The sequence below is a fragment of the Drosophila mojavensis genome, unplaced genomic scaffold (assembly GCF_018153725.1).
Source record: "Drosophila mojavensis isolate 15081-1352.22 unplaced genomic scaffold, ASM1815372v1 contig_108, whole genome shotgun sequence".
In the NCBI taxonomy this organism is placed as follows: Eukaryota; Metazoa; Arthropoda; class Insecta; order Diptera; family Drosophilidae; genus Drosophila; species Drosophila mojavensis.
This window is the reverse complement of record NW_025318636.1, coordinates 1,913,050-2,057,228: the sequence shown is the minus strand read 5'-3', so window position 1 is coordinate 2,057,228 and position 144,179 is coordinate 1,913,050. Positions and strand designations below refer to the sequence as shown.

The window sequence follows — 144,179 nt, the reverse complement described above, 5'->3', positions numbered from 1 at the left end:
TGATCAGCAGACTCGGACTCAGGGGGCGTGAATGGAGCTTAAACTTTCTGGAAAGAGTGTTTCCACAATCGATTTAAGCTCCAGACGATCCGTAGGCTGCACCTGTCTACCTGCGTATAGTCTTTTAACTACTATCTTATATGCCCTGCCCCAAGGGTCATATTCGGCTGAGTCGCACAACTGTAAAAAACATTCTCTTTTGCTTGCCCGAATGGCCTTCTTCAACTGTCTTCTAGCTGCCTGGTAAGCTAACTGTTTCTCAAGAAACGTTGGCCTACCGCGAGCCCGTTGGTAGCTTCTTCTCGCCTGGATGCATTTGCGACGAATGTCACCTATTTGCGTATTCCACCAATACGTAGGCTCATGTTGTCGCGTGAACTGCTTGCGGCGTAACATGCTGCTATTGCAGGCACTCTGTATTTGGGCTACCATTTGGCATGCTCTGGCCTCAGCATTACCAATTGTACCCAGAGACTGAATGGCCTCTGAAAAGACCGCGGGATCAAAAGTATCTAGCTGATACGACTCCCTCCACAATGTTGACGCCCTGGCAGGTGGCTCACCTATTGTGAACAGAAGTGCCGTATGATCGCTGCCTGTATAGCTATTGCAATGGCTCCATGTTGCTCCCCGAAAGAGGGATGAAGCGACAAAAGTAATGTCGATAACAGACCCGTATCCCGCCCGACTGAAGGTGTACTCATGGCCAGTGTTGAGCAGTGCAACATCTAGTGTCGCGAAGATCTCCAGTAGGATACGACCTCTGGCATTTGTTGTTGGGCTACCCCATTCTAGCGCCCAGGAGTTAAAATCTACAGCTATAATGGCCTTCCGACCCCTAGCATCCTCGGCAAGCTCGTCGAGCACCGTCGTGAATTCACTGAGCTGCATGCTGGGGGCCAGATAGCAACTGTAAAGCCACAAGCTACCATATCGGCCACGTACGAACCCATTGAATGACTTAACATTCGAAAGTACGTTCGTTGAGTTGCCGCATACCCACAACGCAGCTTTGCCATTAACATCTGTTGACCATGTCCTAGGGCAGCTGGTTCTACAGTGGTGAGGCTCACTGAGAAAAGCTACATCTATACATTTTTCCCTAATGGTCTGCTCTAGAAGATCTTGGGCAGCAACACAATGATTTAAGTTAAGCTGCAAAAACCTTAACATTTCATTTTACGAGCAGCTTCACGGTAAGATGGGCACTTGAAGCTGCCTGCTGAATGGTCCGTCTGCTTTTCACCTTTCCGGATGCAGAGGCTACATTTTGGTGGCTTGGTGCATGCTTTGGCACTGTGACCCATTTCTCCACACCTGAAACAGGCGCCCTTTAAGTCACAGTCGCTGCCGCAGTTTGCTGCCATATGACCGTAATCGAGGCACTTGAAACAGCGTTTAGGCTGCTCCACGGCTCGGATACGGCAAACTACCCATCCTATTCTAATTTTGGACAGCTCGAGCAGAGTTTTAGCATTCCCAATTGGAAGAGCAACCGTAGCTCTTTGCTGTCCACCAAAAGCTGGCCGAAGCGATTTGATAGCCTCAATGGGGAGTGAGCTATCCTTCAACTCCACCCTAATTGCCTCCAAGATCTCCTCTTTGGTCGCTAACTCATCTAAATCGCGAATCTCAACTTGCGCCGATTCGGTAAGTGTTTTAACTACCGCTCGGTCTCCCAAGGCCTTGCCTACAGCTTCGTGCAGAGCCTCAGCGCTATGCTCCGGCTTCCTACTCAGTTGCAGTAAAAGGTCCCCCTTAGCTGTCTTCCTAATGCCTTGAACGTCGCTGCTCAGATGCTTCAAATTTGGGTCGTTTTTAACTACACGAAGCATGTCCGCGTAGCTGCAACCCCCTACGCCTGAAATCGCAATCGCGTCAGTCCTGGGACGTTTTTGCATAGGCTTTCGCCCTTTGACGACTGTCCAGCTGCTTTGGTTTGTCTGTCGGGCGGCCTGGTTTGAAGTTTCAGATTCAGCTGTAGCCCGTAGAGCCATTGGTTCTTTTGGGTTCGCTGCACTTCTATTGGGCCTCGGCTTTTTTGAGGGAGTTTTCCTCTGTTCGGAGGCAACTTCCCTCGACCGCTTGGGAGTATTGCTACCTACTGTAGCACTAATGCTCGCTGCCTTAACGTTTTCGCCTACTTTTTTGAGTGGCGTGGTCTGCACCTCACAGTTTTTAACCGAACGGTTGCAGAACGCTTCGGCCGTCTTGTGAAGGCTGACCAGCCTAGCCAGCTCCTCTCTCATTAAGGCATTTATATGCCGCTGACCCCCAAATAAGGCAGACAGACCCTCTAGTGTAGCTCCTATTTGAGCTAACGCTTCTTTTAGTGACTTGGGTGCCTGGCACTCAGCCACTGGAGCCTGGTTAGAAGTCGACGGCTGCGCCAACACCCTCTGTTGTTGCTGCGGCGATCGCTGCAACGAGGAACGACGCGCAAAAGCTTGCAGCTCGTCCTCCATCATGGCATCCATTTCTGCTCCGACTACAACGGCGTGAAGCCTGTAGTGGGCAATGGCTACTAATATAATCTGAGTTTACAACCCGCAGTAGCTTAAACCCAACTTGACTACAGCGAGAGCCCGAAAGTATGCACTACTTTTAATAACTGCTACTTCACTCCAGCAGCTAGGTTGCTGTCTTTGCTAAGGCTTAGCAACTCACCAACGTTAGTGAGCAGCTGATTGCCCGATGCAATTTCCAGCACTACTAACAGCTGTTAGAGTGAATGCACCTGATTTTTCTTATTGCGCAAGTGTGACGCCTAAAGTAACAAAATTTACGCGCCCACAAAAGACAAGGAAAGGAAAGAAGCCCTGACGCCAAAACACTGACGCTATCGCCCCCCCTCTCTTGCACCACCGAATTATACCGCTTGGGAATTCCACGAACCGCCGCGCAGTAAGTCTCTGGTAGTTTTTTGAGGTTGCTGGGTACGCCGCGCCCACAGCAAACACGTTGACTTCAGTTCTTTCCACTTTCACAGGGGAAAACACAGTTCAAGCTATTGTCTACGATGGACCACGATGACATCGACCGCACTCCGTGAAAACGCAACTCGAACTCCTGTATGTATGTGTTTGTGTATGTGTGTGTGTATGTGAGTGTGTGTATGCGTGTGTGTGTATGTATGCCTGTGTGTACGTGCGTGCGTGCGTGTGTGTGTGTGTGTGTGTGCGTGTTTCTTGTGTAAGCTGAAAGACGCGAAAAATTATTGAAATATCCATTGCTCCAAGGGTTCAGGGGATCTCGTAGTCGAGCAGTCTCGACTAGAGCTTTCTTACTTGTTATACTCATTCACGAAAGTGAATCAGTATATTGGTTTTGTGCAATGTCCGTCTTGCTGTCCGTCCGTCTGTCCGTCTGTCCGTCCGTCCGTCCGTCTGTCCGTATGAACGCAATCTATTTCGGCGCTATTGAAGCTAGAGACTTGAAATTTGGAACACATACTCGTGTATATCTCCGATTTATAAAGTGTTAAAATTTTCCCGATCCGCCCACTAGGGGCGTGGCAAATCGGAAAATGCATTTTCTGATATACCAGAAACCATGTTAGTTGAAGAGCTAGAAAGCTGAAATTTGGTACGTAGGTCCGCGTTGACCACCCAAGATCACAAACTATGGCGGATATATCTCCGCCCATTTGGGGCATGGCAAATCGGCTAAAACTGTATCTCCTAAAATTGTAAACCTAGAATGCTGAAATTTTGCACGTCAGCTAATGTTATGATTCTATGGCAAATCGGACCTGAAGATATAGTGATTTTTTAAATTCTGCTCTATTTTGGACACTATTGATGGCAGAGACCTCAAATTTTGTATATATACTCGGACTGATCACCCAAGACCAAAAAGATTTGTCGGATATATGTCCGCCCACAGGGGGCGTGGCAAACCGCAAAAGTTGATATCTCCTAAAGTATAATAGCTAAAAGCTTCAAATTTAGAGAGTTACCAGTAACCTCTTCTATCGATGACCCAAAAATAATTTTTACGCCTCTTTAGGGGCGTGCCATATCGAAAAATACCCTGTAATTTTCACATTCACAGCGAAACTTAACTACTATATTGTTGATGGGATGTGAATGAGTATTCCGCAGTCGGTAACGCCCGACTGCAACGTTCTTACTTGTTATACCCTGAACCCATTCTCAATGGGAAATCAGGGTATAATGGTTTTGTTAAAAGTATGTAACAGGCAGAAGGAGGCGTGGCAGACCCCACAAAGTATATATATTCTTGATCAGCGCGACGAGCTAAGTCGATTTGGCCCTGTCCGTCTGTCTGTCCGTCCGTCCGTATGTATGAACGCGTCGATTTCAGAAGATATAAGAGCTAGAGACTTGAAATTTTTTTTCCTAGGTCCGTGTATATCACGCGCATATCAAGTTTTTCTTTATATATCGATAACTACTCCCGATATTTTATTATCGATCAAAAACCTTATCGAAAGCTAGTTATTTAATTATATCTCCCACATCTTTAGAGCTAGAGCTTGCAAATTTTTAATGTAGACTTATATGTATTTTATATAATTTCGATTTTTGTTGTAATTTACCCCCACCCTTATATCCACCCCCTCACCCTCACCTTTGTAAAAGGCGTATTTCAAGTACTAGAAACATGTGCTTTGGAATGTACATACATTTTCACCATATAATTACGCCCTGAAACTTTCATTATGATTGTACGTATAGAAATTAAATTATTCAACAAATAAATTCTTATAATGTTACCTACACTACAGCGCAGCCCAAGCGCAGTTAGCAGAGCGCATTCTAATACGTGTGTGTGTATGTATGTGTATCGAAAAGCAGTGCAGACTGATTAGAATATCAGATTAGAGGGCTCAGGGTATCTCCTAGTCGAGCAGTCTCGACTAGAGTCTTCTTACTTGTTTTATATGGCATATTCAGTATTACTATTAATAAAAATGCCGCGTCCTAGAAGATCTAATCTTTCCCGGCGGACCCATAATGCAATTAGGCAACGGAATATCGCGAGTCAATTATCTGACGAAGAGCTAGAGAAGAGCGCCGCGTTAGTACCCAGCAAAGAAGGGCCTTAATTCGTGCTTCTCAAAGAGAGGCAGCCCGTGAAACGACAATAATAAATGGTTCAAAGATTGATTTGAATCGAGCAGCGTTTCGATATGATTGCACCATTGACTACAGCTTGAATCGTTTAGTTTGTATTGGTCCAATGGACGTTGTTTGCCAGTATTGTGGCGCATTGAAGTTTGCTGGTGAAACGTCCGGTGTGCGGCCTTAGTGGTAAAGTGACATTGCCATTAAAGGTCCCGCCACCAGAGCCATTGCGTTCCCTACTTTTCTAGCGAGCACTCAAAAATACAATGCCTGTTTCCAAATGACTTCATTTGGGGCGAAAATTATTGAAGAACACGGATATAATCCAACAATCGATGAAGTGGCAATCCTAATTGTTGCTGAAAACTCGGAAGCACGTGATATTGTGCTTACACGACGCAATACTGGGAAACTACAAAGAATATATGAAACGCACCGTTCATATGACGCGTTACAATACCCGCTGATGTTTTGGCAAGGAGACGATGGATATCACTTTTATATCAAAATGATTAATCCATTGAATGGTAAGATCAATATCATTGCTTTCATTTTAACTTGATATACATTTTATTCTGTTTGATTTGGTACAAAAAAAAAAGTTATCACTCTGAATTTAGTAGAGAGTAGCTGTAAGAGTCGTAAACCTATTAGGGGTTCTAAAATACAATTTTTACTGTATTTGTTTCAGGTGGGGAAACTACCAAGAAGGCTAGTTCGATGAATTATTACGCATATTGTTTGATGATTTGTGAAAATTCTAACAATGATCTATATTAATATTTTTTTGTATTATTGTATTACGTTCATAGAAAGGTAGTTCAGCTAAAAGGTAACACGACATTACTTACTGATTTTAATACAAAAATTTGACAGCTCCGAAATTAAAGAACTTTTAGGGAAATTAACGTATTTTTCAAGTATTCCCAAATTTTTCAGAATTTTTAAAATACTGCTATTCGGGGCAGAGACAAATCCAACAAATCAAAAACCACGAAAATTGGTGCAGCAGATTTCGAATTATAAGTTTTTTAAAAAAACTCGACTATGTTTTATATATATATAGAGACTGTTAGGCGGTACGAAGATCGCCGGGACAATTAGTAAATAAATAAAAAAAAAAAAAAAAAAAAAAACATATTCTATCTGGACATGGATGCTTTCGGAGCTACTTGAAGAGCTTTGGCCACGATGAAACCGACGAATGCTCTTGGTGCGGACAAGGTCTGGTGGAGGACGCCAACCACGTCTGATTCGAATGTGGACGCTTCCTAGAGGAAAGGCGTTGTCTGGAAGAAGCATTGGGCCGCTCCATTAGAGCGGACAACATGGTCAACGTGATGTTGGAATCGGAGGCAGCTTGGAATTTTATAAGCACCTTCGCGACCACAATCATGATGGAGCTTCGCAGAATCGAGCGAGGATGAGCTTTCCTAAGCTAAGGGAGTGCAAAGTGCTTGCGAAACAATGCTTTACGGCCGTCGTGCGCTAACCGTAGTCACCTAAACACACCTAAACTCATACTGTAAAAGTTGTTAATAAACAAATAAAAACAAAAAAAACACACACACACACACACATACACGCACACAAGCACCCACGCCTAATCACGCATGGCCTGCAGTGTGCGCTTGCTATCAGAACTTAATTGCTTAATAACCTTTTTTGTGGATGTACGATCTTAATAAAACTTTTAGATTATGATTATAACATGAATATTCATGTATTTGCCAAAGCGCAATTCTCTAGTATTTGAAATTCGCCTTTTACAAAGGTGAGGGTGGATATAGAGCGGGGGGTAAAGTTTAATAAAAACCGAAACTGTATAAAATGCATAAAGATATGCATATAAAATTTAGAGACTCTAGCTTTAAAGATGTAGGAGATATAACTTTATAAATGATTTTCGATAAGGTTTTTTATCGATAAAAAATTTCGGGATGAGCTATCGATTTTTGGTGATAAACACGATATCCGTGCTATATATACGGACATTAAAAAATTGTTAAGTCTCTAGCTCTTATATCTTCTGAAATCGACGCGTTCAAACATACGGACAAACGGACGGACAGACAGACAGACAGACAGACAGACGGACGGACGGACGGACGGACGGACAGACAGACAGACGAACAGGGCCAAATCGAATCAGCTCGTCGTCCTGATCAAGAATATATATACTTTGTGGGGTCTGACATTTCAAAAAACCCCATTCTCAATGGGTTCAGGGTATAACAAGTAACAAAGCTCTAGTCGACTACGAGATCCCCTGAACCCTTATAGCAATAGCTATTTCAATAATTTTTCGCGTCTTTCAGCTTACACAAGAAACACACACACACACACACACACGCAGGCATAGGCATACATACACACACACGCATACATACACACACACATACACAAACATTTACACACACATGCGCTTACTATGTGAACTTAATCGTTTAATAACTTTCATATTATGAATATTATGAATAAACTTTGCCAAAGCACAAGTCTCTAGCATTTGAAATACGTCTTTTACAAAAGTGATGGTGATGGGGTAGATATAGAGGTGGGGGGTTAATTTTAACAAAACCGAAATTGCATAAATTGCATATAAGCATACATGAAAAATTTGGAGACTCTAGCAATAAAGATGTAGGAGATATAATTTTATAACTGGTTTTCGATAAGGGGTTTATTCGATAAAAAAGATCGGGATGAGTTATCGATTTTCAGTGATAAACTCGATATCCACGCTGTAAATACGGACATTTAAAAACAAGTGGCAACCGTGCTGCTACATGTTTTCATGAAATTGGTGGCAGTATTAAAAAAAAAAAAGCGAAAAAGCCTAATTCATTTAAAAACTAGTCGAGACTGCTCGACTAGGAGATACCCTGAACCCTCTAATCTGATATTCTAATCATTCTGCTCTTCTGTTCGGCACACATACATACACACACAAGTATTAGAATGCACTCTGCTAACTGCGCAGTAAGCAGCAACTGCGCTTGGGCTGGGCAACATTATAAGAATTTATTTGTTGAATAATTTAATTTCTAGACGTGCAATCTTTATGAAACTTTCAGAGCGTAATCATATGGTGAAAATGTATGTACATTCCAAGTCCTAGTACTTGAAATACGCCTTTTAGAAAGGTAAATTACAACAAAAATCGAAACAAGTAAGAACGTTGCAGTCGGGCGATACCGATTGCAGAAGACTCATTCACAGCCCAAACGCTATCAACCAGAGTATATAGTGCAATTTTCAAGTCTAGTGCGCAGCAAAAAACACGGCATGATGCCATTAAAATTGGAAAATCATCGATAGCTATTGCATTCAAATTACATACATATATAATTTATACAATTTTGATTTTTATTATATACTTATATCCATACATTGGATACCGGCTTCAAGCTAACAGCAGATCAGCGCGATTTTCCTATGCTTGTGCACACACTCATCGTCTATTCTATGCGTACAGACAGAAGCGCGCCTTTTCTCACATTCTTAGAATTTCGATTGATTTCTGGACTTTCCGTTACTGTAGTTTTGTCTGATGACGCTCTCTTATTAAGCTATTCTATTTTAGCAACTGATTGCTCGAGCAAAGCAGTGGCGCGGGTGCTAAGGGCGACGCAAGTAATGTTAGAGTAGGGGAGGTTCGAACCTCTACTATGTTATTATTTATTTTATTTTTTTTTTCGTACATATTTCGTTTTTTATAAAATAGATATTTAATTGGGAAGGTGCTTGACTGAATGGCACTTTATACTTTTCTTTTTCTTAGTCGAATAATTTTATAAGTTTAAATTTGTTTCTTCTTAAATAGCCCTCAAATACATATACGCAAATACATACATATGTATATATAATTATATATGTAAGCCTGCACGCATAGTATCAAGCATTCCAGCCTTATACACGCGCTCATTTGTATGTGTGTATGTATGTACACATAAATGCGTGCTCTAGCATATTCTAAGAATCCCGTTGCGATTGATTTGTCTTTGCATTGTTTTTGAATTTCCAGCTGCTACACTGGCTTTTCTTTGCTTTGTGGCGTCATAACAATAATATGATTTCGTTTTAACTACTACTGATCGAAACGACGCGGTGGTGCTGTAGGCTGAAGCGCCGACGATCTTTATTTTAGCTATTTTGACAAACATGCTGTTTGGGTTGGGTGCGAGCTCAAATCCCGCTGAAAACACTTTTTTGTAAATTGCAAATTTTTGTTATTTTAGCTTTTTATATTTTTATTAATTTTATAAAAATGTTTCCTTCCGTGCTATCAATGCCTATTAAGCCTACTTATGTGTACATATACATAAATAGATGGCTGACGCATATAAATGTCGCTATTCGGGCACTGTAAATGCCGATTGCCACGCCCCTAGTGGCCGTAGACTCCTCAATTTTAGCCAGTTCTTAGAACGAGCAACCGGTTACCTAAATGCAAAATTTGAATTCTTACGCTCAAAAAATGTGAAAATTACAGGGTATTTTTCGATATGCCACGCCCCTAAAGAGGCTTAAAAATTATTTTTGGGGCATCAATAGAGGAGGCCACCAGTAACTTAACTATCCAAATTTGAATTCTAGCTCTTAAACTGTAGGAGATATAAACTTTTGCGGTTTGCCACGCCCCCTATAGGCGGACAAATATCTACCATAGCTCGTTGGACGTGGGTGGTCAACCCGCGTATATATACAAAATTTCAGGTCTCTAGCATCAATAGTGCCTGAAATATAGCAGAATTCGAAAAATCACTATATCTTCAGGTCCGATTTGCCACGCCCCTAGTGAGCGTAGATATATAATTTTTTCACCTATCTTCATAGAATTAAAACATCAGCTTACATGCAAAATTTCAGTATTCTAGGTTTATAACTTTAGGAGATACAGTTTTATCCGATTTGCCACGCCCCTAATGGACGTAGATATATCCGCCATAGCTTGTGATCTTGGGTGGTCGGCGCGGACCTACATACCAAATTTCAGCTTTCTAGCTCTTCAACAAACATGATTTCTGGTATATCGGAAAATGCATTTTCCGATTTACCACGCCCCTAGTGGGCGGATCGGGAAAATTTTAACACTTTATAAATCGGAGATATACACGAGTATGTGTTCCAAATTTCAAGTCTCTAGCTTCAATAGCGCCGAAATAGATTGCGTTCATACGGACAGACGGACAGACGGACGGACAGCAAGACGGACATTGCACAAAACCAATATACTCATTTCACTTTCGTGAATGAGTCTAATTATATAAAATACATGAAGTTAGTAGGGCCACTACGGCTGGTAGACCGCGGGTCGAGGAACGCCCAGCGTTGCCGCCGGGGCTCACTCTGAGGCGACACAGTTTTATGGCCGGAGATTTGCTTGTCCATATATGCTTACTTTATTTTTTAACAAATCCAACTCCTCAACCGTTAACGCTAAGTGCTCTCTCGACAATTTTACAAAGTCTAAAATGCAATGGTCGCTCGCGCCGAGCGTCTGCTCGCTTCGAGTGCCCAAAACTAATTAATTCGCGATTGCAGCTTTCTCTGCTAGTCTGCTTAGTCGGCGTCGGCAATGCAACTTCACCACAGCGAACTTTAAAGCTGCATGGTTGCATTGCCGATCGCGCACCCGCCTACTATTAAAATCATACTTAATCTACAAAAGCTACTTGCTATGACACTTTTGACTACTTAATAACTAATTACCAATATCTTACGAGCTACGAACTTATAATGCTTACGACTATAAATCAAATTTAAACTTTCATCAGCTAACAACTAAAAACTAACAATACCATATTTCATCATATACCTTACAAACAAAGGCGCTGTATATTGGAGTACAGCCCCCAAAGATTTCATGAAGGACTTGAAACTCCTGCTCGTGAGCTGTACGCCATTGTCGCACACGAATGTCCTGGGCTCTCCAAACCTGCTCAGTATACGTTCCCGGATCACCACCTGTAGCAGCGCGGCAGTGGCTCTTCTCAGCGGCACCAGTTCCAGTTTGGTGAAAGCATCTTGGAACACCAACAGCATAGTGTTCTCACGCTTGGAACGAGGCAAGGGACCCACGAAGTCTGCACACAAGACCGCCATTGGCTCCGCCACCTGTTTGGTCAGCATCTGCGCGGCCGGGTTTTGTTGCACGCTTTTGAACTTCTGGCACGTCTCACAACACTTTACGTACCTGGCAGCATCTCGGAACAGCTTCTACGGAATGATCGTCCGTCCGCTGACCCAGGGTTCGATATAACTGCCCATTTTCCTCAATATAATCCTAGAACTTCTCGAGCTCCCTCGCGATCCTCTCGCGCATTTCCTCGATCCACCTGCAAGGGGGATTGTCCTCCACGGCCTGCTGACAGGGGATGCCGGGACAGTGCTTCAGCTACTACGTGCAAGTTCCCACGCCGATACCGCCCATGATATTGCTGCGCCCATCGAGCGATCCTGCCCGAGGGACTTCCTATGGGTTTGAGCCATTTCAGCACCTGTAGCCCTCCAGGTAGCATCTTTCAGATCGCCCGCACGACCGCGAGGCATTCCTTTTCCGTGACCAAGTAGTACAGCTACTAGTAAGCGTAGGCGTAGGTTATCCCCCGCTCCAGACCCTCGACTTCTTGTGTCAGCGCCGCACCCAGGCCGTAGTCGCTCCTTGAGCTTCTGCAACGCCTATTCCTGCTCCTCACCCCAGATCCATTTCTGGCCTATCTTGAGAAGCCTCGTCATCGGTTGTACTAGCGACGCGAAGTTTGGTACGAAGCGCCTGTACCAAGATGCGAGATTCGTGCAAGTCCCCTCCCCGCTTATCACGTCCGAGGTACGCCAATTTCTGCCGAAAAAAAATGCATTTCTTCCTGTTGACCTTCAGATTTGTCGCTCTCAATCGCTGGAAAACTTCTTTCAGATTGGCCACGTATTGCTCCTTCGTTGCTCCGATCACCACTATATCGTCTAAATACGCAAACGCATGAGGCTCCATATCAGGACCGATGACCGTGTCCAGTGCCCTCTGAAACATCGCCCCCGCCTAATGTAACCCGAATGGCATCACGCGCCTTTGGAACAGTCCTCTCCCCGGTAAAGTGAACGCCGTGCATTCTCGACTATCCGCCGCCATCGGCTTCTGCCAGTACCCGCTCTTTATATCCAGCGTGGATATAACCCGTGCGTGTCGTAGCCTCTCTAGGAGGATCCTAGAACAGGATACGCATCCGGGATCGAGTGGGCGTTGAGCTGTCGATAATCTACGCACATGCGCTACTCCCCAGTCTTTTTCTTGACTAAGACTATGGGTGCGCTGTGTGGGCTCTTCGACGGCGCAATGGCCCCAGGTTGAAGCAACTCGTCCACCTGTTCATGGTTCACTTTCTGCATAGCCGGATTCTTAGGTTAGTACCTCTGCTTCAGAGGCTTGTCGCCCTTCATGCGGACGCTATGCTCGGCTATGTGCGTCACTCCCCTGAGGTCTTCAAAGAGTGCCAACTCCGCTTCTAAAAAGTCCTTCAACTCGTCTTCCGACTCGGCCGGCCATTCCTTGTTATCGGGCGTGGATTCTGTGCCTCCTCTCTGCACTGTCTCTACCATTTCTCTCCTCGGCGTGCCACCTCCGGTCTCACCCTCCTTCTCCGACTCGATCATTTTATTCCCTGGTGGCCGCTCCTCGGGTCCACCTCTCCCCATTTCCTGACTTGCTCGGCGACGCTCCAAGGCGGGTGCCTCTTCGGCGGTAGCGAGGGTGGGGGAGTCCGACGATCGGCCTTCGATGCTTCGCCGCCGCCGCGAAACGCCGCAGAACTCCCGCGGTCTTTCATCCCTGTGGCTCCCAGCAGCGCTGCTCACCGTTGGCGCGCCAAGCTTCAGTGACGCTGGATGGTAGCATGCTCCTGGGCTTTCCGTAAGCCCGGTTCCGACTTTTGGTAAGCGCGGCTACCCATATTCGCGCTGCAACTCCCAAAGAGAACCCGGACTCCTTCGAGAAGCGTGCCTCCCACTCGGCCAGTCGCCCCTTGGTGTCCGTATGTTTGAACGCGTCGATTTCAGAAGATACTAAAGCTAGATACCTCAATTTTTATAAAATGTCCGTGTATACTACTCGGATATCGAGTTTTGCTTTAAAAATCGATTAATACTCCCGATATTTTTTATCGATAAAAACCTTATCGATGTGTATATGTCTGTGTATGTCTGTATGTATATATAAGTTAAGCGCTCCCACAATAGAGTACTAGTGATGTTGTTGACGCTGTGTTGGGTTCTTGTGAATATATAACAACTTTGTGTTCAATGATATAATATATTTTACATAATTTGGAACAATAGGTCTAAACTCTCTCTAGTCCGAATATAAACTGAACTAAATCTGTTCTACTGGTTAGGTTCTCCCCTTGAATGTCTGACTGGACTCTCCAGCCTCCTTAGATTGTCGAAAGTCTTAACTCTTCCCCATGTAAATATCTGCGTCCCGCAGCTCAGGGTGCATATGTCCATTATAATGATATTCTTCCAATATAAATTATCCAATATAATGATATTTATCCTGTAAAGTAGTAATTTTATAGCTGGGATAGACTCAGTCTGCCCAGGGTATACTCACAAGAAATTTTTATTAGAATTGTGAGACACCAGGGCGGGGATGTTTAGTAATATGACTGGGAATAGGGAAAGAGGGGGGAGAAATTCAACATGGGGACCGCCACTCACGTGCACCTCTTGCTTTGCAATCCAACCTTACACTCGCCGTCGCCTCGCCGCCGTCCGATCCTTTGTTAGCTTCACGCATCCGCCTCAGTCGCTTCTCTCAATGAAATTATTCCCTTTTGTTTTCTGCTGCCAAGTTGTTTTATTTTTTTACTTTTTCGATTTACTTAATCTAACCGCACTTAAAGAAAATCACTCGCACAATTTAGCTTTTACTCTTCATCGCCATCTGATGGCTTCCGCTGCTTGAGCCCGACTAACTCTCGCTTTTCTTTCTCCCTCGCCCAAAGCGCTCGATGTCGGCGACGCAACTCTCCGCTCTAAACTCTCCACGCAGGGTTGCGCCGCCGATCGCCGATAAATCATCAGCGCTTTGGGCGGCCTTTTCAAATACAAATTTAAATGCAAACTAATACTACTTAATTTACTAACTTAACCTCTAATTACTACGTCTAGATCTTAACAAACTAAACTTAAAAGAAAATCTATGACTCTAATTCAACATAAGAAACTTATTCTATACCAAAAATTCCAATTTAATACTTCATTTTTTCCTCGCTCATTAATTCGACTAAACCAAAAACCACAACTTCAATTTAATACTTAATTTCCTTTTTTTTCCTGTTGTTCATTAATCCAACTTAAAATTATAACTTCAATTTAATGTTTCATTTTTCCTCGCTCATTAATTCAACTAAACCAAAAACTGTTTCATATAACTTCTTGACAATCATCGTGAGGCGGTGATCGGCGAGCCGCCTCACACCCCCCCTTACTTAATAAGGAGACGACCACGGCTCCTGTGGCCGCCACCGTGACATTATAAACGCCGTTCTCCGACGACACTTTGAAGCGCGTGCGGCGATGTCGTCGACTGCAGGGGTCAGCTTCTTTCTTTATTAGTTCCACAACCTTCTCCGCCAAATCCGTGCCATCCGGACGCACTGTCCAATTCCGCGGGACGGATAGGGGCACCTCCCGTTCCGCGCCATCCTCCATGCTCGACCAGGACGACTCGTCCGACAGCCACCCTTCGAGAACGTCGCCGAGCTCCCTCTGGTGGTTTGATCCAGCCATGCGGGAATCGGCCAACTTTCGCCACTATGGTTGCGACTCAGCGAAACTCGCCTGTCTCCTCCTTTGCGTGGTCCCGCCATTGCTTGACGTTCCGGCGACATCCGGGCGTGCATAGGATCTAGCAGATCGGTCCCGGTGGTCTGCCCAAAGCCGTCCACTCGCCCGCTGGGAGCGATAGACTGGCTCTGCCAGTCGACGCCTGTTATCTACGGCCCCAGGGATGTAACGAAATGCGACTCGCACGGGATCGCGGCGGCGATTCCCAACTGCATCACTTTCCAACCGACGTCGTGGAGTCGACTTCGGCCCCACGTCCTCGCATCGGTTACCCCTCCTCGTCTACAGCTCCTCTGGCTCCCCGGCCTCCGCTCGCGACGCGACTCTCGAGGCAGGATTAGGGACGGAGGGACAGTGCTCCCTGCCGCTTTCTACCTCGCGTGGCGGGAGCTGGTCGGGGACCTCCTTCGCAGCCTCTTCGTCTTCCCCCTCGCTTGCGGTCCACGGTGTCGGGCTGGCCCATCTTTCCGACTCCTCATCCGTCAAGACATTGTTGCTTTTCGGCGGCGATGGGGTCGGTGAGCCGGGAAAGGAAGTTGGCTCCTCCACATGCGGTGGAGTCCGCTGCACTCCGGGCGCTTGCACGTACATTGTCGTGAAGTTCCCCCTTAACACCATAATCATATCCTCCAAGTCCACCGAGACGTCTATCGTGGAGTGGTGGATGGAGTGGATACGATCGGTGTGCGGCAGATCCTCCCACAGCGACCCTAGGGGGAGTGTCTCTTCCCCGCGGCTGCCGTCCTCCAGGCGCACCGGCGTAGCCCGAGACTCCTCCCACTCCTCGTCGCTGCTAATCATCATCAGCTCGTCTTCCATTTCGTTTATCTGTGTGAATCAAAACATTAATACTCGCTCTCTCTCGAATCTCTTCTTGACCAAAACGGTTAGTGCGTTAGTATGAGATTAGTGAGGTTTCTCAAAAGGTGGTAAGAAATGGATAGCGGGGCTCAAGCAATCGAGTTTCTTCTATCCTTCGAGCGGCGCGTCCATGTTTGATTTGAGCCGATCGAATCCTTCCTCCTCCTCTGTTTCCCTCCTCAACGCCGTTCCGCTGGTCTCTTCCTCCTCAGTGTAGAAAGGCTTAAGCTGGGAAAGGTTGGCCACCCTCCTTCTCCGTTCGCCCACTCGAGCGAGCCGCACCACGTTGGGAGAAATGAAGTGGACGACCCTGTAGGCGCCGTCGAACTTGGGCGCCAGTTTCGCCGCGAAGCCCTCCGCTGCGCTGGACAGCTGGTGCTGTCGCAGCAGAGCCATCGACCCTAGCGCGGGCCTCCACTCTCGCCGACGCAGATTGTAATACCTGCCTTGGTTCTTCGACGCCTTTTGTAGATTGTTGCGGACCACTTCGAAGATTTCTTTCATCGTTTCTTTCCTTGTTGTTAAGTCGACTTCCCGACCCGGGGGTGACCTCGTCGTAGAAAGCAGACGGGAGGCGAGGCTCTCTACCCATCATCAAGAATGCAGGGGTGAATCCGGTAGGATCTGCAACACTAGAGTTGATCGCTAGCGATATCTCCGGCAACAGCACATCCCACGAACTCTGGTGTCCCTCGATGAACTGAGCTATCATCGTTTTTTCGGTGCGATTAGTCCTCTCGGTAGGATTTTCCTGCGGGGAGTACCCCTAAGGATTCCATGAACGACCGAAAGCCCTTGCTCGCAAATTGTGCGCCATTGTCACAGATGAACATCTTAGGCACTCCGAATCGACCCAAAATGCGCTCTCTAAACGCCGCCTGCAGCAGCGCTGTGGTGGCCCTCCTCAGTGGCACCAGTTCCACCCACTTAGCGAACGCATCGTGGAACACAAGCAACATTGTGTTCCCACGATTCGACCGAGACAAGGGACCCACGAAATCCGCGCACAGAATCGCCATGGGCTCTGCTACTTGCCTCGTCAGCATCTGACCCGCTGGCTTGTGTTGCTCACTCTTAAACTTCTGGCATTCCTCGCATCGCCTCACATACCTGGCCACTTCCCGGAACATCCCTGGCCAGTAATATCGCTGTGCCAGTCTCATGACCGTTTTCCTCACGCCTTGGTGCCCCGCCGTGGGAGCATCATGGTACTCCTGCAGTACTCTTTTCCGCTGGTGAGTTGGGACGCACAATTTCCAGGGAATATAGTCCTCATCGTCCGTCCGGTGGCCAAGGTTACGGTACAGCTGGCCGTTCTCCTCAACGTAGTCCTTGAATTTCTCTGGATCTTCTTTGATCCTCTCGCGCATTCTTGTTATCTATTTGCAAGGGGAATTGGCCTCCATCATTCGCTGGCAGCTTTCCACAGGTTGTCGATAGAGCGCGTCCGCCACAACATTCAATTTCCCTCGTCGATAGCGGATGTCGAATTGAAATTGCTGTAGCTCCAGTGCCCACCTCGCGATCCTCCCCGTGGGGCTCTCTATCGAGTTAAACCACTTCAACGCCAAGTGATCTGTAACCACCTCAAATCGAGGCATTCCTTTTCTGTGGCTGAATAATTGAGCTCCGCTTTCAACATCTTCCGACTAGCGTATGCAATCACCTTTTCCTCGCCTTCGACCTCTTGCGTGAGCACCGCGCCCAAGCCGTAATCGCTGGCATCCGTCTGTAGTACGAACCTCGCCGAAAAGTCGGGACACGCCAACACTGGCGCGGTCGTGAGACTTTCCTTGAGTTTCTTCAATGCTTCCTCCTGCTCGTCGCTCCATTCCCATTTCTGGCCCTTCATAAGAAGTCTCGTCATTGGTTCCACCATCGACGCAAAGTTCGGCACAAATCGCCTGTACCACGGAGCCATTCCCAAACACTGTCGTAACTCATTGAGGGTCGAGGGTACCGGAAAACGGAGGATCGCCTCGACCTTTGCGGGATCCGTGCATATCCCTTCTTCACTGATGACATGTCCGAGATAGACCAACCTTTTCCTGAAGAAACTGCATTTCTTCCAGTTTATTCGAAGGTTGGCTTTCCTCAACCGGCGGAAGACCTTCCTCAAGTTCTCCACATGCTGCGCCTTCGTGGCGCCGATCGCCACGATGTCATCTAAATATGCAAAAGCGTGCGGCTCCATGTCCGGTCCTTTTACTGTGTCCAGCGCTCTCTGGAACGTAGCGCCTGCTGAATGTAAGCCGAATGGCATCACTCGCCATTGAAATAATCCTCTCCCTGGCACCGTGAACGCCGTGCATTCCCTGCTGTCCGCCGCCATGGGAATCTGCCAGTATCCGCTCTTCAAGTCTAGGGTAGATATCGTGCGTGTCTCAGCCTCTCGAGGATGTGATTGATCCGCGGAACGGGGTAGGCGTTTGGGATTGAGTGGGCATTCAGCTGTCGGTAGTCCACACACATGCGCCAATCTCCAGTCTTCTTCTTTACTAAGACGATGGGCGCACTATGCGGACTTCGCGAAGGCTCGATAGCTCCAGCTCGAATCAACTCGTCTAACTGTTCGTCGATCACTTTGCTCATAGCCGGATTCTTGGGATAATATATTTGCTTCAGAGGCTTATTATCCCGCATCCTTATGCTATGCTCGGCGATATTTGACACTCCGTCCAGTCCCTCGAAAAGCGCCAACTCCGCTTCCAGGAACTCCTTCAGCTCGTCTTCCAGGTCCTCCGGCCACCCTGTATCGTCGGGGGAAGACTCTGTATCCTCCTCATCCTCTTCTTGGCCTATTGAACTCCGCGGTGACTGGCTGCTCAGAATTTCGCCGACGTCCTCCGCCTCCAATCCCACCAACTTAACTTCCGGGGGCCGCTCCTCCGGCCCTTCCTCCAGATCCTTCGTCCTCGCTAGCTGAGGACACTTCCTGAGTTCTTCCTTCGGCGTCTTGCGACCTCTCTTGATCGACTGGGCAGGTGGCCCGCCACTCTTTGACGTGCCCTGCCCATCGACCGGCAATCCTCCGCCCGCCGACGCCGCGCCCCCCTTCTGCGTCGGGGAACCACACGGTGCCTCGGGGCCTCTCTTCTGTTCCTGTCCGCGAACCCTTGATCGAGCAAGCGGTTGTGGCCTCCCAGACTGGTCGCTCTCTTTCGATGCATTTGGCCCGCTTCCCAGGGGCGTCTCCTCGTTCGACTCCTCCTTCATCCTCATGGTGAGCGCTGCGTTGCCACAATATACCGTGGTGTCTATAGCGCACAAGAAGTCCATTCCCAGGATAAAGTGGTCCAGCATCGCCGGCATGACGAGCAATGTTATTTTTACAACCTTTCCCGCGAGACTCACTTCCACATTCATCCTCCTTGTTATCTCCAGCGTAGATCCATCAGCCAATCTAATCCGTGACTGCATCTCCTGGATCTCGCCTCGGATCGCCTGCCGGCGCACACAGTCTTCGCTTATGCAACTGCGTGTGGCCCCGGTGTCGATTGTGGCCGTCATCGCTCGACCCCCAATCACCACCGCCGCGACGATCCTCCCCTCCTCCACTGAAAGGGGATTCTTCGCCTCATCTTTGCTGTCTAGGCGGCGCCGCCCGCATGACGGCGACTGTCCGCTTTGGCATTCGCGCGCGAAATGGCCTACTTGCCCGCACCGATAACACGCTCGTCGTGTTCCTCCCCCCTCACCCTCACGCTCCTGAGCCATCATACGGTGGACCGTCTCTTGAAATGTTGCCGCGGGCGCCATCGCTACTCCTGCCGTTTGACCTCTAACTTGGGATCCCGGCGTCTGTGTGCGGAAAGGGTTGTTAGGTCGATTTTCGGCCGGCTTCGACCATGCAGCCTTCGTTCTGCCTGATGCAGCCTCTCTGTCCTGTTCCCTCCTCTGCCCTTGGACATTTTCGTATTCGGCTGCCATCTGCGTGAGCTGCGTCAGTGTGACAAAGTCATAACGCCTCACGTACTGCCGGGGCAGCGTTCTCATAGGCTCGATACAGCTCCTGCGCCACGCTATAACGGGCCTACCGCATCAACAACCTGAGTTCGATCAGGTAGTCTTTGAAACTTTCTCCTTCTCTTTGATGACGCGACCTTATTTGATCCTCCAGCCGCTCGAAATACTGCGGGGGGAGGAAGATATCCAAGAATTCCCTCCTGAAATCGGCCCACGATGAATCCCTCAACCCGCTGGTCAAGAACCATTTCGCCGCCTTATCCGCGAATACCTCGCTCATCGCCCGTGGCATCCGATCCAGCTCGATGCCGTAAGTGATCGATCTTTCTTCCACGATCTCCACGAAGCCCAACGGATCCGTTCGACCATCATACCGCATGCCCCATTTACGAACTTGCTCGGCGACCCCCCAGGGCGGGGACCTCTCCGACGGGATCATGGACGCGGGGACTTGTCGACCAGTCTTCGAAGTCGTCGACAGCGCCTCATCCTCTCCAGCGTTGCCGAACTCCTTCCGCTCTTCACGACGCCTCACCGCCGCGCCGTTCACCACGGGCACCCTCGGTTTCAGGGACTCTGTCTGAACAGGGCCTTGGTCTTGAACCTTTCGTAAATCCGGTTCCGCTTTCTGGTAAGCTCGGCTGCCCATGCTTGGCGCAGCGCCTCCCAGAGTGAACTCGGATCCCTTCGCGAAACGCTTCTCGATCTCGGCCAATCTCGCTTTGGCCTCCGCCGAATAGTTGTTGCTTTGTATGAATGTAGAGAGTCTTTTTCTCAGATCCTCTACTCGGCCCTCACCATCCAGGCCGAACTCTCGAGCTATTGTGATTAGCTCCCCCTTGCACCCCTGGTAAATCCACCCGACGCTCAATCCCGGTTTATGATATTCGGCGTCTTCCATTTCAAATGTTTATTTATTCCCCTCAGTTTATTCCGTAACCGCTATTCTATTTATTTGTTTCTTTTCTATTCTCCCCCCTTCCCCCCTCCCCCTTATTTGTTTTTATTTTTATCCTCCTTTTTTTTATTTATATTTATATGTATATTTCTTTTTTATTTTTATTTTTATCTTCCTTTTTTTCTCCCTTTTTTTCCTTTTTATTCTTATTTATATATATACTTCTCCTTTTTTCCGGTTATTAGACTCTTTTCACTTTTTTTTTTTTTTTTTTATACAATTTCGCTAACATGTGCCAACTTATTCTATTTAATTTCATTTCCTCTTAATCTACCCTTTGTTCACTTTATTATAGCTTTATTTTATTTTCTTTATTTCCTCTTAATCTATTTCGTTGTTATATTTTATTTTTATTTTTATTTATTTACATTCGTTTTGCTTATATTTTTATTTTTATATATATCTTTTTTTTCTCCCTTAACCTATTTCGTTTCTCTTTATTCGCTTTCAATTAAATTTTTTTTTTTTTTTTCGCTCAAACCCGTTCCATTCCCTTTTCGCTCCTCTTTATACGCTTTTAATTTATCTTCCGTTAGTTTAACTTGTTTTATTTCTTCTTCATCACCTTACTTTTACTTTCCTTGATTACTTTCTTTCGCTACCTTTACTTAATTTTCTTCGTTACTTCACTCCATCTTCATCCTCGAATCTTGCACTTCCTCACTTTCTACTTGCTTCACGTCTCTTCACTTTACTCTTGCTAGATTTTGCCTCGCTCCCTTTACTTCACCTTCTCACTTCTTGAATACATCCCACTTCACCCTGCTTTATTCCGATTCGCTCCGCCTTGTTTATTTGTTATATATCATTTTATATTTTATATTTTATTTTATTTTATTTTATTTGGTCGGATATGCCCTGGGTAGGGTATCACGAAATAATGCCACGGGCAAGCAAACTATAGTAGACGAGCTGCATAGCGGGCCCCAGGCCACCAAAAACGGACGAATTTCAGTGAAACGCGTTTTCATACCCACATGTCGGATATGCCCTACGTAGGGTGCAGCGAGCCCACGCAAAGGACAACCGGCCAAAAGTTGACCCTCACCTCTTTCTCTCATTCGCCTATACGCTCATGCACGCTCACATATATATATATGTACACCTACACCCATTTATATATGTGCACGCCTTTATTCTCGCGCCTAACGTCGCACCGTTACCATATATATATATATAATAATAAGACCGACGTTATTGTTGAAATAAAAAAAAATTTATTCTTAATAACTTATAACAGAGTACAAGCGGTCTTAGAGCTGAATTAAAACTGAGCTGCTGATGGATAATTTGTTTGTCTTATATAGCTAGAAATATGTATCGATGGTGGCGTGATTTTGGTGAAGTGAGTGGCCTGATCGGTGACTCCCAAATATGCTGCGTATGCAGTTCCAACGGGAAGGGCTTAATGCGTTGGAGTGCGATTCGTTTGTATAAGTGGACGATGGGATGATTGTTGCTGAGGCGATTTGTTTATAAGTAGTCGCTAGGGCGATTTGATTATGTTGAGTTATGAAGGGGATCGTGGCTTTGGTGTCGTGTTTAAGTGTGGGTGAGTGCTGATGGATATATTACTTCCCCATCCTAAAGAGATTAGCCTGTCCTCAGGCGGAAAATATAGGGTACAATTGTGGTATGGTTTCCAATGGTGCATGAGTTTCGGGGAGTGGTTGCTCTTCTGGTGTTGAATTACTTGATGTTATGGCTGTTTCGTGTCTTATAATAATTTTCTTAGATATTGTTTTAAATTAAATGATTACAAATAGTATTAGACTTATAATAGTAATTATAAAAGTTGTAGTGGTTATAATATTGAATGTCTTATTATATTTAGTATTTTCTAAAATTATTTGCTTTGTTTGTAGTAATGATATTGGTTCTGTTTTTGTGATATTATTTGTTACATAGATAGTTTGTGTGTAGTCGGAAAGTGTGTTTACAATTGAGATGTTATTTATTTGAAGGCTACAATCATATATTTTAATTATATTATTACCCTGAATATTATGTTATTTTTATTACAGTTTTGAATGATTTCTGATTTTGGGTAGTTCCAAGTTACAATAATGTTCGGTTCTATATAATTGATTTGGTATGTTTTACATGTTTTGGTATATTTACATTCTGCTGATTTTTGAGTGATTATGCTACTTATACAATCGTTTGTTTTTTGTTTCTTTGTGGCTCTTATATATGCTTTATTATTTAAGATGTAGTAAGTCTCAAAAGTATTTTCTATTAAGGTATTATTTTGATTATCTGGGTATGGTAAAATCTTATAAAGTGGTGTTTTGCTTATTTTTTTCGGTACATGCGAAATTATGAATATTTCGTTTGTGTCTGATTTAAACCAAGTAGAAGTCTTTATGTTTAGAATTTTTTCAGAATTTATATTTAGCATATGCTGATGCTGTAAAAGTTTGGGGTTGAAAATGCCTAGTCTTGTTAGTTGCATGCCTAACTCAATATCTTCTATATGAGATGCCATTGATAAAACTGATAGTAGTAATATGGTGATTTCTGAAATTAATTGTCGTATTTACTTTCGTTAGTCTTTTTTCGTTTCAATTTTGATTTGTAATGTGTAGTTTGTCGTCCTCTATTGGTTTCTATGTAATGTTTTTCGTCAGTTTGTGTTATTTGTCCTGTCTTCTTGAATGGTGTCGTTGTTATACCCTGAACCCATTGAAAATGGGAAATCAGGGTATAATGGTTTTGTGAAAAAGTATGTAACAGGCAGAAGGAGGCGTGGCAGACCCCACAAAGTATATATATTCTTGATCAGCGCGATGAGCTGAGTCGATATAGCCCTGTCCGTCTGTCCGTCCGTCCGTCCGTCCGTCCGTCCGTCCGTATGAGTGCGTCGATCTCAGAAGTTATAAGAGCTAGAGAGCTGAAATTTGGCATGCATACTCGTGTGTACCATACGCAGTACGAGTTTGCTTTATTTTTTCGATAAATCGTCCGATAACTTTTTTATCGAGAATAATCGAAAAATTGATTTTGTTTTTTTAGCCTAATTTGAACACTTTTAGACCTGGAGTCTTCAAATTTGCGTTGTATATAAAGACAATCGATATAAAGATTTTGTCATTTACAGATTTTGGATACCACGCCCCCTTTCCCCCCAATTTACATTTCAAGTACTACAGACTTGTGCTTTGGAATGTACACACATATTCACCATATGATTACGTTCTAAAAGTTTCATTAAGATCGTATGTCTACAAAAGAAATTATTCAACAAAGAAATTCTCATAATATTGCGCAGCCCAAGCGCAGTCGCTGCTTACTGCGCAGTTAGCAGAGCACGGGCTTATGCGTGCGTGTGGATGCATGTGCATAAAAGAAGTGCAGAATGATTATAATATCAGCTTAGAGGGTTCAGGGTATCTCCTAGTCGAGCAGTCTCGACTGGAGCCTTCTTACTTGTTTTAGTTTTAACTAATGGGCCGTGCTTATAGTATGTGTCTATTTCGAAGTCGATTCGGTTTTTGTTGAGATTTTTGATTTGATTTATCTTGTTTGCTTGTGTATTATATTCAGGTGTACCTGCGTATATAAATATGTCAGCTGGGGTTCTGTTTGTTGTCAAGTGTTTTGTCTTATGGTTATAAATATATAGAATGGTTTCGAATTTCGTCTGTTTGTTTTCTATGTCGGATTCTGTATTAATAATTCTAAGTTTTTCGTTAATTGTTCGGTGAAATCTTTCTATGTCTGAAATACCGTTTTTGCTAGTGGTGATATTAATTTTTACTTTTTCGGATTGTAACCAAGCTTGGAGAGCTGCGCATATAAATGCTGAATCTTTGTCTGCTTTTATTTCGATGGGCTTTCCCATGTCATTGAAAATTTTTATGATTGCTCTTTTAGTTTCGAGCCAATCACGACTGTTTACTTCTACTAAGTTTCCGTATTTCGAATATATGTCAATGCAAGATAAAAATTGTCTGTTGTCAATTAAATAAAAGTCCATGACGTATTTGTCTCTGGGATTGTATACTTCTGGAGTGATTTCAAAAGTCAGTTTTGTGTTTCTGTTTTCAGTTTTAGATAGATTGCAAATTTCGCATTCGTTAATGATATTTTGTATTAGATTTTGGTGGTCTGGAAAGTAATATTTTTCTCTGAACCAGTTGGTCGTTTTTGTAATACCGGGGTGGAGTAATTTCTTATGGTTTGAAAGAATTATTTCTTTAAATTCTGCAAAGGTGAGGATATCTTGTAATTTTGTTGAAGTTCTTAACGTTTTCGTTTTACTATCGGGATTTATAATTTCAGCGTAAGCTTTTTGGAATATTGGGAAATCTGAGAGGTGATGAAAGTATAAGGCATTATTTTTTAAACAGAGATATTCTTTAATTATGTTTTTGGCAAGTGTATCTGTCATTTCTATGTATGTTATTTTTATTTTTGTTTTATGGAAATAATGTATTATGTTGATTTTGTCTTCATTACCTTTTATGAATTCGATGTGTCTGTTATATAAGTTTAAAGGTCTTTCTGAAATAGGTATTAAGTTTTGATTGTCTTCTTGAGCACTATGAATGGTTGCTCGGGAACTGTTAATTTCTTCTCCTAAAAGATTTTCTTCTAGTTTGATTCTAGAGAGGGCATCTGCTACGTGGTTTTCCTTTCCTGGTAGATATTTAATAGTATAGTCGTATTCGTTTAATTTAATCTTCCATCTTTGTAATTTCATGTTTGGTTCTTTAATATTGTGTAGCCATACTAGTGGCTTATGATCGCTAAGGATTTGGAATTTTCGACCGAAGAGATATGGTCTGAAATATTTGGTAGCCCATACGATGGCTAATAGTTCTTTTTCTATTGCTGAATAATTGCTTTGTGGTCCTGTGGGAGGACTGCTCCTATAGCTACATTACTTGCGTCTGTGGTTAGAGAGAAAGTTTTGTTGAAATCTGGATAGATTAGTATTGGGTCATTTGTTATAAGTACTTTCATTTTCTCGAAAGCTGAGATGAAATCTTGGTTAGTTATATCAATTTTGGATTCCTTTTTCAATCCTAGAGTGAGTGGTTTTGCTATTTTGGCAAAATTTGGAATAAGCTTGCGGTAAAATCCGCAAAGACCTAGAAAAGATTTAATTTCTTTTGGTGTCTTGGGAATTGGAAAATTTACTATAGCTACTTTATCGGGATTAGGTTTGATTCCTTCTGTTGTTATATGTCCTAAGAATTGTTTCCTTTTTTAGAAATTCGCATTTGTCTAATTGGAGTTTTAAATTGGCTTTGCGTAATCTGTCAAATACCTTTTTTATGGAAGCTAAGTGTTCATCTAGTGAAGTTGAGAATATGATTATGTCGTCGAGGTAAACTAGACAGTCTTTGAAGATTAAGTCTTCTAAAAGGTTATTCATACATCTTTGAAAGGTTGCAGGGGCGTTTTTTAGCCCGAAAGGCATACGAGTGAATTCGTAATGCCCTTGTTTTGTTGAAAATGCAGTTTTTGCGATTGATTGAGGGTCCATTTGAATTTGATGGAAGCCCTTTGCTAGATCGATAGTGGTAAAATATTGGCATTTGCCAAGTTTATCAAGGATTTCATCCATGATGGGTATTGGGTATTTATCATCTATTGTGATTTCATTAAGTCCACGATAGTCAATGACTAATCGATATTTTTTTTCTTCGGAAGCGTCCTCTTTTTTAGGTACGATCCATATGGGTGAACAATAGGGTGAATTAGATTTCCTAATGATTCCCTGTTCTAACATTTCATTAATTTGCTTGTTGACTTCTTGGTCAAGAATTTGAGGGTGTCTATAAGGGTGTTTATAGATGGGGTCCTCATGTTTAGCTATTATTTTATGTTTGATTGTACTAGTAAAGGTCAAATTTTCACCTTTTCTGTACTGAATGTCACTATAGTCGTGAAGTATTTTTATACCCTGAACCCATTTTCAGTGGGAAATCAGGGTATAATGGTTTTGTTGAAATGTATGTAACAGGCAGAAGGAGGCGTGGCAGACCCCACAAAGTATATATATTCTTGATCAGGGCGACGAGCTGAGTTGATTTGGCCCTGTCCGTCTGTCTGTCCGTCTGTCCGTCTGTCCGTCCGTCCGTCTGTCCGTCTGTCCGTATGTATGAACGCGTCGATTTCAGAAGATATAAGAGCTAGAGACTTCAAATTTTTTTTTAAATGTTCGTAATTACAGCGCGCATATCAAGTTTATCATTAAAAATCGATAACTCATCCCGATCTTTTTTATCGATAAAAAACCTTATCGAAAACCAGTTATAAAATTATATCTTCTACACCTTTATTGCTAGAGTCTCCAAATTTTTAATGTATGCCTATATGCAATTTATACAATTTCGGTTTTTGTTAAAATTTACCCCCCACCCTTAAATTCACCCCCTCACCCACACTTTTGTAAAAAGCGTATTTCAAATACTAGAGACTTGTGCTTTGGCAATTACATGCATATCCATGTCATAATCATAATCTGAAAGTTTCATGAAGATCGTACGTCCACAAAAAAGTTATTAAGCAATTAAGATCTCATAGTAAGCGCTCACTGCCGCCCATGCGTGTTTATGCTTGTGTGTGTATATGCATGTAATTGTTTGTGTATGTGTGTGCGTGCGTGTGTGTGTGTGTGTGCGTGTTTCTTGTGTAAGCTGAAAGACGCGAAAAATTATTGAAATAGCTATTACTCCAAGGGTTCAGGGATCTCGTAGTCGAGTAGTCTCGACTAGAGCTTTCTTACTTGTTATATTTGAATTTGAAAGTGTAGTTCCCTATGGTTATGTTATCTTCTGCATAATTAATGATGGCTTTGGATGCCGAGAGGTAATTTCTACCTAATAGTATATCGTAACTGTCTGAGAAATTGTGACAATAGAATTTTTGTATAGTGGGGCAGAGTTTGCTGCTTGCGAATGAGACGCTTTTATTGAGTTATATTATACCTTTAATGGTTTGGACTTTTAGATGTTCTTTAGTTTCTGGGAAATTGAAAAAGTTTTTGTTAATAAGGTTTATGGAAGAACCTGTGTCTATTATGCATTTAAGGGGGGTATCATTTAAGATGAGTCTGATGGAGGGGTTTGTTCGATTGGTGTTATCGGTCTGGTTTGATCCGAGGCAGATTGATGAAAATTTTCTGACCAATCCATTTTAGTCTGTCCGCTGTTGCTTTCTCTAATTCGTTTAGTTGGTTGGTTAGGGAAAGGACTTTGAGTTTGAGTGGTCTGTTGATAGTTTAGAGGATTTTGTTGCGTTTCGTGATTTAATTTGCTACGGAACTCAGTATAAAGTTGTTGGTTAGTAGGATTATTCTGTCCTGTTGAAGTGGATTGATAATTATTTTGTTTGTAATTCGTTTGATTTTGTGAAGGTTTATAATTACTTTGAGTTTGGTTTTGTTTAGAATAAGTTTGAGAATCGGTTGACTTCGAAGAGTACTTGGGTTTATCTGCGAAACTATTTTCATATAAGCCTTCTCTTTGGGCTACTTGTTTTAAATTAGACACTGTTGAAATATCAAACTTCGCTAAGGTCATATAGAGCCTATCTGGTAACTTTCTAGTAATAACTTCTTTTACTGTATTATTCATTGCATTTATATAAAGTGTAGCATTGGCGGGATCGCCTTCTAATGTTAACTTGTTTACAATTATGAATGTCTTATGTTCTAATTCTTCGATAAACTTACGAAGGCTTCCGTTGAAATTGGTGTTGTACAAACGTCGTAGAAGTTCCTCGCAAGGTGTATGAGTTTTGAACTCACTAATCAAGGCGGATCGAAGACTAGTCCAACCTGTGGCTTGTGTGAGTTGGGACACTCGTTGTACTGCTCCAGTTAGTAGCATCTCGATGGTTCCATACATTAAGCTATGCTGGCGGACGTCCTTTGTTGGATATAGTTGCATCATATAGTCGATACGCCTGATGAAAGCACTTAATCCGTTGGTGTCACCGTCGAATATAGGCACCTGCCTTAGAAGAGTTAGGGCCTGATTGAGGTGGGTCTCCGACAATTCCAGAGTCATGGTGGAGCCGTTTAATTGGTTCTTAAGCACTTGTTTGTTTGAGAGTTTTTTAAATAGTTAATTCACTTTTAGCTTGCACACAGTTGGCATTTAATTGTGATTGAATTGTTCGTTCACTCGATTATTTCACTTAGTTGGATTAATCGTTTATAATTGAACGGGTTGTTATATTTTTTTTTTTTTTGATATAACACTTATGACTTTTTGGGATCGGGAGATATGTAAGTCCCGGACACAAATGTTATGTAGTGGTTGATTTCCACTACGCAGAACTTCTAAATAGTCCAGCGGGTCTATATTTAAACAAGAAGTCTGCATGCACACGCGAGAGGTCACGTAGTACTTTAGCGGATTAGAATGATGATCTTAATTATTCACCAAACAAATCCTACCGGCTGCGCCAATAATAAGACCGACGTTATTGTTGAAATAAAAAAAAATTATTCTTAATAACTTATAACAGAGTACAAGCGGTCTTAGAGCTGAATTAAAACTGAGCTGCTGATTGATAATTTGTTTGTCTTATATAGCTAGAAATATGTATCGATGGTGGCGTGATTTTGGTGAAGTGAGTGGCCTGATCGGTGGCTCCCAAATATGCTGCGTATGCAGTTCCCACGGGAAGGGTTTAATGCGTTGGAGTGCGATTCGTTTGTATAAGTGGACGATGGGATGATTGTTGCTGAGGCGATTTGTTTATAAGTAGTCGCTAGGGCGATTTGTTTATGTTGAGTTATGAAGGGGATCGTGGCTTTGGTGTCGTGTTTAAGTGTGGGTGAGTGCTGATGGATATATTACTATATATATATATATATATATATATATATATATATATATATATATATATATATATACACTGATCCTCGCGCATTGAATCGCACAATTAGCCCATATATATATCCGTATATATATGCACTCACACATCATAAGCTGCGCCTATATGACTATTGTTGGAGTGGTGGCGTCGCCGATAAGCAAAAAGACCGGGTTGTAATTTCCTCGTCTTTATTTCTAAGATTAAAGCTGTGTTGCTCGTATAGCATTAGTAATAAGATGTACATATGTACCAGGAGAGGCAAGTGGGGCAAGTGAGGCGCGAGACGAAGTACTCAGCGGGCGCTAAGTACCGCGAACCAGTAGGAGAACTGGGTGATGTTATTAACAGAATGCTGTTAACAACATAACATTGTGTGGTGCGGGAGGAGCAATTCTTGTTAATGGGATCTGGCATTAACATACTTCCCCCCCTTGCAAGGATTGCAAATTAAGACGTCGTGTCCAAGCTGGAGACCTCTTGCTGTGCGGATCAAGGTCGTCAGCGGAGCTGTGACCGCCTGTTTAGGAGTCGAGGCGGAGAGACGTGCTGATCCCTGGAGATGCAGGAGCGTGTGGTGATTCTGGCCACACGTTTTGCAACGTCCCTTGCTTCGGCAGGATTGCCCGGAGTGCTCGTGAGCCAAGCAGTTCGTACAGTACTTATGTGTAAGTACCGCACGCATCCGCTTCTCCCCTGAAAGGCCCAGAAAACGCTGGCAATCCCGGAGACCGTGGGCTCCTGGGCACACGCGGCACTGGAAGGAATTGGTACCGCGTGGCTTGCTGCTTTCTGATGACGGCGTCTTTATCTGGAAGATCGAATGAGTTGGAGGTAGAATTACTTGCTCGTTAGGACACAACATGGAGGTTAGTTTGACAGCACAAGGAGGACGAGGATCGGGTTGAAATGATGGGCCTGAATGAAGAATATCATTCAGTGCTGGACGAAGAGCCTTGAAACCGACCCTCACTTTCGGAGTGGTGCTGTTTGGAGCTCGGAATGGAAGAGCTTCGTCAGATGATACGGTTGGCGGAGACTCAAGTTTCGCCTCTTCCGAAACGGAAACCTGAGTTGTGAAGGAGGAGACCGTTCCTGGTATCATCTGTGACAGTGGGCCTGTCAGTACCCAACCGAAAACAGTCTCCAGACCTATAAGAGGCCCACAAATATTAGGGTGATAACCTCCCTGAATGATAGTCGGAAGGATATCCGCGCCTATCAGGACATCAATTTCCGCACTCTTGTAGAACTCGGGGTCAGCTAGCTGAATTTTCGGAAGTTTGTTTAACAAGAGTTGCGGAACTGGGGACGAAGGGATGTTACCAGCCAGATTTGGAACGACGAGAGCAGAAGCCTTGATTCGCATTCTCGGCTTCAACGGAGAGCCAATATCAAAGTTGCATACCTTGTGTGCCTCAGCTGTCACTGCTTGATTCAGGCCGGAGACCTGAGTATGCACGGACTTGAATGGCAACTTGATTTTTCGGAACAGTCGCTCAGAAATGAAAGTCGCTTCGGACCCTGAGTCGACTAAAGCACGGGCGGGATAAGTTGCGCCGAAATGGCATATATTAATCACCGCCGTGCCGAGGAGGACACCTCGTGTGTTGGCAGCCAGATACGTTTGGACGTTGGACATAACTGGAGTACGAGTCGGAGCTATAGCTGTTGCGGAGGCAGCAGCGGTCCGAAGAGTATTGTCCCTATGGAGTAGGGTGTTATGTCGACCATTGCACGTGAAACAGTTGTGAGTACTGGTACACTCTCGTAACTGGTGAGCTTTAGCGAAACAGTTTAGACAAAGCTTCTTCGATTTTATGTAAGTTTCTCGTTCATGAATGGATAGTTGGAGAAACTGATGGCAGAATCGGATTGGATGATTCTCTCTTGAACACAGATCGCACCTTGTGCCGATTGTGTCCACTTGCGTTCTGAACGAGTTCAGTCGTTCGGGAAGGGCAGGGTTCGCAGATCTCGGAATTAAGTTCGGAACTTTTGGAACAGAACGGTCACCTTCCATAGCTTCAAGAGCACGAGCGCGCTCGCTAAGGAAGTGACTGACGTCCTGCCAGGCTGGGATTTCTGTTTTTCGTTTCAATGAATGCTCCCAGAGAGATCGAGTTTGTTCCGGCAAATTTGAAGTGCACAGGAACACAAGAATGCAATCCCAACTTTCAGTGGATATCTGAGCATGCTCGATTGCCGTGACACATCTGTGCATAGTGCTATGCAACTCTCTGAGAGCCGAGCCTGACTCCTTGGTGATCTTGGAAAGGTTGAAAAGAGTTTTAAGCTGGCTGTTGACTAACAGCCGCTTATTCTCAAACCGATCACACAAAGAGACCCAAGCCGATGCAAAGCCGTCGTTTGTGAGAGGATACTCTGCGACTAGTGCGTTTGCATCGCCTGCTGTTTTTGAATTAAGGTGGAATAGCTTTTCCACCGGAGTTAAACACGGATTGTTTATGTAGATCGCAGTAAAAAGATCGCGGAATGTTGGCCAGCGCAAGTAGTCGCCGTGGAACACTTCCATGTCAACGGGTGGAAGGCGACAGCCTTCAGACGTGGCGAAAGGAGCGGACATAGGAGCGGGCGGTGTACTCGATGCGGAAAGTGCGTCGATCTGTACACCCAGATGGGTCGTACACCGCTCGTAGACTGTGTAGCAGTTGTCGAATTTGGCCTCCGTGGCTTCAACTTCGCCACTGCTTGCCCCTTGGCTCAATGCTCTGGCACAGACCTTATATTGCTGCTCAGCATCATCCCACAATGCCTTGACCCGATCTCAACGGATCTCGAAGGCCCGGAGCTGAGCCGCCTGGGTGGCATTAGAGTCTCCGGGACCGTCAATGCGCGACTCAAACTTGATGAGCCTATCCGCAGCCGAGATGAAGTCAGACAACGACATTTTAGACGGACTGGCGGGCTTTATACTGGATCGGGTGACGACCGGACTACGCTTGAAAGTGCTGCTTGTCTGCGGTTTCCCGGACGGAATGGGTGATGCAGAGGCACTGCGCTTGATCAGACGCGAAGCTGGTACACTAAGTTGCGCTCGACCCGAACGATCAGACATGGATGCTAACTAGAAGTTAGCTGCTGGAAATTTCTGATATGGAGACAGAAATTCACTCAAAGAGCAAAGTAATTCAGTTGACAAGAGCAAGAAAGTTGTCAACTGAACGTAGAGCAAATTGGAAAAGAATTATTGCCTTGTTAAGCAAGTAAAGCGAAAACAAAGAAGAAGAATATTTATTTAATTAGGATAAATTTAATAATTAAAAGGGTGGCTTTATATTTTGCTTTACAATGGCTCTTTGAAATACGATAAATACTGATCGTGACCACTGACCAGAGAACACATAGACTAGACATGTAGAACAAACTTTTTCAACACCGAAAAAATGCGCTGAGCGGACCAGACAACTGCGTATTTGGTCGGCTCGGTCTTCTGAGGCTCAAGCAGTGAAAATAAGGCAAGACAAAATCAGTGTGCTGCGACTGCTGCCACGAAATGCACGCATTACTAAATGAAGCACGGCTATGCGCTCTTTTTCCCTTACTCACTCTCTCCCTCTCTTTATGCTCTCTCTCTCTCTCTCTCTCTCTCTATATGGTCTCTCAAATAGCAGCAGCGCACAGAAATTGAATATTGTTCGCGACGATCCCAGCTCTTTCCTCTTGAGTGAAGGGTATACTGAAATTTGTAAAGCATTTGTCACGCTCATGCAAACAAAATGTAAGCGTTTCGATGGTTATTCGTGGGAAGGGTATGAAAGCGTTGATACGCATAAACAATATTATTTCGCGACGGGCAAGTACACACACACTTGTAGTCCCTTGCTACATGTGTGAGCATTTGTGACCTGCGTGCGTTACTCTTGCTGCTTGTAGCAATTTTAAAGCACAGCATTTGCATTTGGTCGGTCTTACGGACTGTCATAACCACTTTAAACAGATGTACTATGTATGAACATACATACATATGTACATAAGTACATTTATATATTATTATTGCTAATCATGTTTAAAAATGTGTTTATATCCGTAAATAATTATATATAATTAAAATTATTTTATACACATTTTTAACCGAAAAAAATTATTGTAAAACACTACTAACTTTATTAAATGCTTTGCAATATATGAAATACACATGTCATATTATACTCAAGCTTTACTCATTATTGTCAAAAATTTCTAATTAAGTCATAATGGCCCTTTTGATAGTCACCCTACGATTCAAATCATACAAAATTTACAAACTACTAAATCCGTAGACAATTAGCTTGCCATCCCATACAAGCATACACATACACAAATGTATGTATGCATGTGCTCACTTCACAAGGCAGACCAACGGCAAATTTTGGGCTTTACAATTTGCACAGCCTGTTCTGCACAGAAAGAATACATTTTCGCGACGAGCATGCACACACACATTTACATCCTTGCTACGTGTATGTGCTTTTGTGTGCGTGCGTCGCGAAACTCAATTCTTTCTCAGTATTTTCGTCTATTATCAGCCCAAAATTTGCCGTTGGTCTGCCTTGTGAAGTGAGCACATGCATACATACATTTGTGTATGTGTATGCTTGTATGGGATGACAAGCTAATTGTCTACGGATTTAGTAGTTTGTAAATTTTGTATGATTTGAATCGTAGGGTGACTATCAAATGGGCCATTATGACTTAATTAGAAATTTTTGACAATAATGAGTAAAGCTTGAGTATAATATGACATGTGTATTTCATATATTGCAAAGCATTTAATAAAGTTAGTAGTGTTTTACAATAATTTTTTCGGTTAAAAATGTGTATAAAATAATTTTAATTATATATAATTATTTACGGATATAAACACATTTTTAAACATGATTAGCAATAATAATATATAAATGTACTTATGTACATATGTGTTAATGCCAGATCCCATTAACAAGAATTGCTCCTCCCGCACCACACAATGTTATGTTGTTAACAGCATTCTGTTAATAACATCACCCAGTTCTCCTACTGGTTCGCGGTACTTAGCACCCGCTGAGTACTTCGTCTCTTGCCTCACTTGCCTCTCCTGGTACTGACGAGACATATGTACATCTTATTACTAATTCTATACGAGCAACACAGCTTTAATCTTAGAAATAAAGACGAGGAAATTACAACCCGGTCTTTTTGCTTATCGGCGACGCCACCACTCCAACATTTGGTCCTTCGAGCCGGAGCTTCGTCCACCTTCACACCAGCATTCCATAGGCCGTCGAGATAAGTACCCCATTCTTGTCTAGAGTAGTACATACATATATATATGCATAAATACACTGGCACCTCTCATCCGCCTTCCCTTGCATATACATATATATGTACTAATCTAGCAATATTTCGACTACATGCCTATATGTATATATTCTTATATATATAGATATGTATTAAGCTGTGTTTAAATCCGATTAATATTTATTAACACGAGAAGAACAATATCCTTTGTTGATCGTTTAATAAATTTATTTACATATGTATTCTGCCTTTTCACACATCCGCACATACTCATATTTATAACTAGTCGCCGGCTGCAGAGTGACATATATACATACATATATATGTACATGCTCCTCGCTTAACTATTAAATAAATCACAATATCCTTTGTTATTTTTAATAGTTTTATTTTGCAATTTAATAATTAATCCTCCAAGCATAATTATTTCTACTTGTTTTATTTAACTATTTGCTAATTGTGTGTCCGCTTTCTTCTGTTTGTACGAACATACGCTCATACATACATACTCATCCATGTATGCACATATGACAACATATGGCGTACAAATAGCCAAGCAACACAATTAACATATATGTAAATTCACAATTGCAACTTCCACATACATATACACGACACATTTACAAAATAATAAACTTAAATTGTTAAATTGGTTGTTTTGTTTTGTGTCCAAGCAGCTGAGATCGTCACTAGTATCGATAACATTTTCAATAACTATCACCGGCCGCCACAATTTCTGACGATAGTTGTGTCACGATCAGTATTTATCGTATTTCAAAGAGCCATTGTAAAGCAAAATATAAAGCCACCCTTTTAATTATTAAATTTATCCTAATTAAATAAATATTCTTCTTCTTTGTTTTCGCTTTACTTGCTTAACAAGGCAATAATTCTTTTCCAATTTGCTCTACGTTCAGTTGACAACTTTCTTGCTCTTGTCAACTGAATTACTTTGCTCTTTGAGTGAATTTCTGTCTCCATATCAGAAATTTCCAGCAGCTAACTTCTAGTTAGCATCCATGTCTGATCGTTCGGGTCGAGCGCAACTTAGTGTACCAGCTTCGCGTCTGATCAAGCGCAGTGCCTCTGCATCACCCATTCCGTCCGGGAAACCGCAGACAAGCAGCACTTTCAAGCGTAGTCCGGTCGTCACCCGATCTAGTATAAAGCCCGCCAGTCCGTCTAAAATGTCGTTGTCTGACTTCATCTCGGCTGCGGATAGGCTCATCAAATTTGAGTCGCGCATTGACGGTCCCGGAGACTCTAATGCCACCCAGGCGGCTCAGCTCCGGGCCTTCGAGATCCGTCGAGATCGGGTCAAGGCATTGTGGGATGATGCTGAGCAGCAATATAAGGTCTGTGCCAGAGCATTGAGCCAAGGGGCAAGCAGTGGCGAAGTTGAAGCCACGGAGGCCAAATTCGACAACTGCTACACAGTCTACGAGCGGTGTACGACCCATCTGGGTGTACAGATCGACGCACTTTCCGCATCGAGTACACCGCCCGCTCCTATGTCCGCTCCTTTCGCCACGTCTGAAGGCTGTCGCCTTCCACCCGTTGACATGGAAGTGTTCCACGGCGACTACTTGCGCTGGCCAACATTCCGCGATCTTTTTACTGCGATCTACATAAACAATCCGTGTTTAACTCCGGTGGAAAAGCTATTCCACCTTAATTCATTTGCATCGGCTTGGGTCTCTTTGTGTGATCGGTTTGAGAATAAGCGGCTGTTAGTCAACAGCCAGCTTAAAACTCTTCTCAACCTTTCCAAGATCACCAAGGAGTCAGGCTCGGCTCTCAGAGAGTTGCATAGCACTATGCACAGATGTGTCACGGCAATCGAGCATGCTCAGATATCCACTGAAAGTTGGGATTGCATTCTTGTGTTCCTGTGCACTTCAAATTTGCCGGAACAAACTCGATCTCTCTGGGAGCATTCATTGAAACGAAAAACAGAAATCCCAGCCTGGCAGGACGTCAGTCACTTTCTTAGCGAGCGCGCTCGTGCTCTTGAAGCTATGGAAGGTGACCGTTCTGTTCCAAAAGTTCCGAACTCAATTCCGAGATCTGCGAACCCTGCCCTTCCCGAACGACTGAACTCGTTCAGAACGCAAGTGGACACAATCGGCACAAGGTGCGATCTGTGTTCAAGAGAGAATCATCCAATCCGATTCTGCCATCAGTTTCTCCAACTATCCATTCATGAACGAGAAACTTACATAAAATCGAAGAAGCTTTGTCTAAACTGTTTCGCTAAAGCTCACCAGTTACGAGAGTGTACCAGTACTCACAACTGTTTCACGTGCAATGGTCGACATAACACCCTACTCCATAGGGACAATACTCTTCGGACCGCTGCTGCCTCCGCAACGGCTATAGCTCCGACTCGTACTCCAGTTATGTCCAACGTCCAAACGTATCTGGCTGCCAACACACGAGGTGTCCTCCTCGGCACGGCGGTGATTAATATATGCCATTTCGGCGCAACTTATCCCGCCCGTTCTTTAGTCGACTCAGGGTCCGAAGCGACTTTCATTTCTGAGCGACTGTTCCGAAAAATCAAGTTGCCATTCAAGTCCGTGCATACTCAGGTCTCCGGCCTGAATCAAGCAGTGACAGCTGAGGCACACAAGGTATGCAACTTTGATATTGGCTCTCCGTTGAAGCCGAGAATGCGAATCAAGGCTTCTGCTCTCGTCGTTCCAAATCTGGCTGGTAACATCCCTTCGTCCCCAGTTCCGCAACTCTTGTTAAACAAACTTCCGAAAATTCAGCTAGCTGACCCCGAGTTCTACAAGAGTGCGGAAATTGATGTCCTGATAGGCGCGGATATCCTTCCGACTATCATTCAGGGAGGTTATCACCCTAATATTTGTGGGCCTCTTATAGGTCTGGAGACTGTTTTCGGTTGGGTACTGACAGGCCCACTGTCACAGATGATACCAGGAACGGTCTCCTCCTTCACAACTCAGGTTTCCGTTTCGGAAGAGGCGAAACTTGAGTCTCCGCCAACCGTATCATCTGACGAAGCTCTTCCATTCCGAGCTCCAAACAGCACCACTCCGAAAGTGAGGGTCGGTTTCAAGGCTCTTCGTCCAGCACTGAATGATATTCTTCATTCAGGCCCATCATTTCAACCCGATCCTCGTCCTCCTTGTGCTGTCAAACTAACCTCCATGTTGTGTCCTAACGAGCAAGTAATTCTACCTCCAACTCATTCGATCTTCCAGATAAAGACGCCGTCATCAGAAAGCAGCAAGCCACGCGGTACCAATTCCTTCCAGTGCCGCGTGTGCCCAGGGAGCCCACGGTCTCCGGAATTGCCAGCGTTTTCTGGGCCTTTCAGGGGAGAAGCGGATGCGTGCGGTACTTACACATAAGTACTGTACGAACTGCTTGGCTCACGAGCACTCCGGGCAATCCTGCCGAAGCAAGGGACGTTGCAAAACGTGTGGCCAGAATCACCACACGCTCCTGCATCTCCAGGGATCAGCACGTCTCTCCGCCTCGACTCCTAAACAGGCGGTCACAGCTCCGCTGACGACCTTGATCCGCACAGCAAGAGGTCTCCAGCTTGGACACGACGTCTTAATTTGCAATCCTTGCAAGGGGGGGGAGTATGTTAATGCCAGATCCCATTAACAAGAATTGCTCCTCCCGCACCACACAATGTTATGTTGTTAACAGCATTCTGTTAATAACATCACCCAGTTCTCCTACTGGTTCGCGGTACTTAGCACCCGCTGAGTACTTCGTCTCTTGCCTCACTTGCCTCTCCTGGTACTGACGAGACATATGTACATCTTATTACTAATTCTATACGAGCAACACAGCTTTAATCTTAGAAATAAAGACGAGGAAATTACAACCCGGTCTTTTTGCTTATCGGCGACGCCATGTATGTTCATACATAGTACATCTGTTTAAAGTGGTTATGACAGTCCGTAAGACCGACCAAATGCAAATGCTGTGCTTTAAAATTGCTACAAGCAGCAAGAGTAACGCACGCAGGTCACAAATGCTCACACATGTAGCAAGGGACTACAAGTGTGTGTGTACTTGCCCGTCGCGAAATAATATTGTTTATGCGTATCAACGCTTTCATACCCTTCCCACGAATAACCATCGAAACGCTTACATTTTGTTTGCATGAGCGTGACAAATGCTTTACAAATTTCAGTATACCCTTCACTCAAGAGGAAAGAGCTGGGATCGTCGCGAACAATATTCAATTTCTGTGCGCTGCTGCTATTTGAGAGACCATATAGAGAGAGAGAGAGAGCATAAAGAGAGGGAGAGAGTGAGTAAGGGAAAAAGAGCGCATAGCCGTGCTTCATTTAGTAATGCGTGCATTTCGTGGCAGCAGTCGCAGCACACTGATTTTGTCTTGCCTTATTTTCACTGCTTGAGCCTCAGAAGACCGAGCCGACCAAATACGAAGTTGTCTGGTCCGGTCAGCGCATTTTTTCGGTGTTGAAAAAGTTTGTTCTACATGTCTAGTCTATGTGTTCTCTGGTCAGTGTCGTGACACAACTATCGTCAGAAATTGTGGCGGCCGGTGATAGTTATTGAAAATGTTATCGATACTAGTGACGATCTCAGCTGCTTGGACACAAAACAAAACAACCAATTTAACAATTTAAGTTTATTATTTTGTAAATGTGTCGTGTATATGTGTGTGGAAGTTGCAATTGTGAATTTACATATATGTTAATTGTGTTGCTTGGCTATTTGTACGCCATATGTTGTCATATGTGCATACATGGATGTGTATGTATGTATGAGCGTATGTTCGTACAAACAGAAGAAAGCGGACACACAATTAGCAAATAGTTAAATAAAACAAGTAGAAATAATTATGCTTGGAGGATTAATTATTAAATTGCAAAATAAAACTATTAAAAATAACAAAGGATAATGTGATTTATTTAATAGTTAAGCGAGGAGCATGTACATATATATGTATGTATATATGTCACTCTGCAGCCGGCGACTAGTTATAAATATGAATATGTGCGGATGTGTGAAAAGGCAGAATACATATGTAAATAAATTTATTAAACGATCAACAAAGGATATTGTTCTTCTCGTGTTAATAAATATTAATCGGATTTAAACACAGCTTAATACATATCTATATATATAAGAATATATACATATAGGCATGTAGTCGAAATATTGCTAGATTAGTACATATATATGTATATGCAAGGGAAGGCGGATGAGAGGTGCCAGTGTATTTATGCATATATATATGTATGTACTACTCTAGACAAGAATGGGGTACTTATCTCGACGGCCGATGGAATGCTGGTGTGAAGGTGGACGAAGCTCCGGCTCGAAGGACCAAATGTTGGAGTGGTGGCGTCGCCGATAAGCAAAAAGACCGGGTTGTAATTTCCTCGTCTTTATTTCTAAGATTAAAGCTGTGTTGCTCGTATAGCATTAGTAATAAGATGTACATATGTACCAGGAGAGGCAAGTGAGGCAAGTGAGGCGCGAGACGAAGTACTCAGCGGGCGCTAAGTACCGCGAACCAGTAGGAGAACTGGGTGATGTTATTAACAGAATGCTGTTAACAACATAACATTGTGTGGTGCGGGAGGAGCAATTCTTGTTAATGGGATCTGGCATTAACAACTATTTTCGCACAAATTATTCTCTCCTCTCTTTTTTTTCTCCTCTAAGCCAGCAATATCCACCAACATATTTGCATATATGCGCAATAATTCACTCCCGTCTTCATGCACCTCTACATAAGCGTTCACTTGTTCATTTTCCTATTCACTTTCCCTCTCGCTCGCTTACTTACATACTTGCATACATGCATACATATGTTAGAATTTCGCAATTTTCGACCTCTAACTGTCGGCCATTAGACGCACCGCGCACCGCCCTGTGTCCCTGCTCGGGCGCCACTTGTAAAGTAGTAATTATACCCTGAACCCATTGAAAATGGGAAATCAGGGTATAATGGTTTTGATAAAAGTATGTAACAGGCAGAAGGAGGCGTGGCAGACCCCACAAAGTATATATATTCTTGATCAGGGTGACGAGCTGAGTCGATTTGGCCCTGTCCGTCTGTCTGTCCGTCCGTCCGTATGTATGAACGCGTCGATTTCAGAAATAAGAGCTAGAGACTTCAATTTTTTTTTTTAATGTCCGCATTTACAGCGCGGATATCGAGTTTATCATTAAAAATCGATAACTCATACCGATCTTTTTTTATCGATAAAAAAAACCTTATCGAAAACCAGTTATAAAATTATATCTTCTACACCTTTATTGCTAGAGTTTCCAAATTTTTTATGTATGCTTATATGCAATTTATACAATTTCGGTTTTTGTTAAAATTTACCCCCCACTCCCATATTCACCCCCTCACCCTCACTTTTGTAAAAAGCGTATTTCAAAAACTAGAGACTTGTGCTTTAGCAAATACATGCATAGCCATGTCATAATCATAATCTGAAAGTTTCATGAAGATCGTATGTCCACAAAAAAAAGTTATTAAACAATTAAGTTCTCATAGTAAGCGCACATTGCCGCCCATGCGTGTTTATGCTTGTGTTTGTATGTGTGTGTAAGTGTTTGTGTATGTGTGTGTGTGCGTGTTTCTTGTGTAAGCTAAAAGACGCGAAAAATTATTGAAATAGCTATTACTCCAAGGGTTCAGGGATCTCGTAGTCGAGCAGTCTCGACTAGAGCTTTCTTACTTGTTTTATAGCTGGGATAGACTCAGTCTGCCTAGGGTATACTCACAAGAAATTTTTATTAGAATTCTGTGACACCAGGGTGGGGGGGTGTTTAGTAATCTGACCGGGAATAGGGAAAGAGGGTGGAGAAATTCAACATGGGGACCGCCACTCACGTGCACCTCTTGCTTTGCAATCCAACCTTACACTCGCCGTCGCCTCGCCGCCGTCCGATCCTTTGTTAGCTTCACGCATCCGCCTCAGTCGCTTCTCTCAATGTAATTATTCCCTTTTGTTTTCTGCTGCCAAGTTGTTTTATTTTTTACTTTTTCGATTTACTTAATCTAACCGCACTTAAAGAAAATCACTCGCACAATTTAGCTTTTACTCTTCTTCGCCATCTGACGGCTTCCGCTGCTTGAGCCCGACTAACTCTCGCTTTTCTTTCTCCCTCGCCCAAAGCGCTCGACGTCGGCGACGCAACTCTCCGCTCAAAACTCTCCGCGCAGGGTTGCGCCGCCGATCGCCGATAAATCACAAGTATATATATTCTTGATCAGGGCGACGAGCTGAGTCGATTTGGCCCTGTCCTGTCCCCTCACACTGCAGCCCATGCGTGTTTATGCGTGGGTGCTTGTGTGTGTATGTGTTTGTGTACGTGTGTTTGTGTATGTGTGTGTATGCCTGTGTGTGCATGCGTGCGTGTGTGTGTGTGTGTGTGTGTGCGTGTTTCTTGTGTAAGCTGAAAGACGCGAAAAATTATTGAAATACCTATTGCTCCAAAAAAATGATTGAAACCGCTATTGCTCGAAGGGTTCAGGGGATCTCGTAGTCGGGCACTCTCGACTAGAGCTTTCTTACTTGTTTTATATTCGTTTATTGACAATCTTATTATATTACAAGTTGCAAGTTGTGTGGTGGCTAGGATAGCGCGCGATGCTTGCGGGACGGCCGTAAAGCATTGCTTCGCAAGCACTATGCACCTTAGCCTAGGACAGCTCGTCTTCTTATTCGCTCGACTATGCGGAGGTGCTTGTGGCCGCGAAGGTGCTTGTTAGCTCCCAAGCTTCCTCCGATTCCAGCATGGCGTTGACTATGTTGTCCGCTCTGATGGAGCGGCCTAGTGTCTCTCCTAGACGACGCCTCTCCTCCAGGAACCGTCCACATACGAAAAGAATGTGGTTGGCGTCTTCCACGTCAGTTTCCTCGTGACCAAAGCGCTTCAAATAGCTCCGAAAGCATCCATGGCCCAAGAGGATCTGCGAAAGATAGAAGTTAACTTCGCCGTGTTTGCGGTTAATCCATGGTTCGAGCTCCGGGATGAGCTTGTGCGTCCACCGCCCTTTAGCTGAGATATTCCACTTTCTTTGCCATCGTGCAATGCTGTTCGCCCTGATAGCGTTGTGTCGCATAGGCCGCTCCACGGCTTCGGCGACCAGGTACTCCAGTGGCACCATGCCGGCTATGACAAGCGCCGCATCATCGGAGATAGTCCTGAAAGCGCAGCTGACTCTGATTGCGCTCAGTCTGTAGATCGCGCAAATGCCCCGGCTGTAGCTCGGCGTTGCCATCGCTCTTGACCATATTGGCGCAGCATAGAGGATGACAGACCTAATGACGCTCATTAGAAGAAGACGTCGTTGCTGCTTAGGTCTCCGCGTGTTAAGCATAATTCTTGAGAGAGCTCTACAAGAATCAGCTGCCTTTTTATGCACATATTCTAAGTGCTCGCGGAAAGTTAATCGTGTGTCTAACATGACGCCAAGATACTTAATCGCCCTCTTTGGCGCGATGGTGACGCTGCCTATCCTTATATTCGCAGTCTCCACATTTTTGCGACTGCATACTAGGACGACTTCCGCGCCGCTAGCTCGAGTCCAGCTCCTGTCAACCAGCTTCGTATGCGATTGATACTTTCGCTGCACATATCCTCTGTATCTTTAAGCTCCTTGTCTATGGCGACTCAACCACATCATCAGCAAAGCCAAAGGTGTGCGCACCTGCTGGTACTTCCAAGCGCAGTACGCCGTCGTACATGATATTCCATAGGAGAAGCCCCAGCACTGAGCCTTGGGGTACTCCAGCTGACACTGCCTGAGTTTGGGGACCCTCACTCGTGCTGTATACCAGTGTTCTTATTATTATCTTTATTATCTCTTTTAGATATTTAGGGAAATTATATTGTGACAGCGCATTCAGTATCATATCCCAACTAGCTGTGTTGAAGGCATTCTTAACGTCCAGGGTCGCGATGATGCAGTATTGCTTCGTCCCGTGCCTCCATCTGGTGCCTTGGATGGTGGAAGTTGCCAGGCCAACAACTTTTTCTAGAGCATCTGTTGTTGACCGGGCCTTCCGGAATCCAAATTGATTTGGTGATAGGCCTCCGGCGCTAGCAATAGCAGTCTCCAGTCTAGAGCAGATCAATTTCTCAAACACCTTTCCCATGGTGTCTAAGAGGCCGATCGGTCTGTATGAGGATGGCTCGTCTGGTGGTTTGCCATCCTTGGCTACCACTACCAGGTTCTGTGTCTTCCATTTTGCAGTTAACGTCTCTTGTATTAAGCATTCGTTGAATAATTCGGCGAACGTACTAGGGTGCAAGGCGAGGGCTTAGCTTTAACGCACGATTTGGGATCCCGTCCGGCCCTGGAGCTGTGTTGGTTCTAAGACCTCTGAGAGCTACTAAGGTTTCTTCGTCTGTAACTAAAACAATTTGAGTGCTCGTTGAGCCCTGATTAGCAGACTCGGACTCCGGGGCATGAATGGAGCTTAATCTTTCTGGAAAGAGCGTTTCCACAATCGATTTAAGCTCCAGACGATCCGTCGGCTGCACCTGTTTACCTACGTATAGTCTTTTATCTGCTATCTTATATGCCCTGCCCCAAAGGTCATATTCGGCTGAGTCGCACAGCTCTAAAAAGCAGTCTCTTTGCTTGCCCGAATGACCTTCTTCAACTGTCTTCTGGCTGCCTGGTAGGCTAATTGTTTTTCGAAAATCGTAGACCTACCCCGAGCCCGTTGATAGTTTCTTCTCGCCTGGATGCATTTGCGTCGAATGTCACCTATTTATGCATTCCACCAATACGTAGGCTCTTGTTGTCGCGTGAACTGCTTGCGGCGTAACATGCTGCTATTGCAGGCACTCTGAATTTGGGCCACCATTTGGCATGCTCTGCCCTCAGCAATGTGTATATATGTGTGTGTGTATGCTTGTGTATATGCGTGTGTGTGCGTGTGTGTGTCTTGTGTAAGCAGAAAGACGCGAAAAATGATTGAAACAGGGGTATGGTTTTGTTACATGTATGTAACAGGCAGAAGGAGACTTGGCAGACCCCATAAAGTATATATATTCTTGATCAGGCCGACGAGCTGTGTTGATTCAGCCCTGTCTATCTGTCTGTCTGTCCGTCCGTCCATCCGTTCGTCTGTCCGTATGTTTGAACGCGTCGATCTTTAAAGATATAAGAGCTAGAGACTTGAAATTTTTTTCCTAGGTTCGTGTATAGCACGCGCATATCGAGTTTTGCTTGAAATAACTTGCCCCGTTATTTTGCTATCGATAATGCATGTGTGTGTATGTATGTGCGTATGTCTTGTGTAAGCAGAAATACGCAAAAAATGATTAAAATAGCTATTGCTCGAAGGGTTCAGGGGATCTCGTAGTCGAGCAGTTTCTACTAGAGCTTTCTTCTTGCGAGAAGTCGCGGTTCGAATCCCGATCGGTGCAGCTGATGTTAATTTTTTTTAATTGTTTCAAAATATTTTTATATTTTCATAAATGAGTTTTCTATTTAATTTATATTTTTAAATACACCGAAATTGAAATTTTAACCATACTTAATGTGCGTTTTTAATAGTTTGGTTATTCTAGCAGATTCTTAGAATCACATCAGCAGTTAGTTTCGTTTAGTTTTGGTAGATGGCGCTGCAGCAGTGAATCTATTTGAGTTTTGCCAGTGACACTTGGCGAAGTGAGGTGGCGTAGTGTGTTAGCTGCATGACGCTTGATCGAGAAGTTGCGGTTCGAATCCCGATCGGTGCAACTGATGTTAACTTTTTTAATTGTTTCAAAATATTTTTATATTTCATTAAATGAGTTTGGTATTTTATTTATATTTTTAAATACATCGAAATTGAAATTTCAGACATACTAAATGTGCATTTTTATTTGTTGGGTTCAGGGTAGTATCTAGTCGAGCACTCTCGACTAGAGTTTTCTTACTTGTTTTAATTCATTCTTTAGTTAATCAGGTACTTAAATATAAACGCGATTCTGCAATTTGAACTAGTAATCGTTACCACAATTCTAAGTTGTGGTAGGCACACGCCAATGCTCATGTCCCATGCATATATAAACGCACATAGGCACACAAATGCTTCTACAATGATTACCCCATAATTTGTAAGCTTCGCGGCCACTGCGTATACATAATCAAACGTATGCATGTGTGTGAGCAGTTCAAAAGATCTACCAAATGCAAATTTGGGGCTCTAAAATTGCTACAGGCTGCAAAAGCTGCGCACACAGGCATACAGATGTTCATACCTGTAGCAAGGGTCTGTAGTGTGCGTGTGCACGCTCGTCGCGAAACATTTTCATTATGAGCACCAACGCTATCATACCCTTTCCACAAATAATAAATAAAACGCTAATATTTTGTACGAGCTTGGCAAACGGTTTGAAGAGTTCAGTATACTCTTCACACAGAAAGGAAGAAACGGCAGTCTAACTCGAAGAAATTTAAATTTTCGTGAGCTACTGCTTGTGCTCACATGCATACATATATATACATATTTAAGCAGTGTTGCCAATTTTTGTTGAGCAAAAAAAGCTTTTTTTATTGGGAAGATACTTTAAAAAAAAAAAAAAAACGAAAAAAAATCGGAAAAAACTGATATTTTTTGCTTTCATTGATATTTAAATATATTTTTAACAACTTAGCATCATGGCATCATTTCTTCAACCACCGCAAACCGTATCTGTGAAGTTATATAATATTTATATGTTTTACCTGACGCTTGAAATTGAGTTAAGCATCACAGATCTGACGGAAAAATTTTACTCACTTGCGCATTGGCCAAGAAAGCAATGCCAAAAGGGCCAAGCTCCTAAATTTTCTATTTCCTATCGAATCCTTAGAAACATGCCTCTCAACCCAAAACTTTGTAGCGTCTTGAGTATTTTCCTACTGAATTGGGTGAATGTTCTTACATATATTGGCGTTCAATACTTTCAATGTTATCCAAAAATATATATGCATAAAAATGAATCAACATTTTGCACTATTTGAAAATTGGTCGGCAACCTCTAGCACATAAATTCTAGTACCACACGCTATCAAAAGAGTTGCATACATTTTTTAATTGCTTTATAAGCTCTGTTAAAAAATCTTTTCGTTTCATTTACATAGAATGAAAAAGTTCGATATTGTTGTTCACAATATGTTCTGAATTAAATAAAAATCATATCCTAGATTAGTTAGTTCCATATTATTACCGCTTGGTTCGTTCATTGAAAATTGAATTACTGAACTATTTGGGTTTAATTCAACTACAATGAAGAAAACTTCATTCTTCATACGAAAATATCCCTACAAAATACGAAAATTCGATCAATAAATAAAAAAAAGCGAAAATAAAGCAAATTATTATTTTAAAAAATCCAGAATTCCCGCTTTCAAAAAAACCAGATTTGACGGTAAAAAAGCTTATTTGGCAACGCTGCACTGATTAACCAAAGTGATTTTGTTCACTAACCAGAGAACACATAGACTAGACAACTAGTGGAAAGCTTTTTGCACGCTTTTTTTGAGGCTTTATCACCCCAGACAGCTTTGGACTCGCTCGGCTCCTTACTTTTAGGTTCGAGCTACGAAAAAATACGAACGCACAATCATTTCGCTTCATGCGCTCGACCGAGATGGTAAAATTTTGAACAGAAGATCCCTCTATGCTCAATGTTTCCCTTGCTCTCTCTCTCTCTCGATGCTCTCTGCTCTCTCGAATGTGTATATGTATGTATGCATGTGAGCACAAGCAGCAGCTCACGAAAATTGAAATTTCGTCGCAGCAAGAACCCATGCCTTCCCTTCTGTGTGAAGAGTATACCGAACTTTTCAAGCCGTTTGCCAAGCTCCTACAAAATATTTGCGTTTTCGTTATTATTTGTGGGAAGAGTATGAAAGCGTTGGTGCTCATAATAAAAATGCTTTCGCGACGAGCGTGCACGCCCACACTCTCCCTTGCTACCTGTACTATGAGCATTTGTATGCCTGTGTGCGAGGCTCTTGCTGCCTGTAGCAATTTTAAAGCCCAGCATTTGCATTAGGTCGATCTTGTGAACTGCTCACACTTACACACATATGTTTGATTGTGTGTACGCAGGGGCCGCGATGCTCACAAATGATGGGGTAATCATTGCAGAAGCATCTGAGTACCTTTATATGTATGTGCGTATGTTTGTGTATGTTTATGTGTGTATGCATGCGACATGAGCATTGGCGTGTGCCTACGACAATTTAGAATTGTGTGAACGATTTTTGGAATGTACATACATTTTCACCATACGATTACGCCCTGAAAGTTTCATTAAGATTGTACGTCTAGAAATTAAATTATTCAACAAATAAATTCTTATAATGTTGCCCACACTGCAGCGCAGCCCAAGCGCAGTCGCTGCTTACTGCGCAGTTAGCAGAGCGCGTTCTAATACGTGCGTGTGTATGTATGTGTGCCGAAAAGAAGTGCAGAGTGATTAGAATATCAGATTGGACGGTTCAGGGTATCTGCTAGTCGAGCAGTCTCGACTAGAGTCTTCTTACTTTTTATTTTCTCTCAATATTTCGAGTCATCTAATATTTAAAATATTTGAGTATTCGTAATATTTAAGAGTCCCTTGAATTTCGAAATAACGACAGTCGACTGTATAAACATTTGACTACTAAATCCTAGACGCATAAAGCGATTCATATAATACGGCATTCATATTATTAAACACTTTAAGGACTTGAAAGTTTGGTGCTAACCCTTTATTGTAACACCTACATAGTATGCTTTGATTGTATTATTGAATTTCCATAGTACCAATGGCGACTTGCGGATCACGTGGAGTTGATGATTCAGGCTGATCTTCAGTTGAGAAATTGTCATCATCTTTCTGAGGTTTTGATGCCATACTAGATGTACCTCGTTCCTTAGCCATTTCGAGGTAAGCCGTATTTTCATCATTGTTTAGAATTTTAAATGGTTGATCTTTTCCGACAATAGCAATAGTAATATTCTTTGAAAAAAAAAAAATATATATATATATATATATATATGCATTAAAGAATTTTAAATAAAAATTTGCTTTACCAATTGCGATGCACCGTCATCCTTATTCAATTCATCATTTGGCAATGAACTTCGAATGGCATGAATGCCATGACATATAATATCGTCTTTAGAACATCCATTAAATGTTGAAAGATGACGTTCCAAATATGTGCGTGCACTCTGTGATCTAGATCCGATAGTCATAGCTTTACAATTGAAAAAATTAGCGGAAGGTTCTACTTTATAAATATGTGGACCCTTTTCGTCATATCCAGCAATAAGCAAGCCAACTCCATATGGTCGACGATCATAACGTTGAGTAGTCGTTTGCATTTTGTTACCCAAATTGGTAATCAATCGGGAAACAGGATATGTCGATCCATAAGAATGTTTATAGCTCAAACACTCAGACCTTAGGTATTTACTTAGCACGCGCGCATCTGCAGTAATGCCCGCAATTGATATTCCCAAATGATCATCAATTGGGATCAATTTACGCTGAGAAGCCGATAGCTCGGATGGTGGCTTGCACAGCGCCACCAAAACTGCATAATCATTATTTTTTAAACCAACAGTTGCAGTTCCAAGCTTTACAGCCGCAATGGCGTACTCAACTTGATGTAGACGGCCTTGCGGACTCCACACTGTGACATCACTATCGTATTGATTTCTAAACTGCAATTTAATTTTAAGATTGATACAATATTGGTAATTCAACACATCTTACCATTTTCAACCAGATGTAATGAAATACAAATCTTAATATCATAAAAGATGACAATCAAAATTTGTTAGTGGTGGAAGTTATTCAAGTATAAATATATCGATAGCTCAAAAGGTGTGAAGGGGAATTTACAATTATTATTATCATCACTAACCCGAGAACACATAGACCGGACAAGTGTAAAGCGTTTTGTACACATTTTTCGGGAGTTATCTCCCAGACCACTTCGTATTTGCTCGGCTCTTCACTTTTAGGTTCGGGCTACGAGAGCACAATCATTTCGCTTCATGCGCTCGACCAAGATAGTCAAATATTGAACAAAAGAAGCCACTATGCTAAAATTTTTCTTGCTCTCTCTCTCTACTCTCTGCTCTCTCCTCTCTCAAATATGTATGTATGCATGTGAGCACAAGCAGCAGCTCACAAAAATTGAAATTTCGTCGCGTTAGACTCCCGTTTCTTCTCTTCTGTGTGAAGAGTATAGCTAACTCTTCAAATCGTTTGCCATGCTCATGCGAAATGTTTGCGTTTTCGTTATTATTTGTGGGAAGGGTATGAAAGCGTTGGTGCGCATAATGAAAATGTTTTCGTGTCGAACATGCACACACACACTGTCCCTTGCTACATGAACTATGAACATTTGTATGCCTGTGTGTGAAGCTCTGGCTGCCTGTGTACGCGTGGGATGCGCTGCTCACAATTATGGGATATAACTTGTAAAAGCATTTTTATGCCTGTGTGCCTTTACATGTGCGTGTGTGTACAATGGAGGACAAAAGTATTATGACAACGCATTGCAATAACTCTAACCGCTTATTTTTGCGTGCTGAGAGAGGTAACGGTACCCAATATATTTTTCAGAGCGAGCAAACATAAAAAGGATGTAAATGTGTGTGTGCATGCTCGTCGCGAAAATGTATTCTTTCTGTGCCTGTGCAAATTGTAAAGCCCAAAATTTGCCGTTGATCTGCCTTGTGAAGTGAGCACATGCATACATACATTTGTGTATGTGTATGCTTGTATGGGATGGCAAGCTAATTGTCTCTGCATTTAGTAGTTTGTAAATTTTGTATGATTTGAATCGTAGGGTGACTATCAAATGGGCCATTATAACTTAATTAGAAATTTTTGACAATAATGAGTAAAGCTTGAGTATAACATATGACATGTGTAAATTAAGCTTTTTTGCTGTAGTTGTTAGATGTTAGTGTGCGGTGTTGCACAAAATGAGTAGACTTCAATAATCCCGTGGCGACGACCGACGTTCTTTATTATCAAAAATCAACTAAAGTACAGTGACATAAATTCTTATATCCAAAGCTAGCCCTAAACCCTGATTATGCTGACATTGCATATTTACGCGAGGCATCGCATTACTTCGGGCAACAACATTGTTGCGCGTTGGAGCCACTGCTGCTGTTGTGCAATATCCGCTGGGAACGGCTACATTCATGCTGACGGCGCGTGATCAATCTGAACATTTATGTTTTGCTGGTCGATTGTGTTAACTCCTCCCCCACTTAGATGAATGACGTCCTCGGCTTTCTTGAAACTGTTAATTAATGTTTGAAGATCACGTTGACGTTTGTTCCTCTGATGTCTTTGATAGAGTTTCATCGAAGCGTAGCAGGAGAGTAAAAGGATGGCCACGGTTAGCCCAGATACTATTGGCCTTCTTACTAGCCCTTCCTCTAGTTGAGCAATATCCCGCAGATTTTTTATGCTTATCTTCTGCAGGTATGGCAGGCTTGGTATCTCTTGGTGGTCTGTTATATTTAAGAGCGCAGATACCGCTGGTCCCGGGGATTTCCTCACGTAGTTTTTTGGTTTTGGTATACGGTGTTGTTTACCTTTATCTTGTCGTCAAAGGTAAGGAGGAACGTCCCTTTTACCATCTGCTCGTTGACTGTAGCTGCTCCGTCGTTGATGATGATTACTCCATCGTCGACTATGGTTAGAGGTTCGAGGTGGCTGGGCCGAGTTGAACAATGTGCGGTGTCACCTGAGTGTAGCTGTTGAGCGCATGTTGTGTAGGGTGACTTCTTGCAGAACGTTATTGTGAGGGCTGTACTACAATTTCCTATTGATATTACATGATTTCCACAGTCAGCTAAATTGTAGTCTTCGGCGAAATTTATTATGATGCCGTTGTGTTGGACAGGGTATACGGTTAATTTTTTACATACTATGCTAGGCTTAGGATATCTTATAATGAAATGTAGAAAATTTTCGCTTAACAAAACTTTAATTTGAGATACTTCCATTAAGTCAGTAATAGTGATATTTATAGAGTGTTCATTAACAATGTTTTTTAAATCAGTGGAATCCAAAATGGAGGGGTTTACAATTCCAACCTTTGCAAGTGTTACTGATAGTATTAAGGTTTTTAACTCTGAGATAATTATTCTATTTCTTGTTAGCAGCGTTTCATATAAATGCTCTGTGTCTACTTGTTTTACTTTTGTGTTTTTACTAGGAGGTTTACGGTGTCAGTTAGCTTATTAATTTGTTCCTGCATTTTTGTGTTTATGGTTATCTGCCTATTTTCTGACTCTACAAGTTCATTCTGTGTAAATTTTAGTTTCTCGAAATCATCATGGTCTGGCGTGCCAGCTACGACCTTTAGAACGGTGCCTAGCATATTGATACTCCTAGCATGTCTATGGTGGACATTTACTGTAGCTATTAATGTTTCTATATGTTGTATGTCTGCGTCTAATAACATTCTCATATGTGATCGGGGGGAAATGGTTTGCTAATTCTTTCGTATTTTTTACTATTTCTGAGTATAGGGTAAGGTTGGTTGAGTGCTTCAAGTATTGGAAATCCGTCCAAATGGTTACGTATCCGTCCAAGATCGGTATGTAGTCCATGTTAGTATAGTCAGTCAATTTCGCTGTTATCGTTGTAGCAAAAAGAAGTATAGTCCAAATCCTAAAAAGATAAAAAAGGGAATTTAATGTTTTGCCTATCTTAGATTGTCCTTGTGGACCACCCTCCCTTTTATTAAGACTGTTGTCCCCAAGTCTGCGTCAATTTTGCCTTCGTTGTATAGTGGTGTCAGTTTGTTCCCTAAGCGTCTGTTTGTTTTTTCCAAAACTGTGTCGCCTATTTGGAATTGTCTATTGTGTCTTGTTTCGTTTACTCTATTTGTTAGGAGTTGTTGTGCCTTTTGAATTTTATTTCCTATCTCTATTTCGAGTTCTGGGGAGGATGAGTGGATTATATCGATTGGTCGTTTGTCCGTTACTGAGTGAATTGTATTGTTATATTCGATAGTTGCTTGAAGTATCGTTTCAACAGTGTCAGTAATTTTCCTTTGAGCTGTTAGGCATCTTGCAATGTCACCGAGGGTGCTATGGAATCTCTCGACTTGTCCGTTTGATGTACTATGGAGTGGTGGGGCATTTACGATTTGAATGTTATATTGATTGTTTAGCAGAGATTTTATTGTTTCGGACTTTATGGAGGGCTCGTTATCGCAATAGATCGTCTTGGTATGCCGGTAAAAATTTACAAGTTGTAAAATTGCTGATTGTATGTCAATTATTGTCCTTGAAGCGATGGGTTGAACAATTGCAAATTTTGAAAATTTATCTATGCACGTAAGGAAGTATTTTTTATTGGTTGAGTATATGTCTATGTGTAGTATTTCGCCCACATAGGAAGGTATGGGTGTTTCTCCAAGTATTTGTTTTTGTGGGTGACGATTGTACTTAGCTGTTTTACAAATTTTACAATTTGAAACAACTTCGTTCGTTAATTTTGTCATTTTCGGAAAAAAATAGTCTTGTAAAATCTGCTTCACATTTTCTTGGGCTGCTCTGTGAGCCCGATTGTGTTCTGTTGCAATTATTTCTTTCTGTTCGTTTTTATCAAAAATGTCATTTACTATGTACTTTGTATATCGAAATGTTGTTGTTGGAAAAGTTTCTATTAGTTTATGTTGTATGAATGCTAATATTGGTAACTCGCAATGGATTGCATTTACGACATCTTTTTTGACTACATCGCAAACTCTTTTGATTAACGAGTCTCTGTTTGAGAAATGAATTGTATGTCGGATTTTCTTACCAAATAGGATAACTGTACGATCAGAGGCTATATTATTTTCTTCTATTATAATTTGGTTTTGGAAACAGTTGATTGGTTTGTCTGTTGTGTCTATGGTGTATGTGAGCGATATTTCGCTGTGAATTGTGGCTCTGTCTGACTGTACATCGTCCTCTAGGGCATGAATATTATGCCGTGACAGTGCGTCCGCAACGTAGTTCTCCTTCCCTGGCTTGTAATAGATGTTTGCGTTATATTCATCTATAAAAGCTTTCCAACGCCTGATTTTTGCGTTCGGGTTTCGGTCGGATACTGCAAACGTCAGAGGCTGATGGTCCGTAAAGATATTTAAATTTTTTACCCCATATAGATAATTTCGGAGGTTTTTTAAAGCCCAAACTATTGCAAGTAGTTCCCTCTCATTTGTTGCAAAGATAAGCTCTCTATCCTTTAATGTTCTTGATATCATGGTGATTGGTTTTCCACCTTGTGACAGAACTGCCCCAAGACCAGAGGATGAAGCGTCCGTTGTTAAATCAAACGGCTTCTTGTAGTCAGGGTAGAGCAACATTACATTTTCGGATGCAAGAACCTCTTTTAGCTTCTCGAATGCCGCATGTTGACTCTCGTCAAATTTTACTGGAATTTTTTTGGATTGTCCGGCGCTCACTTTGCCATTTTGGCCTTTTAAGATGTCGCTTATAGGTTTTGCTATAGACGCGAAGTCCTTGATGAAACACCTATAGTAGCTTGCCAACCCAAGGAATGATCTGACGTTAAACAAAGTTGTTGGTACTTCATAGTTACGAATCGCTTCAACTTTACTTGGACATGTCTTTATACCATTACTTGAGACTACGAAACCTAGGTATTCTACACTTTCTTTGAAAAAGTGCGACTTTTCTGGTGAAACTCTCATGTTGGCCTCGTATAGTTTATCTAGGACCCAGGCGATATGCTTGACATGGCTTTCCATATTTTCAGAAAAAATGATTACGTCGTCTACGTAAACATAACAAGATTTTCCAATTTGCTCTCTGAGCACATCGTCAATGGCTCTCTGAAAAATACTAGGTGCATTTTTCAAGCCAAAAGGGAGCCTGCAGAACTCATACTTTCCGCTTCCTACAGAAAAGGCTGTTTTTTCTCTATCTTTTTCGGCAAGTAAAATCTGGTGGAATCCGGATTTTAAATCTAGTGTTGTAAAGTACTTTGCTGTGCCTAAGTTGGATAAAATGGAGGCTATATTGGGAATGGGGTATTTGTCATCTATTGTCTTTTTGTTTAGTTTTCTGAAGTCTATAACTAAACGTTTCTTTTTTTCTTCCCTGCTCGTCGGTACCTTTTTTATCTACAACCCACACGGGGTTATTGTATGGTGACTGGGACGGACGTATTATACCGTTTTCTAACAGATCTTGAGTTTCTGTGTTTACGAATTCTGATACGCCCATTGGGTATGGATATAATTTTGAATAAATGGGATTCTCGTCCTCTGTTCTAATAGTTGCAATGACATTTGTATTATACGGAAGCGCTTCATTTGGTTCCGCAAATACTCCTGCTCGGGCTTTGAGCATTGTTTGAAATTCCGTTGTTATAGCCTGAGGGGCTTCTATTTCTTTGACACTTGTGAAATTTACGGCTGGGCATTTTAGAAAGTTAATGGTCTCAGAACCATAGTTTGTTGTTAGTTTCTTATTTTTGAAGTCTAATAAAACGTTGGTTTGGTTTAGTAGGTCAAGTCCGATTATACCATCGAATGTCGTGAGGTTTGGTAATAAGAAAAATGTTGTCTTGGTATTAAAAAGGTGCATTATGCATTTCTTGTCAACTACGTTGTGGCCATGGATTGATTTTAATCGAAAGGGTTTTTCTACCGGCGTAATATTTTTTTATTTCTTTTAATGGTCTCACGTAATTCTTTGAGGCTCCGGTATCTATTAGCAACTTTATGGTTTTCCCTGCTATCGTTCTCTCTATGAACGGGAGCAGGGATTTATTCCTAAAAAATTGACCTGGTCGTATTCGTCCAATTCATTGTCAACGTCTTCTGTCTCGGTTTCTGCGATCGCTTGGTATTCGCTATTGTCCTGCTCGTATTCTGTATCTTCTGTTCCTAGGTGGTTAACTCTTTGCTGTTTCGGTCCTGTGAACCGTGCGCTACCGCTGTTTGGTCGTTTGTTTGCCTGTCCCTGGTTATTGTAGTTTTCGTATTGAGTGCGTCGTTGTTGATTTGGCCACTGAGTCTGTTTCGAGAAGGTCGCGTTTTGTTGGTGTTGCGTAGCCTGTCTGAAGCGAGAAGATGAGTCAACGTCCATTGGTTCTACCTGTTCTTGTCGTGGTGAGAATTCTGGTCTTTTGTAGTGTGGGCTTTTTCCTGGTTGGTTGTGTTTTGGGTCTTGAGCTAGAGTCTTGTCTCTGACTTGCTGTCTTTGTTCGATCTTCTGCGCTTTTTCTTCTATACTGCGGGCGAAATTTGTGGCGAACATATAACGTTCATGATTTGACTCAACTTCTTGAGCCAATGCCAATGCAGAGGGAAGATCAATTGGTCTAGCTGAGAATAGGACATCACTTAAGGCCTTCCTGGTTCCTGAGATGAATACTCGCAGGGCGTCTGCTCTATATTTCTCATTTAGCGAAGAGGCAACGGTGGTGTCGTAGGTCATGATTGTCTTATTTATAAGTAAAGTCAGTTTCTTTTCTACCTCGTCGTAGTACTGCAGTAGTGTCAAATTTCCTTGGCGGAGTGTTGACATCTCCTGTTCAATTAAGTATATCGGTCGTTTGTCGGAGTACGTGAAATCTAACCGATTTATAATGGCCTTAAAATTTAGAGGAGTGTCGAAAGAAGAGAGTACCATATCAGCAGCGTTCTTAATTTTGTTTCTTAATATTCCCAAAGCTTGATAATGCTTTGAGCTACCATCGTATTTCTCATATACCTTGTATGCGATATGCGCAGCCTTTCTCCAAGATACATAAGTTTCGCTTTTTCCTTCAAAGTCCGGGAGGGACTTCATGATGTCAAGGGTTTCGTTGCAAATAACACCTATTTTGATTTCTGCCTCCTTGAAAGTTTCTACCTCGGGTGCGCTAACCTGTACTGAATTTATACGTTGTTCAATTTCGTTTAATTTTCTATCAAAGCTATCTTTTTGAGCAGCTAAAGCGCTTGCGACTGCGCCTTCTACTATAGCTTTTAATTGATCTGAATTCAAAGCCATTTTTAAATTTTCTGTGTTGTAAATTTTTCGAAAATTTGTTATTAAATCTTGTATTTCACTATCACTCATAGGGCAAGTAAAGACAGGGAATTTTGCGTGCTGCGTTTTTTGTTATTAATAATTAATATTTAAAGGTTGAAATTGTATTTTTATTTGTTTTTACTCCTTAATTTCTTTTTTGCAATGAACACTCTACTCACATGTTCTTATATTATGTTAGTAGACTGTATGTTGTGTGTTTCTTCGCTGATGAGCCGCTTCGTGGTGGGTGTCTTCGCTGCGTACTGCTTCGTCTAATGCTGCTTTCTTTTTTTCTTTTTTCGTTTTGGTTATGCGTTTTAGTTGTCTTGCTGTTTTTTTTTTGCACTTGTGGGGTATTTATCTCACTGAATGCTTGTTTTAATCGAAGTTTTAATTTCGTTTTTTTTTTTTTTTTTTTTTTTGGGTTCGCCCCACGTTGGGCGCCAATTAAGCTTTTTTGCTGTAGTTGTTAGATGTTAGTGTGCGGTGTTGCACAAAATGAGTAGACTTCAATAATCCCGTGGCGACGACCGACGTTCTTTATTATCAAAAATCAACTAAAGTACAGTGACATAAATTCTTATATCCAAAGCTAGCCCTAAACCCTGATTATGCTGACATTGCATATTTACGCGAGGCATCGCATTACTTCGGGCAACAACATTGTTGCGCGTTGGAGCCACTGCTGCTGTTGTGCAATATCCGCTGGGAACGGCTACATTCATGCTGACGGCGCGTGATCAATCTGAACATTTATGTTTTGCTGGTCGATTGTGTTAACTTGTATTTCATATATTGCAAAGCATTTAATAAAGCTAGTAGTGTTTTACGATAATTTTTTCGGTTAAAAATGTGTATAAAATAATTTTAACTATATATAATTATTTATGGATATAAACACATTTATAAACATGATTAGCAATAATAATATATAAATGTACTTATGTACATATGTATGTATGTTCATAGTACATAGTACATCTGTGTAAAGTGGTTATGACAGTCCGTAAGACCGACCAAATGCAAATGCTGGGCTTTAAAATTGCTACAAGCAGCAAGAGTAACGCACGCAGGTCACAAATGCTCATACATGTAGCAAGGGACTACAAGTGTGTGTGTACTTGCCCGTCGCGAAATCATATTCTTTATGCATATCAACGCTTTCGTACCCTTCCCACGAATAACCATCGAAACGCTTACATTTTGTTTGCATGAGCGTGACAAATGCTTTTATGATTTCGGTATACCCTTCACTCAAGAGGAAAGAGCTGGGATCGTCGCGAACAATATTCAATTTCTGTGCGCTGCTGCTATTTGAGAGACCATAGAGAGAGAGAGAAAGAGCATAAAGAGAGGGAGAGAGTGAGAAAGGGAAAATGAGCGCATAACCATGCTTCATTTGATAATGTGTGCATTTCGTGGCAGCAGTCGCAGCGCACTGATTTTGACTTGCCTTATTTTCACTGCTTGAGCCTCAGAAGACCGAGCCGACCAAATACGAAGTTGTCCGGTCTGTTCAGCGCATTTTTTCGGTGTTTAAAAAGTTTGTTCTACATGTCTAATCTCTGTGTTCTCTAGTCAGTGATAATAGCCATTATCTGATCATAGTTTTCGGTAAATTATGGGCAAACAACGTGATTAAGTGAAATCATTAAAAAACAAGTAAGAAAACTCTAGTCGAGAGTGCTCGACTAGATACTACCCTGAACCCAACTAATAAAAATGCCCATTTACTATGGCTAAAATTTCAATTTCGATGTATTTAAAAATATAAATTAAATAGAAAACTCATTTATGAAAATATAAAAATATTTTGAAGCAATTAAAATAATTATCACCGATCGGGTTTCGAACCGCGACTTCTCGATCGAGCGTCATGCCGCTAACACACTACGCCACCTCACTTCTGCAGGTGGTGCTAGCAAAACTCAAATAGATTCACTGCTGCAGCGCCATCTACCAAAACTAAACCAAACTAACTGCTGATGTGATTCAAAGAATGTTCTAGAAGAAGTTTGAATGTATGTGTGCACACGCATACGATGCTGTTGTAGCTGCTGCACGTGCGTTTGTTAATTGACCAAATATTTGATGATTTTTAATTAATTTTTGACTGAACGGAATTTAATGAAACTTTCAGCATATGATCTACATATTATATGGAATATTTGAGAAATTTAAAAAAATGAAAAATCATTCACAATTAGCTATAGTGGCATCTGACTTGAACTTGAATGTTTTTACTCGATAAAAACATAACGGGACGATTTATCGAATTTTAAAAGCAAACTCGACGTCCGCGCTGTATATACGGTCATTTTAAAACAAGTAAGAAAGCTCTAGTCGAGACTACTCGACTACGAGATCCCCTGAACCCTTGGAGTAATAGCTATTTCAATAATTTTTCGCGTCTTTCAGCTTACACAAGAAACACGCACACACACACACACACACACACACACACAAAACACAAACGCACGCACGAACGCACACACAGGCATACATACACACACATACATACACATACACACACACACATACACAAACATTTTCATACATATACACACACAAGCATAAACACGCATGGGCGTGAGCGCTTACTATGAGAACTTAATTGCTTAATAACTTTTTTTGTGGACGTACAATCTTCATGAAACTTTCAGATTATGATTATAACATGGATATGCATTTAATTGCCAAAGCACAAGTCTCTAGTATTTGAAATACTTTTTACAAAAGTGAGGGTGAGGGGGTTAATTTAAGGGTGGGGGTTAAATTTTAACAAAAACCGAAATTGTATAAATTGCATATAAGCATACATTAAAAATTTGGAGACTCTAGCAATAAAGGTGTAGAAGATATAATTTTATAACTGGTTTTCGATAAGGTTTTTTTTATCGATAAAAAAAGATCGGGATGAGCTATCGATTTTTAATGATAAACTTAATATGCGCGCTGTAATTACGGACATTTAAAAAAAATTTGAAGTCTCTAGCTCTTATATCTTCTGAAATCGACGCGTTCATACATACGGACAGACAGACGGACAGGGCCAAATCAACTCAGCTCGTCGCCCTGATCAAGAATATATATACTTTGTGGGGTCTGCACGCCTCCTTCTGCCTGTTACATATATTTCAACAAAACCCTTATACCCTGATTTCCCATTGAAAATGGGTTCAGGGTATAAAAAAATTGAAGTGTCTAGCTCTTATATCTGCGGAAATCGACGCGCTCAAACATACGGACAGACGGACAGATGGACAGACGGACAGGGCCAAATCGGCTCAGCTCGTCGCCCTGATCAAGAATATGTATACTTTGTGGGTTCTGCCACGCCTCCTTCTGCCTGTTGTATGTATGAACGCGTCGATCTCAGAAGATATAAGAGCTAGAAACTTGAAATTCTTTTTCCTAGGTCCGTGTATACCACGCGCATATCGAGTTTTGCTTTAAATATTTATAAATTGCCCCGTTATTTTGTTATCGATTAAAAACATTATCGAAAACCAGCCATCCAAATGCCTGAAGCATCAGGGAGAGGAAGAAGATGCAAGAAAGAAGTGGAGCGAGTATACTGCCCTGTGGTACGCCAGCGGCAATCGAGTGGAGGACTGCCTCGATTTAACTTTCACTCTGAAAGAACGACCCTCCAAGTAGGATCGGATCAGAGCGATGTAGTGTGAGGTCAGCTATTCTTTAATCTTCTGCAACAGTCCTGGGTGCCATACCCTATCGAAGGCCTGTTCGATGTCTAGGAAGATGGCATTACAGCGTTTCTTGTTGTCGAATGCCCTGAGGATGTGGTCTGTCACTCTATGCAGTTGCTCAGTTGTACCGTGCCCAGCGCGGAAACCAAACTGTTGAGCCGGAATGATTTTTCTTGTCTCCGCTACTGCTACCAGTCGACGGACGACAAGTCTTTCCCAAAATCTGCGATAAAGAAGCTAGGAGACTGCAGGGTTTTCTTCAGGCTTGCCAGTCTTGTGTATCATCACGACAAGCGCCATCTTTCACACTGCCGGCAGTGCTCTAAGTGTGCGGTTGCAAATATTGTCGTGTCCCGGTTCCTTATTTGAGTTTAAATGTTTGATTGCGGATGCCACCTCCACCTCCAGTGGATCGAGCTGTAGTGGGGTCGACAGGGCGTGCTCGATGGATTGTGTATCTTGCGAAGCTAGAGCATGCAGGAAGCGGGCCTCTAAGTAAATAACATATAAGTTATATTGGATATATGCCCTCTCTATTATGGAATTTGTATAGATGAAGAAATTGAATTAATGAAATTGTATAGGTTAAGAATTGAAATTAAACCACTGTACAAAGTAGTTGCTGTTGTAGGCGCTAGTACGGGAGTGTCGCTCTCCAAGCGATCGCTCTCCCGCTGCTCGCGCTTAGATGCTCATAGTTGCGCTCTCTACTGTGCAAGCTGCGCTTGCGTTGATGTTAAATTTAATAAAGTAGTACGTTCGTGCTTATTCTTGAGAGGCCGCAAGCTGCTTTATATTCTGGACCTTTTTTTTCGACGGACCAGACTCCTTTTGGAAGGACATTTTTGGTGCTCCCGGGTGGACTCTCTCTTTGGAATTGGAGGAAGCTGGATTATGGATTTTGAGAATAATCAGGGAAGTACATAAATATACATAGAGCATATAGATGATCAAGTAATGCAAGCGATAAATAAATAAATACACACACACACACACATACACAAACAATTACATAAATATACACACACAAGCACAAGTCTCTAGTATTTGAAATACGCTTTTTACAAAAGTGAGGGTGAGGGGGTGAATTTAAGGGTGGGGGGTAAATTTTAACAAAAACCGAAATTGTATAAATTGCATATAAGCATACATTAAAAATTTGGAGACTCTAGCAATAAAGGTGTAGAAGATATAATTTTACAACTGGTTTTCGATAAGGTTTTTTATCGACAATAAAAGATCGGGATGAGTTATCGATTTTTAATGATAAACTTGATATGCGCGCTATAATTACGGACATTTAAAAAAAATTTTGAAATCTCTAGCTCTTATATCTTCTGAAATCGACGCGTTCATACATACGGACAGACAGACGGACAGGGCCAAATCAACTCAGCTCGTCGCCCTGATCAAGAATATATATACTTTGTGGGGTCTGCACGCCTCCTTCTGCCTGTTACATATATTTCAACAAAACCCTTATACCCTGATTTCCCATTGAAAATGGGTTCAGGGTATAAAAAAATTGAAGTGTCTAGCTCTTATATCTTCTGAAATCGACGCGTTCATACATACGGACAGACGGAGAGACAGACGGACAGGGCCTAATCAACTCAGCTCGTCGCCCTGATCCCATTTTCAATGGGAAATCAGGGTATAATGGTTTTGTTGAAATGTATGTAACAGGCAGAAGGAGGCGTGGCAGACCCCACAAAGTATAAAAATTCTTGATCAGAGCGACGTCTGTACGTATGTTTGAACGCGTCGATTTCTGAAGATTGATTTGTTTTTTAAATGACCGCATATACAGCGCGGATGTCGAGTTTGCTTTTAAAATTCGATAAATCATCCCGTTATGTTTTTATCGAATAAAAACATTCAAGTGAATGATTTGTCATTTTTTTTTTTTTTTTAATTTGTCAGATATTCATATGCTGAAAATTTCATTAAATTCCGTTAAGTCAATCGACGTTATGTTTAGCCAATTAACAAACGCACGTGCAGCAGCTACAACAGTATACGTGTGCACACATACATTCAAACTTCTTCTAGGACAGCTGTTAGTTTGGTTTAGTTTTGCTAGATGGCGCTGCAGCAGTGAATCTTTTTCAATTTTGCCAGCGCAGCTTCCAAAACTGAGGTGGCGTTCTAATTCCGAGCGTGCAACTAATTTTTTTAATTGTTCCAAAATATTTATTTATTAATTAAATGTGTTTTGTATATCATTTTTATTTTTAAATACATCGCAATTTAAATTTTAGCCATACTAAATGGGCATTTTTATTAGTTTGGTTCAGGGTAGTATCTAGTCGAGCAGTCTCCACTAGAGTTTTCTTACTTGTTTAATATTATAATTTTCCTTAGAGTTCTATCCCTCTCTTCCATTAACAAAATCCTTGCTTTCAAGTCATCTTAGGGAAATCACTCGCATTGCCCAGGCGTAATCGTTGGTATACACTTGTTGCCAAAGTTGCGCAGTGATTTTCATTATTCTGATTCTCATTCTGTTTCCTTTACTATTTTGTTCTTATCAATATTTTGTAATATTGTAACCATTAATACATAACAAACTGACGGCAGCGACAGAACGAGCACGTGTAGGTATGATTCTACATACTAAGGCTAAACCAAATTATTTAAAGATATAATATTCATTCAATTATTAAACCAATATAAGAAGGGAGCCGACGCTCCAGAGGTACTTATTATACCCAACAACCTTTGTACAAATGCTTTACTATTTCTAGTCTTATTTCGTACGATTATATCCTTCAAATATTTGAGCACTTTGAAATTGTTTTTATTTTAAAAGAAATCGAAATTCTATAAAGTACATATGAATCTACATTAAAAATTTGTCGACTCTAGCTCTAAAGATGGAGCAGGTATAAATTTATTACTGATTTGCGATAAAGTTTTTAATCGATAACAAAATAACTGGCCAAGTGATCGTTTTTTTTTAAGAAAGACTCGATATGCGCGTGATATATACAGACAGACAGACGGATGGACGGATAGAGCTAAATCGACTCAGATTTTCGACCAGATCAGGAATATATATACTTTATAGGGTTTTCCACACCTCCTTCTGCCTGTTACATACATTTAACAAAACCATTATACCCTGATTTCCCATTGAAAATGGGTTCAGCGTATAAAAACAACGGGATCCATCCACTAAATGAAAACAGTTTTCATTGCTTATATGCAAGTTTAAGACTGTATCCTGGCAAAATTTGTAACTATACACTAATGTCCATCTACACTTAATATTATATTTTTATGAATATATATACATACATTCAAAACTATTATTTTTTTTAAATATATAGAAATTCAAAATATTAATAGTTTGCATCAGGGTAGTATCTTGTTGATCACTCTTGACTAGAGTTTTTTTTACTCGTTGTAATTTCAGCATTTATTTTCGATTTCTAAACCATTTGCTATAGATGTGAACAGCTGGCAAACATTACTTGAAAATATCAAGTAACCCAAAATAAGTACATCTTAATGTTTCGTTTGTCCCTCCCACATGTTTCCCTTGGTTTGATTTGTGTTAGATTTCTTTTGGTCAACTTGAAGCTTTAACTCGGATCTTAGAGTCTTGTTTCATAAATTTTGATTTCCAAATACATGAAAAGTTTTAAATATTTGGAAGACTATCACCAACGAGTACACTACCAGAACTCTAATGTATGTAAGTTAAGCGCTCCCACACTAGAGTACTAGTGATTGGGGACGCTGTGTTGGGTTCTTGTGAATATAAGTTAAGACTTTCGACAATCTAAGGAGGCTGGAGAGTCCAGTCAGACATTCAAGGGGGAGAACCTAACCAGTAGAACACATTTAGTTTAGTATATATTCGGACTAGAGAGAGTTTAGACCTATTGTTCCAAATTATACAAAATATATTATTTCATTGAACACAAAGTTGTTATATATTCACAAGAACCCAACACAGCGTCCCCAATCACTAGTACTCTAGTGTGGGAGCGCTTAACTGGCGCCCGAGCAGGGACCCACATTCTTCACGGAAGTAAAGGGAAATGGTGACGTGTCAATAATTCTATAAAAATAACTTATTAAAAAAGCAAGTACAAATAAATTGTTCCAATCCAATAGGGCAATTGTTGGCAAAATTATGAAGTACTTCTGTGATTTGCAAAGTAATGGGGTAAAAGTGCTTGCCATAACATAATACAATATATAATAAAATAATTTCTAGCAAGTGTTGGTGCACTAGACAATTCTATAACATAAAAGAAATCGTGGCTAAATGGTGGTATTGGCAATACCTAGGTTCAAATCCGTGCCGAGACGACTCTTAAAATGAAAATACAAGAAATTTGCAGGCATAATGGTGGTACGAGATTTATTCTCGTATCGAGGTTCAAATCCTTCCCGTAAGACAAATGTCATAAAAAATAAACGTCACAATTTCCACCTGTGTTGAATGATGGGTTTCCGTATAAATTAAAAGGAACCTAGAGGTCAAAGTTAAGTTTAAAGCACTAACTAAAAGGCGGTTATCTGGAAATCTCTAATCAACAAGCAAAGCGTAAATATGCAAAAATAAAAACATGAATTGCAGAGACCTTCTATTCGATCGTGGAATAACCCTTACAATAGGTCTTAGAACCAAAGAGGAATACTTTGGGCTTCCCTTTCGGAAGAGAATAAGTCTGGCAACAATATAGAAAAGAAAAAAGTAAAATAAATAAATAAATGAAACGAAAGTAAGAGAGAGACCAGATGATTGTGGAACCACCCTCACCTAAGTAGGTCTTACACCAAAAAGGATCCTGCGTGCTTCCCAAGCCATATAAAATAATAAAAACTGTTTGCCGGTTCGGTAACAAAAGATAACTAACAAAAGATAACTAACTAATAACAAGTAAGAAAGCTCTAGTCGAGACTGCTCGACTACGAGATCCCCTGAACCCTTCGAGCAATAGCTATTTCAATAATTTTTTGCGTATTTCTGCTTACACAAGAAACACGTGCACACACAAAAACATACACACACAAGCACCCACGCATAAACACGCATGGGTTGCAGTGTGCGCTTAATATGAGAACTTAATTGTTTCATAACTTTTTTTGTGGACATACGATCTTCATGAAATTTGTAGATCGTAATTATAACAATAATATGCGTGCACCTGCAAAAGCATAAGTCTCTAGTATTTGAAATACGCCTTTTACAAAGGTGATTTAGGGGTGGGGGGTGAATTTTAACAAAAAACGAATTTGTATAAAATGCATATAAATATACATTCAAAATTAGGAGACTGTAGTTCGAAAGATGTAGGAGATATAATTTTATAACTGATTTTCGATAAGGGTTTTTATCGATAAAAAAATCGGGATGATTTGTCGATTTTTAGTGATAAACTCGATATACGCGCTGTAAACACGGACATTTTAAAAAAATTTGAAGTCTCTAGCTCTTATATCTTCTGAAATCGACGGGACTTCTCGACCGAGCGTCACGCAGCTACTCACTACGCCACCTCACTTCTAAAAGCTGCGCTGGCAAAACTCAAATAGATTCACTGCTGCAGCGCCATCTACCAAAACTAAACCAAACTAACAGCTGATGTGATTCAAAGAATGTTCCATAAGAAGTTTGAATGAACGTATACAATGCTGTTGTAGCGGCTGCACGTGCGTTTGTTAATTGGCCAAATATTTAATTGATTTTTAATTAATTTTTGACTGAATGGAATTTAAACTTTCAGCATATGATCTACATATTATATTGAATATTTGAGAAATTTAAAAAAAATAAAAATCATTCACAATTAGCTGTAGTGGCATCTTGAACTTGAATGTTTTTATTCGATAAAAACATAACGGTATGATTTATCGAATTTTAAAAGCAAACTCGACATCCGCGCTGTTTATATGGTAATTTAAAAAAAAAAATTCAGGTCTCTAGCTCTTTTATCTTCGGAAATCGACGCGATCAACTCAGCTCGTCGCCCTGATCAAGAATATATATTCTTTGTGGGGTCTGCCACGCCTCCTTCTGCCTGTTACATACATTTCAACAAAACCATTATACCCTGATTTCCCATTGAAAATGGGTTCAGGGTATAAAAAGGGTTATTTCTTAAAAATTGTTAATATTCCAAATACTTTTTTTTTATTATCTCATCAGGTTATACATATCAGTTATTAGCGTCATATTCTTGCTCTTGTCTCATAAATACAAATCAAGTATATAATGGAGTTGACAATAATTCATACAATTTTGTAAATATTTGGTTTTCGCTTATTATTACTTTTTCATGATTATTCGTATCAAGCCACTAATATATTTTAATTTAAAATTCTGTTATTTTCGATAATTGAAATACGTTTCAGCATATCATTATACAGTTGAGCAAAATTTGAAACAATATTTCGAATTTCCTTATTTTCAGCCTCCAACGCTGCAACTCTTCTTAAAATTTCCAAACTTGAAGAAGATTCAATGGTAATATCGTCAATCTGTAAAAAGAAAATACATTTAATTAGACATTACGTAATGTGTTTGAGAAGGCGAATAGTAATTAAAAATCATCTGTGAATGCTTTATTTGAAATTTGGGAATCTTATTTAAATGTTAGTATTAAATAAATAAAATCGCAAATCTATAATATGTAGTACGTTTAATATGATATCAATAATAGGTATTGTCATTTAGGGATTATTTTTCTGATTGATTCGTTCTTTTTGTTAATGTAACTTTTTTTCGTCCGTTATATTTTGTATACCCTGAACCCATTTTCAATGGGAAATCAGGGTATAATGGTTTTGTTGAAATGTATGTAACAGGCAGAAGGAGGCGTGGCAGACCCCACAAAGTATATATATTCTTGATCAGAGCGACGTCTGTACGTATGTTTGAACGCGTCGATTTCTGAAGATTGATTTGTTTTTTAAATGACCGCATATACAGCGCGGATGTCGAGTTTGCTTTTAAAATTCGATAAATCATCCCGTTATGTTTTTATCGAATAAAAACATTCAAGTTCAAGTCAGAAGCCACTATATAGCTAATTGTGAATGATTTTTCATTTTTTTTTTAATTTGTCAGATATTCATGTGCTGAAAATTTCATTAAATTCCGTTAAGTCAATCGACGTTATGTTTGGCCAATTAACAAACGCACGTGCAGCAGCTACAACAATATACGTGTGCACACATACATTCAAACTTCTTCTAGGACAGCTGTTAGCTTGGTTTAGTTTTGCTAGATGGCGCTGCAGCAGTGAATCTTTTTCAATTTTGCCAGCGCAGCTTCCAAAACTAAGGTGGCGTTCGAATTCCAAACGCGCAACTGATTTTTTTAATTGTTTCAAAATATTTATTTATTAATTAAATGAGTTTTGTATTTCATTTATATTTTTAAATACATCGCAATTTAAATTTTAGCCATACTAAATGGGCCTTTTTATTAGTTTGGTTCAGGGTAGTATCTAGTCGAGCAGTCTCCACTAGAGTTTTCTTACTTGTTTAATATTATAATTTTCCTTAGAGTTCTATCCCTCTCTTCCATTAACAAAATCCTTGCTTTCAAGTCATCTTAGGGAAATCACTCGCATTGCCCAGGCGTAATCGTTGGTATACACTTGTTACCAAAGTTGCGCAGTGATTTTCATTATTCTGATTCTCATTCTGTTTCCTTTACTATTTTGTTCTTATCAATATTTTGTAATATTGTAACCATTAATACATAACAAACTGACGGCAGCGACAGAACGAGCACGTGTAGGTATGATTCTACATACTAAGGCTAAACCAAATTATTTAAAGATATAATATTCATTCAATTATTAAACCAATATAAGAAGGGAGCCGACGCTCCAGAGGTACTTATTATACCCAACAACCTTTGTACAAATGCTTTACTATTTCTAGTCTTATTTCGTACGATTATATCCTTCAAATATTTGAGCACTTTGAAATTGTTTTTATTTTAAAAGAAATCGAAATTCTATAAAGTACATATGAATCTACATTAAAAATTTGTCGACTCTAGCTCTAAAGATGGAGCAGGTATAAATTTATTACTGATTTGCGATAAAGTTTTTAATCGATAACAAAATAACTGGCCAAGTGATCGTTTTTTTTAAGAAAGACTCGATATGCGCGTGATATATACAGACAGACAGACGGATGGACGGATAGAGCTAAATCGACTCAGATTTTCGACCAGATCAGGAATATATATACTTTATAGGGTTTTCCACACCTCCTTCTGCCTGTTACTTACTTTTAACAAAACCATTATACCCTGATTTCCCACTTTCAATGGGTTCAGAGTATAACAAGTAAGAAGACTCTAGTCGAGACTGCTCGACTAGAAGATACCCTGTACCCTCTAATTTGATATTCTAATCATTGCACTTCTTTTCGGCACATATACATGCACACGCACGTATTAGAACGCGCTCTGCTAACTGCGCAGTAAGCAGCGACTGCGCTTGGGCTGCGCTGCAGTGTGGGCAACATTACAAGAATTTATTTCTTGAATAACTTAATTCCAAAGCACAAGTCCCTAGTATTTGAAATACGCCTTTTACAAATGTGATGGTGAGGGGGTGAATTAGGGGTGGGGGGTAAATTTTGACAAAAACCGAAATTGTATAAAATGCATATATTTTATCTACATATAAAATTTGGAGACTCTAGCTTTAAAGATGTAGGAGATATAAATTTATTACTGGTTTTCAAGTCTCTAGCTCTTATATCTTCTGAGATCGACGCGTTCAAACATACGGACAGACGGACGGACGGACAGACGAACAGAGCTAAATCGACTCAGCTCTTCGCCCTGATCAAGAATATATATATTTTATGGGGTCTGCCACGCCTCCTTCTGCCTGTTACATACATTTTACAAAACCATTATACCCTGATTTCCCATTGAAAATGGGTTCAGGGTATAAAAACAACGGGATCCATCCACTAAATGAAAACCGTTTTCATTGCTTATATGCAAGTTTAAGACTGTATCCTGGCAAAATTTGTAACTATACATCTACACTTAAGATTATATACATTCAAAACTATTATTTTTTTTTTAAATATAGAAATTCAAAATATTAATAGTTTGCATCAGGGTAGTATCTTGTTGATCACTCTTGACTAGAGTTTTTTTTACTCGTAATTTCAGCATTTATTTTCGATTTCTAAACCATTTGCAATAGATGTGAACAGCTGGCAAACATTACTTGAAAATATCAAGTAACCCAAAATAAGTACATCTTAATGTTTCGTTTGTCCCTCCCACATGTTTCCCTTGGTTTGATTTGTGTTAGATTTCTTTTGGTCAACTTGAAGCTTTAACTCGGATCTTAGAGTCTTGTTTCATAAATTTTGATTTCCAAATACATGAAAAGTTTTAAATATTTGGAAGACTATCACCAACGAGTACACTACCAGAACTCTAATGTATGTAAGTTAAGCGCTCCCACACTAGAGTACTAGTGATTGCGGACGCTGTGTTGGGTTCTTGTGAATATAAGTTAAGACTTTCGACAATCTAAGGAGGCTGGAGAGTCCAGTCAGACATTCAAGGGGAGAACCTAACCAGTAGAACACATTTAGTTTAGTATATATTCGGACTAGAGAGAGTTTAGACCTATTGTTCCAAATTATACAAAATATATTATTTCATTGAACACAAAGTTGTTATATATTCACAAGAACCCAACACAGCGTCCCCAATCACTAGTACTCTATTGTGGGGAGCGCTTAACTGGCGCCCGAGCAGGGACCCACATTCTTCACGGAAGTAAAGGGAAATGGTGACGTGTCAATAATTCTATAAAAATAACTTATTAAAAAAGCAAGTACAAATAAATTGTTCCAATCCAATAGGGCAATTGTTGGCAAAATTATGAAGTACTTCTGTGATTTGCAAAGTAATGGGGTGAAAGTGCTTGCCATAACATAATACAATAAATAATAACATAATTTCTAGCAAGTGTTGGTGTACTTGATAATTCTATAACATAAAAGAAATCGTGGCTAAATGGTGGTATTGGCAATACCTAGGTTCAAATCCGTGCCAAGACGACTCTTAAAACGAAAATAAAAGAAATTTGCAGGCATAATGGTGGTACGAGATTTATTCTCGTATCGAGGATCAAATCCTTGCCGTAAGACAAATGTCATAAAAAATAAAGGTCACAATTTCCACCTGTGTTGAATGATGGGTTTCCGTATAAATTAAAAGGAACCTAGTGGTCAAAATTAAGTTTAAAGCACTAACTAAAAGGCGGTTATCTGGAAATCTCTAATCAACAAGCAAAGCGTAAATATGCAAAAATAAAAACATGAATTGCAGAGACCTTCTATTCGATCGTGGAATAACCCTTACAATAGGTCTTAGAACCAAAGAGGAATACTTTGGGCTTCCCTTTCGGAAGAGAATAAGTCTGGCAACAATATAGAAAAGAAAAAAGTAAAATAAATAAATAAATGAAACGAAAGTAAGAGAAAGTAAGTAGGTCTTACACCAAAAAGGATCCTGCGTGCTTCCCAAGCCATATAAAATAATAAAAACTGTTTGCCGGTTCGGTAACAAAAGATAACTAACAAAAGATAACTAACTAATAACAAGTAAGAAAGCTCTAGTCGAGACTGCTCGACTACGAGATCCCCCTGAACCCTTCGAGCAATAGCTATTTCAATAATTTTTTGCGTATTTCTGCTTACACAAGAAACACGTGCACACACAAAAACATACACACACAAGCACCCACGCATAAACACGCATGGGTTGCAGTGTGCGCTTAATATGAGAACTTAATTGTTTCATAACTTTTTTTTGGACATACGATCTTCATGAAATTTGTAGATCGTAATTATAACAATAATATGCGTGCACCTGCAAAAGCATAAGTCTCTAGTATTTGAAATACGCCTTTTACAAAGGTGATTTAGGGGTGGGGGGTGAATTTTAACAAAAAACGAATTTGTATAAAATGCATATAAATATACATTCAAAATTAGGAGACTGTAGTTCGAAAGATGTAGGAGATATAATTTTATAACTGATTTTCGATAAGGGTTTTTATCGATAAAAAAATCGGGATGATTTGTCGATTTTTAGTGATAAACTCGATATACGCGCTGTAAACACGGACATTTTAAAAAAATTTGAAGTCTCTAGCTCTTATATCTTCTGAAATCGACGGGACTTCTCGACCGAGCGTCACGCAGCTACTCACTACGCCACCTCACTTCTAAAAGCTGCGCTGTCAAAACTCAAATAGATTCACTGCTGCAGTGCCATCTACCAAAACTAAACCAAACTAACAGCTGATGTGATTCAAAGAATGTTCCATAAGAAGTTTGAATGAACGTATACAATGCTGTTGTAGCGGCTGCACGTGCGTTTGTTAATTGGCCAAATATTTAATTGATTTTTAATTAATTTTTGACTGAATAAAATTTAAACTTTCAGCATATGATCTACATATTATATTGAATATTTGAGAAATTAAAAAAAAAAAAAAATCATTCACAATTAGCTGTAGTGGCATCTTGAACTTGAATGTTTTTATTCGATAAAAACATAACGGTATGATTTATCGAATTTTAAAAGCAAACTCGACATCCGCGCTGTTTATACGGTAATTTAAAAAAAAAATTCAAGTCTCTAGCTCTTTTATCTTCGGAAATCGACGCGTTCAAACATACGGACAGACGGACAGGGCCAGATCAACTCAGCTCGTCGCCCTGATCAAGAATATATATTCTTTGTGGGGTCTGCCACGCCTCCTTCTGCCTATTACATACATTTCAACAAAACCATTATACCCTGATTTCCCATTGAAAATGGGTTCAGGGTATAAAAAGGGTTATTTCTTAAAAATTGTTAATATTCCAAATACTTTTTTTTTTATTATCTCATCAGGTTATACATATCAGTTATTAGCGTCATATTCTTGCTCTTGTCTCATAAATACAAATCAAGTATATAATGGAGTTGACAATAATTCATACAATTTTGTAAATATTTGGTTTTCGCTTATTATTACTTTTTCATGATTATTCGTATCAAGCCACTAATATATTTTAATTTAAAATTCTGTTATTTTCGATAATTGAAATACGTTTCAGCATATCATTATACAGTTGAGCAAAATTTGAAACAATATTTCGAATTTCCTTATTTTCAGCCTCCAACGCTGCAACTCTTCTTAAAATTTCCAAACTTGAAGAAGATTCAATGGTAATATCGTCAATCTGTAAAAAGAAAATACATTTAATTAGACATTACGTAATGTGTTTGAGAAGGCGAATAGTAATTAAAAATCATCTGTGAATGCTTTATTTGACATTTGGGAATCTTATTTAAATGTTAGTATTAAATAAATAAAATCGCAAATCTATAATATGTAGTACGTTTAATATGATATCAATAATAGGTATTGTCATTTAGGGATTATTTTTCTGATTGATTCGTTCTTTTTGTTAATGTAACTTTTTTTCGTCCGTTATATTTTGTATACCCTGAACCCATTTTCAATGGGAAATCAGGGTATAATGGTTTTGTTGAAATGTATGTAACAGGCAGAAAGAGGCGTGGCAGACCCCACAAAGTATATATATTCTTGATCAGAGCGACGTCTGTACGTATGTTTGAACGCGTCGATTTCTGAAGATTGATTTGTTTTTTAAATGACCGCATATACAGCGCGGATGTCGAGTTTGCTTTTAAAATTCGATAAATCATCCCGTTATGTTTTTATCGAATAAAAACATTCAAGTTCAAGTCAGAAGCCACTATATAGCTAATTGTGAATGATTTTTCATTTTTTTTTTTAATTTGTCAGATATTCATGTGCTGAAAATTTCATTAAATTCCGTTAAGTCAATCGACGTTATGTTTGGCCAATTAACAAACGCACGTACAGCAGCTACAACAATATACGTGTGCACACATACATTCAAACTTCTTCTAGGACAGCTGTTAGCTTGGTTTAGTTTTGCTAGATGGCGCTGCAGCAGTGAATCTTTTTCAATTTTGCCAGCGCAGCTTCCAAAACTAAGGTGGCGTTCGAATTCCAAACGCGCAACTGATTTTTTTAATTGTTTCAAAATATTTATTTATTAATTAAATGAGTTTTGTATTTCATTTATATTTTTAAATACATCGCAATTTAAATTTTAGCCATACTAAATGGGCCTTTTTATTAGTTTGGTTCAGGGTAGTATCTAGTCGAGCAGTCTCCACTAGAGTTTTCTTACTTGTTTAATATTATAATTTTCCTTAGAGTTCTATCCCTCTCTTCCATTAACAAAATCCTTGCTTTCAAGTCATCTTAGGGAAATCACTCGCATTGCCCAGGCGTAATCGTTGGTATACACTTGTTACCAAAGTTGCGCAGTGATTTTCATTATTCTGATTCTCATTCTGTTTCCTTTACTATTTTGTTCTTATCAATATTTTGTAATATTGTAACCATTAATACATAATAAACTGACGGCAGCGACAGAACGAGCACGTGTAGGTATGATTCTACATACTAAGGCTAAACCAAATTATTTAAAGATATAATATTCATTCAATTATTAAACCAATATAAGAAGGGAGCCGACGCTCCAGAGGTACTTATTATACCCAACAACCTTTGTACAAATGCTTTACTATTTCTAGTCTTATTTCGTACGATTATATCCTTCAAATATTTGAGCACTTTGAAATTGTTTTTATTTTAAAAGAAATCGAAATTCTATAAAGTACATGTTAGAGCGTTAAAATGAAAAACACTCCACATTTGCCGAATTCAAGATCTTAACTGAACTCTTTATTGCTTAAAATCCTAGTTCTTATATACCTAACAGAGACTCTTAAAACTACTTCCAGTCACTGGAAGGGTGCATTTTCTCACACAAACAAGTGCCCAGATGTTTACTTAAGTGTCCCTTTTTTTTGAATCTTTGGGCCCAGGCTCACGTTACATTTACATATATTAGACGCTGCATTGGTCGCTGCAACTAAGGGATGACATATTTATTACTTTGTGTCGGATAACGCGCAGGTTATTCGAGTACTGTCTCTATTTTTATTATTATGTATGTTCATGTTTGAACATTCTGCCAGGGGCCCAAAAATGTTGTGGTTGTAAAAATTTTTATTTTTTGTTCGATGACTCGCAGGTCATCCAGTATTCGCATGTTTTCATACATTCTGCCAGAGGGGCCAAAAATATATTTGCTTTTTTGTTTTCATTTTAATATTAGTTTGATAACGCGCAGGTTATCGAATAAATTTTTTTGTCGGATAACGCGCAGGTTATCGAGTATTTTTCTGTATATTTTTTATATTTCAAATTATATGGGACCAGGAAATGTTATAGCTTTTAATCGCCTCTTTACATTACATTTTCTTATTGTATATATGATTAATATTAATGCAATCAAAATACTTATTAACATAGAAGCATGACCTGATATGTGATGAAAATGGAGCCCTTTTAATTCTATATGGCTCTCCTTCATTTGCTGTATTGCTATTTGTAAATGCTCAATTTCTTTCGTATGATTTATTCTTGATAGTGCTAATGGGTTCCAAACTATTTTTGGAACGTCAACAATCTTTCCTACGTATGAGGGTGCGATTTTCTCGTATTTTTCAGTGTGAATATCATTATTATGAGCTATTATGGTCTTATCTCCTGATCGAGCTGTGCAATCTGATTTCATTTTCAACACACCCTGTTCTGGTAATTCTATTAGTTCTTGCTGTGCTCCCTTGCATCGTACGCTTAGCTTTTCATTAATCGGTACTTTAAATAACCACCTACTTTTACCTTCCAATTCAACCCAGTATGTTTTTGAATGAACTAATGTTTGATAGATACAGTTCGCCGGTCGGTTTGGCTTGAATGGTGATATTTCGCAGCTGTTATCGTTGGCATTATCCCAGGGCCAGTTACCTTCACATATGAGCTTGTTTGGTTGCCATTTTTTGCATTTATTTAATGTGGCTTCGGCCATTAAGTGGTAAGAATCAATTTCGAAGTTATACACTAAATATTCTGTTCTTTGGTGTACCATTATCATTTGGTCGTCATTGTAGACTGGTATTGGGATAACCTTATATAAATGAGATGGGTATCTGCTGAATAGCGGAATCTTGGCGTTAACTATTATTTTGTTGTCTATAAAGGTTCCTTTCGTTGTAAGTAATTGATATATTTCTTTTAGTTCTGTACCTGTCCTTTTCCCTGGTAAGACTAAATTCTCGGACAAACTTTCTTTTATCTTGGCTATTTCTTCCCCAAATTGGTAAGGCTTCAATATAACCGGGCTTAATCTGCTATGATTTATATCAATTAGCATATTTATTACCCCTGTTTGAATCTTGTCACATTCTTCAATTAAGGCATTTAATTGATTTGTTATCATAAAGAAATTAATTGCTTCCTTATACACATAATACGATTCTTTTAGCAATTCTGTCATATTGTCTATACGTATATTCATGTCATTGAAATGAATATTGATTTCCTCAGTGGTTCTTTTGAGTATATTTGCTGTGGAATCTATTATTGATGTCTGTTTCTCACTCAATTTTTTTATGTTATGTTGGTTGTCTAATAAACTGACCATGTTTTCTTCCATTTGTTCTCGATCGTCTGCATCCATTATCCCAAATAGCAAGTGATATAATGAGCCCATGAATTCGAAAGGTGCACGTTTGGTTCTTGGTTTATTTTGTAGTATAAATAGTTTGTTATTATCTTCTAATTCTGCTATTCGTCTTTTTGTATTATTTAGTATTATATTACATTGGTCCTCGAAACTCTGTAGTTTCGTACACACTGCTCTCATTTTCCCTTCTAATTCACTCCCTTTCTTTAACATGTCAAAATATGAATCTAGGTTATAGTAAATAATTAGATCCCATGATGAGGTTACTATTTCTACTTCACCCATTGGATCTAAATAGATTGCTGAGTTGTTACCTAATTTTGAAATTGTTATCTTATCGCTTTTCGTTACTTCTGCACTTGATACCTGACAGAAGAGAGCTAAGACTAGCATTGCCATTAGTACTTTTAGTCTTGATCCTCCTTTCCCTCTCGAAGTATTCCCTTTTCATCTAAAAATGGATTCAAACTAATTATTTTACTCTTATTTTGTAAATATTTTTTTCCCAACAGCTTTCCTATTTCTGTTCTAAACTGACATGCTTGTTGTTGTTTAATAATTAATATTCTAGCGTTATTTAATTCTTCTACTGTTATATATTTTTGTGGCTTTTGTATCGTTTTTTTGGTTATGATTTTAATAAATCTAATAATAAATGCTACTACTTTTTGTAATTTTTGCATACAAGAATATCGTTTGATTAATTCACCTATTATATTCTTTTCTGAGTTTTCTATCATAGTGTTCACACTTATTTTTTCTTCATCTACATTTTCTTCTTCTTTTGGCCAATGGTTCTTTGATTTGGCTAACCACTTTGGCCCATTCCACCAAATTTCGCATTCTACTAATTTATAAGTATTGATTCCTCTGGATGCTATATCTGCTGGATTGTCTTCTGATTTTACATGATTCCATTTAATTTCTGACATTTTCCTAATCTCATCCGTTCTTTTTCTAATGAATTTATTTTTATTCAATCCGTTTTGGATCCAAGCTAATGTGATAGTGGAATCACTCCACGCAAAGATTTCAACATTAATTTTAATCGATTCTGTTATTTTAGAAATGAGTTTTGTCAAAAGATGGGCAGCGCATAGTTCCAATTTGGGAATAGTTTTACGATTTTTCTTGGGATTAACTTTACATTTACTAGCTAATATCATTACCGAATTACCTACTTTGGCATATACTACTGCTGCATAGGCTTTTTCAGAAGCATCAGCAAACCCATGAAACTGTACTTCAATATCTTTTTGTATTTTGACCCACCTAGGTATTCTTAGGTTTTGTAGATGTTTCAAATTATCTTGATACTCTTTCCATTCTTTGATTTCTTCTTTGGATAGTTCTTCATCCCATTTTTTATCAGTTAGCCATAGCTTTTGCATAAACAGTTTCCCTATTATGGTCACTGGAGCTAACCACCCTAAGGGATCATATATTTTAGCAAGTGTTGATAAGACTGTTCTTTTATTTATTGTTTTAATATTGTTGTCAGTGAAACTAAATTTGAATTCATCTTTGAGGGGTTCCCACTGTAGACCTAATGTTTTTATTGACTCATTCTCTTCAATGCTTAACACCTTATTTTCTTCATTTCTGTCTATTTCTTCAATTATTTCTGATTTATTTGAAATCCACTTTCTCAGATTAAATCCTACTTTTGCTAGTTCACTGGAAACACATTCAACAATTTCTTTACAGTTTTGTATGGACTCAGCGCCTGTCATAAGATCGTCCATATAAAAATCTGTTTTAATTATTTCTTTAATTGTTGCGTTATTGCAATTATTGGCTATGTCTAAAAGAACTCTAGTGGCTAAGTAAGGAGCTGATGCAGTACCATAAGTGACTGTGGTAAGCTTAAAGTTCTTTAGTTTTTTACTTGGAGAATCTCTCCAGACAATATATTGAAATTCTTGGTCATGTTTTGCTATTTTTATTTGCCTATACATTTTTTCTATATCTGCTGATACTACATATTCCCAGCGTCGCCATTTTAATATAATGTCAAATATATCTTTTGAACTCTTGGTCCCGTCCACATAATGTCATTTAGACTTTTCTTATTTGTTGTTTTTGCAGATGCGTCAAAAACTACCCTTAGCTTCGTTGTCAGACTACTATCTCTTAACACTGCCTGATGTGGTAAATAATATTTTCCTTCTTTATTTGTAGATATCATATGTCCTAACTGCAAGTATTCGTTCATGAAATTTGTGTAGTCTGTTCTTAATTTTTCATTTTTTTGCAGCTTTTTCTCTAAGCTAAGAAATCGAGCTATAGCTTGTGGCTTTGATTCTCCTAATTCATTTTCTTCTTTGAACGGAATTGTTACAACATATCTACCCCTTGAATCAATTTTTGTTGTATTCTGAAAATTTTTCTCACAAAATTCTATCTCTTTGACATCTTCTTCTTCTTCGTTTTCTAATTCCCAGAACCGATCTAGGTCTTCTATTGCAATACTTGTCGCTACTATCGTTGTTTTACCTTTTGATTTTGTACAACCTGATACAATCCAACCAAATTCAGTCTTTTGCCCAAGTAATCCATCTATCTTTACTATCCCATCTTTTAGTACGTGTGGATATAAGTCTGCACCTATTATTATGTCTACACGACCTGGTTTATAAAATTGTGGATCAGCTAAAGTGAAATTGTGCCATTGAGCCATGTCTATATTTGCTTTACTAACTGGGAGAGCTTTCATTAACTTTGATAATATGATGGCCTCAACCCTAAACTGTTCTTTATTTGGTTCTCTAGGTTTTATTATTAGCTTAACTTTGTGTTTCGACCTACAAGTATTTTCTGATGAGACACCACTTATTTCTGTCTCATTTCTGATTCTGGGTAAATTTAGCAACTGTGCGGCCTCCTCAGATATAATTGTTTTTTGAGATCCACTATCTATTAAGGCTCTTAAGTTGATATAATTCCCCTTTATTGCTTTAACTTTAATTATCGCTGTGGCTAATAAGGCCTCTTCATTTGTTACTACTGTATTAACTTTTTCTGTATTTATATGTAACATTGTATGATGAGGCTTCTTACAAAAGTAACAATTCATGCTACTTGTACACCTATTAGTATTCGTGTGTCTTAAACACCTCAAACATAACTGTATCTTTCTTGCAGCATCCAATCTTTCTCTTGGGACCATTGCCTTAAATTTCGTGCATTGCGTGGTACTATGACCTACTACTTTGCATATAGGACAATTGTAACCAGAGTGAATTTTCTTTTCCTCCTTATTTGAAGTGGATAATGAACAATGTCGCTGATCTAAGTAGTCCATTACGTCAGTCAGTAATTGTATTTCTTTTGTCTTTTTTATTTGGCTTTCGTATAATTGAAGTGCCTCTTTACTAAATTTTCTTAGTATTATGTGTGCAAAGATTTTATCAACTTCTTCTGAAAGTTGAGCCTTACTTTTAATTATATGTATTGACTCATTAATTGTATCAATAAAATAATTGATACTTTTGGATGAGTCAATATTTAAATTTGGAAGGTCCATTATTCGGTTCAATTGTTCCGAAAAAATTTTCCTTTTATTTTCATATCGCTTGGTAAGTAATTCCCAAGCGGTAGAATAATTATCTGCGGACCCCGTTAATAAATGAGCAACCATGCTCTTTGCTTCTCCTCGTAATGAGGATTTTAAGTAACTGAATTTGATAGAAGGAGTTAAATCTTCTCTTCTATCAATAAGGTCGCAAAATAATTCAGCGAATAAATCCCAATCTTTGACATCTCCAAAAAATATTGGGACTTGAATTTTTGGTAGACCCGGAAGGTTATCCATTTTTTCGTGGATTATGGGTTGAATTGGGGTGCCTTTTTTGGCTTCTAACGCACTGATTGCATTTTGCACATCAAAATCTAATTCATTAACCTCTTCGTCAAACATTTTGTTTGACACATATTTATTTCTTAGCTCCTGAACTAGCTTTGAAACTTTATTCCATAAATATTTAATTTTATTCTTTCGAATCTCGAAGATTCCTACGTTTCCTTTTGCAATGTCCTCATATACTTCTACTAAATATAGTTTTAACTGTTCGACTTTGCTTTCAAACTCTACTTCTTCTTCAGAGCTTTTGTGAACTGTGACTGCTCTAACATGCTTCACATCTTTATCTTCTTCTTTCTCAGCCCTCATAATTTCTAATTTCAAATCTTGTATGCTTTTCATCGCTTTATCAAATTCCTTATTGTTAAAGTATGCATGGTCTATTACCCCTACTTTTAACAATAAGGTATGATTATTTTCTAATTCTTCTTTTATTTTTTCTAACTCTCCTAAAATTTCGCTCGGTGGCCTAATTTCTTCAGATGAGTCTAGTTTTTTCAATCTGGACACTAAGTCCGATTGCATTTTCAAGAGCTTTATCACTTTTTCTGACAGCATTCTTTTTATTTTTATTTATATTTATTAAAAAAAAATTAAACTACGACTTATCTTTATTTTATCCGCGCTGTCCTCCTGTTGATCCAGTCTTCTCTGAAGGGGGCGCCTGATGATCTTGGTGATATTCCTCTTCCCGTTGGCCACTGACGGTTCTGATGAGTCGCTTTCTTTCGTCGAATTTCGCTGTAGTTTTACTCTGTCTCTCTTTTTGGATGGAGAACAGAAACCTTTTTGGTAGTATTCTGCCTCTCCGCACTTTGCGCGAGAGAACAGAATTACTTCGATTTTTTATTTTTTTGAACCGAATTTTTCGGATTTTTATTTATTATTTTTTTTAATTTTTTTCTGTCTCCGCACTTCACGCGAGAGAACAGAATCACTTCAATTTTTGTTTTTGTTTTTTGTTTTTCTCTCTCCGCACTTCACGAGAGAACCGAACTTTTCGGATTTTTAAATTTTTTTTTTTTTTTTTTTGGTCTAGTCCCTTTTTGGGAATGCAGACCCACCAGCACTACAAATTTTTCTTTTTTTAAATTTGAGCACCACTTTTAGTTTATATATGTATATACTCTGTCTCTTACCACTGGCGGGGGAAAACAGAGTAATATACTATATTTTTGTCTTAAGCTGAGTTTTAAAACTATCAGCATTAAGACGCTGGTTCCTTTCTCTGTGTCTCTTACCACGGGTGGGGGAAAACACAGAGAACGCCGAAGGACCAAAATGTTAGAGCGTTAAAATGAAAAACACTCCACATTTGCCGAATTCAAGATCTTAACTGAACTCTTTATTGCTTAAAATCCTAGTTCTTATATACCTAACAGAGACTCTTAAAACTACTTCCAGTCACTGGAAGGGTGCATTTTCTCACACAAACAAGTGCCCAGATGTTTACTTAAGTGTCCCTTTTTTTTGAATCTTTGGGCCCAGGCTCACGTTACATTTACATATATTAGACGCTGCATTGGTCGCTGCAACTAAGGGATGACATATTTATTACTTTGTGTCGGATAACGCGCAGGTTATTCGAGTACTGTCTCTATTTTTATTATTATGTATGTTCATGTTTGAACATTCTGCCAGGGGCCCAAAAATGTTGTGGTTGTAAAAATTTTTATTTTTTGTTCGATGACTCGCAGGTCATCCAGTATTCGCATGTTTTCAAACAGTACATATGAATCTACATTAAAAATTTGTCGACTCTAGCTCTAAAGATGGAGCAGGTATAAATTTATTACTGACTAGCAGTCCCAGCAAGCGTTGCATTGCCCTACCCTTATTTCTAGGTAAAAAATGATTAAAAGGTATTTTGTTCAGGTTGGGATACACTCTAATTAATTTATTAATCAGATTTTCATTCAAGCACCTTGTGGTAAACGACATTCTTCGTTTTTTGGTCAGGTGCAAGAACAAATAATGCGGATGGTTTGCCAACACGTGAGCATGCCACGTACAATTGACCATGAGAAAAACACGCATTTTCTAGATTGAGGCCACAAATAGTCAAAGATTGGCCCTGTGATTTGTTGATCGTCATGGCGAAGGCATGTAATTATTGCATATGACGCGGGCTACCTGTGTATGTCGCTGGTAAAATAGTCAATCGACCAACATTTTCAGAATCTCCGTCTGTAATTATTGCATCGCGTAAATGAATATACTCTTCCGAACGCAATTTAGCTTGATTCAAACGGATGAAAGTCAGGCGCTCCGTTTCGATTTTCACGTACATGTCAACGCAGTATTGTTGAAACAGTCGACGAAATCGCAACAAATAATTGTCAGAATTTTCACGAATCATCAAACGATATGCGTAATAATTCATAGAACTAACCTTCTTGCCAGTTTCCTCACCTGAAACAAATGCAGTAAAAATTGTATTTTAGAGCCCCTAATAGGTTTACGACTCTTACAGCTACTCTCTACTAAATTAAGAGTGTTAATTTTTTTTGTGTACCAAAAGCAAACAGAATAAAATGTATATATAAAGTTAAAATGAAAACAATGATTGATCTTACCATTCAATGGATTTATCATTTTGATATTAAAGTGATATCCATCGTCTCCTTGCCAAAACATCAGCGGGTATTGTAAAGCGTCATATGAACGGTGCGTTTCAGATATTCTTTGTAGTTGCGCAGCACTGCGTCGTGTAAGCACAATATCGCGTGCTTCCAAGCTTTCACCAACAATCAGGATTGCCACTTCATCGATTGTTGGAGCATTAAATGTGCGTTCATGTGTTCCAGCTGGTCTTTTATCTGCTCTGATTACTATTTTATAGTCATCTCTTGGCATGCGCTCTAAAGCGGTCTTGAACAACTTGACCAATGCATGATGTTCATGAAGCATTTGCTGCAAATCTTGGAGAATTGCTCTTTTCATCGCAGTGTTGATTTCTTGGCGCCGATCAAGTTGCTCTTCCATATTGCCCATGAAGTATATTTGCAAGAATTTGTGCTGTTCATCTTCAATAGGTTGCAATGATCCAATGCGATGGCAAATCTGGCCTTGAATCTTTACATTCAAAGCCATAGTTATAGTTAGATTTACAAACACTTTTTACAGAAATCTAACCAACTACATTATCCCAAATAAGAAAATAAAATTTTTAACGTAAATTACCTTAAATGTCGGATTATATCCGTGTTCTTCAATAATTTCCGCCCCAAATGAAGTCATTTGGAAACAGGCATTGTATTTTTGAGTGTTCGCTAGAAAATGTCGTGATTCTAGTGTTTCGCCATAAAGCAGGGAACGCAATGGCTCTGGTGGCGAGACCACTAATGGCAATGTCACTTTACCACTAAGGCAGCACAAACCGGGCGTTTCACCAGCAAACTTCAATGCGCCACAATGCTGGCAAACAACGTCCATTGGACCAATGCAAACTAAACGATTCAAGCTGTAGTCAATGGTACAATCATATCGAAACGCTGCTCGATTCAAATCAATCCTTGAACCATTTCTTATTGCCGTTTCACGGGCTGCCTCTCTTTGAGAAGCACGAATTAAGGCCCTTCTTTGCTGGGTACTAACGCGGCGCCTTTCTCGTTCTTCGTCAGATAATTGACTCGCGGTATTCCGTAGCCTAATTGCATTATGGGTCCGCTGGGAAAGATTAGATCTTCTAGGACGCGGCATTTTCATTAATAGTAATACTGAATATGCACAATCGCACAAAACCACATAAAATATCGAGAAATCGAGAAATATAAATAAAAATTATTTACAAAAATAATGTCGAGAAATACAAATATAAATTATTTACAAAAATAATGTCTGAGAAAAACAAATTCAACAATACCTACCTGAACTTTCGAGATATTTTGCTTTTGTCCGTATGCGTATTGTTTTTCAAAATTTTTTTTTTTAACAAATGTGCTTTTTTATGAATAGTCAGGTTCGCCTGAGGCTGTGCCGTAGACTGACTGACTACATTTGTTTATTTACTTCTACACTATTGTCAAAACTGTCACTGTTACCAAGCCTACTGGGTATAAAAAAAATTTGAACATTTGGGGAAAAAACCGCGTTTTTCAAGTATTCGGCAAATTTTTTCAGTATTTTTAAGACCCTATACTAAACTCGTTGCGGAGACAAATCCAACAAATCAAAAACCATGAAAATTGGTTCAGCCCAAATCAAGTTATAAGCAGTCTTCACTTTTACACAACTTTCTTTTATATATATAGATTTGCGATAAAGTTTTTAATCGATAACAAAATAACTGGCCAAGTGATCGTTTTTTTTAAGAAAGACTCGATATGCGCGTGATATATACAGACAGACAGACGGATGGACGGATAGAGCTAAATCGACTCAGCTTTTCGACCAGATCAGGAATATATATACTTTATAGGGTTTTCCACACCTCCTTCTGCCTGTTACTTACTTTTAACAAAACCATTATACCCTGATTTCCCACTTTCAATGGGTTCAGAGTATAACAAGTAAGAAGACTCTAGTCGAGACTGCTCGACTAGGAGATACCCTGTACCCTCTAATTTGATATTCTAATCATTGCACTTCTTTTCGGCACATATACATGCACACGCACGTATTAGAACGCGCTCTGCTAACTGCGCAGTAAGCAGCGACTGCGCTTGGGCTGCGCTGCAGTGTGGGCAACATTACAAGAATTTATTTCTTGAATAACTTAATTTCAAAGCACAAGTCCCTAGTATTTGAAATACGCCTTTTAGAAATGTGATGGTGAGGGGGTGAATTAGGGGTGGGGGGTAAATTTTGACAAAAACCGAAATTGTATAAAATGCATATATTTTATCTACATATAAAATTTGGAGACTCTAGCTTTAAAGATGTAGGAGATATAAATTTATTACTGGTTTTCAAGTCTCTAGCTCTTATATCTTCTGAGATCGACGCGTTCAAACATACGGACAGACGGACGGACGGACAGACGAACAGAGCTAAATCGACTCAGCTCTTCGCCCTGATCAAGAATATATATATTTTATGGGGTCTGCCACGCCTCCTTCTGCCTGTTACATACATTTTACAAAACCATTATACCCTGATTTCCCATTGAAAATGGGTTCAGGGTATAAAAACAACGGGATCCATCCACTAAATGAAAACCGTTTTCATTGCTTATATGCAAGTTTAAGACTGTATCCTGGCAAAATTTGTAACTATACATCTACACTTAAGATTATATACATTCAAAACTATTATTTTTTTTTAAATATATAGAAATTCAAAATATTAATAGTTTGCATCAGGGTAGTATCTTGTTGATCACTCTTGACTAGAGTTTTTTTTTACTCGTAATTTCAGCATTTATTTTCGATTTCTAAACCATTTGCAATAGATGTGAACAGCTGGCAAACATTACTTGAAAATATCAAGTAACCCAAAATAAGTACATCTTAATGTTTCGTTTGTCCCTCCCACATGTTTCCCTTGGTTTGATTTGTGTTAGATTTCTTTTGGTCAACTTGAAGCTTTAACTCGGATCTTAGAGTCTTGTTTCATAAATTTTGATTTCCAAATACATGAAAAGTTTTAAATATTTGGAAGACTATCACCAACGAGTACACTACCAGAACTCTAATGTATGTAAGTTAAGCGCTCCCACACTAGAGTACTAGTGATTGGGGACGCTGTGTTGGGTTCTTGTGAATATAAGTTAAGACTTTCGACAATCTAAGGAGGCTGGAGAGTCCAGTCAGACATTCAAGGGGGAGAACCTAACCAGTAGAACACATTTAGTTTAGTATATATTCGGACTAGAGAGAGTTTAGACCTATTGTTCCAAATTATACAAAATATATTATTTCATTGAACACAAAGTTGTTATATATTCACAAGAACCCAACACAGCGTCCCCAATCACTAGTACTCTAGTGTGGGAGCGCTTAACTGGCGCCCGAGCAGGGACCCACATTCTTCACGGAAGTAAAGGGAAATGGTGACGTGTCAATAATTCTATAAAAATAACTTATTAAAAAAGCAAGTACAAATAAATTGTTCCAATCCAATAGGGCAATTGTTGGCAAAATTATGAAGTACTTCTGTGATTTGCAAAGTAATGGGGTGAAAGTGCTTGCCATAACATAATACAATAAATAATAACATAATTTCTAGCAAGTGTTGGTGTACTTGATAATTCTATAACATAAAAGAAATCGTGGCTAAATGGTGGTATTGGCAATACCTAGGTTCAAATCCGTGCCAAGACGACTCTTAAAACGAAAATAAAAGAAATTTGCAGGCATAATGGTGGTACGAGATTTATTCTCGTATCGAGGATCAAATCCTTGCCGTAAGACAAATGTCATAAAAAATAAAGGTCACAATTTCCACCTGTGTTGAATGATGGGTTTCCGTATAAATTAAAAGGAACCTAGTGGTCAAAATTAAGTTTAAAGCACTAACTAAAAGGCGGTTATCTGGAAATCTCTAATCAACAAGCAAAGCATAAATATGCAAAAATAAAAACATGAATTGCAGAGACCTTCTATTCGATCGTGGAATAACCCTTACCCTAATAGGTCTTAGAACCAAAGAGGAATACTTTGGGCTTCCCTTTCGGAAGAGAATAAGTCTGGCAACAATATAGAAAAGAAAAAAGTAAAATAAATAAATAAATGAAACGAAAGTAAGAGAGAGACCAGATGATTATGGAACCACCCTCACCTAAGTAGGTCTTACACCAAAAAGGATCCTGCGTGCTTCCCAAGCCATATAAAATAATAAAAACTGTTTGCCGGTTCGGTAACAAAAGATAACTAACAAAAGATAACTAACTAATAACAAGTAAGAAAGCTCTAGTCGAGACTGCTCGACTACGAGATCCCCTGAACCCTTCGAGCAATAGCTATTTCAATAATTTTTTGCGTATTTCTGCTTACACAAGAAACACGTGCACACACAAAAACATACACACACAAGCACCCACGCATAAACACGCATGGGTTGCAGTGTGCGCTTAATATGAGAACTTAATTGTTTCATAACTTTTTTTGTGGACATACGATCTTCATGAAATTTGTAGATCGTAATTATAACAATAATATGCGTGCACTTGCAAAAGCATAAGTCTCTAGTATTTGAAATACGCCTTTTACAAAGGTGATTTAGGGGTGGGGGGTAAATTTTAACAAAAAACGAATTTGTATAAAATGCATATAAATATACATTCAAAATTGGGAGACTGTAGTTCGAAAGATGTAGGAGATATAATTTTATAACTGATTTTCGATAAGGGTTTTTATCGATAAAAAAATCGGGATGATTTGTCGATTTTTAGTGATAAACTCGATATACGCGCTGTAAACACGGACATATTAAAAAAATTTGAAGTCTCTAGCTCTTATATCTTCTGAAATCGACGGGACTTCTCGACCGAGCGTCACGCAGCTACTCACTACGCCACCTCACTTCTAAAAGCTGCGCTGTCAAAACTCAAATAGATTCACTGCTGCAGTGCCATCTACCAAAACTAAACCAAACTAACAGCTGATGTGATTCAAAGAATGTTCCATAAGAAGTTTGAATGAACGTATACAATGCTGTTGTAGCGGCTGCACGTGCGTTTGTTAATTGGCCAAATATTTAATTGATTTTTAATTAATTTTTGACTGAATAAAATTTAAACTTTCAGCATATGATCTACATATTATATTGAATATTTGAGAAATTAAAAAAAAAAAAAAATTCACAATTAGCTGTAGTGGCATCTTGAACTTGAATGTTTTTATTCGATAAAAACATAACGGTATGATTTATCGAATTTTAAAAGCAAACTCGACATCCGCGCTGTTTATACGGTAATTTAAAAAAAAAAATTCAAGTCTCTAGCTCTTTTATCTTCGGAAATCGACGCGTTCAAACATACGGACAGACGGACAGGGCCAGATCAACTCAGCTCGTCGCCCTGACCAAGAATATATATTCTTTGTGGGGTCTGCCACGCCTCCTTCTGCCTGTTACATACATTTCAACAAAACCATTATACCCTGATTTCCCATTGAAAATGGGTTCAGGGTATAAAAAGGGTTATTTCTTAAAAATTGTTAATATTCCAAATACTTTTTTTTTATTATCTCATCAGGTTATACATATCAGTTATTAGCGTCATATTCTTGCTCTTGTCTCATAAATACAAATCAAGTATATAATGGAGTTGACAATAATTCATACAATTTTGTAAATATTTGGTTTTCGCTTATTATTACTTTTTCATGATTATTCGTATCAAGCCACTAATATATTTTAATTTAAAATTCTGTTATTTTCGATAATTGAAATACGTTTCAGCATATCATTATACAGTTGAGCAAAATTTGAAACAATATTTCGAATTTCCTTATTTTCAGCCTCCAACGCTGCAACTCTTCTTAAAATTTCCAAACTTGAAGAAGATTCAATGGTAATATCGTCAATCTGTAAAAAGAAAATACATTTAATTAGACATTACGTAATGTGTTTGAGAAGGCGAATAGTAATTAAAAATCATCTGTGAATGCTTTATTTGACATTTGGGAATCTTATTTAAATGTTAGTATTAAATAAATAAAATCGCAAATCTATAATATGTAGTACGTTTAATATGATATCAATAATAGGTATTGTCATTTAGGGATTATTTTTCTGATTGATTCGTTCTTTTTGTTAATGTAACTTTTTTTCTGTTACGTCCCGAATAATTGGACAGTATCGTCCGTTATATTTTGTATACCCTGAACCCATTTTCAATGGGAAATGAGGGTATAATGGTTTTGTTGAAATGTATGTAACAGGCAGAAGGAGGCGTGGCAGACCCCACAAAGTATATATATTCTTGATCAGAGCGACGTCTGTACGTATGTTTGAACGCGTCGATTTCTGAAGATTGATTTGTTTTTTAAATGACCGCATATACAGCGCGGATGTCGAGTTTGCTTTTAAAATTCGATAAATCATCCCGTTATGTTTTTATCGAATAAAAACATTCAAGTTCAAGTCAGAAGCCCCTATATAGCTAATTGTGAATGATTTTTCTTTTTTTTTTTTAAATTTGTCAGATATTCATATGCTGAAAATTTCATTAAATTCCGTTAGGTCAATCGACGTTATGTTTGGCCAATTAACAAACGCACGTGCAGCAGCTACAACAGTATACGTGTGCACACATACATTCAAACTTCTTCTAGGACAGCTGTTAGTTTGGTTTAGTTTTGCTAGATGGCGCTGCAGCAGTGAATCTTTTTCAATTTTGCCAGCGCAGCTTCCAAAACTAAGGTGGCGTTCGAATTCCGAGCGCGCAACTGATTTTTTTAATTGTTTCAAAATATTTATTTATTAATTAAATGAGTTTTGTATTTCATTTATATTTTTAAATACATCGCAATTTAAATTTTAGCCATACTAAATGGGCATTTTTATTAGTTTGGTTCAGGGTAGTATCTAGTCGAGCAGTCTCCACTAGAGTTTTCTTACTTGTTTAATATTATAATTTTCCTTAGAGTTCTATCCCTCTCTTCCATTAACAAAATCCTTGCTTTCAAGTCATCTTAGGGAAATCACTCGCATTGCCCAGGCGTAATCGTTGGTATACACTTGTTACCAAAGTTGCGCAGTGATTTTCATTATTCTGATTCTCATTCTGTTTCCTTTACTATTTTGTTCTTATCAATATTTTGTAATATTGTAACCATTAATACATAACAAACTGACGGCAGCGACAGAACGAGCACGTGTAGGTATGATTCTACATACTAAGGCCAAACCAAATTATTTAAAGATATAATATTCATTCAATTATTAAACCAATATAAGAAGGGAGCCGACGCTCCAGAGGTACTTATTATACCCAACAACCTTTGTACAAATGCTTTACTATTTCTAGTCTTATTTCGTACGATTATATCCTTCGAATATTTGTGCACTTTGAAATTGTTTTTATTTTAAAAGAAATCGAAATTCTATAAAGTACATATGAATCTACATTAAAAATTTGTCGACTCTAGCTCTAAAGATGGAGCAGGTATAAATTTATTACTGATTTGCGATAAAGTTTTTAATCGATAACAAAATAACTGGCCAAGTGATCGTTTTTTTTAAGAAAGACTCGATATGCGCGTGATATATACAGACAGACAGACGGATGGACGGATAGAGCTAAATCGACTCAGCTTTTCGACCAGATCAGGAATATATATACTTTATAGGGTTTTCCACACCTCCTTCTGCCTGTTACTTACTTTTAACAAAACCATTATACCCTGATTTCCCATTTTCAATGGGTTCAGAGTATAACAAGTAAGAAGACTCTAGTCGAGACTGCTCGATCTAATCTAATCATTGCACTTCTTTTCGGCACATATACATACACACGCACGTATTAGAACGCGCTCTGCGCTAACTGCGCAGTAAGCAGCGACTGCGCTTGGGCTGCAGTGTGGGCAACATTATAAGAATTTATTTCTTGAATAATTTAATTCCAAAGCACAAGTCCCTAGTATTTGAAATACGCCTTTTACAAATGTGATGGTGAGGGGGTGAATTAGGGGTGGGGGGTAAATTTTGACAAAAACCGAAATCGTATAAAATGCATAAATTTTATCTACATATAAAATTTGGAGACTCTAGCTTTAAAGATGTAGGAGATATACATTTATTACTGGTTTTCGATAATGTTTTTAATCGATAACAAAATAACGGGAAAAGTTATCGATATTTAAAGCAAAACTCGATATGCGCGTGGTATACACGGACCTAGGGAAAAAAATTTCAAGTCTCTAGCTCTTATATCTTCTGAGATCGACGCGTTCAAACATACGGACAGACGGACGGACGGACAGACGAACAGAGCTAAATCGACTCAGCTCGTCGCCCTGATCAAGAATATATATATTTTATGGGGTCTGCCACGCCTCCTTCTGCCTGTTACATACATTTTACAAAACCATTATACCCTGATTTCCCATTGAAAATGGGTTCAGGGTATAAAAACAACGGGATCCATCCACTAAATGAAAACCGTTTTCATTGCTTATATGCAAGTTTAAGACTGTATCCTGGCAAAATTTGTAACTATACACTAATGTCCATCTACACTTAAGATTATATTTTTATGAATATATATACATACATTCAAAACTATTATTTTTTTTAAATATATAGAAATTCAAAATATTAATAGTTTGCATCAGGGTAGTATCTTGTTGATCACTCTTGACTAGAGTTTTTTTACTCGTTGTAATTTCAGCATTTATTTTCGATTTCTAAACCATTTGCAATAGATGTGAACAGCTGGCAAACATTACTTGAAAATATCAAGTAACCCAAAATAAGTACATCTTAATGTTTCGTTTGTCCCTCCCACATGTTTCCCTTGGTTTGATTTGTGTTAGATTTCTTTTGGTCAACTTGAAGCTTTAACTCGGATCTTTGAGTCTTGTTTCATAAATTTTGATTTCCAAATACATGAAAAGTTTTAAATATTTGGAAGACTATCACCAACGAGTACACTACCAGAACTCTAATGTATGTAAGTTAAGCGCTCCCACACTAGAGTACTAGTGATTGGGGACGCTGTGTTGGGTTCTTGTGAATATAAGTTAAGACTTTCGACAATCTAAGGAGGCTGGAGAGTCCAGTCAGACATTCAAGGGGAGAACCTAACCAGTAGAACTCATTTAGTTTAGTATATATTCGGACTAGAGAGAGTTTAGACCTATTGTTCCAAATTATACAAAATATATTATTTCATTGAACACAAAGTTTTTATATATTCACAAGAACCCAACACAGCGTCCCCAATCACTAGTACTCTAGTGTGGGAGCGCTTAACTGGCGCCCGAGCAGGGACCCACATTCTTCACGGAAGTAAAGGGAAATGGTGACGTGTCAATAATTCTATAAAAATAACTTATTAAAAAAGCAAGTACAAATAAATTGTTCCAATCCAATAGGGCAATTGTTGGCAAAATTATGAAGTACTTCTGTGATTTGCAAAGTAATGGGGTGAAAGTCCTTGCCATAACATAATACAATAAATAATAACATAATTTCTAGCAAGTGTGGTTGCACTAGATAATTCTATAATATAAAAGAAATCGTGGCTAAATGGTGGTATTGGCAATACCTAGGCTCAAATCCGTGCCGAGTCGACTCTTAAAACGAAAATACAAGAAATTTGCAGGCATAATGGTGGTACGAGATTGATTCTCGTACCGATGTTGAAATCCTTGCCGTAAGACAAATTTCATAAAAAATAAACGTCACAATTTCCACCTGTGTTGAATGATGGGTTTCCGTCTAAATTAAAAGGAAAAATAGTGGTCAAAGTTAAGTTTAAAGCACTAACTATATAACAAAATTAAAAGGCGGTTGTCTGGAAATCTCTAATCAACAAGCAAAGCATAAATATGCAAAAATAAAAACATGAATTGCAGGAGACCTTCTATTCGATCGTGGAATAACCCTTACCCTAGTAGGTCTTAGAACCAAAGAGGAATACTTTGGGCTTCCTTTTCGGAAAAGAATTAGTCTGGCAACAATATATAAAAGAAACAAGTAAGAAAACTCTAGTCGAGAGTGCTCGACTAGATACTACCCTGAACCCAACAAATAAAAATGCCCATTTAGTATGTCTGAAATTTAAAATTCGGTGTATTTCAAAATATAAATTTGTAAGGTTACAATTTTACAGGTTATGTTTTTCAGCCGGGGTCAGAGTCTCAGTCTGCCCAGGGCCACAACTTACAAGACATTTGTAAATTAATACGGGACTACACGTGGTTAGAGAAATGGGAGAGGGTGGGGGAGTCGTTAAGTATTAAATGGCCACGCAGCCCGAACTCGCCGACCACGCCCGCACACGCTTGCACGTGGGATGGCTGCAGCGATCGAGTGGCGCGATCAAGCGCACTCTAGATTGCTGGGGTCGGGGCTACAAAGGCATATTGCGGGGTATTAGTGGGGCTACTATCGTTGGTGGATCGCAGATCGAGGAACGCCCAGCGTTGTCGCCGGCGTTCACTCCAGACCACGCGATTTTGTGTGCCAGAGTTTTGGCCTTCTGGCGAACAGGATTGCCCTCGTTCTAACCACCAGTTAGTGTTGTTATTATTAGTAGATTATTGTTGTCAAATCAACTACAAATGAGTACACAATCATTTCTATAGATACATTTAACATTTTTATTCCATATTATTACCTTACGTCCTTTACCCCTCGTTTATCTGTTTCTTATTTTCTTTGCTATCAACTGCTCGCATCGAGAGCTCAAAACTAACTAAATACTGCACGCAGCTTTCAAGCCTCTTCTGCCGCTGTGCAGATTTTACCACGCGACCAGCAATGCAATTCACCACCGCGAGCTTTCAAAACCGCACGGTTGCATTGCTGATCGCGTGCCCGCCTACTAATTTGAATTTTGCCTACTATCTAAAGCTAACGACTATGACACCTATATCTACTTAACTATCTAACACTTAGCCTACTTACTATCTACCAAAATAATCAATGACTCCAGAATGTAAACTTAATGGCTACAAAACTACAGATATAAACTTAATGACTATAATCCAATTCATTTCCTTTCACTATCTTACATACTACGAATATAACTCACTAACCAACTTACTTACTACAAATATAACTTACTACTGACTTACTCACTACAAATATAACTTACTGCTAACTTACTCACTACAAACTCCAGTAAACTCGACAGCTAGAATGCAATATGTAAGGTGGGCAAAAAGGCCACCTTACAAATTAAATAGAAAACTCATTTATGAAAAAATAAAAATATTTTGAAACAATTAAAAAAATTAACATCAGCTGCACCGGATCGGGATTCGAACCGCAACTTCTCGATCAAGCGTCATGCAGCTAACACACTACGCCACCTCACTTCTGCAGGTGGTGCTAGCAAAACTCAAATAGATTCACTGCTGCAGCGCCATCTACCAAAACTAAACGAAACTAACAGCTGATGTGATTCAACGAATGTTTCTAGAAGAAGTTTGAATGTATGTGTGCACACGCATACGATGCTGTTGTAGCTGCTGCACGTGCGTTTGTTAAATGGCCAAATATTTGATTATTTTTTATTAATTTTTGACTGAACGGAATTTAATGAAACTTTCAGCATATGATCTACATATTATATTGAATATTTGAGAAATTTGAAAAAATGAAAAATCATTCACAATTAACTATAGTGGCATCTGACTTGAACTTGAATGTTTTTACTCGATAAAAACATAACGGGATGATTTATCCAATTTTAAAAGCAAACTCGATGTCCGCGCTGTATATACGGTCATTTAAAAAAAAAATTGAAGTCTCTAGCTCATATACATATGAACCTTTGGGTAAATGTTTTACACTGTATAAGCAAATGAGGTTTTTATTTCATTTATATATTTTTACCCTGAACCCATTTTCAATGGGAAATCAGGGTATAATGGTTTTGTTGAAATGTATGTAACAGGCAAAAGGAGGCGTGGCAGACCCCACAAAGTATAAAAATTCTTGATCAGAGCGACGTCTGTACGTATGTTTGAACGCGTCGATTTCTGAAGATTGATTTGTTTTTTAAATGACCGCATATACAGCGCGGATGTCGAGTTTGCTTTTAAAATTCGATAAATCATCCCGTTATGTTTTTATCGAATAAAAACATTCAAGTGAATGATTTGTCATTTTTTTTTTTTTTTAATTTGTCAGATATTCATATGCTGAAAATTTCATTAAATTCCGTTAAAAGAGAGTTCTCAGTGAGAGTTAACAGACGTGTTTACTATTGTGCTCTTCAATTATTCTTGCTTTCTTAGTTAATTATTTTTATTAAATTTCACATAATTGCGGTTCGGTTGTATATAGCAAATATCTATATTATCCTGTGCAAGGTTTGATCCGTTGTTCACTGCGTTTTTAATAATTTGCTTTTTTAATTTGTGAAGCTTTGTGTGCAGTGTCGGTTCATTAGTTTCATTATTTGCATTTTTGCTTTAGTGTTTCTATTTGTTGGCGCTCTCCCCAGTTCACTCTTTCTAAGTTTGTGTGAGTGTGTGCATAAGTTGCTCTCACTATCTACGGTTGTTGTATTTGCCTCTCTTGAATCTTTGATTTTTGTGGTGTGCAAGTATACTCTCTCGCTGAGGACTTTTGATCTGCTCCGTAACGGCTGTTTTTGTTGTTGACTCGCTCTCTCAACATATATTTTCGTTGCGCTCTGTAACGGCTGTTTGTTGTTGGACTCGCTCTCAACACATTTATACCTCTCTTTGTTGTGACATTTCTGTTTACATTCAGTAATTTTGTGATCTATCCCGATTGCCAATATGAGTTGCTGCAAAAAAGCTTGCACTTTCAGGCAAACAGTTGATTCTGCACAAGCGCAATTTATAAGTTGCTGGCTGTGTGATAACATGATGCATACTAAGTGTGCAGGTCTTACTGGGCGTGAATATGACAAGATTATGTCTACTACTAAAGCTGGTAGTGGAGGCATACGCTGGTCTTGTCCGATTTGTTTGGAAAAACAAATAAACTTTTCTAAAATGTATAGTGCTGTGAGGTCTCAGTTTTTAAAACTGAAGAAGATTTCTATGCAGTTGACCAGTGACATGGCTGCTGCTGAGGAAATCTTAAATCAGTACGGCTTTGAAAGTCCTCTCTCTCAATTGGATACTCCTTTGTTGTCGGTAACTCCTTCTGTAATAGTACCGTCACCTAATTCGCTTGCTCCTCCCTCACCTTGCGCTTCTGTTTTGTCGTCGGCTCCCAATTCTCTAGATCCTCCTTCACCTTGTCCCATATCTGTTTCTCCTATTGAGGCTTCTATTGAAACTCAAGCCCCTGTCCCAAATTTGGATGCTACTTCTATTGTTGCTCAAACAATGAGTGTCAATAAGTCAGCCTCTCATAGCATTACCTTATCTGTTGTCTCTCCTAGAAAGCAAGTTTTCTTATCTAGGCTTTCATCTGACACTACCATTGAGGCAGTATCGGCTTTTATCTCAAATAAGATTCCGGTTAATGTTTTTATATCGAAGTTTAGTTTCGCGACACCGCGTGAAATTGCTTCGTTCAAAATCAATGTGCCTGTAGAACACTTTAAAACCCTTTGTGACCCTAATTTCTGGCCACCTCATGTAGTTGTTCATGAATTTAAACCCAAAAATCGTAACAGATCGATGCCTATTTCAGTAAATTTACCTTCGGTGCAATCTTCATCAAACGTTGTACCAAAAAACTAAATTACTTACAAACCTCTTCTCAGCTGTCCCTGATTTATCAAAATGTACGTGGCTTAAACTCAAAACTTAAAAGTCTTTTCTTGCATAGTTTCAGTGTACAATATGATATTATCGCTTTCACTGAAACATGGCTAAGTAGTAATATTCATAATAGTGAAATTCTTTCAAGTAATTTCACTATTTATAGACTCGACCGTTCGTCGCGCAGAGGTGGTGGGGTGTTAATTGCGGTTAAGTCCATTATCCACTCTGAATTGTTTACCTTTTCGTCCCTTTATGATGTGGAGATTATAGCGGTTAAATTAACTCTGCCATCGTGCTCATTATACATCACATGTTCTTATATCCCTCCCTCTTCTGATGTACAAGTTTATGCTCACCACATAAATTGTATTAAACAAGTTAATGAACATGTAAATGATAGAGATTGTCTTCTTGTGTTGGGTGATTTTAATATTCCGAACACTTCTTGGTCTTCAACTTGTAATGCAAATTACTTTATTCCGACAATTGATCACTATCTTTTTGATGAATTGTTTAACCTGTCTATGTTTCAGATGAACTCTATTTCAAACCATCTTAATCGCACTCTTGATCTTGTGTTTGTTAATCATGATTCGCTAATTAATGTCGCGAGATCAACTCCTTTCTCCTTACCTGAGGATATATATCATCCCACTTTAGAGGTTTTATTAACTATCGACAATCCTCCCTCTAATACTCCAATGCCTTCTAAACTTAGTCGCTGTTATCGTAAATGCAATTTCGTTTTGCTTAACGAACTAATTAATTCAACAGACTGGTCTATTTTATATGAGTCGGTTGATATTAATTTAGCAGCATCGTTTTTTTTATTCTACCTTAAACTCTATTCTGGATGTTTGTGTCCCTCTCCGCCGTATTTCGCCAGTTTCAAATAAGCCACCTTGGTTCACCAAAACTCTTTCGAACTTGAGAAACATTAAAACTAAATGTTTTAAAAATTACAAAAAGTCTGGTTCAAGTATTGACTGGTCCAAATATTCCATTGCCAAGTCAAACTTCAATCTTTTAAATTCTAGCTGTTATGAGAATTATCTTACACGTTGCAAACGTCAGTTTACTCGTGATCCCAAACAATTTTTCTCATTTGTAAACTCGAAGCGTAAATCCTCTGGTTTGCCGTCCTCATTTGTCCTTGGAGGTGAAAAAACATGCAATGATCAGGATTCCTCTGATCTATTTGCTGATTTTTTTCAATCCACTTATTCTTCTGCTGATCTCTACAGCAACTCATATCCTTATTCTCTTCCTGAATATGGATCTATAAATACTCCCAAAGTTACTGCATCCTCTCTGGCTGCAGCCATTAAGACATTGAAATCATCTTTCTCTCCTGGTGCTGATAATATTCCTAGTTGTGTGATTAAAGAGTGCAGTGTTTCTCTTCAGTCACAATTACTAAAATTGTTTAACTTGTCCTTGGATACTTCTGTGTTCCCTTCAATTTGGAAAGAATCTTTCATCATTCCCTTATATAAAAAAGGTGGAAGATCTGATATTTCCAATTATAGAGGCATCGCGAAATTATCTGCTATTCCGAAGTTATTTGAGAAAATCATAACATCGGCCTTGCAGCATTTTTGCAAATCGATTATTCAACCATCTCAACATGGTTTTGTTCAAAATCGATCTACGTCCTCTAATTTACTTGAGTTCACGTCGCTTGTTAATGACAGCTTTTCCAAAAAAATGCAAACCGATGTTATTTATACGGACTTCAGTAAAGCATTTGACTCAGTACATCATTACATACTAATTCTTAAGCTTGAACGCTTAGGATTTTCACCCAGTCTTGTCTCTTGGATTTCATCCTATTTAACGGGTAGAACCCAAAGAGTCTTGCTGAGAACAGCTATGTCTAAACTTATCTTTGTTTCGTCTGGTGTACCTCAGGGTAGCCATTTGGGCCCATTGCTCTTTTCCCTTTTTATAAATGACCTTCCTAGTTGTATCTCGTATTCCACTATATTTATGTATGCTGATGATGTAAAACTTTGCCTTCCATACTCCAGGGCAAATGGACATCTTCACCTTCAAGATGACCTAAATGCATTTCAACTTTGGTGTGTGGCAAACCAGCTTGACCTAAATTGCTCAAAGTGTATGACAATGACCTTCAGTCGTACCGTTCCTCTAATTGTTGATTATAAAATTAGCAATAATTCCTTACGACGCATCTTTACAGTCAAAGATCTTGGTGTATTCTTTGACTGTAAACTTAACTTTAATCTTCATATTTCTACCATAATTAATGAAGCCAAAAGTGCGCTTGGCTTTATTAAACGTTGGTCTAAGGAATTTAAAGATCCTTTTATTACCAAGCGCTTATTTACTTCGCTTGTGCGTCCTATCCTAGAGTATTGTTCTGTCGTATGGTCTCCGCAACATAAACTGTATCAGGATCGTATCGAATCGGTCCAAAAACAGTTTCTTCTCTTTGCCTTAAGAGACCTTAGATGGGACAGTAATTTACGATTACCGTCTTATCATAGTAGGCTCCAGCTAATTGATCTTCCATCGCTAACCAATCGCAGAACAATTTTAGGAATTGTTTTTCTGCATAAATTGATTAGTGGTGATATTGATTCGTCCTCTTTGTTGGGTCGTCTAAATTTTTTGGTTCCGTCCCGAGCAACTAGACACTATCGTCCGCTTCATTTACCTGTGTGCACTAGGGATTATTCTTTGCACAGTGCGTTTCATGTTCTTTGTGTTAATTTTAATAAATATTATCACGTTTTTTCCTTAGAGCTCTCTCCTCCTAAAATAAAAAGTGTACTATCAGCTTATCTTAGGGAAATCACTCACAATGCCCAGGCATAAGCATTGGCATACGCTTTTGCTGCTAATGTTGTGTTAGTGATTTCTCAATTCTATTCTTATACTCTATTTTTGGCTCTTCCATTACTCTTTTCTTTTTATTATTTCTTATTCTTTTTATTAACTTTTCTTGCAACTTCTCTTATTACCGGCCTTTTTTCTTTTTCTATACTTTTACCTCTTCTTATTTTATTCTTTTTTTCTTTTTTATTATTGTTTTTTTTTAACTCCTTTTATTTATTTATTTATTTTATTTTATTTTTTTTATTATTATTATTATTTTTTTATATTTTTTATTATTATTTTAAGAATTATTTTAAGTATGCTAAATATTGTTTAATAACCTACATTTTAATATTTTATTTTTTTAAGTTTTCTTACTAACACTTTCTTTTCATAGCTTCAATAGTATCACTGACCATATTTGGCTGTGAGACGTGGGCATAGCCGGCCGGACTGGCAAATAAAATACCCCCATCGGGTTGGTGTTACTATTGAAATTATATCGTGTACTTTGTATAGGCTTTTTTAAATTAAAATTGACTCTCATTTTTGTCAATAGCTTTAAGAAAATAAATAAATAAATAAATAAAGTCAATCGACGTTATGTTTAGCCAATTAACAAACGCACGTGCAGCAGCTACAACAGTATACGTGTGCACACATACATTCAAACTTCTTCTAGGACAGCTGTTAGTTTGGTTTAGTTTTGCTAGATGGCGCTGCAGCAGTGAATCTTTTTCAATTTTGCCAGCGCAGCTTCCAAAACTAAGGTGGCGTTCGAATTCCAAACGCGCAACTGATTTTTTTAATTGTTTCAAAATATTTATTTATTAATTAAATGAGTTTTGTATTTCATTTATATTTTTAAATACATCGCAATTTAAATTTTAGCCATACTAAATGGGCCTTTTTATTAGTTTGGTTCAGGGTAGTATCTAGTCGAGCAGTCTCCACTAGAGTTTTCTTACTTGTTTAATATTATAATTTTCCTTAGAGTTCTATCCCTCTCTTCCATTAACAAAATCCTTGCTTTCAAGTCATCTTAGGGAAATCACTCGCATTGCCCAGGCGTAATCGTTGGTATACACTTGTTACCAAAGTTGCGCAGTGATTTTCATTATTCTGATTCTCATTCTGTTTCCTTTACTATTTTGTTCTTATCAATATTTTGTAATATTGTAACCATTAATACATAACAAACTGACGGCAGCGACAGAACGAGCACGTGTAGGTATGATTCTACATACTAAGGCTAAACCAAATTATTTAAAGATATAATATTCATTCAATTATTAAACCAATATAAGAAGGGAGCCGACGCTCCAGAGGTACTTATTATACCCAACAACCTTTGTACAAATGCTTTACTATTTCTAGTCTTATTTCGTACGATTATATCCTTCAAATATTTGAGCACTTTGAAATTGTTTTTATTTTAAAAGAAATCGAAATTCTATAAAGTACATATGAATCTACATTAAAAATTTGTCGACTCTAGCTCTAAAGATGGAGCAGGTATAAATTTATTACTGATTTGCGATAAAGTTTTTAATCGATAACAAAATAACTGGCCAAGTGATCGTTTTTTTTAAGAAAGACTCGATATGCGCGTGATATATACAGACAGACAGACGGATGGACGGATAGAGCTAAATCGACTCAGATTTTCGACCAGATCAGGAATATATATACTTTATAGGGTTTTCCACACCTCCTTCTGCCTGTTACTTACTTTTAACAAAACCATTATACCCTGATTTCCCACTTTCAATGGGTTCAGAGTATAACAAGTAAGAAGACTCTAGTCGAGACTGCTCGACTAGAAGATACCCTGTACCCTCTAATTTGATATTCTAATCATTGCACTTCTTTTCGGCACATATACATGCACACGCACGTATTAGAACGCGCTCTGCTAACTGCGCAGTAAGCAGCGACTGCGCTTGGGCTGCGCTGCAGTGTGGGCAACATTACAAGAATTTATTTCTTGAATAACTTAATTCCAAAGCACAAGTCCCTAGTATTTGAAATACGCCTTTTACAAATGTGATGGTGAGGGGGTGAATTAGGGGTGGGGGGTAAATTTTGACAAAAACCGAAATTGTATAAAATGCATATATTTTATCTACATATAAAATTTGGAGACTCTAGCTTTAAAGATGTAGGAGATATAAATTTATTACTGGTTTTCAAGTCTCTAGCTCTTATATCTTCTGAGATCGACGCTTTCAAACATACGGACAGACGGACGGACGGACAGACGAACAGAGCTAAATCGACTCAGCTCTTCGCCCTGATCAAGAATATATATATTTTATGGGGTCTGCCACGCCTCCTTCTGCCTGTTACATACATTTTACAAAACCATTATACCCTGATTTCCCATTGAAAATGGGTTCAGGGTATAAAAACAACGGGATCCATCCACTAAATGAAAACCGTTTTCATTGCTTATATGCAAGTTTAAGACTGTATCCTGGCAAAATTTGTAACTATACATCTACACTTAAGATTATATACATTCAAAACTATTATTTTTTTTTAAATATATAGAAATTCAAAATATTAATAGTTTGCATCAGGGTAGTATCTTGTTGATCACTCTTGACTAGAGTTTTTTTTACTCGTAATTTCAGCATTTATTTTCGATTTCTAAACCATTTGCAATAGATGTGAACAGCTGGCAAACATTACTTGAAAATATCAAGTAACCCAAAATAAGTACATCTTAATGTTTCGTTTGTCCCTCCCACATGTTTCCCTTGGTTTGATTTGTGTTAGATTTCTTTTGGTCAACTTGAAGCTTTAACTCGGATCTTAGAGTCTTGTTTCATAAATTTTGATTTCCAAATACATGAAAAGTTTTAAATATTTGGAAGACTATCACCAACGAGTACACTACCAGAACTCTAATGTATGTAAGTTAAGCGCTCCCACACTAGAGTACTAGTGATTGCGGACGCTGTGTTGGGTTCTTGTGAATATAAGTTAAGACTTTCGACAATCTAAGGAGGCTGGAGAGTCCAGTCAGACATTCAAGGGGGAGAACCTAACCAGTAGAACACATTTAGTTTAGTATATATTCGGACTAGAGAGAGTTTAGACCTATTGTTCCAAATTATACAAAATATATTATTTCATTGAACACAAAGTTGTTATATATTCACAAGAACCCAACACAGCGTCCCCAATCACTAGTACTCTAGTGTGGGAGCGCTTAACTGGCGCCCGAGCAGGGACCCACATTCTTCACGGAAGTAAAGGGAAATGGTGACGTGTCAATAATTCTATAAAAATAACTTATTAAAAAAAGCAAGTACAAATAAATTGTTGCAATCCAATAGGGCAATTGTTGGCAAAATTATGAAGTACTTCTGTGATTTGCAAAGTAATGGGGTGAAAGTGCTTGCCATAACATAATACAATAAATAATAACATAATTTCTAGCAAGTGTTGGTGTACTTGATAATTCTATAACATAAAAGAAATCGTGGCTAAATGGTGGTATTGGCAATACCTAGGTTCAAATCCGTGCCAAGACGACTCTTAAAACGAAAATAAAAGAAATTTGCAGGCATAATGGTGGTACGAGATTTATTCTCGTATCGAGGATCAAATCCTTGCCGTAAGACAAATGTCATAAAAAATAAAGGTCACAATTTCCACCTGTGTTGAATGATGGGTTTCCGTATAAATTAAAAGGAACCTAGTGGTCAAAATTAAGTTTAAAGCACTAACTAAAAGGCGGTTATCTGGAAATCTCTAATCAACAAGCAAAGCATAAAATAAAAACATGAATTGCAGAGACCTTCTATTCGATCGTGGAATAACCCTTACCCTAATAGGTCTTAGAACCAAAGAGGAATACTTTGGGCTTCCCTTTCGGAAGAGAATAAGTCTGGCAACAATATAGAAAAGAAAAAAGTAAAATAAATAAATAAATGAAACGAAAGTAAGAGAAAGTAAGTAGGTCTTACACCAAAAAGGATCCTGCGTGCTTCCCAAGCCATATAAAATAATAAAAACTGTTTGCCGGTTCGGTAACAAAAGATAACTAACAAAAGATAACTAACTAATAACAAGTAAGAAAGCTCTAGTCGAGACTGCTCGACTACGAGATCCCCTGAACCCTTCGAGCAATAGCTATTTCAATAATTTTTTGCGTATTTCTGCTTACACAAGAAACACGTGCACACACAAAAACATACACACACAAGCACCCACGCATAAACACGCATGGGTTGCAGTGTGCGCTTAATATGAGAACTTAATTGTTTCATAACTTTTTTTTGGACATACGATCTTCATGAAATTTGTAGATCGTAATTATAACAATAATATGCGTGCACCTGCAAAAGCATAAGTCTCTAGTATTTGAAATACGCCTTTTACAAAGGTGATTTAGGGGTGGCGGGTAAATTTTAACAAAAAACGAATTTGTATAAAATGCATATAAATATACATTCAAAATTGGGAGACTGTAGTTCGAAAGATGTAGGAGATATAATTTTATAACTGATTTTCGATAAGGGTTTTTATCGATAAAAAAATCGGGATGATTTGTCGATTTTTAGTGATAAACTCGATATACGCGCTGTAAACACGGACATTTTAAAAAAATTTGAAGTCTCTAGCTCTTATATCTTCTGAAATCGACGGGACTTCTCGACCGAGCGTCACGCAGCTACTCACTACGCCACCTCACTTCTAAAAGCTGCGCTGTCAAAACTCAAATAGATTCACTGCTGCAGTGCCATCTACCAAAACTAAACCAAACTAACAGCTGATGTGATTCAAAGAATGTTCCATAAGAAGTTTGAATGAACGTATACAATGCTGTTGTAGCGGCTGCACGTGCGTTTGTTAATTGGCCAAATATTTAATTGATTTTTAATTAATTTTTGACTGAATAAAATTTAAACTTTCAGCATATGATCTACATATTATATTGAATATTTGAGAAATTAAAAAAAAAAAAAATCATTCACAATTAGCTGTAGTGGCATCTTGAACTTGAATGTTTTTATTCGATAAAAACATAACGGTATGATTTATCGAATTTTAAAAGCAAACTCGACATCCGCGCTGTTTATACGGTAATTTAAAAAAAATTCAAGTCTCTAGCTCTTTTATCTTCGGAAATCGACGCGTTCAAACATACGGACAGACGGACAGGGCCAGATCAACTCAGCTCGTCGCCCTGATCAAGAATATATATTCTTTGTGGGGTCTGCCACGCCTCCTTCTGCCTATTACATACATTTCAACAAAACCATTATACCCTGATTTCCCATTGAAAATGGGTTCAGGGTATAAAAAGGGTTATTTCTTAAAAATTGTTAATATTCCAAATACTTTTTTTTTTATTATCTCATCAGGTTATACATATCAGTTATTAGCGTCATATTCTTGCTCTTGTCTCATAAATACAAATCAAGTATATAATGGAGTTGACAATAATTCATACAATTTTGTAAATATTTGGTTTTCGCTTATTATTACTTTTTCATGATTATTCGTATCAAGCCACTAATATATTTTAATTTAAAATTCTGTTATTTTCGATAATTGAAATACGTTTCAGCATATCATTATACAGTTGAGCAAAATTTGAAACAATATTTCGAATTTCCTTATTTTCAGCCTCCAACGCTGCAACTCTTCTTAAAATTTCCAAACTTGAAGAAGATTCAATGGTAATATCGTCAATCTGTAAAAAGAAAATACATTTAATTAGACATTACGTAATGTGTTTGAGAAGGCGAATAGTAATTAAAAATCATCTGTGAATGCTTTATTTGACATTTGGGAATCTTATTTAAATGTTAGTATTAAATAAATAAAATCGCAAATCTATAATATGTAGTACGTTTAATATGATATCAATAATAGGTATTGTCATTTAGGGATTATTTTTCTGATTGATTCGTTCTTTTTGTTAATGTAACTTTTTTTCGTCCGTTATATTTTGTGATACCCTGAACCCATTTTCAATGGGAAATCAGGGTATAATGGTTTTGTTGAAATGTATGTAACAGGCAGAAAGAGGCGTGGCAGACCCCACAAAGTATATATATTCTTGATCAGAGCGACGTCTGTACGTATGTTTGAACGCGTCGATTTCTGAAGATTGATTTGTTTTTTAAATGACCGCATATACAGCGCGGATGTCGAGTTTGCTTTTAAAATTCGATAAATCATCCCGTTATGTTTTTATCGAATAAAAACATTCAAGTTCAAGTCAGAAGCCCCTATATAGCTAATTGTGAATGATTTTTCTTTTTTTTTTTTAAATTTGTCAGATATTCATATGCTGAAAATTTCATTAAATTCCGTTAGGTCAATCGACGTTATGTTTGGCCAATTAACAAACGCACGTGCAGCAGCTACAACAGTATACGTGTGCACACATACATTCAAACTTCTTCTAGGACAGCTGTTAGTTTGGTTTAGTTTTGCTAGATGGCGCTGCAGCAGTGAATCTTTTTCAATTTTGCCAGCGCAGCTTCCAAAACTAAGGTGGCGTTCGAATTCCAAACGCGCAACTGATTTTTTTAATTGTTTCAAAATATTTATTTATTAATTAAATGAGTTTTGTATTTCATTTATATTTTTAAATACATCGCAATTTAAATTTTAGCCATACTAAATGGGCCTTTTTATTAGTTTGGTTCAGGGTAGTATCTAGTCGAGCAGTCTCCACTAGAGTTTTCTTACTTGTTTAATATTATAATTTTCCTTAGAGTTCTATCCCTCTCTTCCATTAACAAAATCCTTGCTTTCAAGTCATCTTAGGGAAATCACTCGCATTGCCCAGGCGTAATCGTTGGTATACACTTGTTACCAAAGTTGCGCAGTGATTTTCATTATTCTGATTCTCATTCTGTTTCCTTTACTATTTTGTTCTTATCAATATTTTGTAATATTGTAACCATTAATACATAACAAACTGACGGCAGCGACAGAACGAGCACGTGTAGGTATGATTCTACATACTAAGGCTAAACCAAATTATTTAAAGATATAATATTCATTCAATTATTAAACCAATATAAGAAGGGAGCCGACGCTCCAGAGGTACTTATTATACCCAACAACCTTTGTACAAATGCTTTACTATTTCTAGTCTTATTTCGTACGATTATATCCTTCAAATATTTGAGCACTTTGAAATTGTTTTTATTTTAAAAGAAATCGAAATTCTATAAAGTACATATGAATCTACATTAAAAATTTGTCGACTCTAGCTCTAAAGATGGAGCAGGTATAAATTTATTACTGATTTGCGATAAAGTTTTTAATCGATAACAAAATAACTGGCCAAGTGATCGTTTTTTTTAAGAAAGACTCGATATGCGCGTGATATATACAGACAGACAGACGGATGGACGGATAGAGCTAAATCGACTCAGATTTTCGACCAGATCAGGAATATATATACTTTATAGGGTTTTCCACACCTCCTTCTGCCTGTTACATACATTTAACAAAACCATTATACCCTGATTTCCCATTGAAAATGGGTTCAGCGTATAAAAACAACGGGATCCATCCACTAAATGAAAACAGTTTTCATTGCTTATATGCAAGTTTAAGACTGTATCCTGGCAAAATTTGTAACTATACACTAATGTCCATCTACACTTAATATTATATTTTTATGAATATATATACATACATTCAAAACTATTATTTTTTTTAAATATATAGAAATTCAAAATATTAATAGTTTGCATCAGGGTAGTATCTTGTTGATCACTCTTGACTAGAGTTTTTTTTACTCGTTGTAATTTCAGCATTTATTTTCGATTTCTAAACCATTTGCTATAGATGTGAACAGCTGGCAAACATTACTTGAAAATATCAAGTAACCCAAAATAAGTACATCTTAATGTTTCGTTTGTCCCTCCCACATGTTTCCCTTGGTTTGATTTGTGTTAGATTTCTTTTGGTCAACTTGAAGCTTTAACTCGGATCTTAGAGTCTTGTTTCATAAATTTTGATTTCCAAATACATGAAAAGTTTTAAATATTTGGAAGACTATCACCAACGAGTACACTACCAGAACTCTAATGTATGTAAGTTAAGCGCTCCCACACTAGAGTACTAGTGATTGGGGACGCTGTGTTGGGTTCTTGTGAATATAAGTTAAGACTTTCGACAATCTAAGGAGGCTGGAGAGTCCAGTCAGACATTCAAGGGGAGAACCTAACCAGTAGAACACATTTAGTTTAGTATATATTCGGACTAGAGAGAGTTTAGACCTATTGTTCCAAATTATACAAAATATATTATTTCATTGAACACAAAGTTGTTATATATTCACAAGAACCCAACACAGCGTCCCCAATCACTAGTACTCTAGTGTGGGAGCGCTTAACTGGCGCCCGAGCAGGGACCCACATTCTTCACGGAAGTAAAGGGAAATGGTGACGTGTCAATAATTCTATAAAAATAACTTATTAAAAAAGCAAGTACAAATAAATTGTTCCAATCCAATAGGGCAATTGTTGGCAAAATTATGAAGTACTTCTGTGATTTGCAAAGTAATGGGGTAAAAGTGCTTGCCATAACATAATACAATATATAATAAAATAATTTCTAGCAAGTGTTGGTGCACTAGATAATTCTATAACATAAAAGAAATCGTGGCTAAATGGTGGTATTGGCAATACCTAGGTTCAAATCCGTGCCGAGACGACTCTTAAAACGAAAATAAAAGAAATTTGCAGGCATAATGGTGGTACGAGATTTATTCTCGTATCGAGGTTCAAATCCTTCCCGTAAGACAAATGTCATAAAAAATAAACGTCACAATTTCCACCTGTGTTGAATGATGGGTTTCCGTATAAATTAAAAGGAACCTAGAGGTCAAAGTTAAGTTTAAAGCACTAACTAAAAGGCGGTTATCTGGAAATCTCTAATCAACAAGCAAAGCGTAAATATGCAAAAATAAAAACATGAATTGCAGAGACCTTCTATTCGATCGTGGAATAACCCTTACAATAGGTCTTAGAACCAAAGAGGAATACTTTGGGCTTCCCTTTCGGAAGAGAATAAGTCTGGCAACAATATAGAAAAGAAAAAAGTAAAATAAATAAATAAATGAAACGAAAGTAAGAGAAAGTAAGTAGGTCTTACACCAAAAAGGATCCTGCGTGCTTCCCAAGCCATATAAAATAATAAAAACTGTTTGCCGGTTCGGTAACAAAAGATAACTAACAAAAGATAACTAACTAATAACAAGTAAGAAAGCTCTAGTCGAGACTGCTCGACTACGAGATCCCCTGAACCCTTCGAGCAATAGCTATTTCAATAATTTTTTGCGTATTTCTGCTTACACAAGAAACACGTGCACACACAAAAACATACACACAAGCACCCACGCATAAACACGCATGGGTTGCAGTGTGCGCTTAATATGAGAACTTAATTGTTTCATAACTTTTTTTGTGGACATACGATCTTCATGAAATTTGTAGATCGTAATTATAACAATAATATGCGTGCACCTGCAAAAGCATAAGTCTCTAGTATTTGAAATACGCCTTTTACAAAGGTGATTTAGGGGTGGCGGGTAAATTTTAACAAAAAACGAATTTGTATAAAATGCATATAAATATACATTCAAAATTGGGAGACTGTAGTTCGAAAGATGTAGGAGATATAATTTTATAACTGATTTTCGATAAGGGTTTTTATCGATAAAAAAATCGGGATGATTTGTCGATTTTTAGTGATAAACTCGATATACGCGCTGTAAACACGGACATTTTAAAAAAATTTGAAGTCTCTAGCTCTTATATCTTCTGAAATCGACGGGACTTCTCGACCGAGCGTCACGCAGCTACTCACTACGCCACCTCACTTCTAAAAGCTGCGCTGTCAAAACTCAAATAGATTCACTGCTGCAGTGCCATCTACCAAAACTAAACCAAACTAACAGCTGATGTGATTCAAAGAATGTTCCATAAGAAGTTTGAATGAACGTATACAATGCTGTTGTAGCGGCTGCACGTGCGTTTGTTAATTGGCCAAATATTTAATTGATTTTTAATTAATTTTTGACTGAATAAAATTTAAACTTTCAGCATATGATCTACATATTATATTGAATATTTGAGAAATTAAAAAAAAAAAAAAATCATTCACAATTAGCTGTAGTGGCATCTTGAACTTGAATGTTTTTATTCGATAAAAACATAACGGTATGATTTATCGAATTTTAAAAGCAAACTCGACATCCGCGCTGTTTATACGGTAATTTAAAAAAAAAATTCAAGTCTCTAGCTCTTTTATCTTCGGAAATCGACGCGTTCAAACATACGGACAGACGGACAGGGCCAGATCAACTCAGCTCGTCGCCCTGATCAAGAATATATATTCTTTGTGGGGTCTGCCACGCCTCCTTCTGCCTATTACATACATTTCAACAAAACCATTATACCCTGATTTCCCATTGAAAATGGGTTCAGGGTATAAAAAGGGTTATTTCTTAAAAATTGTTAATATTCCAAATACTTTTTTTTTTTATTATCTCATCAGGTTATACATATCAGTTATTAGCGTCATATTCTTGCTCTTGTCTCATAAATACAAATCAAGTATATAATGGAGTTGACAATAATTCATACAATTTTGTAAATATTTGGTTTTCGCTTATTATTACTTTTTTCATGATTATTCGTATCAAGCCACTAATATATTTTAATTTAAAATTCTGTTATTTTCGATAATTGAAATACGTTTCAGCATATCATTATACAGTTGAGCAAAATTTGAAACAATATTTCGAATTTCCTTATTTTCAGCCTCCAACGCTGCAACTCTTCTTAAAATTTCCAAACTTGAAGAAGATTCAATGGTAATATCATCAATCTGTAAAAAGAAAATACATTTAATTAGACATTACGTAATGTGTTTGAGAAGGCGAATAGTAATTAAAAATCATCTGTGAATGCTTTATTTGACATTTGGGAATCTTATTTAAATGTTAGTATTAAATAAATAAAATCGCAAATCTATAATATGTAGTACGTTTAATATGATATCAATAATAGGTATTGTCATTTAGGGATTATTTTTCTGATTGATTCGTTCTTTTTGTTAATGTAACTTTTTTTCGTCCGTTATATTTTGTATACCCTGAACCCATTTTCAATGGGAAATCAGGGTATAATGGTTTTGTTGAAATGTATGTAACAGGCAGAAAGAGGCGTGGCAGACCCCACAAAGTATATATATTCTTGATCAGAGCGACGTCTGTACGTATGTTTGAACGCGTCGATTTCTGAAGATTGATTTGTTTTTTAAATGACCGCATATACAGCGCGGATGTCGAGTTTGCTTTTAAAATTCGATAAATCATCCCGTTATGTTTTTATCGAATAAAAACATTCAAGTTCAAGTCAGAAGCCACTATATAGCTAATTGTGAATGATTTTTCATTTTTTTTTTAATTTGTCAGATATTCATGTGCTGAAAATTTCATTAAATTCCGTTAAGTCAATCGACGTTATGTTTGGCCAATTAACAAACGCACGTACAGCAGCTACAACAATATACGTGTGCACACATACATTCAAACTTCTTCTAGGACAGCTGTTAGCTTGGTTTAGTTTTGCTAGATGGCGCTGCAGCAGTGAATCTTTTTCAATTTTGCCAGCGCAGCTTCCAAAACTAAGGTGGCGTTCGAATTCCAAACGCGCAACTGATTTTTTTAATTGTTTCAAAATATTTATTTATTAATTAAATGAGTTTTGTATTTCATTTATATTTTTAAATACATCGCAATTTAAATTTTAGCCATACTAAATGGGCCTTTTTATTAGTTTGGTTCAGGGTAGTATCTAGTCGAGCAGTCTCCACTAGAGTTTTCTTACTTGTTTAATATTATAATTTTCCTTAGAGTTCTATCCCTCTCTTCCATTAACAAAATCCTTGCTTTCAAGTCATCTTAGGGAAATCACTCGCATTGCCCAGGCGTAATCGTTGGTATACACTTGTTACCAAAGTTGCGCAGTGATTTTCATTATTCTGATTCTCATTCTGTTTCCTTTACTATTTTGTTCTTATCAATATTTTGTAATATTGTAACCATTAATACATAACAAACTGACGGCAGCGACAGAACGAGCACGTGTAGGTATGATTCTACATACTAAGGCTAAACCAAATTATTTAAAGATATAATATTCATTCAATTATTAAACCAATATAAGAAGGGAGCCGACGCTCCAGAGGTACTTATTATACCCAACAACCTTTGTACAAATGCTTTACTATTTCTAGTCTTATTTCGTACGATTATATCCTTCAAATATTTGAGCACTTTGAAATTGTTTTTATTTTAAAAGAAATCGAAATTCTATAAAGTACATATGAATCTACATTAAAAATTTGTCGACTCTAGCTCTAAAGATGGAGCAGGTATAAATTTATTACTGATTTGCGATAAAGTTTTTAATCGATAACAAAATAACTGGCCAAGTGATCGTTTTTTTTAAGAAAGACTCGATATGCGCGTGATATATACAGACAGACAGACGGATGGACGGATAGAGCTAAATCGACTCAGATTTTCGACCAGATCAGGAATATATATACTTTATAGGGTTTTCCACACCTCCTTCTGCCTGTTACTTACTTTTAACAAAACCATTATACCCTGATTTCCCACTTTCAATGGGTTCAGAGTATAACAAGTAAGAAGACTCTAGTCGAGACTGCTCGACTAGAAGATACCCTGTACCCTCTAATTTGATATTCTAATCATTGCACTTCTTTTCGGCACATATACATGCACACGCACGTATTAGAACGCGCTCTGCGCTAACTGCGCAGTAAGCAGCGACTGCGCTTGGGCTGCAGTGTGGGCAACATTATAAGAATTTATTTCTTGAATAATTTAATTCCAAAGCACAAGTCCCTAGTATTTGAAATACGCCTTTTACAAATGTGATGGTGAGGGGGTGAATTAGGGGTGGGGGGTAAATTTTGACAAAAACCGAAATTGTATAAAATGCATATATTTTATCTACATATAAAATTTGGAGACTCTAGCTTTAAAGATGTAGGAGATATAAATTTATTACTGGTTTTCAAGTCTCTAGCTCTTATATCTTCTGAGATCGACGCGTTCAAACATACGGACAGACGGACGGACGGACAGACGAACAGAGCTAAATCGACTCAGCTCTTCGCCCTGATCAAGAATATATATATTTTATGGGGTCTGCCACGCCTCCTTCTGCCTGTTACATACTTTTAACAAAACCATTATACCCTGATTTCCCATTGAAAATGGGTTCAGGGTATAACAAGTAAGCAAGCTGTAGTCGAGATTGCCCAACTACGAGTTCCCCTGAACCCTTCGAGCAATAGCTGTTTCAATCATTTTTCGTGTCTTTTTGCTTACACAAGACACACACACGCACACACACACGCACACACACACGCATACACACACAAGCATACACACACAAGCATACACACACAAGCATACACACACAAGCATACACACACAGGCATACACACACATATACACACACATCATACACACACACACACACACACATAGATACGCACGCACGCATTGGCTGCAGTGGTGGTTTACTATAGGAACCTAATTGTTCAATAACTTTTCTTGTGGATGTACTTTCTTCATGAAACTTTCAGATTATGATTATAACATGGATATACGAGTATTTGTCAAAGCACAAGTATTTGAAATACGCTTTTTACAAATGTGATGGTGAGGGGATGAATTAGAATTAGGGTGACAAAAACCGAAATTGTATAATGCATATAAGTATACATAAACAAGTACGAACGTTGCACTCGGGCGTTACCGACTGCAGAATACTCATTCACATCCCATTAACAATTTAGTAGTTAAGTTTCTCTCTAATACTGTAGAATATACAGGTTTTTCTGATTTTCCACGCCCCTACTGGGCGCAGACACCTCATTTTTGGTCACTTCTTAGAACGTGACAACGGTACACTAACTGCAAAGTTTGAATCCTTACCCTCAAAAAATGTGAAAATTGCAGGGTATTTTTCGATATGGCACGCCCCTAAAGAGGCGTAAAAATTATTTTTGGGTCATCGATAGAAGAGGTTACTGGTAACTTAACTCTCTAAATTTGAAGCTTCTAGGTATTATACTTTAGGAGATATCAACTTTTGCGGTTTGCCACGCCCCCTGTGGGCGGACATATATCCGACAAAGCTTTTTATTCTTGGGTGATCAGCCCGAGTATATATACAAAATTTGAAGTCTGGCATCAATAGTGTCCAAAATAGAGCAGAATTCGAAAAATTACTATATCTTCAGGTGCAATTTGCCACGCCCCTAGTGGGCGTAAATATATAATTTTTTCACCCAACTTCATAGAATTAAAACATCAGCTTACATGCATTTCAGCATTCTAGGTTTATAACTTTAGGAGATACAGTTTTATCCGATTTGCCACGCCCCCCAATGGGCGGAGATATATCCGCCATAGCTTGGGTGGTCGACGCGGACATACGTACCAAATTTCAGCTTTCTAGCTCTTCAACTAACATGATTTCTGGTATATCGGAAAATGCATTTTCCGATTTGCCACGCCCCTAGTGGGCGGATCGGGAAAACACTTTATAAATCGGAGATATACACGAGTATGTGTTCCAAATTTCAAGTCTCTAGCTTCAATAGCGCCGGAATAGATTGCGTTCATACGGACAGGCGGACAGACGGACGGACGGACAGACGGACAGAGCTAAATCGACTCAGCTCGTCGCCCTGATCAAGAATATATATACTTTATGGGGTCTGCCACGCCTCCCTCTGCCTGTTACATACATTTGAAATGGGCTCAGGGTATAAAAACTATTAATTCGATGCCAGATCGAATTTTTGAAGTAATTCACAAATCTGGGGGATGGACACATTATTAATTTATATTTACGGGTTTTAATTAAGTTTGTTTTCGATTTTTTTATATGTTAAGTCAAAGTGCCTTTAATTGAATTTCGCGCTTTATTTTTTTAAATTTTCGTTTTTCTTAGATTATAAGTTTCTTGTTTACAAAATATATAAAAAGATTGTTGTGTATAACATATAACAAATAAAAATATGCGATTTAAAAAGAATATATATACCACCATGAATAATACTCAAAAAAATCCAGAAAAACATGGTGCCTTTTATTGAATTTCGGGGAGTGTATGTTATGTTTCTTTATTTAAAGTTTCGCAAATTTGAATTTTGATATAGAAAATTTTGTAAGAATTGAGCATACTTTTGTACTTTTCTTAATAATGGCACCTAAGCTAAAAGAGACATCGATAGCTTAGAGGAAAATTATCCTGCATTTGCATGATCAAGGCAAATTTTATGCATAATCTGGAGAGATAATGGAAAGACCGATTTTCTATTCAAATCAACGTGCAGCGCTCCAAGCGATCGGATGGGCGTTAAACTGCTTAGAGAATGCCGAATACCTCGTTTCACAAAAACAATATTACGCCGAGCGTTAAGCATGGTTGTTTGTGGGGTGATGGTCTGGGGTTGCATATCTGCTGCAGGTGTGCGCGAATTGGTATTTGTAGACGGTATAGTGGACAAACATTTATATCTAAATATTTTGAGTGATAACCTTTTCACATTTCAGTTCACATTTAACATTGACAATGACCCCAAGCATTCTGCCCATTTCGTCAAAATATGGCTGGCGTATAATACCGCCCATGTGTTACCGCACCCACCACTATCTCCAGACCTAAATAGAATTGAACGCTTGTGCAAATAATTGGATAGGCGCATCTCAAAACGGGTAATAAAAAAAACGACCTAAAAAAAGCTCTTATTGAAGAATGGCAAAAAAGTGAAGACGTCACTCATATAATAATAATAATTTTTTTCGATGCCAAACCTATTATCAGCAATTATTAAAGTTTAAAGGATACATACCCAATGCTAATTATAGTTATTATCAAATTTTTTCATAACATATTAACCAGGGAACACATAGACTAGACAAGTAGTGTTTGAACACTTTTTTTCGGGAGCTATTTCCCATACCACTTCGTATTTGCTCGGCTCTTCACTTTTAGGTTCGGACTACGAAAATATACGAAAGCACTCATTTCGCTTCATGCGCTCCACCAAGATGGTCAAATATTGAACAAAAAAAGTCACTATGCTTAATTTCTTCTTGCTCTCTCTCTCTCTCTCTCTGCTCTCTCAAATGTGTATATGTATGTAGGCATGTGAGCACAAGCAGCAGCTCACAAAAATTGAAATTTCTTCGCAGCGAGAACCCATGCCTTCCCTTCTGTGTAAAGAGTATACCTAACTTTTCGAACTGTTTGCCAAGCTCCTACAAAATATTTACGTTTTCATGATTATTTGTGGGAAGGGTATGATAGAGTTGCTTTCGCGACGAGCGTGCACGCACACACTCTTCCTTGCTACATGTACTATGACCATTTGTATGCCTGTGTGCGAGGCTCTTGCTGCCTGTAGCAATTTTAAAGCCCAGCATTTGCATTTGGTCTTGTGGAGTGCTCACACTTACATACATATCTATGTTCGATTGGGTGTACGCAGGTGACGTAATGCTAACAAATTATAGGATATCACTTGTAGAAGCATTTGTATGCCTCTGTGCCTTTACATGTGCGTGTGTGGCGTGTGCCTACCACAACTTAGAATGGTGTGAATATAAGCGCGCCTCTTCAATTAAAACCCAAAATCGTTTTAATTGAAGAGGCGCGCTTATATTTAAGTAGCTGATATTATTTCAATGGTCGTGAGTTTGCCTATCAGAATCAGCGATGCCAATTTTTCTTTTTTCCGGACAGATCTGTACTGTTTTTAAGGGCTTCGTCCGGAAAAAATATCAAACATCCTCTATCCGGAAATCTGTCCTTTTTTTGTGAATGCGAATCGTGTTCATATTTACCCAGTTGGTTGGTTGTTTTTCCAGTTGATCGGTTGTGGATGCAACAGATTTATATTAATTAACGTTGCCAAACAGTTAAACAGAGCTTTAGCATAAAATATACTAAATTGTATACCGATATTAAATGTTAGGTATTATTTATTTGCTACAAATATTCTTGGATTGTTGGAAGAGTTACCATCTCTACTCCCCTCGAGATGTCACCACCAAAGCCGACGCGTCTTGCCTATGACCACTAACCAGAGAACACATAGACTAGACAACTAGTGGAAAGCTTTTTGCATGCTTTTTTTTGAGGCTTTAACACCCCAGACAGCTTTGGACTCGCTCGGCTCCTTACTTTTAGGTTCGAGCTACGAAAAAATACGAACGCACAATCATTTCGCTTCATGCGCTCGACCGAGATGGTCAAATTTTGAACAAAAGATCCCTCTATGCTCAATGTTTCCCTTGCTCTCTCTCACTCGATGCTCTCTGCTCTCTCGAATGTGTATATGTATGTATGCATGTGAGCACAAGCAGCAGCTCACGAAAATTGAAATTTCGTCGCAGCAAGAACCCATGCCTTCCCTTCTGTGTGAAGAGTATACCGAACTTTTCAAACCGTTTGCCATGCTCCTACAAAATATTTGCGTTTTCGTTATTATTTGAGGGAAGGGTATGAAAGCGTTGGTGCTCATAATGAAAATGCTTTCGCGACGAACGCGTACGCACGCAGTATCCCTTGCTACATGTACTATGAGCATTTGTATGCCTGTGTGCGAGGCTCTTGCTGCCTGTAGCAATTTTAAAGCCAGCGATTTTCGATCCCTTGCACCTGCACATATACAGGTGAAATTTACCTTTTTAATAAGAAGCATAAGTACATACATACATACATATACGGGCCAAATAGACTCATTTTAAAGGGTGCATCTTTTAGATGTCATAAAACTAATGCAATTAAAACAAGTAAGAAGACTCTAGTCGAGACTGCTCGACTAGGAGATACCCTGAACCCTCTAAACTGATATTCTAATCAGTCTGCACTTCTTTTTCGACACACATACATACACACGCACGTATTAGAACGCGCTCTGCTAACTGCGCAGTTAGCAGCGACTGCGCTTGGGCTGCGCTGTAGTGTGGGCAACATTATACGAATTTATTTGTTGAATAATTTCATTTCTAGACGTACAATCTTAATGAAACTTTCAGGGCGTAATCATGTATGTACATTCCAAAGCACACGTCTCTAGTACTTGAAATACGCCTTTTACAAAGGTGTGGGTGAGGGGGTGGATATAGGGGTGGGGGTAAATTACAACAAAAATCGAAATTATATAAAATACATATAAGTCTACATTTAAAATTTGCAAGCTCTAGCTCTAAAGGTGTAGGAGATATAATTAAATAACTAGCTTTCGATAAGGTTTTTGATCGATAATAAAATATCGGGAGTAGTTATCGATATATAAAGAAAAACTTGATATGCGCGTGATATACACGGACCTAGGAAAAAAAATTTCAAGTCTCTAGCTCTTATATCTTCTGAAATCGACGCGTTCAAACATACGGACAGACGGACAGACAGACAGACGGACAGGGCCAAATCGACTCAGCTCGTCGCCCTGATCAAGAATATATATACTTTGTGGAGTCTGCCACGCCTCCTTTTGCCTGTTACATACTTTTAACAAAACCATTATACCCTGATTTCCCATTTTCAATGGGTTCAGGGTATAAAAATACCTATAAAAGTAATGGGAAGTGCACTTGTTACTTTAGTTAGTCATCTAAATGTAGATTGTAGATTCAACCTGAATTCGCGGGAAAGCTGATAGCAAAAGCCAATGAAACATATGTTGTCTTCTAAGCTTCACAGCTGTGCGAATATTAAGAGAAAATCGAAGCGATTAATGTTTTTAGTCTATCAAAAACGAAATTGGCACGTAGATTTGCTTTAAATTTGAATTAATCGGAGCTAAATCAGCCATTTCGCCAACTGTGCAGCAGCTAGATTACAATTTTTCCTGCAATTGGCAGTTTAAAAAGGCCAGATCTGGCCAGTAAAAGGCTAAGTTGGCAGCCCCGAGCAGAGTAAATTTTTTCTACGCAGGAAAGATAACCAAAAGGGATTGGTAACTTCGTATTTGCTTGGCTCCGAATCTACAAGTTCGGACAGTCAAAATATGGCACGACAAAGTCAGAGCGCTGCGATTTAATTATTTAATTAATTTTTGTAATAGTTTAAATACTAGCCCTAAATTTGCAAAATTGTATATGGATTCAGGCACTGCACTGTGGGCCAGCGAGCCGATTTTTCGACGAAAATTAAAGTTTTAATGCTAGGCTCTTGAAAATTGGTACATATGATAGTGTCGATACACATAAAAATATATCTACGTTTCAGACTAATCTGACCACGCCTTCCCTAGCCGCCCATATGAGATTGGTTTCCTCTTATTGATACTTGTACGGTAATTAATAATGCTAGCACTCGTTAAATTCAACAAATGTTTTTAATTCATTTTTTAACAATTAAACTTAATATTAATAAGCAAAGTATAAATAGTAAAATATAAGTATACCATAAGTATTTTACATATAAAAATGTTCCTAAAAGTCGTCTTCTATATCAATTTCTATTGAAAACGGATTTTCAGCATCAAGAACGGGAACATTATTATTATTGCCCATGCTACAAAAATATGGCGAGTTTGGTGATTCCAAAAGGTGGATTACGTCTGCTGGTAGGGGTGGTTTGTTTTGCTGACCCAATCTTTTTGTCAGATAGATGCTCGACACAAGAGGATCTGAGGAATCCATTGCTGTCATATTGTTCTGCCGTGTACTCTTTCGAGCATGTAACCAACTGTCACTCTTATAATATTTGTTGCGAGCCTCTGAGGCGTTCTCGCCAAGAACACCTAATGGAAGGATTGATGCTTCTATTATTTGGTATCCATGAATTAACACTTTATGGACTGTTGCCAACATTGGAAAACATGGATATAAGGACATATATAGTGTTATGGTTTTCTGACAATATTTTTTAAATGTTGTTGGATCAATTGGTAGGTGGCAAGAAATAGAAATTAAAATATTCTTAAAACATGCAATGAGAAATTCATCAAGACCTAAGATTTCAGCAGTAGCTTAGGTTGTGCAAACGCCCTCCTTGTTGTATTGCCGTCGTTAGTATTTTGATTGCCATTCTGCTTAGGTTTATCCACATGTAGACCCATAGCTTTCCACATCTGCATCTGAATCGTCTTTTTTTGTTTCGCCATTTCGTTTTTTCCATTTTCATCTCTCACTTGCCATTTTTAGTTGTTGCAAAAAACGAGTCGTCGGAAAGCAATGAATCACATCTAAGAGAGTGTTGCTCATAGCTTGCAATAAGGGTCAGACTTAAAGTATTGCCAAGCTGCTCAAATAAATCTTTTTGCATTTGAATTATACGGAAACTAGTGTGGTCTAGAAGACTTTGCAGCGGGAATTCACCTACTGACTGGGTTACATTAATATCAAAATGTCTACATCTTGACTTAGCTTCTCTCACTTTGTTGTAAGCAGGAAAAAGTTCGCAAGATCGGGAAATGCTAAGCTCACGAAAGCTGTTGTATTGACTTTTAGTCAATGAATTTTCAAGCAAATATGCTAAAGCTTCATCCTCCGTTAGTGAAACCGAGTCATTTTTCTGAGTAAACAGAGTTTTTCTAGCCTTATTGGGGTCACTCTGACGAGGCCCGGCGTTAACATATTCAACGGGTTGGCGTCCAACCGGTCTTGATGTTGGCGGCTTTGAATTTGAAGACATCAATGAGCTTACTGTTATAGCCATTTTGGACAGTAGCCATTTGGTATGCTTTGCTTTAAATCTGGGCATATTTCTATTGCATTTTACCAAGTTTTTATACCCTGAACCCATTGAAAATGGGAAATCAGGGTATAATGGTTTTGTTGAAATGTATGTAACAGGCAGAAGGAGGCGTGGCAGACTCCACAAAGTATATATATTCTTGATCAGGGCGACGAGCTGAGTCGATTTGGCCCTGTCCGTCTGTCTGTCTGTCCGTCTGTCCGTATGTTTGAACGCGTCGATTTCCGAAGATATAAGAGCTAGAGATTTGAATTTTTTTTTAAAATGACCGTATATACAGCGTGGACGTCGAGTTTGCTTTTATAATTCGATAAATCATCCCGTTATGTTTTTATCGAGTAAAAACATTCAAGTTCAAATCAGGTGCCACTATAGTTAATTGTGAATGATTTTTCTTTTTTTTTTAATTTCTCAAATATTCAATATAATATGTAGATCATATGCTGAAAGTTTCATTAAATTCCGTTCAGTCAAAAATTAATAAAAAACAAGTAAGAACGTTGCAGTCGGGCGTTACCGACTGCGGAATACTCATTCACATCCCATCAACAATTTAGTAGCTAAGTTTCGCTCTAATACTGTAGAATATACAGGTTTTTCCGATTTGCCACGCCCCAACTGGGCGTAGATATATCCGCCATAGCTCGTGATCTTGGGTGGTCAACGCGGACCTACATACCAAATTTCAGCTTTCTAGCTCTTTAACTAACATAATTTCTGGTATATCGGAAAATGCATTTTCCGATTTGCCACGCCCCTAGTGGGCGGATCGGGAAAATTTTAACACTTTATAAATCGGAGATATACACGAGTATGTGTTCCAAATTTCAAGTCTCTAGCTTCAATAGCGCCGAAATAGATTGCGTTCATACGGACAGACGGACGGACGGACAGACGGACGGACAGCAAGACGGACATTGCACAAAACCAATATACTGATTCACTTTCGTGAATGAGTATAATAATCAAATATTTGGCCATTTAACAAACGCACGTGCAGCAGCTACAACAGCATCGTATGCGTGTGCACACATACATTCAAACTTCTTCTAGAAACATTCGTTGAATCACATCAGCTGTTAGTTTCGTTTAGTTTTGGTAGATGGCGCTGCAGCAGTGAATCTATTTGAGTTTTGCTAGCACCACCTGCAGAAGTGAGGTGGCGTAGTGTGTTAGCTGCATGACGCTTGATCGAGAAGTTGCGGTTCGAATCCCGATCCGGTGCAGCTGATGTTAATTTTTTTAATTGTTTCAAAATATTTTTATTTTTTCATAAATGAGTTTTCTATTTAATTTGTAAGGTGGCCTTTTTGCCCACCTTACATATTGCATTCTAGCTGTCGAGTTTACTGGAGTTTGTAGTGAGTAAGTTAGCAGTAAGTTATATTTGTAGTGAGTAAGTCAGTAGTAAGTTATATTTGTAGTAAGTAAGTTGGTTAGTGAGTTATATTCGTAGTATGTAAGATAGTGAAAGGAAATGAATTGGATTATAGTCATTAAGTTTATATCTGTAGTTTTGTAGCCATTAAGTTTACATTCTGGAGTCATTGATTATTTTGGTAGATAGTAAGTAGGCTAAGTGTTAGATAGTTAAGTAGATATAGGTGTCATAGTCGTTAGCTTTAGATAGTAGGCAAAATTCAAATTAGTAGGCGGGCACGCGATCAGCAATGCAACCGTGCGGTTTTGAAAGCTCGCGGTGGTGAATTGCATTGCTGGTCGCGTGGTAAAATCTGCACAGCGGCAGAAGAGGCTTGAAAGCTGCGTGCAGTATTTAGTTAGTTTTGAGCTCTCGATGCGAGCAGTTGATAGCAAAGAAAATAAGAAACAGATAAACGAGGGGTAAAGGACGTAAGGTAATAATATGGAATAAAAATGTTAAATGTATCTATAGAAATGATTGTGTACTCATTTGTAGTTGATTTGACAACAATAATCTACTAATAATAACAACACTAACTGGTGGTTAGAACGAGGGCAATCCTGTTCGCCAGAAGGCCAAAACTCTGGCACACAAAATCGCGTGGTCTGGAGTGAACGCCGGCGACAACGCTGGGCGTTCCTCGATCTGCGATCCACCAACGATAGTAGCCCCACTAATACCCCGCAATATGCCTTTGTAGCCCCGACCCCAGCAATCTAGAGTGCGCTTGATCGCGCCACTCGATCGCTGCAGCCATCCCACGTGCAAGCGTGTGCGGGCGTGGTCGGCGAGTTCGGGCTGCGTGGCCATTTAATACTTAACGACTCCCCCACCCTCTCCCATTTCTCTAACCACGTGTAGTCCCGTATTAATTTACAAATGTCTTGTAAGTTGTGGCCCTGGGCAGACTGAGACTCTGACCCCGGCTGAAAAACATAACCTGTAAAATTGTAACCTTACAAGTGGCGCCCGAGCAGGGACCGCGGGGCTAGAGAGAGTGCGGTATACGGGCGGCGTAAAATCCCGCCGGCATACCCAAATAGAGGTGATGGTATAATTGTTGGTGGCGGTTATTTCATGCAAGGTAGTGAGCATAGAAAAGTGAAGAAAAATTAAGAAAAACTAAGTACATTCGCGAAAAGTGTCGTAAATTTAAAATCGAATGTACCCTACGACGGCCACGGGGTCGAGGGTACATTCGCTTCGAGAAGCGTCGAGCGAAAAGAAAGAAAAAAAAACGGGATTAGAAAACCGTTGCGGCGCCGAAAAAGTACAGTGCGCGCGAAAATATTACGCAGAAGCGTAAGCCGAAGACGCATATGCACAAGCATATGCACGCGCGGGGGCAGCATAGCGAACGTCGCCGAAATCCAGCGAAGAGAGGTGGTAAGGATATAAAACGGGTATATGCGCCCACACCGAGAGTAAGTAACAAAAAAAAAAAAGAGAGAAAGAAGGGTATCATGAGAACAGCAAGAAGCCAGAAGCTGAAGTGGAAAGTGGTAAAAGTGAGCGAAATGAATCATCATTAAGAGACAGTGTGATTGCAGCAAGAAGTTAATAATTGAATGTAAAAGTGTTTGTGAGCGAATATACCCGGTGACAGAGAAGTTAAATTGTGAAGGGTATTAGCGCACGCATATGTAAGCGTGCATAGATGCGTGTATATATGTATGTATGCATATGTATATATACAGGCATATGAAAATTGACATAGAAAGAGTGAATAGTAAAGTGTTCGATAAAGAGTGCATATATATATGTATGTACGTATATGTATATATGTGTGTATGTGCATATGTATGTGTATATGTGTGCATATATATATACATATATATATAATTAGTGAAGAGTAAATAGTGGTGAATATTCCATGATGCGCGCATAGATGAATGCGCACATGTATGTAGGCATATACATATATACATATATATATACTGGCATGAGAGAGTGAAGGGTACTCGGCGAGAGAGTGAAGAGTTTTGTGCATAGGGAAAAGGGCAAGCGCATGTATATATGCATAGGTGCAAGTGAGAAGGCGAGCGCGAATGCATGCGAGAATAGATCAAGAGAGAGAGAGAGTAATTGGTCAAGCGTGGGCGATTTGGCTAATGCGCATATGACATGAGGCGATTTTGTTGATGCGCATGTGACACTAGGCGATTTTTTTTGATGCGCATATGACACGAGGCGATTTTGATCGCGAGAGTGGACAGTGGGCCGATACCAGTGAAAAATAAAATAAAATAAAATAAAATAAAATAAAATAAAATAAAATAAAATAAAATAAAATAAAATAAAATAAAATAAAATAAAATAAAATAAAATAAAATAAAATAAAATAAAATAAAATAAAATAAAATAAAATAAAATAAAATAAAATAAAATAAAATAAAATAAAATAAAAAAAAAACGCACTGGAACGGAACATAGCGAGGTTAAGTAGGATAAAGCGAAGCGAAGAAAAGCAAAGAAGATAAAGCGAAGCCGAGTCAAGTGAAGGGGAAGTGAGGCGATATGAGATAAGGTGAAGAGAAAATGCAACAAGCAGAGCTGAAGCGGGGTGAAACAGAATAAAAGCGGAGTAATAAAGACTAGAGTAAAGAGAAGAGGAGTAAGTCAAGTAAACGGTAGTGAAAGCAAAGCGAGTCGAAGCGAACAAACTAGGATAAAGGGATAAAGTGGAGTTGGATGAGCGAACGGAAAGTGGAAAAAGGGAAGGGGAATAAGATCAATTAAGAAGTAAAATTGAAGGAAAAAAAAAGGGAAATAAAACAAAATATACTAAGGAAAATAAAGAAAACGAAATAAAACAAAATATATTAAGAAAAATAAAGAAAACGAAATAAAACAAAATATACTAAGAAAAATAAAGAAAACGAAATAAAGCAAAATAGATTAAAAAAAAAAAAAAAAAAAAAAAAAAAGGATTAATAGAAAAAGAGAATAAAACTAAAGAGAATAAAAAAAAAAAAAAAAAAAAAGGGGAGAATAAAACTAAAGAGGGCGAAATAGGTTAAGACGAATAAAGAAAATTAAACCAAAACTAGAATAAGTGTAATATAAGATAGATTAAGTCAGTAAAAGCAAACAGAATTGTATAAGATAAGAAAATTTGTGGGAAAAAAATATATAATAATAAATAAATAGATAAAAAAAAAAAAAAAAAAAAAATATATATATATATATATATATAATAATAATAAAGGAGAAAAAGAAGAAAAGAAAGAATAAAGAACAAAAGGAAAAAAAAAAAAGAAAAAAAAAAGTAAATAAATAAGGGGGAAAGAGAAAAGAAAGAAAAGAAGAGCTAAACGACTGGAGATCGTTAGTATAAGTGACCGAAGTAACACAGAGCACCCAGGCATCAAGGATGGAAGGAGCGGCATCCCACAGTTCGGGACTGAACGTCGGCTGGGTTTACCAGCGCTGCAAAGAAGAATTGATAGCGGTTGCACGAGATCTCGGCCTTGACGACGAGGGCCGCGGATTTAAGAAAGAGATTGTCGTCCTACATCCAGGGCGGTAGCTATTCAGCGGAGGTCAAAGGGCGACTGACCGAATGGGAGGCACGATTCTCTTCGGGAGGTGCGATGTCGAGCATGGGCGGCCGCGCATACCAAAAGTCAGAGCCCGATCTGCGAAAGATCCAGGAGAATGGTTCTAGTTCGACGGCGCCGCTGAGGCTTAGCGTACCGACGGCGAGCAGCATGGCTGGGAGCCGGAGGGACGAAAGGTCGAAGGGGTCCGGCAATGGAGGCGAGATGAGTGTTGAGCGTCGGACTCCAGCGCTCTCACCGCCACCAGAGAGGCATCCGCCTTGGAATATCGCCGAGCAAGTCAGGAAGTGGGGAATGAAGTACGACGGTCGGTCGGATCCCCTCGGCTTCGTCGAGATCTTGGAGGAGCGAGCCATAACTTATGGAATCGAGCTGGACAGGATGCCGAGGGCACTGAGCGAGGTGTTGGTAGACAAGGCAGCCAAGTGGTTCCTGACCAGCGGGCTAAGAGATGTGCCCTGGTTGGAATTTAAGAAGGAGTTCTTGGACTTTTTCTTACCTCCCCAATACCTCGAGCGTTTGGAGGACCAGATCCGGGCGCGCCGGCAGCGGGAAGGCGAACCCTTCAAGGACTACTTGATTGAGCTGCGTCTATTGATGCGTCAGGCTAGATACAGCCCGGCCCAAGAATTGAATAGGGCCTACGAGAACGCATCCCCAGAATACAGATTGTACGTACGGAGGCACGATTTCTCATCTCTAACGCAGCTGACCCAGATGGCCGCGGAGTTCGAGAACGTGAGGAGTCAACAAAGAGAACAAGGAAGGAAGGCTACGGCGGAGAACATCTGGCCCAAGACAGTGGAGGCGCGGCAGAATAATCCTTTCCGCGCAAAGACATCTGATCCCCGATCTGGAGGACAAGCCGAGGGGCGGACAGAGACGCCGGCGGCGACACAGTCGGTGGAGGCAACTAGCCGGATGATGGCCCAGGACGCTGGACCTAGGCCAAGCCGAGTTTGCTATCGATGTGCACAACCCGGACATTTCGCGCGAGAGTGTCATAACGCACAGGTGTTGTTTTGTCGACACTGTGGTCAGCGAGGCCGGACTGCGAGGGAGTGCTGCGAAAGAGACGGCTCGGGAAACGGCCAGGGGCGCCCTCCAAGAGAGCGGAGCGGCGCCAATTAAACACGAGGGATGAGGAGGAAAACCCGCTCCGAGTGAAGGAGTGGAAGATCGTCGCGACGGTGACGGTCGGGGGTCAAAGGATGACCGCCACGATTGACACCGGGGCCACGCGCAGTTTTGTCAGTGAAGGCTGCGCGCGCCGGCGGACGATAGGAGGCGAGAGTTGCCAGGTCGAGTCGCGGATCAGGTTGGCCGATGGATCAGCACTGAACGTGACGGAGATGGTGAGGACAGATGTGAGCCTGGCAGGAAAAACGGCGGAAGTAAATTTGCTGATAATGCCGACCATGCTGGACCATGTCATCCTCGGCATGGACTTCCTATGCGCCATCGGCACTACGGTGCGTTGTGGCAACGCGGAGCTGGAAATGAGGATGGTGGACGACGTGGGAGAAGGGGCGTCGCCACCGAGCGAACGAAGAGAAGAAGAAGGCAGCAGCGGCTTTGGAGAGCAAGGCCAGCTCACTAAAGGATATGTGAAGGAGTCGGGCCCAGAGGTGTCGCGCGAGGCCGCGACGTCGAAGGAGGATCCGAGGTCGGCAATCACGGTGTCGACAGTCGGCGTTCAGGAATCGTCGAGCCAAGGCGCACCGCCCGACAAGAAAAGAGGAGAGAGGAAACAGGGGAAGAAAAGCAGAGACAAGAGGAAATGAATGGAAAAGGGAACGCCGGAGGAGAGACTTAGAGGGAGTCTCCCAGCGACAAGGAGAGATAAAAAGGACAGAAGCGAGATAATGGAGGACAAAAGGGGAGCTGGGCCTCCCGCGGGAGCTGTGAAGCAGAGCGAGGACTTGAGGAGCGGACCCGAGGAGCGGGCGCCGGAGTTTAAATCAGTCGAAGTGGAGAAGGAAGGTGAGCCCGAGGGCGGCCCACCGACAAGAGAAGCAGCAGAGAGCGAATACGGAGGACATGGACGATCCGCGCCCAATAGCAAGGAGTGGCCGGACGAGTTAGAGAAAGAGTTGCAAGAATTCCTTGAGGCAGAGTTGGCATTGTTCGAGGACCTCAGAGGCGTGACGCACATCGCTGAGCATAGCATCCGGATGAAGGACGACAAGCCTTTGAAGCAAAGGTACTACCCTAAAAATCCGGCTATGCAAAAGGTGATCGACGAGCAGGTGGACGAGCTGCTTCAAGCTGGAGCGATTGAACCGTCGAAGAGCCCACACAGCGCACCCATAGTCTTGGTCAAGAAAAAGACTGGGGATTGGCGCATGTGCGTAGATCATCGACAGCTCAACGCTCACTCAGTCCCGGATGCGTACCCTGTTCCGCGGATTCTTCACATTTTGGAAAAGTTGAGACACGCACGATTCATATCCACGCTGGATCTAAAGAGCGGTTACTGGCAGATCCCAATGGCGGCGGATAGCAGGGAATACACGGCGTTCACCGTGCCAGGCAGAGGATTGTTCCAATGGCGAGTGATGCCATTCGGTTTGCATTCGGCGGGGGCGACATTCCAGAGGGCATTGGATACGGTCATCGGGCCCGACATGGAGCCTCACGCGTTTGCGTATCTAGACGACATAGTGGTCATCGGAGAGACGAAGGAGCAACACGTGGCCAACCTGAAGGAAGTTTTCCGGCGGTTGCGAAAGGCCAATCTCAGACTCAACAGAAAGAAATGTAGTTTCTTTCGGGAGAAGTTGGCATACCTTGGCCACGTGATAAGCGGAGAGGGGATTTGTACTGATCCCGCGAAGGTCGAGGCGATCCAGAGCCTCCCATCACCTTCGAATCTCAAGGAGCTGCGGCAGTGCCTAGGGAGGGCATCGTGGTATCGACGCTTTGTACCAAACTTCGCGTCACTGGTACAACCGATGACGAAGCTGCTAAAGAAGGGCCAGAAGTGGATCTGGAGCGAGGAGCAGGAGGAGGCGTTGCAGAAGCTCAAGGAGAGTTTGACAACCGCACCTATTCTGGCCTGTCCCGACTTCTCGGCCAAGTTCGTGCTGCAAACCGACGCCAGCGACTACGGCCTCGGCGCAGTGCTGACGCAAGAAGTCGAGGGGCAGGAGCGAGTGATAGCATACGCCAGCCGGAAGTTACTGAAGGCGGAGCTAAACTACTCGGCCACGGAGAAGGAGTGCCTCGCGATCGTATGGGCGATCCGAAAGATGCGATGCTACCTGGAAGGCTACAGATTCGACGTGGTTACGGATCACCTAGCGCTGAAATGGCTCAACTCCATAGAGAGTCCCACGGGCAGGATCGCTCGGTGGGCGCTAGAGTTGCAGCAATACCAGTTCGACATACGTTATCGTCGAGGAAGCTTAAACGTAGTGGCAGACGCATTGTCCCGGCAGCCCATAGACAGTTGCGAGCAGGCCGTGGAAGAAAATCCCCCTTGCGGGTGAATAAAGAGGATGCGTGAGAGGATCGTGAAGGAGCCCGAGAAGTTCCAGGATTACGTGGAGGAGAACGGGCAGTTATACCGGAATTTAGGCCATAGGATAGACGAGGAGGACTTTATCCCATGGAAGCTCTGCGTCCCAAGCAGTTTGAGGGGCAGAGTGATGAGGGAGTGTCACGACGCTCCCACGGCGCGGGACGGAGTGGAGGAAGGGCACAGTGATGTGTCAGGAAGTTTCGGCGAAGAGTTCGAGGCCGAGGATGCGAGCCCCGAGGAAGGCTGCGTTGCAAGCCCCGTTCCCCGAAGGCTAGACGATGGATCCCCGTCACGGGGGTGGGGAGGCGGCAGGGAGCATTGTCCCTCCGTCGAGGACCCCACCCCGGAGACCGCGGCGCGGGACGGAGTGGAGGAAGGGCACAGTGATGTGTCAGGAAGTTTCGGCGAAGAGTTCGAGGCCGAGGATGCGAGCCCCGAGGAAGGCTGCGTTGCAAGCCCCGTTCCCCGAAGGCTAGACGATGGATCCCCGTCACGGGGGTGGGAAGGCGGCAGGAAGCATTGTCCCTCCGTCGAGGACCCCATCCCGGAGACCGCGGCGCTGGACGGAGCGGAAGCAGACCAGCTGAGCGCGTCGAGGAGTTTCGACAAGGAAGTCCGAGTGGAAGATGCGAATCCCGAGGAGGACACCGCCACAGACCCTGTTCCCCAACGCCGAACTGACGCCGACGTTGAGAGGGACCAGCCGCCGGAACCAGCCGCCAGGGTCACGTTGCGATATACGCCGGGCACGGTTGAAAACCGGCGCCTGTCATACTCGTCGCAGTCCAGCGCAGAACGCCCGGCAGATCAAGGCCAGGCGTCCAGGCGTAAGCGTCGTCGGCGACGACGGAGAGGGCGACCAGTGCCCGCGCGCGAACCGGACAACCGCGCCCCGGCCAGGCAAAGGAATCTAACGGACGGCGCCGAGGGCCCATCCGCGCGTCGGCAGCACAGAGAGCGCAGCCAGGCTGGGAGCGGCCGAGAACGCGACCAGCGTCGAGGCGAGTCGACGGAGGAGAGCGAGGAAAGGCGTCTATTGGCAGACATGGCGGAGCTGTTGGATGGATGGGAGGTGAGCCTCGAGGACGCGCTGGGCGCAGAGGATGTGGAAGCGTTGAGGATGTTGCCACTGATCCCCGTCAACTGGAGGATACGCCCTGCTGGCGCCGAGCTGAGCGAGGAGGTGATCCAACTCTTGAGGCGGGAAGTTGAAACGCGCAGACGGCAGCACAGGAGAACCCGTTTCCGGGTTGCGGCGGGGGAACGGTCATACACGGTGACCATCAATTCGTCGGGGGGCGTCACAGTCGCTCTGTCGAAGTAAGGGGGGGGTGTAAGGTGGCCTTTTTGCCCACCTTACATATTGCATTCTAGCTGTCGAGTTTACTGGAGTTTGTAGTGAGTAAGTTAGCAGTAAGTTATATTTGTAGTGAGTAAGTCAGTAGTAAGTTATATTTGTAGTAAGTAAGTTGGTTAGTGAGTTATATTCGTAGTATGTAAGATAGTGAAAGGAAATGAATTGGATTATAGTCATTAAGTTTATATCTGTAGTTTTGTAACCATTAAGTTTACATTCTGGAGTCATTGATTATTTTGGTAGATAGTAAGTAGGCTAAGTGTTAGATAGTTAAGTAGATATAGGTGTCATAGTCGTTAGCTTTAGATAGTAGGCAAAATTCAAATTAGTAGGCGGGCACGCGATCAGCAATGCAACCGTGCGGTTTTGAAAGCTCGCGGTGGTGAATTGCATTGCTGGTCGCGTGGTAAAATCTGCACAGCGGCAGAAGAGGCTTGAAAGCTGCGTGCAGTATTTAGTTAGTTTTGAGCTCTCGATGCGAGCAGTTGATAGCAAAGAAAATAAGAAACAGATAAACGAGGGGTAAAGGACGTAAGGTAATAATATGGAATAAAAATGTTAAATGTATCTATAGAAATGATTGTGTACTCATTTGTAGTTGATTTGACAACAATAATCTACTAATAATAACAACACTAACTGGTGGTTAGAACGAGGGCAATCCTGTTCGCCAGAAGGCCAAAACTCTGGCACACAAAATCGCGTGGTCTGGAGTGAACGCCGGCGACAACGCTGGGCGTTCCTCGATCTGCGATCCACCAACGATAGTAGCCCCACTAATACCCCGCAATATGCCTTTGTAGCCCCGACCCCAGCAATCTAGAGTGCGCTTGATCGCGCCACTCGATCGCTGCAGCCATCCCACGTGCAAGCGTGTGCGGGCGTGGTCGGCGAGTTCGGGCTGCGTGGCCATTTAATACTTAACGACTCCCCCACCCTCTCCCATTTCTCTAACCACGTGTAGTCCCGTATTAATTTACAAATGTCTTGTAAGTTGTGGCCCTGGGCAGACTGAGACTCTGACCCCGGCTGAAAAACATAACCTGTAAAATTGTAACCTTACAAATTTATATTTTGAAATACACCGAATTTTAAATTTCAGACATACTAAATGGGCATTTTTATTTGTTGGGTTCAGGGTAGTATCTAGTCAAGCACTCTCGACTAGAGTTTCTTACTTGTTTCTTTTATATATTGTTGCCAGACTAATTCTTTTCCGAAAAGGAAGCCCAAAGTAATCCTCTTTGGTTCTAAGACCTACTAGGGTAAGGGTTATTCCACGATCGAATAGAAGGTCTCCTGCAATTCATGTTTTTATTTTTGCATATTTATGCTTTGCTTGTTGATTAGAGATTTCCAGACAACCGCCTTTTAATTTTGTTATATAGTTAGTGCTTTAAACTTAACTTTGACCACTATTTTTCCTTTTAATTTAGACGGAAACCCATCATTCAACACAGGTGGAAATTGTGACGTTTATTTTTTATGAAATTTGTCTTACGGCAAGGATTTCAACATCGGTACGAGAATCAATCTCGTACCACCATTATGCCTGCAAATTTCTTGTATTTTCGTTTTAAGAGTCGACTCGGCACGGATTTGAGCCTAGGTATTGCCAATACCACCATTTAGCCACGATTTCTTTTATATTATAGAATTATCTAGTGCAACCACACTTGCTAGAAATTATTTTATTATTTATTGTATTATGTTATGGCAAGGACTTTCACCCCATTACTTTGCAAATCACAGAAGTACTTCGTAATTTTGCCAACAATTACCCAATTGGATTGGAACAATTTATTTGTACTTGCTCTTTTTAATAAGTTAATTTTATATAATTATTGACACGTCACCATTTCCCTTTATTTCCATGAAAAATGTGGGTCCCTACTCGGGCGCCAGTTAAGCGCTCCCAACTAGAGCACTAGTGATTGGGGACCTACTGTTTAGGTTCTCCCCTTGAATGTCTGAATGGACTCTCCAGCCTCCTTAGATTGTCGAAAGTCTTAACTTGTATAAAAGAATGATTATATCAGCTCAGTAAGGACGTTCAATTGACTCAGCGTTTATAATTTTAAATTTAGCCTTACATAAAAGTAAGTAACTTTGATACTCAATCCCATTAATCTTTTCTTTTACTATTTGCATGCTCAACTCACTGGTATTTACTATATTTAACCAATACATTACCTTTTCCAAAGAACTTTGAATGTGCTCCCTTGCTTTTGCAATCTCAGAAGCTAATAAGCTGCAATCTTTCGACTTACAAGCCTGGAAAAAAGTAAGTAATATTATACATATATGAAAAAACAATTATACCGGATTTCCCATTTTCAATGGGTTCTGGGTATAAAAATACAAAATAAAATAAAAGCCCTCTTAAAATAGGCAACTGCGTAAAACTCACTCACGGCATGAAAGTAATGAATCCCGTATTAAATTATTACATTTTTTCTACCCTGAACCCATTGAAAATGGGAAATTAGAGCATATTGTTGTTGTGAAAATATATCCGAAGAAGCTGTTTGGTCTTGGGTGGTCAGCCCGAGTATATATACAATATTTGAGGTCTCTAGCATAAATAGTATCATAATAATTTAAAAAAACCCTATATCTTCAGGTCCGATTTGTCTGTCCGTATATATGAACGCATCGATCTCAGAAGATATAAGAGCCAGAGACTTGAAACTTATTTCGTAGGTCCGTGTATATCACGCGCATATCGAGTTTCTCTCTAAATATCGATAACTATTCCCGATATTTTATTATCGATTAAAAGCCTTATCGAAAATGAGTTATGAGTTTAGAGCTTCCAAATTTTAAATGTAGACTTAAATATATTTTATATAATTTCGATTTTTTTTGTAATTTATCCCCCACCCCTATATCCATCCCCACCTTTGTAAAAGGCGTATTTTAAATACAAGAGACTTGTGAGCATGAGCACTAACCAGAGAACACATAGACTAGACAACTAGTGGAAAGCTTTTTGCACGCTTTTTTTGAGGCTTTAACACCCCAGACAGCTACGAAAAAATACGAACGCACAATCATTTCGCTTCATGCGCTCGACCTAGCGCGCCTCTTCAATTAAAGCCCAAAATCGTTCACACAATTCTAAGTTGTCGTAGGCACACGTCAATGCTCATGTCGCATGCATACACACATAAACATACACAAACATACGCACATACATATAAAGGCACTCAGATGCTTCTACAATGATAACCCCATCATTTTTGAGCATCGCGGCCCCTGCGTACACACAATCAAACATATGTATGTAAGTGTGAGCAGTTCACAAGATCGACCTAATGCAAATGCTGGGCTTTAAAATTGCTACAGGCAGCAAGAGCCTCGCACACAGGCATACAAATGCTCATAGTACAGGTAGCAAGGGAGAGTGTGTGCGTGCACGCTCGTCGCGAAAGCATTTTCATTATGAGCACCAACGCTTTCATACCCTTCCCACAAATAATAACGAAAACGCAAATATTTTGTAGGAGCTTGGCAAACGGCTTGAAAAGTTCGGTATACTCTTCACACAGAAGGGAAGGCATGGGTTCTTGCTGCGACGAAATTTCAATTTTCGTGAGCTGCTGCTTGTGCTCACATGCATACATACATATACACATTCGAGAGAGCAGAGAGCATCGAGAGAGAGAGAGAGCAAGGGAAACATTGAGCATAGAGGGATCTTCTGTTCAAAATTTTACCATCTCGGTCGAGCGCATGAAGCGAAATGATTGTGCGTTCGTATTTTTTCGTAGCTCGAACCTAAAAGTAAGGAGCCGAGCGAGTCCAAAGCTGTCTGGGGTGATAAAGCCTCAAAAAAAACGTGCGAAAAGCTTTCCACTAGTTGTGTAGTCTATGTGTTCTCTGGTTAGTGGCATGAGCATAGTTCTATAACAAGAAAAGTTATTAAACAATTAAGTTTCCATAGTAAACCCACAACGGGGAAAGTTATCGATATTTAAAGCAAATCGATATACACGGACCTAGGAAAAACAAGTAAGAACGTTGCAGTCGGGCGTTACCGACTGCGGAATACTCATTCACATCCCATCAACAATTTAGTAGTTAAGTTTCGCTCTAATACTGTAGAATATACAGGCTTTTCCGATTTGCCACGCCCCTACTGGGCGTAGACACCTCATTTTTGGTCAGTTTCTAGAACGAGATAACAGTACCCTAACTGCAAAGTTTGAATGCTTACTCTCAAAAAATGTGAAAATTACAGGGTATTTTTCGGTATGCCACGCCCCTAAAGAGGCGTAAAAATTATTTTTTGGGGAATCGATAGAGGAGGCTACCAGTAACTCAACTATCTAAATTTGAAGCTTCTAGCTATTATACTTTAGAAGATATACATTTTTGCGGTTTGCCACGCCCCCTGCGGGCGGACATATATCCGACAAAGCTTTTTGGTCTTGGGTGATCAGCCCGAGTATATATACAAAATTTGAGATCTCTGGCATCAATAGTGTCCAAAAAATAGCAGAATTTGAAAAATCACTATATCTTCAGGTCCGATTTGCCACGCCCCTAATGGGTGTAGACTTATAATTTTATTTTTAGACATTATAGAATCATAACATTAGCTGACATGCAAAATTTCAGCATTCTAGGTTTACAACTTTAGGAGATACAGTTTTATCCGATTTGCCACGCCCCCAATGGGCGGAGATATATCCGCCATAGCCTGTGATCTTGGGTTGTCGACGCGGACCTACATACCAAATTTCAGCTTTCTAGCTCTTCAACTTATATGATTTCTGGTATATCGGAAAATGCATTTTCCGATTTGCCACGCCCCTAGTGGGCGGATCGGGAAAATTTTAACACTTTATAAATCGGAGATATACACGAGTATGTGCTCCAAATTTCAAGTCTCTAGCTTCAATAGCGCCGAAATAGATTGCGTTCATACGGACAGACGGACAGACGGACGGACGGACAGCAAGACAGACATTGCACAAAACCAATATACTGATTCACTTTCGTGAATGAGTATAAAAATTTCAAGTCTCTAGCTCTTATATCTTCTGAGATCGACGCGTTCCAACACACGGACAGACGGACAGGGCTATATCGACTCAGCTCGTCGACCTGATCAAGAATATATATACTTTATGGGGTCTGCCACTCCTCCTTCTGCCCGTTACATACATTTAACAAAACCATTATACCCTGATTTCCCATTGAAAATGGGTTCAGGGTATAAAAAAAAATAACATCGAAAAGGTTTCGAACCTCCCCTACTCTAACATAATTTGCGTCGGCCTTAGCACCCGCGCTACTGCCTTACTTGACCAGCCAGTTACTAAAATAGAATAGCTTAATAAGAGAGCGTCATCGGACAAAACTACAGTAACGGCTAGAAAGTCTAGAAATCAATCGACATTCTAAGAATGTGAGAAAAGGCGCGCTTCTGTCTGTACGCATAGAATAGACGATGAGTGTGTGTACATGTATAGGAAAATCGCGCTGATCTGCTGCTAGCTTGAAGCCGGTATCCAATATATGGATATAAATACAGTGACGAGCAAAACTGTAACACGAATTCAATGTTGCAACTTCAAGAGTCTATATTTTTGCTTCTACTCTATGGATGTTTAAGATCTTAATTTTATTTTGTTAGTATGGTATTTAGCTGTCTTACCTAAAAATTTGAAATCATTCGGTTGGCTGGAATAATTATAATAAATAAAAATGTAAAGAAAGTCAAATGTTACAGTTTTGCACCCGGGTCATTTTTCAACAAATGTATTTATTAATAATTTTTTAATAATTAATGCATAGCTCTTTTGATTTTTTTTGGCCATTAATGTCATTTGCCATCATTTTTGTGTACCGTCGCACCATTTAGCAAGAATCGCGCACCAAATATCCTTGCTCCTCTCCCACGGCTCTTTCATTCCACTTGGAGCCACCCATAATTCGCAAGCTGCGATTTCACATGACTTCATATATTTTCAATGCTATTCATGTCTAAAGAGTATTCAGGACACTTCAGGGACTTGAATCCTTGCCATATTATCCACTTGTTGACCAAATTAGACGTGTTCTTTGAGTCATTGTTCTGCATTTTTCAGTAGTAATTCTCCCAAATTTTGTTGTAAAGTGATCAGGTACTATGCCGAAATGTTATTCCATTGATTAAAACCAAGAGTTGCAGCACAATTTTTATTTATTCTCCCTTAAACCAAAAGAGAGCAGCCACCGCGCTTGACAGTTTTTCTTACTGTACTGTTACAGTCAACAGACTGGACTGTGGGAGCTTAAAGCCAATGCCGAGATTATCCATATGACTCAAAATGGTTGTTTATTGTTTCTTCTGACCATATTAACAGTTTCAAATCATATGAACCATTAAGATCTTAAACATCCATAGAGTAGAAGCAAAAATATAGACTCTTGAAGTTGCAACATTGAATTCGTGTTACAGTTTTGCTCGTCACTGTATATAAAAAAAATCAAAATAGTATAAATTATATATGTATGTAATTTGAATGCAATGATGCAATGATTATAGCAATAGCTATCGATGATTTTCCAATTTTAATGGGATCATGCCCTGTTTTTTGTTGCGCACTAGACCACTATATACTCTGGTTGACAGCGTTTGGGCTGTGAATGAGTCTTCTGCAATCGGTATCGTCCGACTGCAACGTTCTTACTTATTTTAGTTTAGATTTGTTAGATGGCGGTGCAGCAGTAGATCTATTTCAGTTTTGTCATCAGACTTTCGAAAGAATGGCGTTGTTACTAGAAGCGGGACGCTCGATCGAGAAGTCTCGAGTTCGACTCCAGATCGCACAATTTTATTTATTTTTATTTTAATTGTGTCAATATATATAATTTTCTCAATTGCCACTAGCATAAGCCCGTCATGTCATTTGTTTTGGCACAATGTAATGTTAAGACTTTCGACAATCTAAGGAGCATGGAGAGTCCAGTCAGACATTCGAGGGGAGAACCTCACCAGTTGGACAGATTTAGTTCAGTTTATATTCGGACCAGACACAGTTCAGACCTATTGTTCCAAATTATATCAAATATATTTTTTCATCGAACACCAAGTTGTTATATATTCACAAGAACCCAACACAGCGTCCCCAATCACTAGTACTCTAGTGCGGGTGCGCTTAACTGGCGCCCGAGCAGGGACCCACATTCTTCACAAAAGGAAAATGGTGACGTGTCAATAACAAAATATAACAATAACTTATAAAAATGCAAGTACAAATAAATTGTTTCAAATCTAAAAGCTGGATTGGACAATTGTTGGCAAAATTAAGTGGTACTTCTGTGATTTGCAAAGTAATGGGTGAAACACCAATAACATTAAAATACAATAAATAACATTAAAATACAATAAATAACATAATTTCTAGCAAGAGCTAGACAATTTTATAACATAAAAGAAATCGTAGCAAAATCCTTGTAGAGACGATCCTTAAAACGAAATACAAGAAATTTGCAGGCTAAATGGTGGTACAGATTGATTCTCGTATCGAGGTTCAAATCCTTGCCGTAAGACAAATATGATAAAAAAAATAAACGTCACAATTTCCACCTGTGTTGAATGATGGGTTTCCGTATAAATTAAAAGGAGTTAAGTTTAAAGCACTGACAATATAACAAAATTAAAAGGCGGCTGTCTGGAAATCTCAACAAACAAGGCATAAATATGCAAATATACAAACATGAATTATTTAAATAAATAAATGCAAATGCAATAAATGCAAGAGAGAAACCAGAAAATGAGACAGTGCCATATAAAGATAACATACTTAAAAATTGATAATTCAAATAATTTTACAACAGACAAAACAAAATAATACAATTGGTAATTCGATGAAATAATATATTAAAGAAATATATTCACAAAATATAAATATTCACATCAACAATTTAAAAATGTGTTAAAAAAATGTGTTTAAAAAAAATGTGTTAAAAAAATTGTGTTTACAAGACTGTTAGAGCATTACTAACGTTTTATCTCCACAGCAAGGAATTCCGCGAGACGATTAATATCATTTTCTTATCTCAATTGGAAACGGTAAATAGCAGTAACTTGGAAACAATGAAAAAACTGATTTAATGTAGAAAAATTAAATCGAAAAATTAAATTGATAACATAGTAGGCCTTGCATCGAGTCGAATAGTATGTAAGTTTTCCGACATTAAAATTATTTAGTTCACTTGTGCACCGAGCTCAAGCCGTAAGTAAAAAATTTTTTGAAAATTTTACGAAAAAATAAAAAAAACCTAAAAAGAAATCTTACTAAAAAAGGTAATAATAATAATAATAATAAAAATTATATAAATAAATAGAATAAAAAATACCAGGTAACGGGTGAGTAAGTCATAAAAAATGCTCTTGTTTAAAATAACATTTACAGTGAGATTAATTTGCTAATAAATAATTTAAATTCGTAGGCAGTATGGAAAATACGAGTATAAATGAAACATTGCAAGGGTTAAGCGCGGCAATAACGGTGTTAGCCGATCAATTTTCAAGTCTAACAGGAGAATTGAAGCAATTGAATAATAAAGTGGATAAATTGGAAAATAAGGATACTAATAAGTCTTTATTAATAGAAGAACAACAAATCTCACTGGCCCGTCCACGTTCAGAGCTCGAATTAAATGAAATTTCGTCATTGCCGGACTGTGTTAAAGTGTTGCCCACATTTGAGGGAAACCCTTCACAATATGCCTCGTGGGTAAACAGGATCGAGTCCGTACTTGAAGATTATTCTATTATCAAGGAAAGACCTCTATATCGCTCAATAATTTTACATATACGAGGAAAAGTAATTGGAATTGCCGATGTTTCACTGTAATCGTACGGTGTACAAAATGATGATTGGCCTGAAATTAAGCGAGTTTGGCGATAGCATTATGCTGATTCAATTCGAAGCTTGGAATACGAATTGAATCAAATAATTCAAGGCAACAACGACTTGGAAACCTACTATAAGCAAGTTAATAATCAGTTTTCTTAAATTTTACAGGCCTTAAAGGCAAGCGAACAATGAGTCGTAGTATTGTCCGCATTAATAGAATCATATAGAGATAGAGCTTTAGATGTTTTCATAAGGGGACTAAACGGTGACCTACCGAGGATGTTAACAGTTAGCAAACCTAAAAATTTACCGGAAGCTTATGCCATTTGTGTGAATTTACAGAATATTTTATTAAGAAGTAATGGTGTACAGGGGACATATATGTCTCGTGGAATTAATGATTATCAACAAAATAAAAACTGGAAAAATTCTTCATAAATCAGATTTAAGAAAATAGAAAAAAAAGGAAAATGCACATTTAATTATATTGTAATAATCCTCTTTTAACTTCCTTGACTTCCTAGCACCCATAGCACATTTAATTATATTGCAATAATCTTCTTTTAGCTTCCTTAACTTCCTTAGCACCCATAGCATTTTACACGTGGTATATCCCTCCTAGTTTCGATCATTCATGGTAATAGGGATTTCCGAGATGCCAGACGGAATGAAATAAATGCGCTTACAATGTTGGATGTATTGTCATAACCACAAATGCAGACTAAATGTATGGAACTATGAATGGTTTGAATTAACTTGAAGGTGGATATCGATGGCCCTCCTTACGCTAATTTATGGACTCTAGATAATAAATTTATATTGGATAATTATCATTATATTGGACAATTTATATTGGATGGATATCGTATTGGATAAATATCATTATATTGGGCAATTTATATTGGATAATTATCATTATATTGGACAATTTATATTGGATGAATATCGTTACAATGGACATATGCACCCTGATCTGCGGGACGCAGATATTTAGGTGGGGAAGAGTTAAGACTTTCGACAATCTAAGGAGCATGGAGAGTCCAGTCAGACATTCAAGGGGAGAACCTCACCAGTTGGACAGATTTAGTTCAGTTTATATTCGGACCAGACACAGTTCAGACCTATTGTTCCAAATTATATCAAATATATTATTTCATCGAACACCAAGTTGTTATATATTCACAAGAACCCAACACAGCGTCCCCAATCACTAGTACTCTAGTGCGGGTGCGCTTAACTTATGTATTCGTGCTGCATGAATTCCAGAAAAACGGTATTCGAATTTACAGTTCGCAACAGTGTTGCCAACTTTTGTTCAGCAAAAAAAGCTGTTTTTAGTGGGAAGATACTTTAAAAAAAAGCTGAAATTTTGTGAAAAAAGTCGGACAAAAAAGCTGATGGTTTTTGCTTTGCTTTGATTGATATTTACTTATATTTTTAGTAACTAGAAGTCATGGCTGCATTTCTTTAACCGTGGCAAGCCGTATCTGTAAAGTTTTACGCTATATAGGTTTTACCTGACGCTTAAAATTGAGTAAGCATATCAATATTCATTTTATTGCGTTATGTTTTTACAGCATTGACCTGACTAAAACTTTTCGCCACTTGCGCGTTCGACCATGGCAAGGAAAGCAATGTCATTGCAAAAGTTCTTATAAGCACACCTCTTACCCTAAGCTATGTAGAGTCTTAAGAATTTCCTCATTGAACTGGGAGAATATTCTTATATTGGTGTTCAATACTTTCAAAATTCTTTGAATAGAATAACTCTAGTATTGGAACGATACTATTTATATTTACTCGCAAAATATATACATATGCAAAAAACAGAATTTTACACCATTTGAAAATTTGGCGGCAGCCTATTTATTAAAACATATTTAGTTAACACAAACTACTACTACTACTACATGATATCAAATGTGTTGCATACATTCTTTTTAATTGCTTTATAAGATCTATCAGAGAATTTCAAGTTCGATATTCTTGCTTAAATAAGTTATATTGAATAAAATATAAATCATATTTTAGTTCAGTTAGTTCCACTCTATTATCGGTTGGTTCATTCATAGAAAATTGACCTAATTAACTATTTAGTTTTAATTAAACTGCAATGACAAACACTTCTACATGCGATAAATCGCTACAAATGATGATAAATTGATCAGTAAAGAAAAAAGCTGAAAAAAAGCAAATTAGTTTTTTAAAAATCCAGAATTCCCGCTGCCCGCTGTTTTGTAATTTTTCCCGCAATTAGATTTTCAAAAAAGTCCGATTTGACTGGAAAAAAACTGATTTGGCAACACTAGTTCGCAATATACACATGAATGTAAGTTAAGTGAGGCAGACGATTCAGCCGAGTAAAAAAGAATTAAAGGAGTGAGTGCGAGTACATGAGTACGTGTACATGTTGAGAAGTTCGCATACAGACTCAAAAATTATAATACATGTAGCATGCTTGTTGCGAACAGATTTCAAATTTTTGCGCAGTTGCTTATGCGCATATGTAGGGAGAGAGCATAGGGAAGCATAGAGAGTAACGAATCATAGAGAGAGTAAGTAAATAGTAACAAAAAAAACTCATAGCATATAAAAATATGAACATGTATATTTGAGAACTTGCAGCGCACTAATTTTGTAGAGCCGAGCAAATACGAGGTAGAAAAACCACGCTTTGGCATCTTTTTAATTCCGCTTTAAGGCTTCATTTATTCTCACTCATTTTACTGAAGGCCGTAAGCGATGACGCCATGAGCTCTTTCCATTGTAAACACACTCAAGACTTTTTTCGCCTATCACGCACTCATTCGCATTCTCGTCAATTATCGTTTCTTTTTACTTTTGTTAATAACATGGCTGATCAGTTCAGATATTGCTTAAATCTATCATCAGTTTCTAGTTACCACCGTGGTATTTTAGTATTCAGAACATGTAGTATATACATATGAACCTTTGGGTAAATGTTTTACACTGTATAAGCAAATGAGGTTTTTATTTCATTTATATATTTTTACCCTGAACCCATTGAAAATGGGAAATCAGGGTATAATGGTTTTGTTAAAAGTATGTAACAGGCAGAAGGAGGCGTAGCAGACTCAACAAAGTATATACATATATTCTTGATCAGGGCGACGAGCTAATTCGATTTGGCCCTGTCTGTCTGTCTGCCCGTCCGTCGGTATGTATGAACGCGTCGATCGAATCATTTAATTATATCTCCTACACCTTTAGCGATAGAGCTTCCAAATTTTATATGTAGACTTTTATGTATTTTATACACTTTCGGTTTTTGTTAATAGACGTATTTCAAATACTAGAGACTTGTGCTTTGGTAAATGCATGCATATCCATGTTATAATCTTAATTTCATGAAGAAAGTATTGTACATCTACAAGAAAAGTTATTGAACTATTAAGTTCCCAAAATAAGCCACGACTGCCCTATAGGAAAAAAACCCCGAAATTTTGGCATAAATGCAATTTTTTGTGTTAATTTTTTAACTTTTTTTTTTATTTTCTAATAATAAACATCTTAACTAAAGTAGAAAATATTTTTAAAAATAATACTATATACTATACTATATAAGCAAAAAAAAAACGCAAATTTGTGTAGCTTTCAAGTTTAACGCTGCGGTAAATATAAAGAAAACTTTATATTTTAAAAATGGAAAACATTGCTAATAATATATACTTTAAACTGTTAATTCCAATTTTTGAGTTCATTTGTTTCATTGTCTAGTTTTTCTATATTTTAAAGTCGTGTATTTTAACTGAAAAATAAAAAAAAAAATTGTTCGTGTTTCGTGGAGTATAAGTTACAAAAAGAGGAAATTAGTGATGAAGTTTAGTTGTAAACGTGTTGTCGTTTTTACTCCATTTCGAAAAAATAACAATTTTCTAGATTTGGTGAAGCAAAAATTGCCAAGTAGAGCTAAAAAAATGTTTTTTTCGTTGAGAAAATGAATAACATTATGAACGAAAGTATGGAAAACATTATTTCTGCTCAAGTTGTCAAATATATTGATTTTATTAAAAATATTTGCCAAAAACTAGCCGGAATCTATAAAAATTAAAAAAAGGTCATTCATGGGTAGAATATGGAGAAACTTAAAAGAGCCGAGGTCCTCGCGAAATAAAATTCTCCATAAGGAAGCTAATTATGAAGAAGCTGACACTCAAGTGCAGATAAAATTTGCTTCTGATCTTGCAAGACAAGAGGAACACACTATTTGCTATCTTTTCTGAGCCTTATATAAATAGTGAACGATTTAGAGCGTTCTGCGCTCAAATATTGAAATAGACATGAATAACTTTGCTTCGTATCCCGTGAATATATTTTTGATCCATGGATACCAGTTAATGGTGCTGCCAGTATTCTTGAAGAAAACGCATTAGAACCTCGGAACAAAATTTATACAAATTTAAAAAGTTTTCATGTCCGAAAGAGCAGCAGATTAAGCAATATTACGAATGTTTTTCAGAGGGTATTAGGTTTATCTGATCATCTCTTGTTGTCTTTGTCTTTAAAAAAGGCAAAACTTTTCAAAATAATTAAATTTGCAAGTGAAGTGATTGGTTGCTCTAATTGAGCGTCCGTCAATCGCGCCGCAGTAAAGATAGATAGATAGATAGATATAAGCAAAACCGGAAATTCAAAACAAATATCTAGACTATTTGAATATCGAATTAGGTGAAAAGTATTAAGTATTAAAATTTCGGGCTTTTTTCCTATACTGCACTGCAGACAATGCGTGTTTATGTGTGCGTGCGTATGGCTGTGTGTGTGCGTGTGTATGTGCATGTGCGAATAATTATAACAAGTAAGAACGTTGCAGTCGGACGATACCGATTGCAGAAGACTCATTCACAGCCCAAACGCTGTCAACCAGAGTATATAGCGCAATTTTCAAGTCTAATGCGCAATAAAAACATGGCATGATCCCAATAAAATTAGAAAATCATCGATAGCTATTGCTATGATCATTGCATCATTGCATTCAAATTACATACATATATAATTTATACAATTTATTTTTGATTTTTATTATATATTTATATCCATATATTGGATACCGGCTGCAAGCTAGCAGCAGATCAACGCGATTTTCCTATACCTGTGCACACACTCATCGTCTGTTCTATGCGTACAGACAGAAGCGCGCCTTTTCGCACATTCTTAGAATGTCGATTGATTTCTAGACTTTCTAGCCGTTACTGTAGTTTTGTCTGGTGACGCTCTCTTATTAAGCTATTCTATTTTAGCAACTGGCTGGTCAAGCAAAGTAGTGGAGCGGGTGCTAAGGGCGTCGCAAATTATGTTAGAGTAGGGGAGGTTCGAAACCTCTTCGATGATTTTTTATACCCTGAACCCATTTTCA

At 39.2% G+C, this 144,179-nt stretch overlaps 4 protein-coding genes and 6 long non-coding RNA genes across 10 annotated transcripts; 5 read left to right on the top strand and 5 right to left on the bottom strand.

The window, feature by feature from the left end:
* Positions 1 to 15,905: 15,905 nt before the first annotated feature.
* On the bottom strand, positions 15,906 to 16,301 carry LOC122757398. The gene has a single exon (XM_044009374.1). It carries the CDS (start codon positions 16,299 to 16,301, stop codon positions 15,906 to 15,908), a length of 396 nt encoding a protein of 131 aa, XP_043865309.1.
* Positions 16,302 to 39,742: 23,441 nt separating this feature from the next.
* LOC122756803 lies at positions 39,743 to 40,497 on the bottom strand. The gene is made up of 2 exons (XM_044007355.1): positions 40,310 to 40,497; positions 39,743 to 40,265 (listed from the first exon to the last, which is right to left on the bottom strand). The coding sequence occupies exons 1-2, from the start codon at positions 40,471 to 40,473 to the stop codon at positions 40,127 to 40,129; spliced, it is 303 nt and encodes a 100-aa protein (XP_043863290.1). The 5' UTR covers positions 40,474 to 40,497; the 3' UTR covers positions 39,743 to 40,126.
* Positions 40,498 to 48,540: 8,043 nt separating this feature from the next.
* LOC6578229 (proteasome subunit alpha type-1) lies at positions 48,541 to 49,686 on the bottom strand. The gene is made up of 3 exons (XM_002004108.4): positions 49,579 to 49,686; positions 48,891 to 49,526; positions 48,541 to 48,816 (listed from the first exon to the last, which is right to left on the bottom strand). Exons 1-3 carry the CDS (start codon positions 49,618 to 49,620, stop codon positions 48,601 to 48,603), a joined length of 894 nt encoding a protein of 297 aa, XP_002004144.2. The 5' UTR covers positions 49,621 to 49,686; the 3' UTR covers positions 48,541 to 48,600.
* A 14,851-nt stretch (positions 49,687 to 64,537) lies between these two features.
* LOC122757479 lies at positions 64,538 to 71,190 on the top strand. The gene is made up of 2 exons (XR_006357528.1): positions 64,538 to 65,374; positions 71,098 to 71,190. It is a non-coding gene; the product is annotated as an uncharacterized LOC122757479 (long non-coding RNA).
* A 10,017-nt stretch (positions 71,191 to 81,207) lies between these two features.
* Positions 81,208 to 81,480, bottom strand: LOC122757494. The gene is made up of 2 exons (XR_006357551.1): positions 81,359 to 81,480; positions 81,208 to 81,258 (listed from the first exon to the last, which is right to left on the bottom strand). It is a non-coding gene; the product is annotated as an uncharacterized LOC122757494 (long non-coding RNA).
* A 710-nt stretch (positions 81,481 to 82,190) lies between these two features.
* LOC122757469 lies at positions 82,191 to 82,728 on the bottom strand. Its single transcript, XM_044009621.1, has 2 exons — positions 82,694 to 82,728; positions 82,191 to 82,529 (listed from the first exon to the last, which is right to left on the bottom strand). Exons 1-2 carry the CDS (start codon positions 82,710 to 82,712, stop codon positions 82,228 to 82,230), a joined length of 321 nt encoding a protein of 106 aa, XP_043865556.1. The 5' UTR covers positions 82,713 to 82,728; the 3' UTR covers positions 82,191 to 82,227.
* A 3,277-nt stretch (positions 82,729 to 86,005) lies between these two features.
* On the top strand, positions 86,006 to 103,328 carry LOC122757487. The gene is made up of 2 exons (XR_006357534.1): positions 86,006 to 86,845; positions 103,236 to 103,328. It is a non-coding gene; the product is annotated as an uncharacterized LOC122757487 (long non-coding RNA).
* LOC122757492 lies at positions 91,923 to 92,580 on the top strand. Its single transcript, XR_006357545.1, has 2 exons — positions 91,923 to 92,025; positions 92,099 to 92,580. It is a non-coding gene; the product is annotated as an uncharacterized LOC122757492 (long non-coding RNA).
* Positions 103,329 to 107,590: 4,262 nt separating the features above from the next.
* LOC122757485 lies at positions 107,591 to 108,492 on the top strand. Its single transcript, XR_006357531.1, has 2 exons — positions 107,591 to 108,203; positions 108,275 to 108,492. It is a non-coding gene; the product is annotated as an uncharacterized LOC122757485 (long non-coding RNA).
* Positions 108,493 to 137,044: 28,552 nt separating this feature from the next.
* LOC122757488 lies at positions 137,045 to 138,575 on the top strand. The gene is made up of 2 exons (XR_006357538.1): positions 137,045 to 137,799; positions 137,961 to 138,575. It is a non-coding gene; the product is annotated as an uncharacterized LOC122757488 (long non-coding RNA).
* The last annotated feature ends 5,604 nt before the right edge of the window (positions 138,576 to 144,179 follow it).

Bases quoted from the DNA above. Each gene is read 5' to 3' on its own strand.
- LOC6578229 (XM_002004108.4), bottom strand. From the start codon at position 49,620: ATGATATTAAGATTTGTATTTCATTACATCTGGTTGAAAATG. The intron at 49,527-49,578 runs GTAAGATGTGTT...ATTAAATTGCAG, and splicing joins ATTACATCTGGTTGAAAATG to TTTAGAAATCAATACGATAG. The intron at 48,817-48,890 runs GTAAAGCAAATT...TTTTTTTCAAAG, and splicing joins ATGACGGTGCATCGCAATTG to AATATTACTATTGCTATTGT.
- LOC122757398 (XM_044009374.1), bottom strand. From the start codon at position 16,301: ATGAAAGAAATCTTCGAAGTGGTCCGCAACAATCTACAAAAGGCGTCG.
- LOC122756803 (XM_044007355.1), bottom strand. From the start codon at position 40,473: ATGCCAGATCCCATTAACAAGAATTGCTCCTCCCGCACCACACAATGT. The intron at 40,266-40,309 runs GTACATATGTAC...CGAGCAACACAG, and splicing joins TGCCTCACTTGCCTCTCCTG to CTTTAATCTTAGAAATAAAG.